Source organism: Vigna angularis, chromosome 11 (genome assembly GCF_016808095.1).
Source record: "Vigna angularis cultivar LongXiaoDou No.4 chromosome 11, ASM1680809v1, whole genome shotgun sequence".
NCBI lineage: Eukaryota > Viridiplantae > Streptophyta > Magnoliopsida > Fabales > Fabaceae > Vigna > Vigna angularis.
Genome location: NC_068980.1, coordinates 3,302,456 through 3,430,704, shown reverse-complemented (window position 1 = coordinate 3,430,704; position 128,249 = coordinate 3,302,456). Strand labels below are relative to the sequence as shown.

General features: G+C 32.0%; 19 protein-coding genes and 1 non-coding gene across 26 annotated transcripts; 8 read left to right on the top strand and 12 right to left on the bottom strand.

The window, feature by feature from the left end:
* Positions 1-3,289: 3,289 nt before the first annotated feature.
* On the bottom strand, positions 3,290-4,409 carry LOC108333808 (zinc transporter 1). Its single transcript, XM_017569267.1, has 2 exons — positions 3,818-4,409; positions 3,290-3,681 (listed from the first exon to the last, which is right to left on the bottom strand). Exons 1-2 carry the CDS (start codon positions 4,407-4,409, stop codon positions 3,290-3,292), a joined length of 984 nt encoding a protein of 327 aa, XP_017424756.1.
* A 6,165-nt stretch (positions 4,410-10,574) lies between these two features.
* Positions 10,575-12,048, bottom strand: LOC108333663 (zinc transporter 1). Its single transcript, XM_017569139.2, has 2 exons — positions 11,377-12,048; positions 10,575-11,123 (listed from the first exon to the last, which is right to left on the bottom strand). The coding sequence occupies exons 1-2, from the start codon at positions 11,990-11,992 to the stop codon at positions 10,732-10,734; spliced, it is 1,008 nt and encodes a 335-aa protein (XP_017424628.1). The 5' UTR covers positions 11,993-12,048; the 3' UTR covers positions 10,575-10,731.
* A 4,018-nt stretch (positions 12,049-16,066) lies between these two features.
* LOC108333055 (E3 ubiquitin-protein ligase RDUF1) lies at positions 16,067-17,570 on the bottom strand. Its single transcript, XM_017568382.2, has one exon. It carries the CDS (start codon positions 17,399-17,401, stop codon positions 16,421-16,423), a length of 981 nt encoding a protein of 326 aa, XP_017423871.1. The 5' UTR covers positions 17,402-17,570; the 3' UTR covers positions 16,067-16,420.
* Positions 17,571-22,339: 4,769 nt separating this feature from the next.
* On the bottom strand, positions 22,340-23,315 carry LOC108333543 (uncharacterized). The gene is made up of 2 exons (XM_017569008.2): positions 22,865-23,315; positions 22,340-22,765 (listed from the first exon to the last, which is right to left on the bottom strand). Exons 1-2 carry the CDS (start codon positions 23,222-23,224, stop codon positions 22,589-22,591), a joined length of 537 nt encoding a protein of 178 aa, XP_017424497.1. The 5' UTR covers positions 23,225-23,315; the 3' UTR covers positions 22,340-22,588.
* Positions 23,316-24,338: 1,023 nt separating this feature from the next.
* LOC108333125 (uncharacterized) lies at positions 24,339-27,449 on the top strand. 2 transcript variants are annotated; one of them, XM_017568467.2, is made up of 5 exons: positions 24,339-24,779; positions 25,765-25,924; positions 26,405-26,437; positions 26,644-26,738; positions 26,856-27,449. In XM_017568467.2, exons 1-5 carry the CDS (start codon positions 24,432-24,434, stop codon positions 27,078-27,080), a joined length of 861 nt encoding a protein of 286 aa, XP_017423956.1. In that variant the 5' UTR covers positions 24,339-24,431; the 3' UTR covers positions 27,081-27,449. The 2 variants fall into 2 exon arrangements, with proteins under 2 accessions (XP_017423956.1, XP_017423957.1); XM_017568468.2 differs by lacking the exon at positions 26,405-26,437 and having other exon boundaries at positions 24,341-24,779.
* Positions 27,450-28,040: 591 nt separating this feature from the next.
* On the bottom strand, positions 28,041-33,038 carry LOC108334159 (protein TOC75-3, chloroplastic). The gene is made up of 7 exons (XM_017569842.2): positions 31,811-33,038; positions 31,038-31,259; positions 30,835-30,942; positions 30,535-30,726; positions 30,189-30,437; positions 28,672-28,926; positions 28,041-28,551 (listed from the first exon to the last, which is right to left on the bottom strand). The coding sequence occupies exons 1-7, from the start codon at positions 32,927-32,929 to the stop codon at positions 28,312-28,314; spliced, it is 2,385 nt and encodes a 794-aa protein (XP_017425331.1). The 5' UTR covers positions 32,930-33,038; the 3' UTR covers positions 28,041-28,311.
* A 1,422-nt stretch (positions 33,039-34,460) lies between these two features.
* LOC108332937 (uncharacterized) lies at positions 34,461-36,553 on the top strand. The gene is made up of 4 exons (XM_017568238.2): positions 34,461-34,612; positions 35,004-35,285; positions 35,514-36,359; positions 36,510-36,553. Exons 1-4 carry the CDS (start codon positions 34,534-34,536, stop codon positions 36,551-36,553), a joined length of 1,251 nt encoding a protein of 416 aa, XP_017423727.1. The 5' UTR covers positions 34,461-34,533.
* An 846-nt stretch (positions 36,554-37,399) lies between these two features.
* LOC108333653 (uncharacterized) lies at positions 37,400-37,978 on the bottom strand. Its single transcript, XM_017569127.2, has 2 exons — positions 37,766-37,978; positions 37,400-37,658 (listed from the first exon to the last, which is right to left on the bottom strand). Exons 1-2 carry the CDS (start codon positions 37,961-37,963, stop codon positions 37,590-37,592), a joined length of 267 nt encoding a protein of 88 aa, XP_017424616.1. The 5' UTR covers positions 37,964-37,978; the 3' UTR covers positions 37,400-37,589.
* A 3,860-nt stretch (positions 37,979-41,838) lies between these two features.
* LOC108332382 (transcription initiation factor IIA large subunit) lies at positions 41,839-47,881 on the bottom strand. Its single transcript, XM_052871039.1, has 11 exons — positions 47,598-47,881; positions 47,126-47,314; positions 46,866-47,015; positions 45,460-45,511; positions 45,328-45,386; positions 44,996-45,121; positions 43,519-43,662; positions 42,746-42,809; positions 42,470-42,639; positions 42,267-42,350; positions 41,839-42,180 (listed from the first exon to the last, which is right to left on the bottom strand). The coding sequence occupies exons 1-11, from the start codon at positions 47,715-47,717 to the stop codon at positions 42,157-42,159; spliced, it is 1,182 nt and encodes a 393-aa protein (XP_052726999.1). The 5' UTR covers positions 47,718-47,881; the 3' UTR covers positions 41,839-42,156.
* Positions 47,882-49,788: 1,907 nt separating this feature from the next.
* LOC108333054 (uncharacterized) lies at positions 49,789-54,968 on the bottom strand. Its single transcript, XM_017568380.2, has 15 exons — positions 54,836-54,968; positions 54,619-54,706; positions 54,457-54,497; positions 54,218-54,307; positions 54,058-54,111; positions 53,765-53,842; positions 53,601-53,669; positions 53,354-53,515; positions 53,142-53,268; positions 52,701-52,738; positions 52,154-52,243; positions 51,937-52,041; positions 50,581-50,730; positions 50,233-50,342; positions 49,789-50,120 (listed from the first exon to the last, which is right to left on the bottom strand). The coding sequence occupies exons 1-15, from the start codon at positions 54,869-54,871 to the stop codon at positions 50,045-50,047; spliced, it is 1,314 nt and encodes a 437-aa protein (XP_017423869.1). The 5' UTR covers positions 54,872-54,968; the 3' UTR covers positions 49,789-50,044.
* Positions 54,969-54,989: 21 nt separating this feature from the next.
* TRNAV-CAC (transfer RNA valine (anticodon CAC)) lies at positions 54,990-55,063 on the top strand. Its single transcript has one exon. It is a non-coding gene; the product is annotated as a tRNA-Val (tRNA).
* A 530-nt stretch (positions 55,064-55,593) lies between these two features.
* LOC108333302 (uncharacterized) lies at positions 55,594-57,682 on the top strand. 2 transcript variants are annotated; one of them, XM_017568707.2, is made up of 4 exons: positions 55,594-55,784; positions 55,875-55,980; positions 57,313-57,409; positions 57,517-57,682. In XM_017568707.2, exons 1-3 carry the CDS (start codon positions 55,673-55,675, stop codon positions 57,389-57,391), a joined length of 297 nt encoding a protein of 98 aa, XP_017424196.1. In that variant the 5' UTR covers positions 55,594-55,672; the 3' UTR covers positions 57,392-57,409; positions 57,517-57,682. The 2 variants fall into 2 exon arrangements, with proteins under 2 accessions (XP_017424196.1, XP_017424198.1); XM_017568709.2 differs by having other exon boundaries at positions 57,313-57,431.
* An 872-nt stretch (positions 57,683-58,554) lies between these two features.
* LOC108333435 (uncharacterized) lies at positions 58,555-60,377 on the bottom strand. The gene has a single exon (XM_017568874.2). The coding sequence runs from the start codon at positions 60,375-60,377 to the stop codon at positions 58,926-58,928; it is 1,452 nt and encodes a 483-aa protein (XP_017424363.2). The 3' UTR covers positions 58,555-58,925.
* A 1,748-nt stretch (positions 60,378-62,125) lies between these two features.
* Positions 62,126-64,946, top strand: LOC108333343 (uncharacterized). The gene is made up of 5 exons (XM_017568758.2): positions 62,126-62,518; positions 62,608-62,784; positions 62,880-63,132; positions 63,975-64,091; positions 64,420-64,946. Exons 1-5 carry the CDS (start codon positions 62,414-62,416, stop codon positions 64,530-64,532), a joined length of 765 nt encoding a protein of 254 aa, XP_017424247.1. The 5' UTR covers positions 62,126-62,413; the 3' UTR covers positions 64,533-64,946.
* A 4,906-nt stretch (positions 64,947-69,852) lies between these two features.
* Positions 69,853-75,977, bottom strand: LOC108333364 (uncharacterized). Of its 3 annotated transcripts, none has more exons than XM_017568783.2 (3): positions 75,821-75,977; positions 75,584-75,737; positions 69,853-69,919 (listed from the first exon to the last, which is right to left on the bottom strand). In XM_017568783.2, the coding sequence occupies exons 1-3, from the start codon at positions 75,912-75,914 to the stop codon at positions 69,868-69,870; spliced, it is 300 nt and encodes a 99-aa protein (XP_017424272.1). In that variant the 5' UTR covers positions 75,915-75,977; the 3' UTR covers positions 69,853-69,867. The 3 variants fall into 3 exon arrangements, with proteins under 3 accessions (XP_017424272.1, XP_017424273.1, XP_017424276.1); XM_017568784.2 differs by lacking the exon at positions 69,853-69,919 and adding an exon at positions 74,696-74,958; XM_017568787.2 differs by lacking the exon at positions 69,853-69,919 and adding an exon at positions 74,697-74,963.
* Positions 75,978-80,138: 4,161 nt separating this feature from the next.
* Positions 80,139-84,742, top strand: LOC108334487 (uncharacterized). Its single transcript, XM_017570358.2, has 3 exons — positions 80,139-80,467; positions 81,565-84,029; positions 84,158-84,742. The coding sequence occupies exons 2-3, from the start codon at positions 81,714-81,716 to the stop codon at positions 84,455-84,457; spliced, it is 2,616 nt and encodes an 871-aa protein (XP_017425847.1). The 5' UTR covers positions 80,139-80,467; positions 81,565-81,713; the 3' UTR covers positions 84,458-84,742.
* A 1,413-nt stretch (positions 84,743-86,155) lies between these two features.
* On the top strand, positions 86,156-90,241 carry LOC108333072 (mitochondrial import inner membrane translocase subunit TIM10). The gene is made up of 6 exons (XM_017568401.2): positions 86,156-86,296; positions 86,673-86,720; positions 86,888-86,940; positions 87,085-87,123; positions 87,279-87,348; positions 89,994-90,241. The coding sequence occupies exons 2-6, from the start codon at positions 86,679-86,681 to the stop codon at positions 90,042-90,044; spliced, it is 255 nt and encodes an 84-aa protein (XP_017423890.1). The 5' UTR covers positions 86,156-86,296; positions 86,673-86,678; the 3' UTR covers positions 90,045-90,241.
* Positions 90,242-90,904: 663 nt separating this feature from the next.
* On the bottom strand, positions 90,905-95,612 carry LOC108334345 (protein DETOXIFICATION 42). The gene is made up of 13 exons (XM_017570131.2): positions 94,667-95,612; positions 94,315-94,436; positions 93,699-93,908; positions 93,356-93,546; positions 93,086-93,221; positions 92,890-92,986; positions 92,623-92,723; positions 92,106-92,269; positions 91,742-91,813; positions 91,544-91,660; positions 91,359-91,454; positions 91,155-91,276; positions 90,905-91,077 (listed from the first exon to the last, which is right to left on the bottom strand). The coding sequence occupies exons 1-13, from the start codon at positions 94,741-94,743 to the stop codon at positions 91,032-91,034; spliced, it is 1,551 nt and encodes a 516-aa protein (XP_017425620.1). The 5' UTR covers positions 94,744-95,612; the 3' UTR covers positions 90,905-91,031.
* A 5,522-nt stretch (positions 95,613-101,134) lies between these two features.
* Positions 101,135-103,774, bottom strand: LOC108333671 (transcription factor MYB46). Its single transcript, XM_017569147.2, has 2 exons — positions 103,480-103,774; positions 101,135-102,120 (listed from the first exon to the last, which is right to left on the bottom strand). Exons 1-2 carry the CDS (start codon positions 103,746-103,748, stop codon positions 101,466-101,468), a joined length of 924 nt encoding a protein of 307 aa, XP_017424636.2. The 5' UTR covers positions 103,749-103,774; the 3' UTR covers positions 101,135-101,465.
* An 8,125-nt stretch (positions 103,775-111,899) lies between these two features.
* LOC108323694 (aldehyde dehydrogenase family 3 member F1-like) lies at positions 111,900-120,685 on the top strand. Of its 3 annotated transcripts, none has more exons than XM_052870768.1 (10): positions 111,900-112,248; positions 112,381-112,449; positions 112,519-112,615; positions 112,701-112,907; positions 113,016-113,140; positions 113,229-113,333; positions 113,408-113,580; positions 113,730-113,820; positions 113,913-114,062; positions 116,776-117,368. In XM_052870768.1, exons 1-10 carry the CDS (start codon positions 112,048-112,050, stop codon positions 117,310-117,312), a joined length of 1,755 nt encoding a protein of 584 aa, XP_052726728.1. In that variant the 5' UTR covers positions 111,900-112,047; the 3' UTR covers positions 117,313-117,368. The 3 variants fall into 3 exon arrangements, with proteins under 3 accessions (XP_052726728.1, XP_052726730.1, XP_052726729.1); XM_052870770.1 differs by lacking the exon at positions 116,776-117,368 and adding an exon at positions 120,147-120,685 and having other exon boundaries at positions 111,919-112,248; XM_052870769.1 differs by lacking the exon at positions 116,776-117,368 and adding an exon at positions 120,140-120,685 and having other exon boundaries at positions 111,927-112,248.
* The last annotated feature ends 7,564 nt before the right edge of the window (positions 120,686-128,249 follow it).

The window sequence follows — 128,249 nt, the reverse complement described above, 5'->3', positions numbered from 1 at the left end:
TTACTGGTTTAAAACAAACAGAATATCATGCTTTAACTTCCTCAAGACTAATTCTACAACTTAGCATTCCACTTTGAAGCCAAACAGTACTTTATTGAATGAGAAGGACATTTTGACCAAATCTTTATTTTTATTATAGGCCAAGAAAGCACAAGAAATTCGACCTAGCAATAGATATATACTAGGCTGGTTATCTCTATTAATAACACCTTTTCTATGATTGGATTTGAAGTTCTCTCAATTTACCATTCATCAAATGTTATTTCTGTTCGCAATAATAATTTTTTAAATGTGATTCATTATTATAAAAACATGCAAAAAATTGTTGTACCATATGGTTGTCAATTAATTTGTAGGTTACTTTGTAGGTAATGCCTTCAGAAAAGTTGTAGCATGATATGAAAAGTGTCTCTTGATTGGGACGAGTCAACAAAATTAATGCCTGCATTTATACTGTCTTTCAAACCAAATATGGAAATTTTCATATCATTTTTTAGTTTTAATTTCAAATGATGGTTTAACTCATCGTATTGTTCTGCATACATGAGATTAAAAAATGGTATATTTTTTATTATTTTTGTTAAATAACATTTCTTACAAAAAAATTGAAATTAAGAATAATCCGTGTTCAGAGATGATTTTATAGATTATCTTTCATATTCTCATTTTAATAAGATTGCCTCGATAAGAATATTTGTCTGACTAAATATAAATAAATAAACTGTAGATACAGAAGAATACATTTGCACTTATTATCTTTTATTTGTCACATTATTAGATTTTTTTTTATATAGTCATTCCTTATACAGTAAGTAATTGCAAGGATGCAACAAATGAGTTTTGACCTAGTTTTTTCAACCAATTAATCTTGTATTGTGATTTCAATGAAACATTTGTTAAAAGAATTTCATAATTTTTAAAAAGTTCAAATTCATTTTATTTTAAATTATTTTCATAATTTTTAGAAATTTTGTTTCATTTTAAATTATTTATTTAGATAAGAAATTCAAATTTATTGAATTTTAGTTTATATATATTAACTTTACAATCGAAGTCAACTAAATAAGTTTACACTTACTAATACTATATTAATAAGTTAATTTTAAATCTAATTTAATTTTATAAAATAATATTTGCATTCATTTATATATTATAAATTTGTCTAATATAAAATTTATGTATTAAGCTAATCAATAATATTAGTTGAAAAATAACCCAATTAATAATATTTATGTTTGACATAAGTCGAAAAGCAAATTTGATATTAACAAGAAAAAACTTGTACTAATTATTAATTGAGAAATAATATAAACCTGTGTTGACAAAAGAATAATCATATTGTGTTTACTTAATTTTCTATTTAGTTTTTATAATTATAAGAAAATATAATTTTATTATATTTTGTATTGATACATCTACAATTTTAAATCTATTTCGATAGAATTTGGTGAAGAAGAAAAGTTAGGAAAAAAAGAAAACATGAAATAAGTAAAACTAACCTAACCAATATGATTCTTTGCTTAAACAGAATGACTTTGTGCTTAACTAACATATTTCCCAGGAAAATATGGTTAAAGAGTAACATATTTTAACAAAAAAGATATTTTTTAACAATTTTTTTTAATAATTTTTTTACAACAGTGTATACGATAGTTTGTAATTGGTTGATTTCAAATATATACCAATAAAATAGTGATAATTTATTGTCAAAAATTATTAAAAAAAATTGTTAAAAAAATGGTTAACATAGTCTTTTTAAAAATCAGATCTTATAGTGGACGAGCTTTATAGGTAGACAACATAAAACAATTGTTTATAGGTTTTGTCCCATTAACGAACCACTTATGCAATATTGTCCCGTGACTTATATATGGAAGGACTTTTTGGGAGTTAGAAATGAAATAATGTAGTAGTACAGGAAGGATAAACAATTATTATGTTCAACATTGAATTTCAGTTTTACAAACTAAAATATATTAAGACTAGATAAAAAAAATAGATTTTATTATTTTAATTATAAATCGAAGTAAAAATATCGGTGTTTTATTTTGGTTAAAACAAATCAAAACACTAAACTATAAATAAAAAATAAAAAATATGTTTTAATCATTTACTCAATCTAGATTATATAACTTTTCTAATTTAAAATCATTATTTAATTTGAAGTTCAATGTTCCTTCTTTATTTTTTGTTTAGATTCCATATAGTAAATTTTGATTATATATAAATTTATAGTAAAATGTTCAATCTTTATACTTATTTTTTATTATAACTTGATCAACTATAAGTTAAATTTTAAGGAATGGAAGATTTTAAACATAAGATAAATATTTTGTTTGAAAAAAAATAACGTATTGGTCTTTTTAAATAAGTGAACATATAAGTTTATCTTATTGGTTTAGTTAAAATTTGTTTTAAAGAATTGCCGTATAAATTTTCATGATAAAGATTGATGAAAAGGGAAAATTTAATCAAGAAATGTATTAAAAGAATGAGGTGATGAAACTTAATCCCAAGGTATATTATATATTTCTATATCTGATGTGCTTTCATATTTCAAAAACATAAAAAAATACTATAAAACTTAATTTTAAGTTCTTATTATTTAATTTACTTCATCTTTTACAGTTTATTGAGCTTGACATTCTAAAATTAATGTAATTTTTGGTATTATTCCAAGTCTTACTAAATTCAACATTTTTATTTCTTTTTAAAACTACTAAGAATAATGATTTATTTATGAAAAAATAGTACGATATTAGATGAAAAAGAATAATGATTAATTTTAGCTTAAAATAAATTTCCACAAAATATTAATACAAAAGTAATATGAAAAACCAAGTTGTTATCGAAACTTAAATACTGAAATTGAAGAGACTATATGGAAAAGAAACACATACAAAAGAAAAAAGCAATACAAACTTTCAAATTATTCATTAAAAGAAAAATGTAAAGTTCTCTAATCTTAATAGATTACTTACAAATTTAAAATTTTTGATTTATTTTAAAGTATTTTACGAACAATTAAATTCTGAACGAAGGCAAAGGCTAAAATTGTATACCAGGAAAAGAAACTAAGGATGTATATATAAAGTAGGGCTATATCATTTCAAGAATATCATCATAACACAATTTCTTAGAGAAAAATAATACTGACCAAAGAAAAACATGAAAGATGAGGATAATAAGATATGATACATACATATACATACTTATATATATATATATATATATATATATATATATATATATATATATATATATATATATATATATACATACATGTATATCAGTCCCAGATCATGACAACTGCAATAACAGCTACACCGGAAAGCACTGCGAGAAACCTAAACCAGGGGGCGTCGAAACGGCTTGTCCCCTTCTGTTTGAAGCCTTTGGCTATTAAATGATTGATGGCAACATAGATGAACACTCCACAAGCAATTCCCATGGTTATGGCAAACATCCAATCTGCGGTGCTTCCTTGAGTTGTCGCGTCTATGGCAATTCCAATCACCACACCAGCGGGGCTTGATACTGCAAAGGCCAAAGAATATACTGCACTTGTTAATAAGGGTCTCTTAGGTAACATCCTTAACAAAGCAATTCCCATTGCGATCGCAGCAAATATCTTGTGTAAAGATATTGTCCACAGGTTCTTCCATGCTTCTCTCTTCGTACCTGAATTAATATCATCTACTTAGTTATAATTGATGTCAAAACATTATTTTAAGATGATTAATTAAGCTAGATGAATATATAATATGTTCTGAATAAGATAAATCTTGGTGGGTGAAGTGAAGGTGAGAAAAATGACCTGCAACCCCAACGGCAATGCCCTCAAAAACTGAATGGAAGCAAAGTGCAAGGATGAGTAGAATGGTGTCTCCCGTGGAGGAAGTTTTCAACAGTATAGGGTTCGTTGCCTCCACTGCGCAGTGATCTGTGGTTTGGTCATGCTGTTGGGATGGTGTCCCTCCTTCCAGTTCCACCACTTTGGGTTTCGTCTGGGTATTGCTGCTGACAAAGCCCACTACGCAGTCACCAAGCATGGTGAGAAGGTACCCAGATGAAGCCAGCATAAAGGCAAAAGGGTAAGTTTTTGTGGTGAGCTCTCGAAAAGTCTCATTAGAATCGCCCAAGAAATGCATCAAAGAAGTTCCCAAGAAAACCCCACCAGCGAACTGAGTCCCCAACACAAGAAAAGTCTCATTCCAGCGGAAGAAGTAGGGAGACACCCCTCCAGCGAAAGTGCTCACAAGCATGATGATCAAACACCATAGTTTCACCAATATCAGACCCTTGGAATGCAAGCTTTCTGTGTCAGATTCCCCTCGGAGAGCCTTGATTGGATAGAGAAGCGAGGCTAAGAGACACACAACGAGGAACGTCGAGCTGGATGAAGCCATGTATGTATGTTCTGTTCTTTTCTTCTCTGCTATATCAAAATCTGAACTTCTTGCTCTAACGGAGTCAACTACTCGTTCGCATTGTGTTCATGTGTGCATATAGATATACATATATTAGTGTGTTTGCGTGATTTGCTACAATAAATTAATTACATTAATCATGGAGATTGTATTACGTTTACTTGCATTGCGTTTGGAGGGATGCGTACGCTGTATTGTAGCATTTGTTCTACACACAGGGATTGGTGTCATGATGTATTCACCCAAAATATAATTAGTGAAACTATTTTAATGTAAGCATATTCTTACAAGTGTACAAAATTTGAATATGTTTGTCTTTATACTAAGTTTTCAAACATGCTCCGTCATCAATTGTATGTTCCCATGAATCGCATCGTATCTATCCCTTTCATTGTCATATTTTACTTAGTGGAATACACTAGATAACAAAGACACGAGGACAATCCAGAAGCTTTACTCCACCAAATTTTGGGAGAACACATTTGGAAGAGGTTTCAAGGACGTTGGTATCTGCAATTTCATCACTTCAAGTGCTTGGAGGATTCCAGAGTCAATGACGCTAATGTTAAGTATTTTTCAAACCAAAACTGATACGAATTAACTGTAAGATATATATACTTGTAGATGAAAAGTTATTATTGAATTTTCATTAGAGTAAAGATTATTTGATACACTTAAATATTTTACATTTAATATTATTTTTAGTTACTTTTTATTCTTTTCTTTCTTGAAACAGTTCAAAAGTTTATATTTTTTTTACCATTTTATTCTTGTCAAATGAATGTAAAAATGTGTTATAGTATCATTTTTCTAATAATAATCAACATGTGTTGTTTTCCATGGAGAATGGTTGATCTGTTTGAAAAATCAACATGTGTTATTTTCCATAGAGAATGGTTGATCTGTTTGTGACTTTCTGGGTTTTGTATATTCGGATGGTTCTAAAATAAATGCAATTATAATTGTTTAAGAAAAAAAATCAATATTAGTTTAACTTCTGTATTGATTTTAGTTACAATTTTCAAACTTTTTACGAGTAAACTTTTGGTTTCTTTCAAAATAATTCTCTCATTTTCTGAATTTATGTAATGAATACATTTTTTCTTTTATATATAGAAGGAAGAAAATTTGGAAGAGAACTACACCCACATTTAAATATATTATGATTTGAATGTTTGGAATCAATTGAGAGCAATATTGGACAACAATCAAATAGATCACAATTTGCAAAAATAATTATGGAATAGAAAGAACGTTGGTGGCACGTTTATTGCAAAATGTCTTTGCTAAAAGTAATTTGACTTTTTGAGGATCCAATAACGTATTATATCATAACACTGATGGAAAATTTTTGGAATTAACTAAAAGATTGCGGAATTTGATTTCATAATGTAATATAATATTATACATATTCAAAATCTTGAAATTCATTATCATTATTGGACGTAAAAATTATAAAAGAATTCGTTTCACTTTTAGTCATAAAGATCATTAAAGAAACGAAATGTTTTTTTTTTGTAATTATTGATTGTACTTTTTATATAAGTCATCAACAACTCTAATAATATAATGTTAAGTAATAATGCAGAATGCTCTAAACTCTCTCATGTAGTAATAGATTTCTGATGATATTATTCTTATTATAATTATTTGTTCACTTCCTGCTCATCAACACCAAAAGTTGATTAGGTTCACTCATATATTCTATACTATATATTCTATTATATTTGAATAAGAAATTAATTCATTGCATAAAAATACTAAATTATATATTATTGACGCTTTATAAGTTATCTATTTATCATTATTTTAATTGTTGTTTGTTTTTCATTATTATTTACAGCTTGAGGAATTTATAGATTTTTTAAAAACACATTAATTAAATACAAGATGGGTTAAAGATGTGTTAAATTCTCTTAATCTTGATATTAATAATGCCTGGATCAAGATTATGATAATATAAATTGGTTTCTAATAGTGACCAATTTAAAGACTAATTTGTTTGATATCTAAAATATTAGTAGCTAATGTGAGTTTTAGAGATCCACTCACTATAGTGACAAATTTAATAACTATCAATTTAAAATTTATTTTAGTTACTAATAATTTTTAGTTTATAAATAGTACATAACTTAGTTATTATAGTATTAATTATTTTTTTATCATTACTTAAGGATTTTTTTGTAATGCAAACAATAAAGAAAAAATACATTATATATAAAGGTTAACTTTTAAGGCAAATATTTGTTGTTGATATGCAAGTTCCATCCAATGTAATAACATAAATTATAATTTAATGATTGAATTGATAACATCTTTTTTTATAAAATTAATTACAATGTGACATTTGATAACATTTACAATTATATAAACTTTTAATGATTTGTCATCTCCTTGTTAGTTCTATATCCTTTAAAGGTGTACATTGGTGATTATCAAGTTTTATATCTAAATTTCATGCAAATCAGAATTAAATATAACTATTATATTTTAATGACTTATTTACTCAGTATGGTCAACACTTTATAAGCATTTTCTTATCTTTGTATTATAATGTACTTTTACAATAAAATATATAAGTTCAACGAATCCATAAATTTGTTTTCTTTTCTTAACAAAATTAATGTTAATCATTTCATTCCTTTGTGGTTAAAATTTTAATACAAAATATTTTTGATTTATTGAAATTATGTATATACTTAAATTACATATAAAAATGTGAATATATTTAGTGAATGTACTATATAAAATATACCGATCGAAGTTAATGGTCATTCATGGGCAATTATCAGGTATTAATAGGTCAGATTGTCTTACGCTTTGCAAATATACGATATTAATAATTGATTATTGAGTTTGATTGTCTAAAAATATATTTCACTAATGGTTAATCAATGGACTTAGGTGTCACAAGTCCTGTAAATATACAATTAATCTTCAGGTACAATCATCCTTTTCTGTCTTAATAAAATATAGACCTCTTTGTGAAACATAGACTTGAGCGTCGGAGTTTCTTCTGCAGGATAAAAAAAGAGCAGAGCAAGGAGGGACGACCGACCCGAAGAACCAGACGCGTGCTCGGTCTCGACATCGCTGCTACTTCGAATCAACACCAGGTTTTGCAACAAGAGTAAAAAATTCCGTAATAATTCCTAAAGACATGTCTTTCGTTTTGAGAACTTTCAGTAAAGTTCGGTCCTAGGTTCATCCTTGGCAGGTTCCACTTTTTCCTTATAATTTATAAATTATAATATATTTGTTTAACTCATATTTTTGTGAGTAAAAATATCCTACAGTGCGTTCAACCTTGTCAGGTTCTACCGACTCTTAGTTTTAAATTATAAATTATAAAATATTATGTGCAAGAAGGTTCATACATCCACTAGGTCAGGTTCTTGGTTCAGAAATGCAATCAACCTTCCACTTTTAATTTTAAATTATAAAATATTATGCACAGGATGGTTCAGAGCTGCGTTCAACCTTGTCAGGTTCTACCGACTCTTAATTCTAAATTATAAATTATAAAATAATATGCACAGAATGGTTCAGAAATGCGTTCAGGTTCTACAGACTCTTAATTTTAAATTATAAATTATAAAATATTATGTGCAAGAAGGTTCAGACCTCCAATGCGTCAGGTTCTACCAACTCTTAATTTTAAATTATAAATTATAAATTATAAAATATTATACACATGATGGTTTAGAAATGCATTCAACCTTGTCAGGTTCTACGGACTCTTAATTTAAAATTATAAAATTACATGCACAGGATGGTTCAGAATTGCATTCAACCTTGTCAGGTTCTACCGACTCTTAATTCTAAATTCTAAATTATAAAATAATATGCACATGATGGTTCAGAAATGCGTTCAACGTTGTCAGGTTCTACCGACTCTTAATTTTAAATTATAAATTATAAAATATTATGCACAGGATGGTTCAGAAATGCGTTCAACCTTGTCAGGTTCTACCGACTCTTAATTTTAAATTATAAAATATTATGCACACGATGGTTCAGAGCTGCGTTCAACCTTGTCAGGTTCTACCAACTCTTTGTTTTAAATTATAAATTAAAATATTATGTGCAGGTCAGAACTCCACTGGGTCAAGTTCTACCAACTCTTAATTTTAAATTATAAATTATAAAATATCATATGCAGTTCAGACCTACCTTCAACTGTGTCAGGTTATAATGGCCGCTCGGGGGAAGTTAGAAAAATGACTTCAGAAATCTCCGCTCAACGCAGGAAGTCAAAAAAATGACTCTTGCCTCAAGACCGCTCAGGGAAGTCAGAAAAATGACTTCAGAAATCCCCGCTCAACGTAGGAAGTCAGAAAAATGACTTCTGCCTCAAGCCGCTCGGGAGGAAGTCATAAAAATGACTTCAAAAATCTCCGCTCAACGCAGGAAGTGAGAAAAATGACTCCTCCCTCAAGACCGCTCGGGGGATGTCAGAAAAATGACTTCAGAAATCCCCGCTCAACGCAAGAAGTTAGAAAAATAGCTTCTGCCTCTAGCCGCTAGGGGAAAGTCTGAAAAAAGGGCTTCAGAAATCTCCGCTCAACGCAGGAAGTTAGAAAAATAACTCCTGCCTCAAGACCGCTCAGGGGGATGTCAGAAAAATGACTTCAGAAATCCCCGCTCAACGCAGGAAGTTAGAAAAATAACTCATGCCTCAAGCCGCTAGGGGTAAGTCCGAAAAAGAGCTTCAGAAATCCTCGCTCAACGCAGGAAGTTCGGAAAAGAACTCTTATCAGTCATCTACTCAAAAGGTTCAGCTTTATCAGGTTCCAATGTCTTTTCATTATAAAAATAAATTATAAAATATTGAAGCGATTACTTTATTTTATTTAAAAGCATATTTTTTGGAGTGAAAATCTCTTGCCAGGAAACTCTTAGCATTTTCTGTTCAGTCTAGGGAACATATCCAAAGAGAACTCCTAGAGTTCGCCACTCGGTACAGAGAGCAATGAAGACTTAAAGCATCGAAGATAGACTCCCTAAATACAACGTGAGCGACCTCTTTTAAAGCTCATAGTAATCCCTACGCACCTCTTTCAACAAAGAGCTTGCTCCGGCTTGGGCGCTTATGTACTATATAAAATATACTGATCGGAGTTAATGGTCATTCATGGGCAATTATCAGGTATTAATAGGTCAGATTGCCTTACGTTTTGCAAATATACGATATTAATAATTGATTATTGGATTTAATTGCCTAAAAATATATTCCACTAATGGTTAATCAATGGACTTAGCTGTCACAAGTCCTATAAATATACAATTGATGTTCAGGTACAATCATCCTTTTCTATCCTAATAAAATATAGACCTCTTTATGAAACATATCTGACTTCAGCGTCGGAGTATCTTTTGCATGTCAACAACCCATTGGAGTGGATCACGTTCTTAGAGAGGATTAAGGATCAAAAAAGAGCAGAGAAAAGAGGGACGATCGATCCTTGGACCAATTCAACCGAAAACAGTGAAGATAATCTGTTTTTAAGACAATACTTTTATAAATTAAAATAATACACAACATGTGTAAATATAAAAAATTTAATACAATATTTAAACATTCTTAGCAAACCATACTTATGTTATGCAAACTCATAATAATTCATTTTGAATATTTTAAAATATCTATCTATCTATATACGTGTATACATAGAAAATTCAAAACTAGCTAGTTAAAACATACATTAAAGTTTATAATAATATAAACTTGTAGATTTTTAATTCAACATGCTTAGATTGCATTATTATAAAGTGAAGGAAATTTGTTGACATTTATTTGTATTTATATTTTCTTTTTAACACATTAATTACTTCATTGAAGTAAGTAATTGTATAAGGATGTACATAATTTATTTTCACCTGGTTTTTTGAACCATTTTAATTTTATCTAGTTAACTGATATCGACAAGAAAAAATAAGGTCATGAAATTTGAACAAAAAGAAACGAAAATAAGGACATAGAGTTTGCGTTATATACCTTCTTCATATATAAATAAATACAGAGACAGACACACATAAGCTAACTAATACAAAGCATTAAAATCAGATCAAAAGCACATTATTTGATAATTGAACATGGAAATTACTTTCACATAATAATATATAATACAAAGGAACAAGATATTATATATAAGTTGAGAGTGAAAATAGTATAAATCAACATTAAATATTGCGAACATACATGTATATAATGGTAAACATTCACCTTGTTGTCACACTCACATTTTCGTAGAACAACGTTAGCGGACAAAGAAAAACAGGAATTGAAAGAAGATGACGATCAGTCCCAGATCATGACAACTGCCATAACAGCTACACCAGAAAGCACAGCGAGAAACCTAAACCAGGGAGTGTCGAAACGCGTTGGTTTCTGCGGTTTGAAGCCTTTGGATATTAAATGATTGATGGCAACATAGATAAACACCCCACAAGCAATACCCATTGTTATAGCAAACATCCAATCTGCTGTGCGTCCTTGTGTTGTAGCGTTTATGGCAATGCCAATCCCCACACCGATGGGGCTTGAGATAGCAAAGGCGAAAGAATATGCTGCAGTTGTTACTAAGGGTCTCTTAGGTAACATCCTCAGCAAAGCAATTCCCATTGCAATGGCAGCAAATATCTTGTGTAAGGATATTGTCCATAAGTTCCTCCATGCATCCGCTTTAGTACCTTGATTAGGTAAACAACTTCAATTAGAATCACACCATAACAGATAATCATCAAACTTTTATGTATGTGTGCCAGGAAATGAACAACATGAAAATATTAGATTTGAGAAAATTAATGTTTCTTGTTTTTGTCGCCTGTTTATGATGACTACTTTTAAAGATCTGTAATCTCAGTTAACATGATCTGAGATGATAAATAATCTTCACCAAAACACAATCAAAGTTTATTTATTACTTGGTGAGGGAGGGAATACCTGCAACTCCAACTGCAATGCCCTCAAAAATCGAATGGAAGCACAGTGCAAGGATGAGAAGAATGGTGTCTCCCACAGAAGAAGTCTTCAATAACATAGGGTTTGTGGTGTCCACTGCACAGTGATTTCCAGCTAGGTCATGATCCTGTGGTGTTGTCCCACCTTCCAGTTCCAACACTTTGGCTTCCCTCTTGCTATTGCTGGTGACAAAAACGACAACGCAGTCACCAAGCATGGTGAGAAGGTAGCCAGATGAGGCGAGCATGAAGGCAAAAGGGTAAGATTTTGTGGTCAGGTCTCGGAAGGTGTCGTTAGAATCGCTCAAGAAATGCATCAAAGAGGTTCCCAAGAAAACCCCAGCAGCGAACTGAGTCCCCAAAAGAAGAAAAGTCTCGTTCCATCGGTAGAAATACGGAGAGACCCCACCAGCGAAAGTGCTCACAAAGAAGATGATCAAACACCATATTTTGACAAGGATCAGACTCTTGGCATGTAAATCTTCGCTGTGGGAATCATCATCGTGAGAATCATCACCACCTCCTCCGTGAGCCTTGGTTGGACAGACGAGAGCGGCCAAGAGACACACAACGAGGAACGTTGACTTTATGGTCTTCATTTGTTAATTATGTTCCTTAATTGTGTCGATTATCCTTTGTATGGTGTTCGTAAATGTATGGTCTAATTAACTAAATTAAGTAGTAGCTCATGATTTGGTACTGCCTTAATTGTATTGCACTTGTACTGCATCTTTGAGGGATGTGAATGTTGCACTTGTACTACACACCCATATGGCGTCAGCATGCATGCAAATGATTTAGTTACCAAGATAAGATTAAGAAACTTCAAACTCTAATTATAAAATTAGCAAAGTTGAATATATTTTTGTTTGAGATAAGTTTGGAGGACTGGAACCTAAATTTTTTTATTACTTAGAAAGAAAAGAGAGAAGATTTCGTTTATATATAATAACCCTTTTTTTCCATTATTTTAGATGCTCAGATATAATCGGAATTCATGGATTAGTTTGGGATAAGATTTACTCAGCTTAATCAAATGTCTAGAGGTCTATTAAAAGAAATTAATGATAACATAAATTAAACAATATATATTTAATTGATACAAATTTGAAGTAAAAAAATCATATTTAGTAATAAATTTTTAGTTATCTCAGTTGTACTGACTATTAAATAGGATTATAATTAAGAAAAGTATACTATGTTTTGAGATAATTGAAATATGTGAAAATAAGTAATAAGCCTGGTATGATAAGAAAAATGAATGAGAGGGGGACATCTAAAGATGTTGAAAATAATTGGTAATCTAATATATAAAATGGTTCCAATGTCCCGAATCGTTTTTTAATAAGCCCTAATTTCTGAAATCTGCCACCACCCTCTAAGCATAATTATCCCTTTCAGCGTCATTTTTTAAATGGGATATGAAACAAGAAAGAGAAAATGAAATTTGAGAAGATTAATTCCAACCAAGGCCAATACCTGAAATTTCACGGTTTCAAAGCACGGCTGCGATTAATTAAGATTAAGTGCTTCTCAAATTAATTAATTAAGATATGATTACACATACAAAAGTCTTTTATTATTTTTACTCATTTTCAATACTTTTATTTATTTATTTTATTTAAAAATATCTCAATTTCAAGTTTAAATAACACAAACCTTTACAACATGCACTCTTGATATGATATCACAAATAATGTCATTTTTCTTTATTTTAATATTCATATTTTTTTAGAAAAAAAAATTGTAATTAATATTTGAAACATAAAAGGATTGGGTAAAGGCATGATACGGTATATATACTACCCGATGAAGTTAAGAATAAATATATATATATATATATATATATATATATATATATATATATATATATATATATATATATATATATATATATATATATATATATATATATATATATATATAATTATTTGAATGTAAGTTCAAGATTCCAATGTTAGTAACTGGGATATAAACGCTTATATGCAACCAAAAACTCCTTTAATCTAATTATATTTATTTATTTTTTAGTTTGGATTGAGTCATTAGATTGAATTGAGTTTTATTATAACTTTCACTAAGAATTAGAGTAAGTAAGAAAGAAATTTCAAATATGAACAATAAAACTTAATAAATTACAATAAAAATATTATGACTTATAGGTTAGTAAAATTATAAATTTCTTTTTGCGTTGAAAATAGAATATGCAACTTCCGAAAAATTTATCTTTCATTTAAATAATTTCCTTTTCTTTCACTTCTTCGTCTCTTCTCTCCTCAATATCTCATCTAAATCTCATTTTCTCTTCAAACAAAGGTTATCATTAGAGTTACCATAGAAAGCTCTACAAGATCCACAGTTTAAAATCTTAAATAAAGTAAGTTTATTTTTTCTTAATGTGTTTTTATTAATGTGTATTTTAAGAATGATAGGTGTGTATCAATGTATTAAGTTGATAAAGGAGTTAGATGCTTGTAACAAAACTATATGAGTTTCATTTAAGAAAGAACAAGTACAATATTTCCATTGAATATTATCACCAAACCGAATATAAATATTATTTAGCTAAGTTCACTTAAAACAAATTCAATAAACCTAATCAAGTTACATATGAAATTACATTAAACTCCACTCAAATCAAAGTTACACTCCTAATAAAAAACAAAAAGGCGATATAGTGCCGTTATACAATAGAAACACAAAAATAAAACTAACGAACCCTAAAGAAATAACAATGGATCTTACTATGTGATTTATTTATTTTTTTGTCATTTTCTTTCATAATATTACATTATAATACTAGTTACTAATGTGGACATCCAAACATCTAATGGTGTTTAGGAATAATCATATTGAATTATTGTAAGAAATACAATGATTTACTGAAATTATTTGTATGTATAGTTGATTGAACTATAACAACTATTTCAAATCATTGTAAAATAAATTATGATGATATAAAACACCAAATTATCATTATTGAAGATGAGTCAATTTGTTGGAAGTTTCATATTGAATAGAGATAACATCAATTTACAGTATATAAGTGGATGCAAACATCACTTTACAAAGTCGATTTTATGGGATTGAGTTAAGTTTAAATTCCACTTCTTTTCATGGTATGAAAGCTATAGATAAAGTCTATTTTAACAATATTTTTGTTTGTTGCACGTATTATTTCATCCGTTATCGAACTTTCCATTAATGTCTAGTTTCACGTTCAAGATGTATATATCTTAACATATTGTTAGGCTCACCTATAATATTTCAACTAAACATAATTAGATAAACAAACAACTTATTTTAAGAAACACCCCTTCATAAGAAATATAACTAACAAGAAAATCTTTCCACAGGTGAATAATAGTAATGTTGGCTGAACCTTTGGTACATGTATCTCTTTCTTCATGTAGTAGATTCGAGTCTTATCTCAGAAGTTTGATCCTTCGCACCTTTAAGGATACTAGAAGTTACAACCACTTTCTCCTAATCAAGCTAAAAGCATCTTTAAAACAAAAGTATTAGAAAACCTTTTATGAAATTTAATTTTAAATTCAGACTTTAGAAAAGAAATTCTGAAATAACAATCCTTCTGCGTTATTTCTTTGAAGAAAAAAACATTTGAAAGATGAATTCCCTTTGCCCTTCCTTAGCCGCCTGCCTAAGTCCACGTTGACTTAGTCCCACGTGGCACCCAACAACCAATATTTTTCCTACATGTTCATGTTCATTTTTTAACATTCATAAAATATCATGGCTTAAAAATAAATAAAAATAAATAAAATAAACCATTCTATTACATATTATAAACGTCTTTAAGAAGTCAACTAGTTTATGGATTACGGCCCTTTCTCCTACAAAAAGCGCAACTACAGTCCTCAAAAGACTTGCAAGTTTTGAAGTAGTCTTCCTTCATCTAATAACTTGGTAATATTCCCATCATAACTTAAGTTATGCAAGTTGTATGATCAGGTCAAGCTTTTTTTTTTTTGAAAAAACTATTTTGCTTTGTCGGTCAAATGTGGGAAAATACTGTTTGCCAAAAACAAGGGCAAAGTGTGGTGATAGAGAAAGCTTCAACTTTAGTTGGCCGAAGCCTGAACAAGGCGTGCCACAATTTAGAATTGACTACTCAGAGTTGAAGTGCGAGACAGTTGTCAGATTCAATCCCTCGGTACAATTTCTCAAAAATGTTTAACCCCATCCCTTCTTTAAATTTAATGTATAAAATTAAATTATATATTGAAAGGTATAGAATAAATAGTAAATATTTTACTTATAATGAAATAAATCAATCATTCAAACACAGAATTGAACAAAAATGAATAGCCAGCACTGCCAAGTTGGAAGGAGTGAACCAGTAACCCCACTGGTAGCGGATACAGCAAATCCATACCCACATCATCATAGCCTAAAGACTAAGTAAAGAAAAGGGAAAAATAAGCTTTATCTTTTGACAACTAGGTCCATGATTAAGGAGTGAACAAAAAAACAAAAGTGGAAAGGAAAAAGGACTTGGATCATCAATGTCGTGGGTATACAAGGTGTCATCATCATCACCGTCCATAACTTCAATAATCATCTCCAACCACTGAATCATGCTGCCCATATGCACACACATTTGTTTGTTCCGTTGAATTTGGAATAACTCAGACCACTAAGGCTAATATTAATTAATAATAATCATTCTGCTGTATTCCACACTTCAGATTGGGAAAACATACCAAATTTAACTAAAAACAATGCTTACAAAGAATATGCGACGAATACATATCAACATTAAACAAATCAAGTAATTTAGCATGGCTTCTTCCCCTTCCCCAATGGTGTGGTATGCAGCAAGAGCAATCTTTCTCTGGAGTCCCCTTCGGTGATGAATTCTGGAGAAAGAAAAAAACCCGGCACGGCATCTATTGCAAAGAGACTTCTAACTACATAGTACCCACTTCTATGCCTATTTACAGTAAGAATCTCAATTCGAAAACTGAAATTTGAAAACTTGCTTTCAAAATACAACTCCATCCGAATCAATCTTCCAAAACCCAGGTTCTCGTGGAACTTCTTCTTCTACTGAAGAGCGAAGTTGAAAGGCTACGGCTTCTAGTCAAAGCCCCAATTCTCCCAAACCAATTCCGGAACATTCTGCCAATTCCACCTCGACTTTCCCTCACTCTCCCGCTTCCAACTGACAGAGAGATTCTCCTAGAACCTTCGCTCGAATTCCCACCATTCTCCATCTCCGTGTACACCACCGGCAAGTGGCTCTCACCGGCGAACCTACCCACGGCGAATCCGCCGCCAGGCAGCCTCCATATGGTCAACCCTACCGCTTCCTCTTCGATCTGGCCAGCAACTCTGCTCTCCGATGACGCTTGCTCCGACGGCAGCTCGTGGCGGCACACCGGGCACGAGTTTCGCATCGACAGCCACGGGAGAATGCAATCGGAGTGGTAAAGGTGCTTGCACGGCATCTCACGCGCCAACGCGCCTAGCTCGAAGGCCTCTTTGCAAACGGCGCAGTGCGTCTCTGTCACGACCTGATGCTCGGCGATTTGCACAGTCGGCATTGACTCTATCGCCGCCTTGGATGCTGGCGGATTCTCCGCCCTCCCGAATCCGTTGATCTCGATCTGCGAAACCTGCTCCAGCAACCGATCGAATCCCGATCCAAGCAAAAACTCCGACATCGTCGACGGCAGCGGTCGGAGACCCGCGCCGTCGTCGCCGTCGTAATACAACTCAAAACTGCTCTCCTCGTCCTCCCCCGGTCCCCGGAGCACGATCACCGGGTTGAACGGAGAGTGAGTCCCGGCGTTACGGCGTCGGCGGCGAAACCCCTGCCTTCTGGAGGCGCCATCAGCGATGAGGGAGACTGCCGGCGAGTGGCCGGCCTGAACCTTCTCGACGAAACCGCCCTGGCAGCGAGGGCAAAGGACGTCGTGGTGCTCCTGGATGTGAACGAAGCGGGTGCAGCTGTAGCACCAATACGACGTCGTGTCGGAGCTCATGTTTTTGTTCTGTCGAGAAGAAAAAGTCGAGAGAGGAAATGAAGTTATAATTCCAAATTCCAAATGGGAGCGGAATAGATAAGACCCTTTTAAAGAGTCAGAGCAACGCGTCTCTTCTGGTGGCTACAGACCATGCCCAACACTACCTCTGCTGGAAAATCCCTTCTAATTTTTAATTTCTCTTTATTTTATTCTATTTATTACTTCAATTTAATCTCAATTACCTAAAACCAAATCAATAAATCTTACTCCTCACAACTCAACTTGGAAAAGGATTAATTAAAAATAATTGAAATATATTAATTGATTATTGAAGTAGGCGTCAGAGCTGACAAGACCCCGAGGCACCAACCTAAGCCACTCACTCACGGCAAAATAATTCTCAATCCTTTTATTTCACATGCTAAATATTATATTATATGGTTCTTATTTAATATTTTATACAAGATTTTAAGAAACATTTGTGCTTAATTAGAAGTAATTGATTTTTGATTTTGGAAAAGTGGAATGATTAATTAGTTCATTACTTTACACGAGACGAACACACTCCGCTCGATCATGAACTTGGTAACAACAATAAAATCATTTTTCTAACCACTACACTCATCGATCATCATTTCTACCTTTTTCACAATAATAATATATACTAATACCCAATTACTTACTTTAGATGCATATCCATATTACATTAATTGCATTATCAATCAGTTTTTTATTTTCCGGATCATCAACGTTTTCAAATAAATACTAGTAAATTAATGTTTTCATTCTTGTTTATGTTTTACAAATTCAATAGTCCTTCTAAAATATAAGTGATTATTCGATCAAAAATCTATTAAGTGTCTATATTACAAATTAAACACATTTATGAATAAAATATATTTATAAGCTTTTAGATCTGATTAGATTAGTCCTGATTAAAAGTGATTTTAAAATTTATTATGACAATAGATCGGTGATATAATAACTTGAACGTTACGTGATTTTCGATTCCACACCCAAAACAATTAAAATGTTATCAGACTCAGATTTATAAATAATATTTTACTTTTTATGATTTTTTTTTTACGAAATAGAGAAAAAACATAAGTAAACCAGCGGAGATTGTTTCAGTTTAAATAAAAATTCAGATTTGAATTTGTAAGTAGTTCAAAATTTAGAACAAAAGAATATGAATAGAATTAATTTTGAGAATGATTGACCACTTCAAGATAGGGTTTTATTCTAGATGATTGTCTACTAGATCGAATACAATACAATAATGCATTTTCTTAAACACAATACAATAAGAGTTAACGTATAAAGGTTATTTATTATATTCACATGTAAATTTGTCATCCTCCTTTAATCAGCGGACTAAACCTGTGGACTGGAGTATTAAATAGCCACTTTCTTAGATTCTCAATTCACTATTTTAAATAATCTTATGGTTTTTCTGGTCTTCTATATATTTTTTAAAAGGGACTAATTCACCCCATAACATTTTCAAAATCATACACATTCATTATCATGGATTTTAGTAAAAAAATAAATTATCATTTATTTATGCTTTTAATTTAGTCGATTTCATTGTTACGTATGAACATATTTTAAATAAAAAAAGTAGTAGGTTTTTGGCACTTTCTAAGTTTTCCATACCTTTATTAAATGTTAGTTAATCTGCATGTATTAACCTAACTTTACATATCCATAGAATGCGTAAAACCATTCATAGTTTAGCCTCGTATCCATCCACACCAACTAATCTCACCAAACATGATAAAACAAAAAAATAATTAAACCTAATATTTTTCTTAACATCAGATGAAATATCCCATTGGTCTATTCTACGCCTTACCAATTTAAATATCATAATATATAATAATATATTTCAATTTAAACTTTATAATTTATTATAATCTTTTAATGTGTTACATAATATTTTATTTTTTATTTTTGTGTATTTAAACTTAAATTTTTGTAGGTTAGTATTACATTTTGTTAAGTTGTTTCTTCTTCAATTTATTAATCTACTACAATAATTACTCTTTGAGGAAGTGTTGGATATCACAAACATTAAAAGCTTCACTACAACATAACATAAAGTGTCTTATTATTACATTAATTAATTGTGTAAAGTTATCTAAAAGTTTTAAACAATTATTATATATTATAGATTATGTGACTGTTAATTACATTATGAGATTCTTATCTTATCTATATTTTTTTCTATAAATGTAATCTTATACTTTTATAATTCTATAATTTTATAAATGCATGTTAAAAAATTATAAAAAATATATGGTGAAAGCTAGATCAGATAACGAGTAAGATATCAGTTAAATCATCATATAATAGTCACTGATTAATAAAAATCTAACGATAAATATTTAATTAAAGAGTTTTAAACTTTTAACAGGTCAATAAAGAAAAAAATTAAACTTAAAACTTAATTAAGCTTATATAATATATGTTTCTATAATTTTCTTCATATTATTTTAACTTGATTTTTTATTATTGTATTTTTTAAAATATTTGCTATAACTTAAAATTAGTAACCTAAACATTTTTTTTCACTTGCTTTTATTTTCATTTGAAAATTTTCAATATTTTTTTTACTGACAATATATTGTAGCCTCGTATATGTTGTAATGTCAATTTATTCGTTCCATTTATTGTGCGCTAATTGTTAATAATATGATATTAGTTATAATATAATATTCTCGTTCGTATGTTTCTTACTTGGTAACATATCACGTTTCTTTTTTCTATTAAATTAATTTTTTAACTTTTAACACATAAAATTCAGTACAAAGTCTTTTTCAGTAAATGTCAATAGTTTGGATCGTGTTAGTCCAAAATTTAAATATTGTCCGTAGTACATTATAACGAGATTATAACGAGATAGAACATCATACTAAAGTTAGTTTAACATTTGATAAATTGATAAATAACAACTAATGTAACAATTAATATAGAATACTTTTTTATTTTAAATTTTTATTTATAAATTTCATAATCGACTTTTGATTTTAAGAATGACCTAATTATAATATAATTACAAGCACTTATACTTTATTCTTAAACTGATTAATTTTTGAGTTAATTTATTTTGTTAAGGTCCATCTCAGTTCAATTTAAGGCCTAATTAACGACTTGTTTAGTAATCGTTTAGGCTCGATGACTAATTATTTGAGTTGATATATGATCAGATCAACCTATTTGATAATTGACGTGTGTCTTGCTCGTTGAGCTTGTGCTTGTCTATCTATGCTGGTTTTTGGAAGATGCCTAGGTTGGAGATTGTCGGATAGGCAACTTGTGCTTCAGGCTGTGGGATATTCACCCAGGTTGATATATGTGGTTGGGTGTTCGACTAAACTCACTTATTTACCCTTTCAAACTACGAGTTAATTTATTCGGGTTGGTTCGTGTCTAGTAGCTAGTTAAACTTGTTGGTTGACCATCTAAATTGTAGTTAATCATTTGAGTTATATAGCTGGTCGAACAGATATACAAAGTAATTAAGATGATTATAATAAATATATATATATATATATATATATATATATATATATATATAATTAATTAAATGGTCGTAAATTAACTTTTATGTAATACGGTAATCGATTAATCGTTTCTTTTATAGTTACACCAGTTGCAGTAACTATTTTTTTTGGTTGAACTTGAAATAGTATATTTTATACTTGTCTTTATAAATACAGTAATTTAATTCAGGCATCATCTACTCCTAGCCGGAACTTTCATATTGATTAAATATAAGTTTATATAAGTTTTGGTGTACCTTCAAATTTGAGTTTATTAAAATTACTATCTCATTTATTTTTCTGTGTTTTAGATACCAACATTTAATAAATATATTGTTTTGGTCTTGACAAAAAAAATATATATTACTTTTAGATAGGCTATGTTAAAATGCAATCGTCACCTTATACATTTGCTTGCGTCTCAGCATTTGATACCTTCAAAATTAATATGTCAACATAGTTAATATATGATCATATTTAGTAAATTTTAAATACCAAAAATAATAATTTTCTTTTGGAGATAATAAGTTCAATAAAGGTTGATTTTGAAGTCGCCAAAAATATTTATTTATCCCTTAAAAGTACTAATAAATATATATGTGATTCAAATTTATAACAAATGAAATGAAGAAATGGCTTATGTCTTTTCACAATTTTATAATACATACATTTAATTGATAATTTAAAAATCTCCCCCTCTCCCTTTTTGTGTCATACGTGTGAGATAATTTATTTTTAACTCACTAATCAGCCACATTTTTTTAATTTATAATTTGTGGGTGTTTTCGTTAGCTGTAAGTTCTAAAATATGTATGAGTAAGCATTTTGCATGTTTCAAAACAAAGTTTGTCAAACATACAGGAAAAATGTTACATTTGAATGCATTGAGTTACATAAATTTTAATGGCTTTCAAAACATGTGAACATTTGTTAACTAAAATTAGCAGTTAACCTTAAGAGCTACAAACAATACAGTAAAAATAAAAAGTTATAAAACAATTTTCGGTAACAATAATAATAAACACATAATTTGTAAAACAACGTTACAATAAGTCGTAACAAAGGAATTTGCTGATCCCTATCTGCCAATTTCTTTTACAAAGTCCTTTATCATATACATTTTGAGTGTTTTAAAACAATTATACCAATAGTTTTATTACCAAAAAAATAATTGAATGTGTTAAAAAATTTATAAATGCATGCTCACATACACATGTTCTGTTTTTATAATGAATCTATGGTGACAAACCACACCTTATCCAAAAGTTTTATATTTCTACCCAAACCTTTTTTTTAGTCCATTATTTGTTCTGTAATAGTATGATTAGGATATGACATCGCTTGCTTTCAAAATTTTGATGATTTCTAGCTATAAAAACATGATAAACAAGAAAATATTTTGCTCTGTATCTTCATGAAATTAAATTCAAATAAAAACAATAAGGACAAATGAAAGGGCAATCCAATCTAACTTCCTCAAAAGATATGTTGCAATGAATTTCTTTAACTAATGGAACAACAACCTAAATTACTGTCAAAACATGTCTGTTTTGAAAGATGAAAATCGCTCTGTGAAAACTTAAAAAGGTGACAGTAAAATTGGATTTGAATGCAAGGAAAGATGACCTGAAATGATTTTTATTGCGTGGTGTTTGTTATCTTAATCATCCTTCTCCTCCTCCTCTTCGACAAGCTTCTGTCCAAATCCTCTGGGTCCAGCTCTGGCTCTTCCCACAACCTTCTTTTTCTTCTTCTTCCCCTTTTTACCTGCTTCTTCCTTCTCAAACTTCTCTTTCTCTCTCTTCTGCAGGAAATCCACTACTGCTAAATAAATCACCTACAATGCAACACAAACCAAATACAAGCTTTCAGAACATAACTACCTCATTTCAAACAAATTAAGATCTTTTTTTTTTCTTTACGGAATTTTACTTACCCCAATAGTGATAGCGGATAAGCCAACGAAAGCCAGAAAGAAAAGGGCTGAGACGACTGTGGCCACCCCTTTATCGGTGGTTGGGTACAACTGCTCCACAACATCCGCCGCTGTTTCCGCCGTAGAGATAACATCTTCGGCGGCGGCAGGAGGAGGAAGAAGAATAATGGGTCGGAGTGGGTTGTGAAAAAGGATGGATTTTTTGAATGGGGTTGTGATGGGGGAGTTAGATGAGAGAGTTGGAAGAGTGGTTGTTCTGAGAGAGTGGTATGAGTGCAGAGAAGAAGAAGAAGAAGAAGAAAGGAAGGTTGCAATGTGTGGGGAAGATGAGATTAAGGAAGATGCAAATCCTGTGGCCATTGCTGCAATCCTCACCACAGTCTCAGCCAATCACTTTTCTTTATCATACGTGGCACCACTTTCTGATTATTGGTGGAAGCACTTCTCCGACGGGATTTTGATGTTCTAATACCAATATGTTTTCTGTGAGAGAACATTTGTTTGATAGGGCCCATTAACTGATGGTTTAATTTTTTGTTGTTATTTTTATTTCTAGGCTTTTAATTCCTGCACCTCCAAAATTTCTTCGCACACCCCTTCAAGTTGTTAAAATATTATTTTGTACTTTAAAAAAGTGACTCTTTGATTATATTTTTTAGAAAGCTTCAGAAACAAGTTTTCTGGATTAAAATTTTCAAAATATAATTTCTAAAATATTTTTTTTGGAATGTGATTTTTGAAAAAAAACTTTTCAGAACTCACATAATACCTTTAATTTTTTGAAATATCCCTACATGAAAAAAAGATCTAAAAAAATTTATGTTCAAGAAATAACTTTTAGAAATAATTTTTTTTTTTGCATTATTTTCTTCTTGTGCAGCATTCTTCCATTCTTTTTCTTTTTCTTTTTCTACAGCAGCGGTAATGATGGTAGTGGCAAATGAAGTATGTTTGAGTCATTTTCTCTTATTGCTGGGGTGCAGTTAGTAATTTTGGGATTGCAAGAAGCAATAGCCTTATATCTATAGCATGTTATACTTCAAAGCTTGAAAGCCCATTTGCAAATACAACAGACGTGCAAAACTTTTGTATATTATTCACATAATAAAATATATTATAATTTTGTTTAGTAAGTTTGATATCTATTCAAGAATCAACCTTTGTGTATAATGTAAGAAATAACATTCCCTAGAATATTAAATGCCAGGGTAAAGTTACCAGGAAATATTTCAAATTGCAATTTATACGGGGTGATAATATACTCTTACTTTTTTTTCACGTTGAGTTTTTTTATATTTTTTCCAATATAATTATGTATTTTATTCATTATATGACATGGCTTGTATATTTTTTTTATTTCAAATTAATATAATCTTTGATTATTTGTCCACTTTGATATATTTAATTATTTTTATTAGCCCTTACATTTCTTCAATCAATTTTAAATAGAATGTGATATTTTTGTTGTCGGGTGTTAAAGGAGTTAAAAGAAGTTTGGGACATTGAGTGATAAGAGAGTGATGTTGGTGTTCGAGAAGGTTGATGGAGAATCCTATGAATCGAAGAGATGAGAGAACAAAGCTTTGGAGATAAGATGCATGGAATTACAACAACTCTCCCTCTCGCTGCAAACACCTTCCTTTATTGTGCCAGCAGCACTCGCTTTTCTCTCAGATCTTTTCAACCAAATTGTTGCATAACCACTTCTAAAATCAACTATGCAAGTCCTTTTCACCGTTCACAGTGGAAGCAACAGAGAAAAGAAAGATGGGGCAATAGAACGATGGTGGTGAGAGCAAGGCGTGGCGAGTCGCCGTACGAAGTTTTGGGTGTGTCTCCATCCGCAACCGTCGACGAAATCAAAAGGGCGTATCGGAAACTTGCTCTTAAGTATCATCCTGATGTCAATAAAGAGGTGATTACTTTGTTTGACGCTAATCAGATTTGAAAATATCAAGGAGATTTGACAATTGTTGGTTTGTTATTCTGTTTGAGTTAAGTTATCGAAAGTTAAGTGGAAAAGTAAATATTTTCTCCATATTGTCTGTGATAAAGAAACATACATATTGCTTATAATTTGGGGAAACTTTTGACAATTAGGGGTTTTTACGTTCATCAGCTGTTAATCGATTTGAATTTTCTCTAATGTTTAGTTTCCGGGGTGGGGGATACTCTTTCGTAGCTGAATACTTCATTTCGGAACTCGCTTTTGTTTGGCAATCTCAATTTTATAAACATGGCTACTGTGTTGATTATATATGGCTTATTGTTCTTCTGTGAAGAGAAGATTCACATAATCCGTTTGGCTGTTATCTGGTTTAAGTAATTTGTGTCCATGGCACTATTGCCATCAGAAATTGCATGTTTTCTCAGAATTTTTGTAAACGGACATTTAGTGGTCTAATACCTGATTGTTGACTATCCTTCTCAGGAAAGAACATTGATCCCCTTTACATATATATTAGTTATCAAAAGCTGAAAAATACGTTGATCTATGATGATTAATGAACGAAATGTCACATACCAGATAGTGACAAAACAATTTTTGATCCTCATTTATTGCAATTGTAATTGGTTCACTGCCTTCCAGTCTTGAATTTTTTTCGTGTTCTTTTAGTTGTTTTACTTTAAGATCCGGGCAAAAGTTATGATAGTGGCGATGTCCCTGCTTTCAAAAGGAAAAATATAACTAGAAAAGAAAATGTAACCATGATCAGAAGGACTAAGTCATGGTAAAAGTTATTTGAATGCACTGTGCTGAAAGCCCTTCAATGATGCAACTGTTCTATTTTGGATTGTATGTTAGTAACCACTCGCATTGATTTGTGTATTAGTAATTAGTCCCCGGAAGATTGGAGTCTTTGGTGCTTACTTATGTATGTTAAAGTTTCCTTTTACAGGAAAAGGCACAGGAGAAATTCATGAGGATAAAACATGCATACAATACATTGCTAAATTCCAGTTCCCGCAAAAGATATGATTCTGGAAGTCAAGGTTACGATTTTTCTCAAGGAAGCCGAAGTAGAAATGCACAACCTGAAGAAGAATTTTATGGACTAGGTAAAGATTGATAATCACATGAATCTTGTTTGAATATCTCTATACGAGACTTTACTTTTGAATACATTCTTCATGTTTATTATTGCTGTTGCACATATGCAATCTTTCTCCTTTTTATTGAAATAGCAGAAAGGAGACAATCTCAAGTTGAATGATACGGCTTTGACAGCTCGAAGTTCCAAACTGAAATATATTACTGATAGAATGATACATTAGTTTAAAATCCTATTTATATTATTAATTAGATTGATTAGTGATCACTAGCACCACCTGAGCAAGACCTAACCATAGGACTAAGTGCCTAAACAAATCCAAAAAGAAGTTGTAAGATAATCCAGAAATTCTTAGGTATTAAATCGAATATTAAGACTTTTAAACATATGTAGTACTTATATTTTTTCATGTGCTTCTTGTCCTATCCTTTTATCAAGCTAGTTACTTTTTGGTTTAATCTTATAGTCGTACATATTAATGATGCAGGTAATTTATTGAGGGATGTTCAAATAACAATAGGTAGATATATACTCTCTGGTAGACATCATGGATCATGTTGGCCCTAAGTTTAGCCTGTATTCATTAAAAATTCTCCTGGGCATTGGTTGCCCCATAGAAATCTACCAACAAGGGTAAAGGGATGTGTGTCTCTAGTATATTGCAACATAATTTTGTAATTCCCTTCTCTTTAGTGTTTGAGACCTGTCTGATTTTGTTTTTTGCAGAGGAATTCTTTAAGGATCTTCAAGAAGAATTCAGGAACTGGGAAGCAAACGCTGCTTCAGAAGGAAAGCCAAAGAGCCTATGGGAGGAATTGGCGGTGAGACTTCCTGTTTAAATCTTCATCTGTTTATTTTTTTAAATTATAATGTACGTACATGAGCCTTGGGAACAGGGTCTTAATGGGGGTCATAGTATTTTAAATTTTTCCTTTCAGGAAATAGGAGAAGAATTTGTGGAGTTCCTTGAGAAAGAACTCAATATTACAGATCAGAATGGTGATTACGAGACACCTCAAGGAGAAAATGCATCCAACTTTTCTGGGAGAGAGACACCAAACAGTAGCAGTAATCCCGGTGAAGCTAGCAAGGGAAGCGTTGAGGATAACCTTGAGGAAATAGAAGCCACTCTGGCTCAGCTGAAAAAGGAATTAGGCTTATAGCATAGAAGGATTTGGTTGAAGAAGAAAAGCCAAAAATTCATTTTTTCTCATTCTTGGCACAAGACCAACACCAGATTAACACCAGGGCTTCCACTGTTTTAATGTTTTTCTTGCTGAGCATTTGGTTGTCCAGCAGTGTTTATTTATCTCTCTCTGTAGTTTCATTTAGTTGGGTGGGTAGAGGAATAACACTAAAAGCTCAATCATGATGATTTGGGTTTGTAAAGGGAGTATTCAATTCATTTGGTTTGTAAACTAAAATATTTATACGGACCTTGAACATGCAACATTGACAACCTATTTGAATTTTTAAAAACAGAAACATTTACAAAAGGAGAGAAAAATGAAGACTTGGATAATTCTGGATTTTCACAAGCTCCAATTCTTTTTCTACATATATAGCAAGTAGTGTGATACTAATGATTTGTATATAATTATAAACCGTGATCTTACAGGTTTCAACTTAATAAACAACCGATTTATCCTACTGATATATTTTCATGTTGATGTGAAAAAAACAGCACATTAGAATCTTGGGTTGAATGTACAGACATTTCAGATAAGACGATAGTTAAAATTTCATCTTAAGTAGTTCAGGCATTTGTGGGAAAGATCTGTGAACAGCCCAATAAAGAAGATTGGTAATTACCACTAAAAATAGAGAAAAAATAATATATAAAGAAAATTATCAAGAATGGTTTTTAGCATAAGGTTTTTATATCAAATCAATGACTCCATCGAGAGAATGGACTCGACTTGTTCATGTACAGAACATAATTATAAAATAATGAAACTACTTCTAGATCTATCCTGCTTCAACTACAATTTAAATATAATACCATAAAGAAGATCATCATTTTTTTAATAAACTGGGAGTACAAGTTAAACCACAAGAAAAATCCTCCAAGAACTAAATTAAAAAAAAAACAACCTTTTAACCTCAAATAACTGACAATCATATTTAACAGAGAAAAAATTTATTTAAGAGAATATTAGGATCCATTTTTTTCTCACGGACTGTGCATTGATGACTAGCCGCAAAAAGAAAATCCAATTCATGACCATGGTAATAATTACGCAGAACCCTCTACCAATTTTATGAGAAACAAACAAAAACAGCGAGTCTACTGGTCTGGTACACGTAACTTCTGAGTATTCTATAACCTCCAAACCCCACTAACCAAAAGAAGAAAGCCGACTGTGCAATATACTAATGTCACTAATTTGCACCTCAGAACCTCTCTCCGAAACGGAAAAATAATGCACCAGTTCCTGAGTTGTGATCAACGGCATATTCTGCTCTGACTAGACCAAGTTTGACACCAAGACCATAAGACGACCCATGACCAAGTCGCCTGTAAACTTCTGTAGGATTCCCTTTCACACTCTTTGAACTCCCTAGGTCGTTGCCGTGTTCTGCAAATGCATACACGTGCGTACTTTTAACAGGTATCCGTAACTCAGCTGCAAGCTGCAGAAAAAAAAAGTCAGATGGTTAAACATAATCTCTAAGTACTGGATAGCATAAAAAGTAACAAAACTAAAATCAACATTGAGAATCATAAAATGCATCCAGTCTTCTCGTTCCTACCTCGAGGATGTTTCTAGCCGCTCCAATCTCACCCATGTTGTATCCCCTCACAGAATAGGGACCCCCGAGAGTAAAGGCATCATAGCTGGGGAGATCACCTACACAACCACCATAGTGGCCATGGAGGACAAGAACTGGTGGTGGTGGTTTACCAGCGCCTTCTTCCACGGACATCAACTGGACGAATCGTGTCACAGTTAGCTGGTGACGATTAAAGAACGGGAATTGACTGCCAATGCCAAGGCCTTGATCCACCTGTAGTTTGCATATGTTTAAGAATGCATGATCAGAAAACATAGCCATAACATATTCAAGAATTCAGAAAACACCAATATATTGTGCTCAAAGGTACAGCAAGTTTCCCTGGTTTGCACTAGAAGGTTTGGCTGAAAATGTGTTATGGATGGAACTCTACGGCATTGATTTATCCACATATCCAACAACAAATTATGGGGATAAGGCTTAATTGTTGGTTAAAACAACTGCTTTAAGGGAAGAAAAAGACAGCTCCCTAATAACTCTAGCCTCCGTATCACCTTATAACATAGATTGCACTAATTAGCCTAGATTAGCTAAACATAAAAAAAGAAGCTTGGAACATCTTCAACCCATCTGTGCTTTCACTTATTCCTAGTAAGACAAGTTTACTTAACGGTCAATGAAAAATAGCACTACCAGACAAATAATAAATTATGTCAAAAAGTGGTAAAAGTAATTTCATTTGCACCCATATAAATTACCAGACAAATATAAAATAATTACATAAAAACAAAAAGTGGTAAAGAGAAGAGAAACTAAAAAAAGTCATTTAATTTGCACCCATGTTACATCTACGAGGATGTTACTCCGGCAGATTCCGTTTCCATGAAAACGTGCCAGTGTGGAGTTCCCAAGCCCAAAGGGAATAAATGATAGAGGCCAAATCATACTTATAGAATATAAAATGTATAAGCTAAAAAATTGTGAAATACATTTACACACACTATGGCACCTGCATAGAAATTATAGGCTCTGCACCCCTGCTCGATGCACATTGCATCCTTTTGTCTTCAAACTTTTAGGATATTCTTTCCCCACCAAAGTCAAGCTCAGTATTGGCAAAACAAAATGCCAAGAGCATCTTCACACATACATATATAAATGGGAAGGGATCTACTATTTTAATAACTTTTTATTGGATAATTAAATCATATATTATATTAAGATTATTAAGAAAAATATAAATCATACAACAAAATCTTATATTAATCTAAAATTATTTAATACTCCATTGATATACCTCAATTTGACACTATATACTTTAAAAGAAAAAAAAAAGATTCACCTGATTACTTAAATTGTCTAATTTTGACAAACACCCAAGGTAATATAGAGTTATAACTTAATGGTTGGATCAATATAAATCATGGTTTATATAAAGAAATATAATTTTTTTGAAAGTTTCTGAATATCACAAAATTGATAGGAACGTGTAATTTATCCATGTATATAATTACAAAGGCAGAGTGTAGAGTCACCTGGAACATATTTCTGTCTCCAACAACAGTTCCATTCACAAAACGTGTGTTATCCCGTGTGATATTTGCCTGTAAAAATGCCATGCGATCAATGCCAGTACCACTGAGAGTGGTTGGAGGTCCATCAGCACTAATTCCTCCACTCGGTAATACTCTTTGACCATTTGAACATATATGACTGCTTTCATCACGTGTTGTTATCTCTTCCATTACAAGTCCATAGGTGAATTTACTCTGACGTGTGAAATTCTGCATGGCGCACAAGACAAAATAATTAGTGAAAATTACCAATGACCCAAATGGCCAACCCAAAGTTCATATAGTTGAAAAGAACCAATGAAGTTACCTCTGTGATATTAGCTTTAACACCAGTACGATCAACCCAAATTGGGGGCACTTCATCCACACCTGGTCCCCCAGTGAACACAGGACTCAGCTTTCGGCTATTGAAGCAGCTTACACGGAGAGTACGGTTACGTGGATAGTACACACCATCCAAATATGGATGCACATACTCTAGCTTAAATGCAAGATCATCCTGAAGCAGAATAAATAGGGCATATTGTGATACCGATGCCAATATCACTAAGCACCTATTGGCAGGACCAAATTAAGGAACTCATAGGACAAGCTAAAGGATACCTACCTGGGGATTCAAGAAGTTGCTGGTTGTTATAGTACCGTTAACAGATCTATTCAGCCCTTGCAGATTCCTATGTTCAAAACTAACAGTACCACCTGGCTGAAGTGAAGCCTACACAAATTTGAATAGAAAGTAAACAAATTAATTGGACACAAATAATTCATCACTTGTTAAAGAGAATTGATATTTGTTTGACAAATAAATACCAGGGTGGGATGCCCTCCTCGTCCTGGGACAATACTCCACTCGGTACTGACTTCAGCCGACTTCTGTTCTAACTCCTTTAACTTAATTTCCACGATTATACCTCCTTCGTTTTTCTCATCAGGCCTTGGATTCACCTCAATATTTGAAAACAAAGCAAGGGAGTTCACATTTCTTAAAGCTTGCTTCCCGGCTTCAATGTTGAAAGTGAAACCTGGTCGTAGCTGTGAATCCAACACAAACATCCATGAAGTTAGTAACAAATCAATGAAAAGATAAAACAACACAAAAACCAAACAGAAGGAATAATATCGGAACAAACTAGTAAACACATAATACGCTAATTATTAGAACTTGGGCTTAAAACTAGACCTCTCAAAACCAACTTCTAATGTAAGGGTCATGTAATGGCTAGTCAATGTGAAATTTCCAACACCCATTTCCAAGTTGAGGATTAACAGCTCGATAGGCACACCAACAATAGCGAGGATAGACTTTATATTCCACATTAGAATTTGGGTTTAGGTCTATCTCGACCTTATGAAACTGGTTTTTAAAAGTGAAGATTATTCCCTAAGCACACACTTTGATTAGTATATAACTAGTTGAAGTGAAATCTCCAACACTATATCCTGTACAGGAAGATAATCGTGTAAAGTAGCTGTCGATCACACTAAACACATCAATCGCACAGATAACAAACGTTCATAACCTACCCCAATTAACCAGAAAACTCCAATACAACACAAGCATACATATCTCCTACAATATATACCTGCCGAGGAAGCTCTCTTTGTATCACTGGCACTTGAGTGTTCCCCTCAACAACATTGCCAAGCTTATCCTGGAACTGAATATCCAATTTGGTGATATCCCCTTCAACAACCTCACAAACAACTTCCTTGGTGTTAAGATTCCCAAAATTAACCACCTGAGCACACGCATAGCCTTCATCGTGGTACCATTTTTGCACTCGGTCCCTGATCCTCTGCAGCAACCTAGCACTGACCATGCCTTGTCTTTTGAGCATTTCAAGAATCTCATCGTGCACAAACCTCGGCAAGAGACACGGCCTCGCCCTGTCGATTCTCCTCTTGTATTCCCTCTCCTGACTCAAATAGTACTCCAACCTCTCCTTATCAGTCATATCCGAATCCATCTCAACAGGCTTTGTCTGCTGCATCAGCCCTACATTGATGCAGCGAAACCCATCCGCAGACTGCCACGTACTCTCGCTGAACGAAATGGTAACCCCAATTGTCCCATCAGGGTTGGTTTTCCCCTCCAAATCAACCTTCTCAAACATGCCAGAAGTTGCGAGAGTCTCCAACTCCTTCTGAAGCTGCGCCTTCGTGTAAACCCCACCAGGCCTCAGCGAAACCATCTCGAAGAACGAATCCTCAGACCCCACTTTCACTCTCCTGTTCCGATCGAAGAACATGATCTCGGAAACCTTGTACTTCTTGAACCCACTCATTTTGTTCAACTGGACAACGATGTTCGCGGGCAAACCATGAGAATCCCACTCCTGAGACTGAGATTCGTCGGCAATAGCAGCGAACATTCTAGACAAGAACCCTCCGTTTTCTCCGCCGCCGCCTCCATTTCCGCCGAACCATCCTCCATCTCCACCGGCTCCGCAGCCTCCGCTGTTCCCTCCGCCTGCGAGGGGGTTGGAGAGGAAGGGGGTGAGAGGTGTGCAGTGGAGGAGAATGGAGGCTGCGGAAGAGATGGCGATGGCTTTGAAGAGCGGCGGAGCAGGCGCAGAGGGATTTGAATCGTTAGGTTTGGAAGGTGAAAGGTTGCATTTGATGGAAGAAGATGGAGATAGTTTTCTCCGGCGAGAGGGTAGAATGGCGGTGCTGAGGTTGTTAGAGGCAGTGAAGGACGACATTGTTGAGTTTAAGGTGACAGATTGGATAAGAGAGAGAAATGGAGTGAGGAAGAAGGGTTTTTGATGGGTTTGGTTTTTTATGTTTTCTTTTCTCTTCCTTCCCCTGTGTTCTTATATATCTCTTCATCCATCGGCTACATGTCTCACTACCATTTTACAATTTAGTGATACAAAAATATAAAACCTGTATTATATAATACTGTAGGCGGAATTACTTTATCATATTTATTAATGAAATTATATAATTTATAAAATAATAGTAATAATTTAAATTTTTTTATATTAATAACTTTAATATATATCATTTTAATTTAAAATTTACATAATAATAATTATATATTTATCATTGTGTGTCATATACACATAGTATTAATGCATTGTTAAGTAAATACATCTATAAATATGAAACAAATGTAAATGAAAAATATAAGGACTAAAATCAACAATTTCTCTTAATAAAAATTGTATATCTTCTACTACAAATTCTATAAATATAAAATAAATATAAGTGAAAAAAATAAGGAATAAAATCAATAATTTCATTTAATAAAAATTGTATATCTTCTAATGTAATGTGTGTAATTATAACTACGAAATTATACTATTTGAAATAATCAATTATAATAAAATACTAATAATTATAAATTAATTTTTCTAATTTTTTAATTATATAATAATCAATTTTTTATAAATACATAACACTTGATTACATTTTAACAACAATATAAAAAAAAACTATTAATAGATTTTGTATTATATAACTGTTTAATCACCTATTGAGAGAATGATTTATGATAAAAGCACATCAGAGTTTGAATTAGTCAATCATTCAGTTAAATTAAATTCTATTCATTTCAAAACCAAAACCTATAAAATAAAGAGATAAAGAGATAATTAATTATATTTACTGAGAATTTAATATTTTACTGTTACTTGCTCCAAATTAGAAAATGAGTATTAACAACTTAAGAGAACTTTAAAATTAAAACTAAAACTGAAAACTACTTTGAGAGGTTTGGAGAAAAGTATAACCTGGATTATTTTTTACTGAAAACCCATACCTACACCTAAAATAGATTTAAATAAAATTGTTACTTAGCAAATCTATTAACTAATATATTCTTATATATTTAAATTATTATCATATTATAGATAATCTCCATGCAACCAATTATAGTTATTTTGTCACAACAGCACTATATATCAATATTTAGTTTACATAACGACTTGGAGAGTAGAAGGAAGGTATACTAAAATAAGGCTAGACTAAAGGAAAAAGTTTTGATGACTGAGATAGGGTTGATCTTGAGGCACCAACAATTTTTCTTATCCTGGTCTGGTCAACTTTCTATATCAAGAACGTGATAATTTGAGAGGTTTAGCAGTAAGAAAAATGGCTAGTAGTCTCCACGTGTAGAAAATAAGCCCTCAAATATATGTCCATGGTGTGCTAGAACTGCGGAACCAATTGATTTACCACTCTTCATTCTGTGTTAAATTTCTGCCTATTATTTATTAACCATAGAAGAACAAATATAAAAGCAGAGTTATTAAAAAATCTGAGGCAAATTGGAATACAGGGAAGAAGAAAAAAGTCAGAGAAAATGCCTGACCGTACTTACAAACATATTGATACTGCAAGGAGTCCTACCAGCATCGCTAGTGTGGAACATTTCCTCCGAAGTAATCTTTAATTTCTCAACATTCAAGAATATATCATAGCTTTAGACACAGCTTAATTATGTTACATAAGCTAGTTACAAACAAAAGGGCATGTCACAGCCATGAAACAATTGAATTTCAAACCATGCATTTGTAAACGCTGGTAATTAAGGAAAGATTATATATCAAAGAAAATGATATGGATGTGAAGGGTAGGCCAGAGAAAATTTATTGAGTGTTGATTATGGATTCTTTCACATATCATAAACTCTATCAAATTATTGTTATTTTTCTCCTCTTGACACAAGCAAATGTACATTTTTTTCTTTCTTTCTTTCTCTCTTCTTTCTTTCTTTCAATGGTGTGGAAGGATTTGTTTCCAAAATCATATTCTAAGTTCCCGTGATTACAGGTGCAGCCGGGGATTCTTCTAGGATGTCACCAACTAGCTCTTCCCCTTCCTCTCCTATGAAACAACAGGACCTGGAAGAAGACCAAGGCCTCTATCAGAAGAAATCAGTCCTCACCAAAGTGAAGCAAAAGGCCAGGAAATTTTGCAACAGCCTCAGCAAGAAAAGAATAGAGGACGACAATGTCACACCCTCTAGTAGAGCTAGGTTTGCGGATGAAGAGGAGGAGGAAGAAATTGAAGAAGAAGAAGAAGAAGACGACGCTGAATACCTTGGAGCTCCTAGTAATTAATACACATCATTCAACAATTTTTTATATTGTCTCAGAATGAATGATCCTCGCTAATATTTATATGATATGAAATCGTAAATTCGCTGAAAAGTGTTAAAAAGGGACCATATGATCGTTCATAAGATAATTTCTCCTTGCCCCTTTGTTTATTATTCATTTTCACAAGGACTTGTTCTTTCTTCTTTACAAATCCTTACTGGGAATAAATTTTACATTTCAGTGTATGAATCGGAGCAGGCACCTGAGACATACAAAGAAAATGCAAGGCAACATCCAAGAGCAAATCCAGTAATATCTGAGAAGCACGTTTTGCACAACGCTGTCAAACTAGGAATGCAGGAAGATCAAGAAAAGCCAAGTGCTGCTGTCAATCCCAAACTCACTTCAACAACTCAACCTAATACTGCAACAACAGTGGCAGCATCTTCATCCAACGACTCTGAAACCTTAGCTCAGAAAATGATACCTGCCTATGCTGCAGGGTCGCTTTCAGCCAACAGCATCCCGTCCCAAAATTCATCTGTTTCATCATCTCGGCTGCAACATTCATTTTCCTCACCTTCACAGAGTAGGAAGAATACAAGCCAAAACGTTGCTTCAGTCAATGATTATTTGAAGAACAAGTCTGAAAAAGAGGATGATGCCAAAATTGAGTCTCCAAAGCAAGATTTGTCATCTTCATCTGCTTCAAAGAGTGGGAAGATTACTCAAAAGACTTTTTCATTCAAAGATTATTCAACGAACAGGTCTGAACAAGGGAATGATGCCACAAATATGATTCCATTGCAAAAATCATCATCCTTCTCAGTTGCTTCATTGAGAGGGAAAAACACAGGCCAAAAGAGTGCTTTGGCCAAAGATTATTCAATGAGCAAGTCAGAGCCAAGGGATGATGAAAAAACTGAATCTCAGCCTCAGGTGACATATGGAGAAAATGGTCCAAGTAATTCAGGCATGATGGACAAGGTGAGAGGAGCTGTAAATTCATTACTCGGGAATGAGGAGCCATCAGAAGAATATGGAGTCAAAATTCCTACTACACGCACTTCATCACAAACTCAACAAGGTAAAACACTATCATTACAAATGCACCGTTCTGCCATATATCCTATATATCATATCTGTTTGATACTATCATCTTTTTTTTTCATGCAAAGCTCTTTTGTCACTACATAAAATCCACAATACTCATGTGATATCACAGTATATTTTGCAGTTGGTGAGGATGAGAACCGTGGGAGAATTCTACAGGCAAATTAAGTTCTCCAAGCATCGCCTTCATGCAACTTTGTATATGACTACATGCTTTCTTTTTTTCCATTTTGTGTATGTATATAATAATAACTAGACCCGAAAAGTCATTTCCAATGTTTTGTAAAATTCAATATATGGAATAAACTGTGTACCATTTATCCACAGAAATGAGTGCAGTGTGCACCGTGAACTTTTACTAATTTATAGAAGGATTCATCAGAAAAACAGTGTGCTGTCATTGCTACTTTGGCTGATTTTATGGCTTAGTGTTTGGTGGTATATGATATCTGACGAATAGAATTTTCTTTTATCGGTAATGTATTTGTTTTTTGGTCAGTGCTTCTGAAGAATAGAATAAAAGGGAAGGAAAACACTGCACAAATTTATTATACTGAAGTCCTTTTACTGTCGATTTTGCTAAGTTAAGATAACAATGTGCTGCCTATATATGATGTGTTGTTTGATCTTTTATGCATTCAAAGAAAAAGAAAATGAACTCGCAGGTATTTTTAGAACTTATAAGTCTCGTATTTGAGTTTTTGAGTTTGTATGGAATATTATAATCATTGGAATATCTTGATCGGAATAAAACAAAATAAATATATTATTTCATATGTGAATATTTTTATTAGCTATGCATAAATCAAATAAACGGCCGCTCTATGTTTCTGAAAACATCTCACACTTAAGTGTTGGTGTATGCATAAATTAATTGGTTAAATGAACTATAATTTTTGTTTTTTTTTTCCAGCAATACTATTTCTAATGATTCATCGTTAGTCAATTGAAACCTCAGAGCAGATTATAAAATCAAAGAAAGTTACTCAATTGAAAATAATAAAATTTCGAGGCTGGAAGAAAAGACGGTAATAATACCATTAGAATCTAAATCAGTAAGAATAACTACCAAGATATGTCAGCAATATATTAAAACCACATATTACAAAACAGTCTATAAAGGCAGAAATGGAGTAGGATGTTTGGGGGTTACAAATTGGTTTTGAAGCGAAAAATGGATTGAATGACGAGAAACAAGCGTCCTTCAGGAGTTGTTGGCAGTGGCAGGAGCGGGAGCAGATGATTGAGAACATGCTTTCAAGACAGCTTCATTCTTCAAAACGAATTCAGAAGAAAAAAGAGAGATGTGATTATCGAGAAAGAAGAAGAAGAAAAGAAACCCTAAAAAGGAAGAACAGAGAGATATAGAGAGATGGAAACCTGCCAAACGCGGAGGAGGCGCTTCTTAGCGTTGGCCTTTCTGGTGGTGGTGAGTTTAATTCGCTTCCAAAGGAGTCCTCCAGAGTCATGCTTCTTCACGATCTCCATCACGCGCGTTCCCCACAATGCACCGCCCATAGCTGACTCTGTTCTTTCGCTTCCAAATCGTTCTTTCTGCTGCGCAACCACCACCGCCATCTCCACCCCTTTTCTGATCTTCACTTTGGGCCCAATCTTCTTTGGGCTTTCTTTCTCTCTAATCCATTTTCTGTTGGACTTTCAATTTCCATTCCCACATTTTACTGTTTCCACTCCTCTGTGTTTCTTTTTCTTCTTATTATTCTAATAATCTAATATTAGCTAATTATAAAAAACATATTTTAAACATGTTTGAATTTTCTTTTCATAAGTATTTATAGTGAAAAAGATAAGAAAACTAAATTAAATAACTTTTTTTAATGTTAAAACTAAATAATGTCCAATACATTAATATATAAAGTTTTCTCTGTTATCTAACTTTTTTAACTTATTTGTAGGGAAGTTTGTTTATTTACTTTTGTCTACTAAAATAGTGTAGAGAGAAATTCCCCATAACATATTCTCATTTATAAAATAAAAAAAAAACATTTTCGTCTAAATATTTTAATTAATTTATGTTAAAGATTTATATTAATATTAGATTACTACTATACATTAAAATATAAAATAAAATATGTTAATTTTCACTGAAATTTTATGTTTTAAAGTAAACAATAATATAAAATTATTTATATTTTTTTTAAAGCCGACTAATATTATTTTAAATTCAAGTATCATTCCATGATTGTAGTATGCGAAATAAGAGTTAATGAGGAAGGGAGTGAAAATTATAGTTAAGTGAGAATAAGTTATGATTTTTTTTAGGACACGTCATAATATTATACTTTTTAACAATAGTATGATATTTAATAAATTATCAATTATGAACAACATTCTTTATATAAAAAAATATGACAATTCTACAAGTGTGATTGTAAAAACGACAATTTAAAAAAAAGTATTTAAAATTTCCACATTTAACATAATTTTTATATATATAGCATTTCTTAACTCTTGCAATACGTTATAGATTTCATTTTTATAGAGTTTTCTTTGTACCCTGAAATATCTATAATAATTTGCAGTATGTCAACATATAACTTTTTTCTTTCTTAAAGTAAGTATATATACGTGCAAGGAATAAAATGAATACTACATAAAGAAGGAACACTTAAACGTTAGGGTGAAGAGATTAATAATAGGATGAAAGATATTTACATTAATTTGATACACATAATAAGATAAAATGATTGTAAAAAAATGAATTTATGTAAAAAAAATAAAAAGTAATGTCAAATAAATATAAAAAAATTATGTGTGTTAAAATATCAATTTTCTATCTAATATTTCATTTATAAGCATTGTTAATCACAATTTAAATCCAAATGAAATAAATTTAATCTCTTGACAACATCGGATCAGAAATGCATGCAAATTGGTAGAAGAAAATGTGTTGATATATTTAGCTCATGAAGAAAATTAGTTACATGCATATATATATATATATATATTGTTGAAAATGTTAAGATACATATATGAACAATGGCTGTAATGTTTCTATAAAGGGATATTGTTTGGCAATGTTGTTCTGGTCCTTACCTTGCGGAGGAAAACATTGAACAATAAACTAAAAAACAAAAAAACGAACGAAGGAATAAAGGGACATATGCTCCTACAAAAGCTACAAACCACCCAAAAGTAGTATCGTTTTGTTACTGAGTTGTTTCTGAGGCTAAGCTCTATCTTCTTCTCCTACATTCCTTTTAAATCTCTACAAGTGCACCAGTAAAAACTTGCATGACACTAATTCGTACACGTTGTTGATATCATTATTGTCTCGAGCAAAGAGGAATCAACTTATAGAGCTTATTATAATCGTTCCTGGTTGCAAACCGAGACAAATCAGAAAGCTTATATTGATGGAAATGGAATGCAAAGGTAGGTTGATGAGAAGAAGAGGAGAAGGGTGCAGTACGAGGCTACAGAAGCAGGCACCTGCATCTCTTGACATTGATAAGGTTCATTGTGATCGACCCTCTAACCCTTTTGGGGAGGTTTCAAAGGCTATACCATTGTTGTCTCCACTTATGTTTTCCCGTCAGCCAATATATGACGACATCACTGTTCATGTTGGAACATCAGAGAATACTGAGAAAAACAATGGCATGATGAATCAGGATAGGACTACTGGTTGGGAGCATCCAGCTATGGCTTCGTTTCCCCATGCTTCATCATCATCTTTCTGTAGCTTCTTCCAAAAGCAATGTGTCTTCGTGAATCATGCCTAGTGAATTATATATTATTCACCACTGTGTTAAGGGTTGCTTTATGTTATTTCTTGTTTAAAAATAGCTGAGGCTGCACTTCACTGCTTTTAGGATAGTAATAATGATCTTACTTAGCATCATCTTGGGGTTCGATTAGAGATTATGCATTATTTGTATTCAGATGTATTCCATTTAACTGCAAATGCATGCAGTTAGTGTTAAAGTTTCTTATGCTGTAGTCTTTACTATTGTTCTTCTTCTGTAATCTGTTGGGGTGAAGAAAAAAACAAAACTATCAAGATATATTTACTCAATAATTTTTCGTCAGGCCTTTTCCATATCTTCGTCTATCGGATTACTAGTTTTTATTCTACAATATTTTTTTGTCCTTACTTTCTTTTTGTTATTGTTGCAGAGAGACATAATACTTTTGAGATACATAAATTTTTTTACATACTATCCATTTTTTACTTTTCTTTTCAAAAAATATAAAAGTTTACTTTTTTTTATAACTATTTTATTCTTATAACATATGTCAATGAATATAAATGTGTTATTTTATTATTATTCTTTTAAATAGACATAAATAAGCTGCTTGTGTGGTCTGATAAACAGCCTTGCCATGTCTCAATGGCCGATAAAATCTTTAAAGGCAAAATACAGAAGGTTTAGAGATTACAAACTTTTGTGTTGGGATGAAGAGCGGAAACAAGAAAGTCAAAAAGAAAAAAAAAATTATAAAATAACTAAACTGTTTTTATTGTCATAAATTTATTTTAATTAAATATTACGTTATAATAATAATATTATTATTTTAATATTTTTATCTTTATTATTTTGTTATATATAATTATATTACTCTATTATTATTGTATATGTTTTGTTTTTTCAGAGACAGAGAGAGCACTTTATATGGTATTTTTATTATTCTAAAAAGGGTTCTTGTTGGTACCATTTTAATTCACTACACAATAAGATTATCTCCATTTCTATGATAACATACGGACTCACTTAAACAAGAAGAATTTTGCAAATGTTTTTTCTTATCAAATGACTGTAGAACTAAAATGGTTGGCATATTGCATTTTCTAGGATTACTTTTAATTTTCTTACGAGAAAAATGACGGTACAATCATATACATTTATAGATATCATTTATTATTGCTTGTGTTTGTTTGAAAGTGTAGTGAAATAAATAAAGAAATGAAATAGATTAGTAGAAATCGAAAAACTTTTATATACTTATTTCGATGAATAAAAAAATAAACAAAATAACTTCTATAAAAAATATACGTTATTATTTTTTTACTAGAATAGTTGTACTTCAATTAGGATTAAGACATTCTTCTGATGTGCATAACAAATTCGAGGAAAAAAGCTAGTAAGGCATTGTGTAACATTCTTATTGGAAAATGAATAAAAATTATTGCAGTTCTTAATAAGAAATAGATCTGTGAATCAACCAATAAAGAAATATAGTTTCAGAAGGTATCACAAGCACACAACATCCTTATACCAAGAAAACCACTTACACACTAAAGTCGGTCTTTGATCTAGAAGAGCATATACATGACAACGTTGTAGAAAACAATATTGTAAACCTTAATATACCAATGTTAGATTTTCCTTTATTCTACCGTCTAAAGTTTCATGTCAATATCCCGAACTTGAGTCCTGCGACCTAAACATTAACGCCCCGATTTTAGTGTTCAAAAGCTAAGCCTGAGAGAACCACAATCCAAAATTAACTATCATTATCAGACAAAGGATTCTTAAATTAACCAAAGCGCCCAAGTGTACAGAACTAGAGGAACCACATACTACAAATGGGGGGCTCAAGGAAATGCCCGAGTCTCTAATATCAGGTAAAGGCCAAAAATTGCTCATTCTCTATGTACAGGAGGCCAACATGAAAACAACAGTCTCGAAAGGGTGAAAGGATTTTTCTCTTCCTGAATGTTTCACTTAATTATAATCAAAGAAAGATCATGAAACACTCTTGACATTTCCGAATCATGGTTCAAGAAAGCACCATCTCCAACAAAATCAGAAGTCAAACTCTCCTGTCGCCTGCAGAGATATATGACAGTTTGATGATAAATTAAATTGGAAAAGTAGAAAATAGCATTACTTGTTCTCCTTTAACAGTGACAAACCTTGTTGAAGAGAATGTCCTTATTATTTATGTGCATGATACCATCTTTTAATGTGCATTTCCACCTGCTCTTGGTACGAGTCACCTAAATGTTTGGCAAGATAGACCATATTAGAAAGAATAATCATCCAACCCTGAACCACACTAGCTGCATCATATAAAAAATCCCTTGATTTCTAGTTCAGAGTGTAGGGAAGTTGTTACCTTATCAAACTGTGCCAAAACAAGATGATGTGTATTTTGATCATCTACTTGTTCTATGTCATCCAAATCATCATCATCTTCTTCATTTAATGGAGGTTCATCATCGTCGTCATCATAATCATTTCCCGCTTCATTCTGAGCCACAAGAGCAGGGGTGCTAGCTGGCACTTCTAATAATTAATAAAGGAAAAATAATCAGCTACAGTAACAGATAAAGAATATATAAGCAGTAAAAATCTTCAAAATATAATTAATACATTCACATTATGGAATTACCAGGAGGAGCTGGCGTATTAGAAATGTTGTAGTCTTCACTGAACACTTCTCCATAGTTGTATACCTGCCACAGGATGAAACAAACCAAGATGATAAAACACAAGACATGGTGGAGGAAGTGCCAAATGAAGCATAATGGAATTTAAAAGACTAAAAAATTAGTAACTTAAAAGTGGTATTTTACAGTCCATCCAATCAATTAGAGTTTTTAAGAACCAAACGTATCATTAAGCTTGGGTATGGCAGCTAGGCAAATCAAATCAATCCCCATTATTAAATAAGCAAATAATTCATGTTCCGAATTATACACATGTTGGTATATTACACTATCCATCTTGTTCAAATTGCAACCACTTTAAGAATTAAAAAAATAATAATCCCTTAAATCCCTTCTAAAGTAATACGGGATTACAACTTCACTCATTCTGCTTTATCAATGTTAAATAAGGAAAGAAGTAGCTCATAAACAGACAACCGTATAAATGGGAGTACTCAAAACTCTGATTTTTCTCACTACACATAACTTACTGAAATCATCTCCAAGGTTCCCTTTCTTTCATAGTTTTGCAACAAAAGAATAACTCAAATTATGAATAAGAACTCATTGAGTATAAATAAAGTGGCTATTGAAACACTGACCTTGAACGTGGTTATTAATTGCAAAATTAGAAAGCTCGAGTGTCTATCTACCAAGAACTAAAAGCGGGTGGTCGAATGTGTTTTTCCCAAAAATATAAGGGACAGAAGGAGACAGGACAAATAACACTACTCACATTTGGAGGAGAAAGCACATCCTCATCATATGGAATTGGTCCATCAAGTTGAGGAATTGTAGAAGTCAACCTCTCCAAATCTGCTGGCATTTTCCCTTTCGAAATAGTGTGATGTGCATTAATGGAGATGTGCCCCCCATTTACCTGGAAGATTGATCTCTAAGGATTTAGTAACTGAATATCCTTTTTCCATCAACCAAGCAAGTCAATGAATTAATTAACACAAATAACATGCACGCTCGTACACTGTAAAAAGCAACAAAAAAATGTATATTCAGAAGAGTGGAATTGGCAAGAAGCTGGCAATTTAAAATTCTCAGTTATGCTATATGAGGGAAATGTCAAAACTGCAGATCATTGCGACAGCAAACCATTATTACTTTCATCCTGAAAGTTGAGATGACAGTAAAACAATTGTGAAAAATAAAAATTTGAGACAAATTTTTATCAGATTTCTGAAGTTAGTAAACACTAGAACATTGTCAAGCAGCTCCCGAGTGAATTGGTGGTAACTAAATTCACTCAACCTAGAATATGTACATCTACACGGAAATCAGAGTCTATGTTCTTGAAGAGCTGAATAATCGACCTCACAATAAAGTGCCACAAAAAGCTGTAAAAACTACAGCAGAAGACTGAAAATAAGATATAAAATTTCAAAGATAAACACTATCTCATGAATAGGTTTACAGCAAGAAAGAGAGACAAAATCAACTATAAATTATAACTACAATTGAAGACCCTAGCAAACAAAATTAATTTAGCCTGATCTTACCTACTTGTACAATAGTCCAATGCACAAAAAAAGGGATTCAAGCAGGAAATTGACAAAAAGAAGACACAAATAACAAGAGTTCCCAAAATAAATAGCAAGCAGAAAAATATGGAAAATCAATCCTAAGGTAGAAATTTACAGAACAAAAAAAGAACGCTATTCTTAAGCCTTGGCCCTGTATTAAACCATTCATACAGCTGACCAACAAAAAATGAGTGTTACTAAGTTCTGGGATGTGGGCCTTCATAGTTTTGATGCAGTTGAATGATTATTCATTTGTATTCATGCTAAACTGTCACAATACTCAAATGTGTATGAAAAAATATCTCTGCATAATCTACATTTTTTCAAAATTGACAGATGCAATGTAGGTAGCTACACTGCAAGGGTTCCCCCTCCTTCCTTAATCCCTCATTGTTGTCCCGACCAATTGGTAACCCACTTTTGAGAAAGAGCATTATTTACTACCAAACAGAACAATACACTTTCAAGGGATTGGAATGACATGTGCCAAAAATAACAAAAGAATTACAAAACTAGAATATCCTTGCTCCAATTCAGTAAAATATCAGGGTCATTTACAACTGAAACAAAAATGATACACATAAGAAATTAAACTAGTAACATCATTACAGTACCACTTACAAACAATAAACAAACATCTGATATATATGATGCTGACCAATACAAAAACAAGAATACCTCAATTTCAAAATCTCCAAGAGTCGCATCCCCAGCTCCATCTTGTTGAGGTATATATCCACCAGCATTATATTGAGAAGTCAAATCATTGCGTTTTCTCTTTCCTGATGACATAGTGAAGAAGTCCTGGATTTTTTTTAAAGCATCAGCAACATCTAAACGTGAAGGAAGTAAGTTCAGGCTTGACATTCTAAACAAATACCTATAATGTGTTTTGCAACAACAGTAACGCAATGTGCAGACTTTACAAAGTAAGTCGACCATGATGAGGTCTCTTCAAATTTTGACAACAGAGAAAACATTATTCTATCAGACCAAACTGGCTCACTTACCTGTGTCAGAGGTTGATTAGAAGTTCCTCTGTCTGCCTCATCCCGCCCTTCCACATAAGCTACAGTAATACACACCATTAATTGCAAAGCTTTTTGACTAAACACTTTAACCTGAATTTAATTGACACTCACCAACATTGACATCAAGTGAGGGCCTCGGGTTCATCCAAGGAGAAGTAGGTTGCTGTAGAAATTAATAAAGACAACATTAATGTACATCTTAAAAAAGCTCATGAAAATTATTTAAACAGAATAGTTTAGTCACTTAAGAAATTTAAACAAGGTTATAAGTAGCACGTTATAGCAGTGAAGAGCAACTACTAAGTTTGATTAGTACTGCATTTTAAATAATGCCCACAATTGTGTCCAAAAGAGGCGGGCATCATTTTGAATACCTTTTTTTTCCCCAAAACAGCATCATTTTCAGTGTTTCTAAAGGGGAAAGTTTGCACGCCTTCTTTAAGAATTTAAAAAATTCCTATTTTGATGTTGGTTCCCACATAGTAGTCAATTGTGAGCTATAGCACCACAATAGTAGTGCTACACTGCATCACAGCCACCAGCTACTTCTGTGTAACCTGTTGCAGATTAGTCTTTTTGCAGTGGTTGTAGCAATGCAGATTATGGCTACTTTGGGATGAAATCGCAACCATCTATGCCAGTATTCCCCTGGTGACAGAATGGTGCCATTTGAAGCTATATTGCTGGGATAATATTAGATTTCCACCCCATTTTTATTTAAGCGGAACAGAACCCTATTCCCACCTATAGCTAATGAAGTCCTTATTAAACTTGGGTAGTCTTCACCTTGCAAGTCATTTTTATTGGGTTGAGTTAAACTCTAAAGCCAAAATTTTAAGATTGTATCTATACATTATTAGGATACTCATATTTGTTTTTATTTTAAATGTATTTATTGGAAGGACACTGATGTTCCAGCCAACCCTTGTATCATAAAATTGTGGATCCTTTATTTATTTTTTGTCGGAAAGTTTGTAATGATAGGTCTTTCATTCAATTTTCCATGCTCCCAGTCTATAGTTTTCTAAGATCCACTGTTTAATTTTTAATCTAACTCGACATTGTTTTCTGATTACCAATCACTTTTGTTTTTTAGGATGACTTGTATTTGAAATTTGAAGTCTTTTAAACCTTTTTGTTTCCGTGCCTTCAATTGTTGCTTACTTGCATATTGCTAAAACATGTGACCTTTTATTTAATTATGAATATGCCATAAATTCTGATTAATTTTATAAATACGTTAGCATTAATGTGTATGTTATGAATAAATTATTCAATTTGCATCTTAGAATAGTGGAAATTCTTATCACTTGTTTGAGATTGATAACAATGAAAGAAATGAAAATATGTAATTTGACATGATAACTTGAAGTATTTATATGATATAGCACGGTCTTAGAATAGTGGAAATGCTTATCACTGTTTGAGATTGATAACAATGAAAGAAATGAAAATAGGTAATTTGACATGATAAATTGAAGTATTTATATGATATAGCACGGGGCCACGAGCTTTACCATGTATGGAGCAGGTCTTCCTCCTTTCCCATCAGCATTTCCATTATCATTTCCAGAGGAGGGATAGTCACTTGGTCCAGTAGGAATGTTATAAGTTGAGTTATCCCCAGTCACAGGTAAAGGGGTCTGAATTGGCGTTTGCAATGGCGTCTGCACATTCAAAGGTGCATAGAGACAACCCAATAATTTTAACTCATTCAAGAACATTGAAAAGAGACATCACTAATTGAACTTATAACTACTATGTGGATCAAACTCACAGGGGGAAAAAGCATTTCAGCAGTAGGAGTCTCAGTCTCATACTCCTCGGTCCCCTCGTACGGTCCCTCATACGGCATATTAAGATCATGAACAGGAGTAATAGGACCACCGGGAGTTGGCTTAGCCGCAGTAGACCTTTCTATGGGACCCAGCACAGCGCCAGCTTGCATCATCTTTGATTCCCACATCTAAACAAGTTACAAACAAAAGAATAAAATGACAAACATATTTAACACTTTAATAATAATAATAAAATACTTAAATAAATAACATCAAGAAAGCAATCGATCCAATTCAAACCCTAAATCCACGAACCAGCCGAGACAGAACAATTTTTTTCCAAGCTACATCAATAGGCCTTTATAATAGATGTATAAACATCACTAATCCAATTTATTTACTGAATATAGGAATTAAAAAGAAAATCCTGAAAGTATGAAAACAGAAGAGGTGGAAATGATATTTAATTACAGCTTGAAGTTCCCTGAGAACTTCCTCGCCGGGACCTCCGTTATTGACGAACTCGTCTCGGACTTTGACCATGACATCCTCGATTACATCGATGTAGACCTGGCTGGTGGAAGCCGCCATCACCAACGCTTTAGTACAGCCCCTGAGTTAATTCGATAATTGTCTTTCTACGAGAGATTTGAGAAAAGTTCAGTGGAAGAGACGGAGAGGAATCATGGGAAATTACAGGCTAGGGTTTGTGGTGAGATGAGAGTGAAGAGTGAGAAGTGACGGACCAGAAAGAATAAAGAGAGGAATATAAATAGGTTTGCATCCGATTTAAAACACAGCCCACACGTGTCAATATCTGCTTCTTCTTTATCTTTCAGTTGCTCCAACACTGGGTCCCATCCGCTGTTTTTTTAAGACAAACTGCACATAGTCAAGTTGTAAATCTCACCGTTAATATTAAAAATTAAATTTAATTATTAATTTATTATGAAAAAAAATTCAATTGTATGGATGAGATTTACGCGGTTCACCATAACAAACTTTTCCTATCATCAAATTTCTAATTTGTTGATACATAGTTTTTTATTCTTAAAATTCAAACCTTCTTTCGCTGTAATTTCGTAAATTCAAATATGATTGAAGGTTGGACCTCTATTCATAAATTAGTTTTATGATTTTTTGAGTTGGGAGGCGGACGAGAGTAACGTGACTCTTGATAGAAAATCATGATTTCCAGCAATTGCGTCCACAACATGAATTTCTAATATTTGTGTTTTTTTTTCAACTGTCTAAATATCTGAACTTCAAAATAAAATTAAAGAACATTCAGACTATCAACATGAAGAGAGAACAACCTTATCCTTGCAGGAAGAGTGTATCAATTTACCAAAATTCCCAATTCATTACATATTATCTCTTGTATGCTTATCTCTCATCTTTACCAGTAATGCTTACCTCTTTAATATGGACAATTTTGGTTTGAAAATTTTTGTATAGTCTTTTTATATAGTATGGATAAATTGTGCATAAATCTTAACATTTAGTATGGGTGAATTGTGCATAAATGTGCAGGGATATTAACATTTGTATGCAGGTTGAGTTAGATATATACAGATGTATGAAGGAAAATGCAATAGTGATATGTAAATGAGGAAAGAGTTACTATTAGAAAGATCCACAGAAACATGTAAAGTCTAATATAGATAAATGGAATAACTCAAAATCTGAATTGCACTGCAACATAAAATATGATATATAATATTTTGAGTAGTGTTTTGTTGGATAATAATGAAGCTTTAGCATGCTTAAAAGGAATGAGATATCTTAGTATCTCGTGTCCATATAAATATTTATTAATAAAAAAATATTGAGATAGAACTTGATGGTGTTTTGACTTCTTGGAAAAAATATATGAGAAAAGAAAAAAAGAAATATTTTTTCATTCTTGCTTTATGCATGGTCTTAGAAATCATTTTAAATACTTCAATACAAATTTTCATGATTTAACAGGTAATCCACTTAAAAAAGTAATTGTTTTCAAAAGAAAATTCAGACATTTTATTAAAGATTTAAAACTTATTCATCACTAGATTAAGGAGGGTATGTTATTATCCTCTATCAAATAATATCTTTATCACCAGACACGTTTTCTCTTCCTTTCTTCCCTAAACTTTCTACCTTATTTTTCTTCAAAGTGAACTTTACACTCGTGTCAAATATCACTACAATCTACCAGAAATAAATTATTATAAGTTAGTGTTTGGATTATTTAGGGAACAAAGAGAGAATAGTAATGTTGTTTGAATTAATAGAAAATAGTGTGATTTGAATGAATTTGGGATGAAGATTTATATATAATATAATAGATACGATAGATTAAAAATATGATTTAATGAATAAAATTTAATAATTATTATTTTACTTTTAAAAATAAATGTTATATAAATATTATTATTATTATTATTATTATTATTATTATTATCATTAAGGTTATTATTATTATTATTTATTCATAATGTTACAAGACATTTATAGAAATATTTTAAGAAAAGTAATCCATTAAAAATATAAAAATGTCCAGAATTTTAAATATGAAAAATAGTTAAACTTTGTGTGTATCCTAGTTTAATTTATAAATTGAAGTGTTTAATATATTTTTCAATTCAAATATGTAAATGAGATTATAATGGCAAACACATCATTAATTAAAAGTCAGGGATAAATTGGTAAAATATAATATAAGGATGTGGCTTTCTCTATAAATCTTCTCTATTACAAGGAGATGGGTTTGATCCCCTCTATCCCACACCCATCCTCATAAATTCATAATGCCTTGAAACAAATGGTAAAAAATATCAAATGGTAAAAAATAATTCTGTGGACATTGCAAAATCATGTCTTCCAACAAGGGCTTTACATTCACAACCGAAATATCATCATGCAACTGCTCATAGCCATCATTGTACAGCCAAAGAGGTGTCTTGCTTCATTTTTATGAGATTGCTTTCAATGTTGCGCAGCACTGGCCTATAGCTGCAGTGTAGTTTTTCATATAAATGGACAATGTTAGAAATCAAAGGCTAGAATGAATGAATGTGTGGCTTTCGATATCACCAGAAAAATACAGAAAGAGAGAGAATCTTACAATCGTGTAAGACCGTCATATGCTTGCTTGAATTGTTCGAGTTGAGCAGAAAGCTGCATGACTTCTGCCGAGAGTGCCTCTGCTCTCCTCTGTTCCTTCACAAGTTGGCCCTGCCAAGCAAACAAAAAAATGCAAATTTTTGAAGGCATGAACACCAATTTTAAAAAGTGTAGAGAACATACAGACCTCAATCAAATCCCCTGGAAAGTTCTCAAGAAAAATCAGAAAAATTGGATGCATCTTATTTTACAAGCGAACATTTGACCAATAAGATTTGATCCAACAAGTCAATGACATGAATTGACAACAAAGAGGGACAAAATATGTAATGCGCACAGTGTAACTAACCTTCATAGATGTCATCTCTTCTGTTGATCCCAAGGAAGGAATCTCATGTGCTCCGTTTTTAGAAGAGTCTGGCAAGCCCCTAGCCTGTTCGTTTCTCAAATTATCTAGAATCCCACGAAGCTCTTCATTTTGCTTAAGACACTCCATCACCTGAAGAATCATCATAGGTCAATACAGGTGATGATAACACTTTCTTGGTCTGGAACACTATCATGTTTGTTCATAAGATTATAATGAAAACTTCTAAATAAAAAACAAAAGTCAACTCAGATATAACAATAGATGAATGTAATCTCAATGTTCATTTAAGCATTTTTTAATCTCTCTAAATATGACTAATTGATAATAGTCCTCCAATTCTTTTACTGATTTTCATCCTATTAAAATTTACAAGTGATGTATCATACATCTAGTCATGTCAGACTTGCAAACATTCTAATGTCATGACAGCAATAAATAGTGATGGGAACCATTTTAAAATAAATAGTTTTGTAAAGATTAATTGTTGGCATTTATTAGGATTAAAACCAAGTCAAGTCACATTTATAGGGAATTAAAACAAAGATTCAATCCTATAAAAATGAAATTACTTTCCCATAGATAACAATTATATATATATATATATATATATATATATATATATATATATATATATAATAGATTTTAAGTCTATATCAACCCACAAACCGACTTGTAAGGTAAAGTTTGCACCCTATATTAGTGGATTGACCTTATCACTAGTTCATGTGGAACTTCCAATGCGTCCTCTCATGTTGAGGTATATACATTTCATCCGTGGAACTGAATATTAATGGATACTCCGATAACAACTCGATAACAAGTGGAACAATAGACTTGATGACTTTGATATCATGTTAAGAAATGGACTTTAAGCCTAATTCAACCTACAAAATCCGTCTTGTAAGGTGAGGTTTGCACTCACTTATATATTGTGAATTGATCTTATTATTAGTCAATATCAGATTTCTAACATATATATATATATATATAAAAGCAAAAGGAGGTTTTGTATATATTGTCAAGTAAACCAAGATTTTGCACAACAAATAAAATTATTCAGCCCTAGCATATCAATAACTAGCAAAACATTTAACACAGATTTCAGTAATACAGAACCTTTGTACCAAATTTCTCCACCAGAGCACAAATTCGTCATCAAAATTTATTAACCGAATTTCATTAGTCAAAACTCTAAAGATCTACAGATTCCTGATTTTGAAAATTTTAGAAAAAAAAATCCTGTAAATAATGGTCGTACACCCAAGACCTTACATGATCAAACTAGATTAGCAAACATAAATTATATTTGCTCAAACCCCTGATGCTGATTGTTACCTGGTTTTCCCATCTCATAGATGCTTGAATTGCCTCTTGGTATGAATTTGAAAGGTTGGAATTTTCCTCAAAAAGCCTCTCAATTTCTGTAGATTGTGAGTCAATCTGCCGTCAAGATGATAAATCAATCACTCCATGAGATGCCATTTACAAAGCAATGGTGATTTTCTTTTAGTAAGAGAACGTATACATCAAAATTTAGATAAAGAGACTTCACCTCCATTAGAAGTTTCTGCCTACTACTTTCCAGTCTTTCAATAGCTAAAGCCATATCATGCAACCGGATATCAAGTTTCTGCTTGTCTTCCTGAGATTTATTAAATTCAGACAAAATTAAACCAAAGCAAATTAGACATCAGTAAAAAGGCTGGATGATTATCAGACAACAAATACATTGGTTTGCAAAATGGGGTTGGGGTTAACAGTTTAGGTCATTCATCATCAACTGCCAAAACAGCCATGTCAAGCATATTTTGGCCATTACTTTTATACTTAGAAGAAATGGAACTGATTTCTGCTCTCCCCACGAAGATACAAGTAAAAGTCCAAAGCTCCCTATTCATCACTCACCTCCTATTTTCCATATTATAAATCATGCATAACTTTAACTAGACAACAGTCAACACAGATACTAGTAATTTTGCTAATAACTGGTCAATGGTTTGAATGAAATAGTAACTTAAATTTATTGCCAATAATTTGATAAGCTAACAGATAGAAAAATTGAAAATTCACTGAATAAATAATAAAGAAGTTTTTCTCACCAAAGAAAATGCTTTGGGAGCAGCTGGATCTGAGACTTCTGCAAAATATACATATCAAGGTCAATGCCATGTTAAAGTACACCAATTCAACAAGATGACGTATCAGGTTAAATGTATGTGAACTGGTATTGAAGTTGAACAGAGTCCATAAACATCATTGCTACAAAAATAGCCACTCAAAAGTACGATGAAGAGTTTGTGGCATAAATAGATGGGCAGATGCTAGTAATAATCAACAAATAGTTAAAAGAAAAATGCTTCCACCATCTGCAATTTTGAAGAGCTTGAATTCATGCATACGCCATTAAGAATTAGGATACTAGGAAGCCATAAAACATCAAAGAAGTGAAACTGATTATATAATGGATTGTTGGCATGCTAAGTTTCATTCAGCCAATACAAAGTTAATATAAATTATGCAAAAGTTTTCATTGGCAGAACCTGGAGCCACTATAGGTATTGACTTAAGTTTCTCTTCCAACTCCTCATTTTGAGACATCAATGAGGCACTGCGGGCCTGCTCTTTTGCTAATTGTTCCTGCTCCTGGTGCCTCAACAGTGATTCTCGCTATAAATTTTAATCACCATCAGACTAAAGGAAAAGAAATTAAAGAAAACATTCGAAAATGCCAATGACATAATCATAACACCACCTGCAGTTCCAGTTTTAAATCATCTAGCTCCTTTTGTAATCTTTGAATTTGAAAATGATCTGGTGGATTACCAAATGATGGAATTGTGCTAACTGTATTAGTCATTGATTGCTGCTGAATTAAGTTCAATTCTGCTCTTAATGCTGCTGCATCTTCCTCAGCCTAGACCAATATAGTCAATAACATTCTAAGTAAGAAAAAAAACGGTTCTTCATCAAAATGTTTTTTGTAAAATCAAGTCGCATACACGATATTGCTCATCTTCAGCTTCCTTAAGACGTTTTTTCAGGGTACGAAGCTGTGCTGAAAGGTCCTCCTGCACTAATATGTAAAGTTTAATCGGAATTGTGGAAGATTAAAAACAAGGTGAAGCAGTCCAGAAGGAATGAATAAAGGTTTGAATATAGTTACCCGTGCAACAACTGCGGCATCTTTTTCCATTGCAACATCTTTCAGAGCCTTACGTAGAGATGGCACTGTGTTTTGCTCCTGCATGAATCCGAGTGAGATTTAAAACTAGGGTACATAAATTTTAAAACTATTCCAATACCAATCCTCATCCATGAAGTTCTGTAGTAATTAGCTCTAAACTATGTTCTTGCTAACTCGGGGTTCATGCGTTCGAGAGGCAATATATTCTTCTTCATTAACAAAATTGTAACTCAAACTAAAAAAGAATTCATCATCACGTCCTTTTAGATTACCAGATCATTCAACTGCTTGCGCATTGCACCATTATCAGTTTCCATCGTCTGAAGCTGCGATAATAGACAAAAATACAATCAGCCTATGCTGTTCTTTTTCTTGAATAGACTTACAAATAAAGAAATAAACAGCACGTGTGCATTCAGATTGAATCTTCACCTTCAAAGTTATTTTCCTGTTTTCTTCCTCCAACTCGGTGTTCTTGTTTTGCAGACCTTTCAGTTGAGACAATAAAGCACTAAAATCTGTCTGTGAAAAGAGAATACGCGCAAAATCAATGCAGTTGAAATTCAGAAAACTTGCGTCCCTAAAAAATTAATTCGTATAGATGGAGATTAATCGTTGATCCATAGACAATATAATGAACGACATGATTAATAATGCAACAAAGATTTTACCTCAGAGAGCCTATTACCGCTCTCGGCCTTGTTCGCAAGCTCTGAAGGAAAGTAAAATTAGATTCGAATTGCAAAAAAGAAAAACGCACATAGAAATGGAGTAATAATAGAACAAAAATATATATGTACAAGAGATTCATAATATTGGAGGAAAATTCTGACCGGAGGTGCTGGGAACCTTGGTTAGATCTGCTCCCGAAGAGGTTTTGCTCAATCTCTCTGCCGCTCTCTTTTGGCGAATTTCCTCCAACTGTGGATGCGATTAATTATCCGATTCAACAACAACAATAACCACGATGATAAATGAACAACGATCGAATATAGAAAAAAAAAACGAAAAGAGAAGTGGAGAAATGGAGATAGGTTGCTAGGAATGTACCGTTCGTCGACCAAGAGATGCATGACGCGCCTCCATTGTTACCGATGGAATGGGGACGGAATGTTCGTCTGCCTCTTCGCCGAGACGCGAGTAGTTTTATAATTTTACTTTTTTCTGTTACAATTAAAGTTTATGTTATTTAATCATCAATTGTGTCTGGGTGGTGTAGTTGGTTATCACGCTAGTCTCACACACTAGAGGTCCCCGGTTCGAACCCGGGCTCAGACAGAATGAAAGTTTTATTTTTCAATTGTATTTTATTCATGTCAAAATTAAGAAATTTGTTTTAATAAATTAATATCATTCAACTAATTCAAACATAAAATATATTTAGACTATTATTATTATATTATACAATTAGCAATTAGTTATTTTTTTAATTCGTTTATTTTAAAAAATTCAGATTTACTCTTTTTTTTTCGTTTCTTGTTATAGAAAATACTTCTTAGAAAGTAAAAAAGTACGACGTGTTTAAAAAATACTTTTGGAACCTAAAAAAACAGTATTTTATAAAAAATAAAATACATTCTAACATGTTAAAAACTAGAAAAATGTTTAACTGAGTACTTTTTGAAACCCCATCTTTACATTTCATAATATTATTTTGTTTTCAAAAGTTATTTTCAAGGACAAAAATATTTTCAGATTTTTGTATTTGAAGTAAACTACATAGTTGGGCTTTAGTCAGTAATTAAAGTCCAAAAATCAGGCCCGTCCAAAAAGGCCGGGATCAAAGCCCTTCCTCCCATAAAACTTGAGTTTGAAAATGCGAACTCTGACGTTCCGGCCATAATCGATTGTGGTTAAACGCAAGGTGAAGGAGGCGAGAATCAGAAGATGAAGAAGGAAGACACAGTAAAACTGATCAGCGCGGAGGGTTTTGAATTTGTGGTCGACAAAGAAGCTGCAATGGTTTCACAGACCATACATAACATGCTTACTTCTCCAGGTTTGATATTATGTTTTATTAAATTGCCCCTTTTCACCGCAATTAGGGTTCCAAATTTCATTATACACATAATGATCGTTTCTTTCACAGGGAGTTTCTCTGAGAGGCAGCACGGCGAAGTTACCTTTCCCGAGATTAGTACCACCATTCTGGAGAAGATTTGCCAGTACTTTTATTGGCATCTACAATTTGCCAGGTTTTCCTTTTTCTCTCTTCGCTGTTGCAACATTGCCGAATACGATGTTTCTTTCGTTTTTTACTAGTCATTTAATATGATTTTTCTTTCGTTTTTTACTAGTCATTTAATATGATGTTTCTTTCGTTTTTTACCAGTCATTTAAGTGTGTAATGAATATGAATTTTGGTGTATCAAAGCCTTAAGTGTATTTTCAGTTATTCACAATTCATGGTAGGTTGTATTGGGAGCAACCTATTACCTTGACATGCAATAGTGATGTTATTGAATTTCCTCCCAACAACGGAGTGGGTAATGGGTCTGCCGAGTTCTACTTACTGCCAATTAGCTACAAAATAGATCCATAGTGTTTGACTTTGCGGATCATTTTTTTTAGTTTTTGGTTCTCAGAGAAAAAGAATTTTCCTGAGTACTGAAGTGCAGCGTAATGACAGCGCCTTGATGAAATCGTGTAAATTGTGACATAAAGATCTAGTATTTAGCATGTTTAATAACCATTTTGCTAGTTAGTCTGTGCATAAACAATACACATTCCGTTCAATTTTGATTTGTGCATATCATTATGAGGTAGTTTTGTGTCAGCACAAAAGTTTGGATCATTCAGAACTGTGAGGAAGGTGACTATAGTTAGTTGAATTATTTGATTCTATGAAGTAATCCTGGATTATAAGCTTTACAGTGTACAAAATTCTTTTATTATGTTACCTTCTTCCATCATGCATATCAATCTTTGCTCAATTCTGAGTTCCCATTTTGTGTGTAGTATAGCTGCATATTCACTCACATCCAATTTTTTTATAAATGGTTTAAATATTTACTTCAAAGAAGGCTCCGGGGGAGGATGACCTCCGTATTGTGTACCTTTTTTGAGTGTTTTATGAAAAGAAGAAATAGTGGAACGAATTGATTATAACAACTACAAGTTGGACTACACTTGAGTGAAAAATAATTGAAGAACCAAAATTCACACTTTGTGGGAGACTAAAGATGCAAATTAATTATAGTTTATCCAAGGGTGAAACAATGTCATTGATCGTTGAACTAGTATATTGTCGCTTTTCTATATTTTAAAATAGTCATGCATTATTTATAATTTTGAAATTACTGTGCAATTTTAAAATATTATTACATAGTTTTACCAATTTAAGTGGTTGTCCACTCATTTAGTAAAATATCAGTAGATTGCTGTGATCGGATGAGTATGATTGATAGTTTTTGTTTTGCAAGTATTATATTACTTTGGGAAACTTTGATCCGAAATCTCTCATTTTATCTCGTGCTAATGTCTATGAAAATAGCTGTATTATTGACTTGAGATGTTGCTCTTTCTAGTGGGAAGGAAACGGAATTTCCCATTGAACCTGAGTTAACTCTAGAGCTAATGATGGCTGCCAATTACCTCCATACATAAGCATTTTACTTCCCCAAGGTGATAGTTCTTCGTCCTCATCGTAAGCCTATATTATTCTCCTGGAGTCTAACAAATAATAGTAGTATTTTTTGTCATGTTGATTTTTGCTGTTTTTGTTCATGCAGATGGAATTATTACTTGGTTAGGATTTCAAAGAACGTATTATAATTGCCATTTGGAACTGTCTTTTATGGAACTAAGTACATATGTAATTTCATCACTCTGATGTACGAGTGGCTCTAAGATGCCGTCTGTTGATGTTGCTGTATAAATGAACTTGTTAAAAATTTACTAACATCAAAATGCTGTTTTAAAGTCCATTACAATTACAACAGTGTAGACATTGTTTGTAGACATTGTTGAACGTGAAATGGATATGAGAGAGTTGAAAAAACAGAGTTTAACGGGACTGTGGGTAGAAAATAAAAATTCTATTTCCTTTATTTAGAACTATAAAATGTTGTCTTATTTTTAATTTTTTTCCTTAAGTTTTAAATGGTAAAATTAAAAACAATTTCACTATTTTCTAATTTCCTTTTTTCCTGTACCAATTTCAAGTAAAAAAAAATGACATTTTCCTTCATTCCATGTTTTTATTTCCCTCTACTTTGCTCTGTTAGCTAATATTTATCCAATGCCTCCTGCTGACACCCATAAGTTAAGCGTCATTCACCAGCCACTTGGATTTCTTTAGTACGACAGAAAGAAGGTCAGCTTTATATGATAGCGACAGTCTCTTTGACTGAAAACAAAACCTCAATTGCAATGGACATTTCTTTTTCAAGCAGTAACTTGGTTCTTTTATCGTAAAAAAATCAAAATTGCATCGATGAGAATTAATTTTGAAATAAATGAGATTTTATTACTGATATTTTGTAATCAGTTAATCACTTACTAAAATTACCAGGAAATATATTTATTACTTTTTAAAACATTATTCTCAAAGACTCATTTTTTTACGATCTGCTAAAATCATTTAATCAAAATCTAAACAAATGAACCAGGAACCCGGTCAATTCTCTGAGCGTCTTGGGTTGGGACCTAGAATAAATTGTCGATTTTTCAGAACTTAAAAAATACATATTAATAAGTACTAATAGTATAAAGTACATTCCGATCACACTCATCAATCAGAATTTATAAAAAATTTAATTTTTGCACGGCTCATATAATTTGAAGTTCTTAAAACAGAAATGAGGGTGAATAGATTGCATAAGATTTTCGATGCATGATAGCGTGGTGTTTCAAAAGCTGTGGTAATGTGCTTAGATAGGGTACCGTGCAAGGATCAGCATTACGAAAGGTAGTAGACTTTCGTTGTTGTAGTTGCTTGTGACCTAAGGAAAAGCTTGTCGCCTAGGCTTAACTATGAAACTGCCTTAAGAATTAAGATATCATGTAAGCATGTGCGAGGACGGTGGTAGCTTAGTAGTTAATGATTAATATGTTTGACTTCACAAAAACACTCGTCAGTAGCAACAAGCTTCTCCTTTTGTTTTTTTCTCTCCAATATTCTGATACTAATTTACTAACCTCATGGTTGGTATTCACAGAAATGGTTCTCATGCATTGAACCTGATATGCAAAGAAAGAGTCTCTCATAAGCGGCCACCATCTTTGTTGCAGTGAACAGTTGCAAACCTCTTTGCATCGCAACCTGACCTTTCTTGTTCAGAACATCTCTTCCACTAATCCATAACTCATATATAGCCCTCTTCAGATCACTCACCGTTGGTGAAAATGTGTAACCCATTTCATTGCCTACAACTACAGACCCTGCAATGCTTGCAAGCCTAGTAGCCATCACTGGCTTCCCACTTAGCATGGCTTCTAGCAAAGTGTGATCCAAACCTTGTGCTCTTAAAGTGGGGTTTACAAAAATGTCAATAGCATTATAGAAACATGCCAATTCAGCTTGTTCCAAGGGTCCCAGAACCAACATATTTGCCCCAAGATCTCCGTATCTTGCACCCCAAGGACCATCTCCTGCAACCACAACCATGCTACTCTCTTGGAAACTGCTGTTTTCTGCAATTATCTGCTTCAAAGCTTCAAACATCAAAGGGTGCCCCTTGTCCTTGACTAACCTCCCAGCCAGTCCTATCACTAATGACTTTGTACCCGGAATTCCGTACCTCTTCTTGAATTCATTTCCCTTTGAAACATCTGATCTGAAAACCTGTTCGTCCACGCCATTTAGAATAATATGGACCCTTTCTTCCGGAATCATATAGACCCTCTTTAGGATATCACCTGCATGATCACTGGTGGCAACGTGATGAGCATAATTTGGGAAGAACTTGACCTCTTCAACGACCTTTACAGGTCTTTCAGTCAAAGCCTTTGTCTGAGGTTCCTGGGGTGTTCTAAGGAGTTCTTGAATGATATCAGAATGAAATGTCTCGTATGCAATCCCATGCCAAGTGACGGCCAAATTACTAACATATCGAGATCTTGTGTGCCTAAGTCCAACACTCTCCGTGTGAACAACGTCAAATGGTTTACCAGATGAGTTTTCTGCTTGAAACTGCTTCCAAACCGAAGCTTGGTCGAGGTAACCAGCAGGTGATGGTTTGGAGAAGTGAAAGTGTAAGTTGTTGAAGGAATAGTTGGTCGAAGAAGAGTCTGTGTAAGTGGTGAATACGTGAAGATCATGGCCTCTTTTAGCAAGACCAAGATGGAGTGTGAGGGCGTGGCGTTCAAGCCCACCTGCACGAGACTTGTGTGGCCATTTCCTGACAAAAAGTGCAATCTTAAGAAGCTTTGAAGGTGGCTCTGAGGAGAACACAAGATGGTTCCATGCAAAGGGATATGAAAGGAGGTTGATTGGTAGGTTTTGCTTTTGTACAAGTGCTTGGTATGGTGAATGACACTGGCTGCAACAGTGGCTCCAAGACAGAGATAAGATTATAGAGCATATGGAAAGGATTACCACAACGTAACAGAAATATTGAAAACTGAATATAGAACTTCGATCCTTTGCCATGGACATTTGATTTCAGGAAAGGAACGTTTAGTATTAGATGAGAAAGAGACAAGATTAGCATGATTACTTTAAAGCACGAGCATAGGGGACAAGAAAGTAGAAACCAAGAAACCTATCACATGCTGCCTAGGCCTCAGCACAATGAGGTTATGGACTTCTAATACTTTAGCAAGTCATGAATATCATTAAGCTTGCTTCAACAGCACTGTTGCTTTATGAAAAAGTAGCTCCAACAAACCAGTTTTAATTTTTATTTTTATACCAAAATAATAATAATAATAGCTTAATTATATATTATAAACACTTATTAATGTGTGACGTTATCAATGGCTTTGACACATTTTTTTTATCTTAGCGCAATTCATGTATATGCCATGAGAAATGGAACATGGGAAGATACAATACAAGGTGATGAAATTTTATTCATATCTCAAATAAATTAAGGTTCCATGTGTCAATCTCAAGTTACACAACTTTCTTTCATATATTCATATGCATACACGTGAAACTTTAAAATTTTTCTTTCTCTTATTTTTATTCAAATTCTTATTTAGATTCGTAAGATAATATTAGTTAAGAAAGGTGGAACATTCTATTTATTTATTTATTTTGCATCAAAGTGTTTACTATTGAACACACTCGACCATTCTTTGTACTAACTTAAACGTCATTCTTACTAACTCTTGAATTACCTAAAATTAGAGAGTAGCTACTTTTTTTTTATCATTTTTTTGACTTAATAAACTTTTTTAATTGGCTTTATTTAAAATAATCTTTTATTTATGATATATTTGTGGTCTGCGTATGTTATATGATCACATCAGTATGTGATTCATGAGTAGAGTGTATAATTGGACTAATGAAAAAGCGTGAGGAACATTTCCAAGTGCATAAATAGACCTGAGTCTGGTCAGCTCAACTTATCAATAACTGGAGTAGTAGGTGTGACTCATGCTCTCTGCCCTATTCTAATGTTATCATCCTCCAAACTAACCCATTTTACACTCTATATTTACCTACTCTGATCATACCATTTCTGCTACCCTCCCATATATTAATTCTTACATCATCTGTTATTTTCCACACCAGAAAGTATGCAACTGTGCCACGATGATGTCAATCTCATATGTAATCTTAAGATTTTCATCGTTAGCTGTTCAGACTGTGACAGGAACAAATATCACTAAATAACTTCAAAACAAAGTTTTTCTTCTTCTTTTTGTTTAACAACATTCAATACAACCAGTCTCAGCAGGAAATTTTCTGTATGGAATTGTTTTTGCAAAATACCCTTTATCCCTCCCTCATCATTGATTCAAAGTCTGTTCTTAATTCGGTCAACATCAATCATTGATTGGCTTTTTGACTTTCGCAGGGAACACCAAATTTAGTAGCTAACTAATAGAAATACACAGACATTATTTGAGCTCATTAATAGCTTGCATGTGTGATTTGATCAGTACAGAATAGTAACAGAAGGAACACACAGTAGTTTAGCTTCCACATCAATTAGCACACAAAACAAAACAAAACCAAACTTGTTAGCTGATAATGAAGCACCAGAATCACGTTTTGGATATTCACAACTGCTAGGAAAATTCGTCTGCAGCCATTAATGTTAAGATTTTAATGTATAAATTAAGTGTAGTAATCACTTTATTAATTTTATTGTTAAGATTAGTAATATTATTTAAACATTATGTAATGAAACCAGACATATGAAGAAATTGATGGTTTTGATGAGAGAGATTGAAGAGTGTTAGAGCAGTTAGAATGTTTTGGGAGGAACTTATACTGAGTCCAACAAATGGCAGTTGAGTTGTAGAAATAGGTAAATGACAGTGTATGGTCCAACTACTTAACCGAACTCTGCGCATAAAAACCCTCCCATCGCAAGCACTGGGCCCACCCTCTCTTCTTCTCCCATTCATCATCAACTTTTTTTCTTTTCTTCTGCTTTCATTTAAATCCCTTTCTCTTCTTCTCTATCTCTCATTCTTCTTCGTCTTCTTCTTCTTCATCTTCCAAACCCCACCATGCCTCTTCACTCTCTCCCCGACGACAACCACCACGATTTCGTCGCCGAGTTAACTCACCGCATGGCTTGCTTCTTGCTTTCCGACGACGACACTCTCCATTCGGTACTATTCTATTTAACCACACTTCCGTTTGATTGATACCAACAACAACAATAATAACAGTAACTTTTTCTTTTTCTTCTTGGGTCAAGTCACGAGACTCCATACATGAAAGTGCAGAAGGTTGCTCTCAGGAACCATCACCCTCTGCCGCCCCTGAAGAGCGTTCATGGAAGAGCGGCTACGACATGTTTGGGAAGCTTCAAAGCTTCAATATTGGACTCTATTCTCATCAATCTCTCGTTCAGGAACAGATTCGAGCCATTGAAGTAAGTAAGACCAGACTAATGAATACTATTAGCTTTAATTCAAACTGTTTAAGTAATTAATTGAGTTTTTTGTTGTGTTTTTTTTGTGTTAACAGCTGTCAGGGGTGAAGCAAGACCAGGTGGCCGTGTCCCCCAAACAGACACCCGCTCCGCATCGGAAAAACCTAGGACAGACATACGAGCCCAAGAAAGGAAACGTACGGAGGGCCCGCCCGCCGCGGCCCGGCCCACAACACGGTGCTGGCATGCGGGCCTTGTTTCTTGACGGGCCCGGTTCTAGGGGTGGGACCGGCGTTTTCTTGCCGCGTGCAGGAGCCCCTACCCCGTCCGAATCTACTAACAAGCAAGGTAAAAACTTGCATAGTTTTCGTCCTGTCGACTTAATAATTTTTCGCACTGCTTTTCTTGCTGTCATGTTTGTTTCCTTGCTGTTTAAGCTGTTGGTCAGTGAAATTCTGAAATCGAAAGAACCATGCCACTTGTTGTAAGTTGCTTTAGTACTGTTTTTTTTTTTTGTATGTCACGTCTTGCCTTGTATCATTTCGCTGCTACAATATGTTTTTTTTTTTCCTTTTCCTCTTCCTCTGTTCCAAAGTTCTATGAATCCGCTGTCTGGTCTCGTCCCCCACCAATAATATTGAATAAAAAAAGTACCTTTAGTTTAGTCTCCAACCTCCCACTTTGCTTGTGAACCTTAGCTGATGTTGACCATTATTCTTTTTTATGGTGTTTGAATTTTAATACGAATCTTCTGTGATCATCCATCATCACATGCTGCACCTGCTCCATCCTTCTGGATCCGTGATTTTTTCCTCTTGTCAAAACCATGAAAATATAACACACCCTTTTCAAATGCCCTCACATTTCTTTCCAGTGATTTGATGGCACTAGTGGTTAGGAATGTGAAAAAGAGACAACAAACACACATAATAATTATCTTTGTTAAAAGCTAACAGTGTTTTAAATTTTATTATTTTAAGACACTATCTTGGGCTTTCACTAAATTTATGTTGAGTTTTTCAATTTTATTTTTACTTAAAAAGAAACAGTTAAGAGAGTTGGTGACCGAATTCAGGGATTCTGATTTCTTAACGTTGACAAATGCGTGATAAACTTTAATGTGATGAAGCAAGATGAATTGGTTGCACGTCGTACGTTGAAAATGATTTATATTATGTGCAATGTGTCAGGCAAAGGTTGTTCCACAGTTCTTATACCTGCCAGAGTTGTCCAGGCTCTGCAACTCCACTTCGACCAAATGGCTGCCACGTCTGGGCCCAAAGCTGGTGCCTTTCATCCTCTTCATGGTACTCAACTTTCAACAACCTTCTATTTGTATCTTACATTATTTTATTTTATGGAGTGAAATAAAGTATATACAAAATGTTATCCAACACGAAATAATAATGGTGGCGAACTGATTAATAAATTCCCATTCATGGGAAGGGACAGAATGAGTGGTATAATTTTGAATTTTGAAGCAAGAGCAGTCTCCAAAAGTACATTCTCACAGCCAGCAAGTTGCACTCTGTCCCAGTTATTGATTTTCTTTTGTTATAAACTATGAATATAATACTTATATTTGTGATTTGTTTGGGTGAATCTTATTTTGTATTGTTTTATTAAAATTTGCAGATGTTGTAGTGAGTGACAGGGATGGCATGTATTCACTTCAGAATCATCAGTCACAGAAAGCAGCAACAAGTATCCAGAATGAAACGATTCTGCCACAAGAGTGGGCATATTGAGGATTGCAGAAGCGCGTGGAATTAATTTCCTACTACTCCTCTTTCTACACATACATATAGAATAATATTAACAATAATAAATAAAAATAATGTTTTGGCAGTTTTGGTGAAACTGAAACAAACAAAGATAGGTATGAAGAAGAATAAAGCAGAAAAAGAATTCCCAAACAACAGATCTGATCTGATGAATATGCAGAGAGGGAAGAATCTTGCACCCAGCAGAGTACGAGGAACAGGGATGAATATACTGATTTAATAATGTCTTGTTTTGTATTTTGCTTGTCCAGGGTATAAATAAATATGTAAAAGTATAAATAAAATCTAGCTCAGTCTCTTTGTATGCATAGGAAGCTAGACTCTGGAATATTAAATCTATATCAGAACAGAGGATGTCTTTTAAAATCCTTTGTAACAGTTCATTTTGCTTCTCCCTTCTTTCTTTCTCCTTATGCGTAATCTAGATTCTCTAAACTGAGTTAAATAAACCTGAAACAGAAAATTTAATTTTTTCAACCATACCCAGTTAAGAAAACAATCAGGTTTGTTTGCTGTTTAAAAATATAAGAAAATAGATTTCTATTTTAATGATTTTTAAATAAAAGTGATGATGATACATGCTCATAGCTCCAGTCAGCACCCACTTTCTTAGTCAGGAACCAATCTGAATTCTAGATTCCAGAATTTGCAAAACACGTCAACCCAAAACGACAAAACTTCTTTTCACTTCCTTCTTTGTTTATCTTTTTGACTGATCAACGCGGGAAGAGGATAACGACGAAAACAAATATTCCGGTTAAAGGGTTAATCCATAAAATATCTTATGGTTAAAAAATCAAAGCTTTTACAGTTTAATAATGAACAAAGTTAAGTTACCCTGAGTTTTTATTATCTTCCTGGAACACCCAAAGGTCAAATCTTTCTAATAAATGGTAATAGAATGCATAATGCAGTGTGGTGGGTCTGCATAATGGAAACTGAAACAGTTACCGTTGGATGCGCAAATGGGTTTGTGAGGTGTGTGATTCCTTATCATTCATTTTGTCAAACATCTTCTATGCATCAATGCCTCAAATATTTGTAATACTCAGAATCTATTTGCAATGTCACTGTTACCCTCTCTTTTCAATCAACTGTTTTCATGTCATTTTATATTATCACACCTATTTTTTATTTGTTTATAAAATAGTCATCAAATTTTAATCCACATAATAAGACTCAGATTTATATTTCATAAAAATATGAGTTTCATGTTCTCTATTCATGTTAGGACTTTTTTATGAACTGTCCGCAATTTTCTTTTGGTTTAATTGCTTGCATTGTCCCTAGTTTGGCTGCAACGTATCAAAGTAGTCCATCTTTTTAAAAAAATTTCAATTACGTACAAACTTGGTTTAAAAGTGTCAATTTCGTCCAAACGTATGTAAAATTTGCTTCAATCAAGTCCCTTCCGTTAAATTCACCAAAACTTACGTTAATTTTTTAGTTCTCTCCTCTGCTCTGCTCCTCTGAACATTATAAAATAATATAAGCAATTATTAGAACTTCTGCACAGAGTAATGATTGTGGATGAAACTCTCATTTCTCATATATTTATACTTGGTTTTAGTTTATCTTACAAAAACATGAAAACTAAATCTAAACAAAAAGTATTCTTTTCACACCCATTTTCTGCTTCATTCGATAATTGCTTTTCGTAGTAAAATATTATATTAAAATAATAACAATAAATATAATTAAAATATTATAATTCGTAGTAAAATATTATCTAAAAATCAAATAATTCATTTTTCTGTTCTTTAACTAAAAAGGTATTTATAAAATTATTTATTTTGGTATAATATTGGTTGAACTGTTTCTACATATTTTCATTTTCTTTAAAAAAGAATTATATGTTTTGTGTTAATTATATATATATAATTTATCGTCATTAAAAGTATATTAAAAATATATATAAGATAATAGGATAAATCATATATATTTAAAATAATTTATTAATTAATTTATTTACTAAAATAGTTTTAAGATAATAAAATATAAGATAGATATTTATATTTGAGATTAATAAAATTATTTTACTTTAAAATACACACATATTTTAATTAATAGATACTGTATAACTTTAATTTTTTCTTTCAATTAACAGGCACAATTCTCTATTAATAAATCATATGTAGCATATTGGTAAAAAAAAAGTGGAATAATAATTTAGATAAAATCATTTAGTTACATCATGGTCATGATTTAATTTATGTAAATATTAAATATAAGTGAAAAACATTTTACTAAAGGAGCAGCAGAGCATAGCAGCAGAGCAGAGAAGCAGAGGAGAGAGAAAAAAAAATTAACGTCCGTTTATGTGGATTTAACGGAAGGGATTTGATTGAAGCAAATTTTACATACGTTTGGACAAAATTGACACTTTTAAACCAAGTTTGGACGTAATTGAAACTTTTTTAGAAAGATGGACTAACTTGACACGTTGCAGCCAAACTGTGGACAATGCAAGCAATTAAACCTTTTCTTTTTAGTTTCACGGTATTTTCTAATTCCAATCAATTTTCCGAATTCAATTTATTCAAAATGAAATTTTATATATATATATATATATATATATATATATATATATATATATATATATATATATATATATAGTGTGTGTTTTGGACAAAGGTTTACATATTTTGAATAAATCAAGTCGTGTCTAATCGCTTTATAATACGTATAACTTTTTGTTTGTTAGTTTCAATAATTATTTGTTACATTTCTTTATTATGTGACAATATTCTAAAGAAAAAGAATTCAAGGCTTGAAATCCTTATCCATAGAAATACAGATTACAGAGAAAATAAAATATTAAGAAAATTTATAAAATATTAAAACTTTGTTCATATTTTAAAAAAAAATAATGACATCATAACAAGAATAACTTGTTCAAACAATAATGACAATTAGTGAAATATTGTCTTAAATTGAAATAAATTAAAGAAGGTTAATGACAAAGAAGCGAGAAAATAATAGTAAAATTGTGGATTTTTAAACCTATTATTGGATGTTAAAATTTTATTTATAAATACATACAAAATTTAGAAAATAAATATATTATAATTAAATGTAATAACAATGACAGAATTATAAATAAGATAATATTTTCTATACTAGATTTAGTTATAATCGATACAGTAACTAAGAATAGCAATGCAAAACAACTTGACTCGTTTATGTCTGCAGTTAGCAAAAAGTGGACGGGTGTTGCTCCCTCCACCACCACACGTTTCTCCCTCCACCTTCCCAATTTTTTTTAATTCCAATTATATCCTCAGATTAATTTTTTTTACTTTTACTATTTTAATTTATTTCAAACCTAGTTCTCCTACTTTACTTCCTGCACCCAATCTTTCTATCTCTAATTTCCGTTTAACAATTTATCTTCCGTTTTACTCTGCAACCCCATTTGTCTTCTCCGTTTCACTTCTCCTCCTCCGTTTCTTTCTTCTTCATTTTCCTTACAATATTAAAATACATTAAAAATATATTCAAAAATAATAAATCAAAACATTTAAATTAAATTTTATTAAAATATTTCCAAAATAAAGAATAAACTAATAAAACAAATCCTAAAATAAAAAACATAACCTTTAAACGGAGGTGACATCCTTCGACGGATGTCAACATCCGTTTAAGGAAAAGCGGATGTCGACATCCGTTTTACCTTAAACGGATGTTAACATCTGTTGAAGGATGTCACCTCCGTTTACGTTTTTTATTTTAGGGTTTTATTTGAAGGTTTATTCGAATACGCACATGGAGGAAGCAACACACGCACTGCACCACTCCACACACTGCACCACGAGAGCGACATTGCACCACGAAAGGGAGATTGCTTGATAATTCTTTCCACCACCACCAAGCTTTGCAACTTGTAATATCTCACAGCGACGAAAGAAAGAGAAGAAGAACTATAATGTTAAAATGAAAGAAAAGTATTTTACTCCTAAAAATAGGTTATTAGTGGAATAGGTTGTGAATGAGTAAAATTAAAAAATAATAATCCTAAAAATAAAATTTTACTTAGGTGCAAAATAGTAAATGGGAAGTGGAGGGAGAAAGGTGTGGTGATGGAGGGAGCAACACCCAAAGTGGACTACGTTGGCCTACTTTTTCAATTTTTTGGAAGAACGAAAATTTATTTTTGAAACTTTTTTTTTTCATCCTCCACAAACATCATCAAAACTATCATTTTCTTATTTTAAAAAAAATAATTTTAAACAAACTAGTCATACACAATTATGTTTAAATGGCTTTATAGTACTTTTTCTTTGTTAACTTAAATAATTGATTCCCATACAAGAGAATTCTCAAGAAAAATTAAAATTTACCACGTTAAACCCTTTGTTAGATTATTTACCCTATATATCATGATTATATTGTGTCTAGGGTTACTCTATTTATCATGATTATATTGTGTCTAGGTTATCCTATTTATCATGATTATACGGTGTCTAGGTTATCCTATTTATCATGATTATATCGTGTCTATGTTACCATATTTATCATTCATGATTATATTGTATCAATTTATTTTTATAAATAGAAGATTATGAGAATGATCAATTAAGCCCTCTAGAATTATTTTACACAAGTTCTAATATACATTTACGCAAAAAAATATATTCATATGGTATATAGCAAATGTAGGAATTTACTAAAAAAGAGATTTAAGACTTTAAACACTTCTCCACGTTTAAAAAACAATTTTTGTAGTATGAGAAATAGAAAAGTAATGTTTTTTTGTTTGAATGTGAAAAAACATATCATAGTGGTTAAACAATTATAATTTACTAAAATTATTACCAAATAGTGAGAGAACAAAAAGAAAAAAGACAATTATTTATCTTTTTTAATAAATAATTCTAAAATTAAAAACATTAGAATAATGTCTCGAATAATATTATTAAAAGAGTAAGGAAGAAGTTGAATTAATGTAAATTATAATTTGAAATCTTAAGTTTTAATTCTATCTTTCTTTCCGTTTAATTTTGGAAAGTGTTTTCTTTGGATGCACGTTTTATTGTTTTAAAAGTGATTATGAAATTGCATATGTGAAATCTGGTGATCTTTCTACTACCTCACCCATTGCAAAAAATGAAGAGAAGGAAGATGAACGTGGAAATTTATTGTTAACCTTTCTAGTGGTGGAACTGGCTTGCATGGGATAAATATTAATGGTGAGGGAGCTAGTGGTGTGAATTATGCCCACAATGACACTGATGTTGAGATTGATGTGGTTGGTGATGGCGACGAGAAGAAGAAGAATGAATCTTCTGCTGCAAATCAGCTAAGGATTGATCAAGCATCTTCGACTTCGTCTAACAGTAGCGCTGACGAACCTAAGGATGGACAAGTAGTTAACTCACCAACAAAACGACAAAAACTGAGTAAGAAGTAAATAGTTTCACTTTCTCATTGTTTTAGAAAAAATTGTACTTAGTTCAAAGTGTGAAGTGTGATTTGTAATCTTGTTTTGAAAGAATGTTCTGACTCATCTGTTGTTCGAGTTTTGTAAACATTGCTACTACACGAACTAAATAAGCAAATGCGATGCAAGTATATATCTTTCGTTTTTTACCTTTAGCCTGTGTTCCTTTGCACTGATTTCACTGTTCAAGTGAATTAGCGAGGACTGATTTATAAAGTGATGGTTGTTCTTTTGGATGGATTTGCGTGGATTTGCTCGAACGTAAAAGCGGGGATTTGCGAGATTGCACTGTTCAACCCATCTCGCCTTAGATGCGCGTATTTGCCATGAAATGCGTTCAAAATACTGATATGCCCTTACGGAATTTCAAAATACCTGTTATAAACCATATTCGGTTATCATTTTGAATAACCGATTACAGAGATATGAAATCGTAATAAAAATAAATCCATGCAGTGTGCTTTCACGTGAAAAGAAGAAGCCATTTACTTTGGTTTGAATAGTAAAGTGCACTGTGTACATGTGAAGGCCAGTTTACAGTGTCCTGGGAAAGCATATTTTCAATTCAAAAATTTCTTTTTGCAGTAGAGATTCCCTGTTTGATTCCATGGTGGACACTATCATTCACTGCCTTTGACTGCAAAGGAGAGAATCGAGGGAAAGTTGTTTGAATTTGAACACATTAACCATGCACGCCATCGCCATTAATAAGTTGGTTGTTGGTAGATAAACAACCAAGTTTGAAGAGTTCTGCAGATTTCCAGCTTTGGCCGAGTGTGTGTGGTGAAGTATTGAAGTCAAAGCAGCTGTGTGGAGGAGAGGTAATGTTTGTTTCCGTTTTCATGTGGTTGTTGCAGGTAGAAGCATTGTGGTCTACTTCAAGAGAGAGACAGTGTTGAACGGAAGAGTTTGAATGTTGTTGACGAGGATGAGGAAGATGGTTGTTGATGATGATGAGTGAGGGATGCAGGTCGCAAAGGTGGAAGCAGTGGTTGAAGAGCTGTGGTTGTTCACGGCAGTGTATTGGGAAAGAAGACCAAGCATGCACACCAATGGTTCGTTGTTTGGGCAGGAGAAGCAGACGCAGATTACAGAGTTGGAGGTTGTGCGTATTCGGTTACAGCGTGCGTAACCGGTTACATTTTGATGCAGAAGTTGGCGTTGAGCGTATTCGGTTACAGGGTCTATAACCGGTTACAACTTCTTTGAAAACGTGAGCTAGGTTGCACAGTCTTCTCCGGTTGCATGGACGGTGTGCGCGTGTACGTTGATTTGGGAGTATCGTGGTTTGAGGTTGATGAAGTTGCGGTATGTGACCTATTTGAGCTTCCGTTCCGGTTGATGAGGTTGCGGTATCGTGGTTGAGGTTGATGGCACCATTCCGATTACAAAAAAAAGACATGAACAATGTGAGGAACATGAAGAATGGGAGGAGGGAGAGCAAGGAGATGTGTTACATGGAGAAGAAGATCAAAGTTGGTCCGGTCGAAGACAGGTTGATGGGGATGGAAGTCGACAGAGGACATGGACGTTGGTGTTACAGTTATTTGGCAAAATTTTGAACGTGTACATGCAAAGTTTTGAACGTCTACATGCAGGATAAGCCCGAGAATGAATTTGTTTTTCTTAAGCAACAGCCTAACCATTTAACCATTTGTATGTGTTGCAGGTGTATGTAATTATAAGGTGAAATTGGTCAGCCATACGGAGGTGCATAGGATTGGTAAGTTACGGAGAAGTTTACAGATTGTGTCCACTTTCATGATATTATATCACAGAACGTTGTTTGATTTATATTGTTGTTGTTAGACACTTTCTCTGGCCACAAGAACACCATTTTTCACATCTGGAGAAGTATCAGAGAACGTTTGTTTTGTGGATTGTGTAGCTGTTGATTTTTGAAGGAGCTAGACACGTATTGGTATAAAGAAATAGTTTGGTTATCTTAATTTCTTTTTCGTTGATGAGGACTACTGTGTCAATGTTTCAAAGTTTTTTTTGTAATTAATTGCAGGTGTAATCCGAAAAATCACATATGTACCAGAGAGGCTCACCATCTATGACACCTTGAAGGAAAAGAGGTGAGCCATAAGAACCTGTTTGTTGTGTCCATTTGGTATATAGTTGTAGTGTTAAAGACAACTATTAGCTTCTCATAACATGTGTAGGTTATTCAGACAGTGCTTCGACTTTTTATCTTCACATCCATCCCATACAAGACATCTAATAGGGATGCCAATACAATATCGTTTCAATGCATTGCAACGATACCTTGCTGAATCAACGTGATGATGAACTATTAAAAGAATATTTGTATGTTCAATTGTTGCCACTTTTTTTTTAGCTCATGTAATATTATAACTTCATACTTAATTATTTCTTTGTTTAATGTTAATCATTCTCATTTCCGTAACAAATAAATTGAAATCACTTCGTAGTAAATTATATTACAAGCAAATACTACATTTTAAAAATAAATTCATTTTAATACTTTATAAATTTTATAATTTATAAACATTAATTTTATAAATTATTCATAATTTTTTTCTCTTTATAAACATTTTTACAATTAAATATAACATTAAAAAATTACATTTTATATTACTTTTATAACTAGGGGCATTTTGGTAATCTTCAATTTCTACCAATTAAACTAATTTTTAAAATCTATCACATCAATCAAATCTTACACTAATTCTCACAAACTTTACCTCCAAATCCACTCTCAATTACCCACAAATCCACTCAAAAAAACAATAAAAAAATTACCCTCAAATCCATTCAAATCATCTCCCCCAAATCATCTCCCCCAAATCATCTCCCCCAAATACACTCAAAAGAACACACCCTTAGTGAATCTTCATTCCAAAATATGTTGTATAAGTTTGTTTGTATATGACATGCTTATAGTTTTTAGGTTCAATACATCATTTGGTCCCTACTTTTAGGGGTTTGGTTCAAAGTAATCCTACCTTTTAAAAAAGTTCAGACCCCTAAAAAATGTTAAATGCAGTCCTTTCCGCTCACGCTGTTAAAAACATAACGGTGCAAATGCCACATCATCATCACCATCTCCAGACAAATCCTAATTTTTCTCCAAGAAACCCTAGCCGCCGCACCATCCAGCGCCGTCACTGCCATCCTCGCCGGCAGTCGTCCTCTCCAACACATCACGTGCCACCACCAAAGTGTCTTCTCCCTTCTGTTGCACCTCCACCACCTTCGCATCTCACCTTCGTTCTTGCACCACCACCCAACACGATCCCTTGCTATGCCGCGACCACCAATCTTCACCATTTTCACCCCGCATCAGCCAAATCGTCGTCGCGCCAGCAACACTGTCGTCCAATCTCCACCACAGAATCGTGAACCACTAACCACCAGCCAAATCGCCAGCTGCTGTAGATCGCGAATCGCCACTCTTCTCCACCACTAATTGTGCCGCTGCTTGCCTCCACCTACAACCATAATCAGACCTGCAAGCAAACCGTGGAGACCTAGGGTTTCTCGCGTTCTCGTCACATAGCTTTGGTGGTGGCGTGTGATACGTTGGAGAGGACGATTGTCAGCGACGATGGCGGTGACGACGCTGGATGGTGCGGCAACTAGGGTTTCTTGGAGAGAAATTAGGGTTTGTCTGGAGATGGTGATGATGACGTGGCAAAGATGTTTTTTAAATTAAAAAATCATTTAAATCTACCTATTAACGTGTGCCACGTGCTTATGAGATGACACAGTGACATTTGCACCGTTATGTTTTTAATGACGTGAGCGAAATGGACCGGGTTGGACATTTTTTAACGAAATATGGAGTCTTAGTGAATTTTTTTAAAAGGTACGATTACTTTGAATCAAACCCCTAAAAGTAAGGATCAAATGATGTATTAAACCTAATTTTTAACATCAACGTTTAACATGAAAAAGAAATACAGCAATTCACTAAACATATTGAAATAACTGAAAAAAAAATTATTGTGATTTTGTTTAGTTCAGTTTTCTGCTAAACTGAAATATGATTTGCTTCAATGAATGTACAATGGACTTCCAGCCCATTAATGGTCAAGTTTAATTGGGTCTTGTTAAGGAATAAGCTGCCCAAAGTTAAAGAGTCTCGGTTATTTTTGGCCCAACTTATTGTAAGACCATTCCGAGCCGAAAAAAGATCAATATTACATAATACCTTTTTAATAAATAATTTTATTAAATTACATAGTTAATTTTTATGATGTCACTTAGCTATCAATACTAAGAATATGTGAAAAAGAATCCACTGATAGATGCTGCATAATAATTATGCGCTATGTTTTCAATAGAAATTTCACCATTAATCATTTCCACAATGCGCTGCTAATAATTGAAATCGATACATTAATAATTGAAATCGATACATTGTAATTACAATTTCATTGTGTTCGTGTCTGTTGATTTTTTTTTTCTTTTCAATACAATGCACATGCCTCAATGATGCTTCCCTTCTGTTTTTTCTGAACCATGTTTAGTGTTTTGCTTTAAGAATAGTTGGTTCATATTTTCACAGAGTATTTGGAATTTTGGAGATTTAAAGTAGTGAATCAATATTATTAGATTTGTATGATTATATCGTTATGAACTATCATGAACATATAGACTCACATATAATAAGGACAACTCCCATTTTATATTAATAGATTACATTTAAATTTCCTACCTGATAATTACATTCATATTTATATAAAAAATAAATTAAAATAAAACATGGTATGTCTCTTCTTTTGTTCTAATATTATGACTTATCATGTGTCCTGGGCTAACAACTAGGTACCCTGTTTTTTTTGTTTCGAATTTGACCAGAGTTAAGAATGAGAATAGGATCAGAAAGTTATGATCTGATTCCTGACCCTAGGAATAGTTTTATCTTTCGCTCCTTTCTATTTCAATCCATCTACAATAACCTTCAACTTTCCTCGTCCTCTATCCTATGCAAATACAAACCAGTCTTTTAGAAAATAAGATCGCAAGACAAATAACTCATATCATACCTAAAACCTGAACAGAAACTTTTGAACAGCCATTGAAATTTAATAGAAAGCAAGGTGAATCAGCGTGACATTCTCCTCCTTTCCCACGAAGGAAACAAAAGGATACAAATGAATAAACAACTAAGCTAATACAATTGAGCTATGTTTGGATATACAATGATGATTTGAATAGAACAGAATGAGAAGGATTGAATTGCACCTCATTGCATCCATTTCGTTCTATTTCAAACAGAGTAATCTACAATCTAATATCCACTCAATTCCACCCTTTTGTGATTCTTTCTAATGAACAGATAAATAGACAAGTCAGCACAATTACAAACTTGCTCTGTCCTAAGAAAACACAAGTCCATATCCAATATTGATATCACAACTAAGCACGAGGGAGCATTCAACAATTTTTCCAAATTTACCGAACAAAATCTTATTGTAGATTCCTTTTCACAACACAAGAAAAAAGCATCCCCTAACATATAATTGCCAAAGGGATGAAAATAAAAATAAAAAAATAAAAATCTTTTAGGAAAACAAAAAGATTTCTTTTTTTGAGAAATTACCTCGTGGGAGGTGAGTTTTGGGCATGAAGTGTGCTGTAAATTTTGGAGAAGCGACCAATTTGGGGCTTCACTCGGACAGGTTTCTTTTTGAGGCCGAAAACCTCTTGCACCAAAGGAACGTGAACCAGCACCAGTTTCCACGCCACAAACCAACCTACACCACCTCACACACGTGTTCCCTTTTCAACTCAAAAAATCAAGGCGATGAAGCGAGAATCAAGAGAATGAAAGAATTACCAGAAGATATTAAGAAGAGAACGAAGACAATGGCGAAAAGGGGCCGCAGAAAGAAGATCACCGTGTATTCCCAAAATGACAACGAAGGAGCCATTTACAAGCAACAACCTGAACTTCACCTCGGACTTCGTCTTTTCTAGGCTGCGTTTGGGCCTTTAACACTTCTGGCCCAGGGCCTTTAACACTTCTGGCCCAGGGCCTTTAATACTTCTGGCCCAGACTTGAAAATATAAAACTGTTTAATTAAAACTTTAAGTACATATTAAATTGCATAATTCACCGATTTTTAACTCTACCAAACGCATTCTCCCAAAGTATTTTAACCAAAAACAAAAAACAAAATTCAGCAAGCATCGATTCCATTGGAACCCACTTTTCTCTCCTTATTCATTCATCCCCTTCTCTTTTTCTTCACCACCATCACAATTCTCTTTTCTTCCTTGCTCAACCTTGCTTCGTTTTGCTTCATCTCAATGGAGCCAACTACTTCCGCAACTAACCGTCCACACCGCTCGTTCCGCTGCTCCTTCGTCACGCGCTGTTGTCGCTGCTTCTGCTGTTTCTACTCCTTCCCTTAGCCATACGCATCTTCTTCTTGGGGTGCCACATCTATAAATCCACCTCATCATCTTGGAGAGGGAAGAGCTGCGACAGTTCAAGGTTCGCAGTTGTTGAACTTTTTATTTTATTTTTTAAATTAAGGTTTTTAATTTGGGATTTTTTTTCCAGTGGCTTAGATTAAGATTATCTTGTTAAAGTGTTTAATCAGCTTAGATACTGGTCAGTTGGATTGCTGATTGAATAAATCACATGTCCTTATCCTGTAATATCATTGTTTTGATTTAATTGTGGTGTTTTGATTTAAGGTGACTAATAATGAAGTCTTTATTATCTTTCTTGCCACTTCACAACTGGAATTGGTCAAACTTTTGTTTTTAATCACAAAATTAAAGATAAGGTTTAATTTTAATACACGTTTATAAAATTAACACACTAAGCACTTATGATGAAGCTTGTCAAAGGAAATTTAACTTAGGATTAGATGACAAAAAGGACAACTTCAATGGATTAGTCTATCAGTCCAGCCAAAAAAACTAATAGAGACAACATTTTCAATTCAGAAATTTGAATTAATTCGATCCTTTAAATCTGACAGTCTTACAGGGCAATCCTGTAGACTAATTGGACTAGCCTACCAATTTGGTTTCGTTAAAAAAATTAGAACCTGCGCTACAAAATTTAAAATTAATATTAATCAAATAATATGAAATATGATATAACTTAGTGAGATCTAAAACAAGTCGACAATAATCATTTCAGCTTGGAATCAACTCGCAACCCGTCATTAACTCATTTTCATAATAAAAAATTCTAATTCATTTCCATGTAACACTAAACTTTTGATGACAAAAAAAGAAAAAAAAAACAGACTATACTAGATTGTAAAGTTTAATCTGTTTTTAATTATCAAACTAGCTTAATCTGACCTTTTTTAAAAGATTAATGTTGGATTAAAAAATCAAGTTGACCTGTTTCTGCCCCCCTTTACTTATGACTGTATATTTGTAGTGTGAATGACCCTGTCTTAAAATTATGACACTATATATAGATAATTTTTTTAGAAAGTTTTTATGTTCTTAACTATCCATTTTATTCCATACAGTAAAAAGAATAATTTTATTATTTGATAAAAATATAAATTAATAACTACAAAAACCTCTCGACTTAAAAGTATGGGCATTCAATAATAAGTAAACAAAAAAAAAATTTAGCAACATTCGTATAAATAATTCAATTATGTAATTTAATAAACATATGTATATATTAGATATTATGGATGATAAATTGAGTTTTGGCATGCGAGTCAGCAAATCAAGTTTTTTCAAAATTTGGTAGATAGGATTAGTTATTTTAATCTGTTAATGTGTTTTAGTTTGTTATCACGTAACCAACCATAGCTGAACAGGAAAAAAAAATTTAAAATTTGACTATCCGTTTTATCATCTAATAAATATTTTAGTTACACGCAATTGTCTATTGTTTATTATTTTTATTTTGATACATTTTTATCAAACTGGAAAAAGAAATATTATTAAAGAGAAGACCAGAATCAAGATTATGTTTAAATTAATTTTATTTAAATTTATATTTTTTTTATTTAAAAAATATATATTTCATTTTTAATAATATTAATTTTATTTTAATTAAAATTTAAAATCTTTTTAAATTTATATTTTTAAATACATTTTATTATATTATTAATTAAAACTAAAAATAAAAATGTATTCATGATTATTTATAGACAACGACATGAAAGTTATTTTGCAGTGAGCATTGGGTACTTTTTTTTAGGAAAGAATAATAACTAATGAATATGATTTGAAATTTAGATTTAAACACCTATTTTCATTCCTACTTAAAGTCCAAAAATACTTAATTATAATCAGAAATGAATATTTTTATTTCTCCAAAACAATTATTTCAAAACTTTTTCTTACAAAACTAACACTTTTAAAAGTTTGCTTAAGATCATATTATTTTACTATAATATTTCAAATAATCATCGTGCTGCCTTTTCATTTTATTCCTTTTTTTTCAAAAGTTTATTTGGTGAAAAGTTACTATTAATAACCTTTTACCAATTCAAAGAGGTTACTTTGTAGCGGTTGGTTTAATGTGCACATGTATTTAAATATAATAATTAATAATAATAGATGCAATAAGTATCATACAATTCAATAAAAGAAAATAGCTTAAAAGAAATGAAATATCATTCTATATTTATATGCTTCTTTTATAAAACCACTGTATTTATTTAATGATTTAAATATTTGTTATTAAATCCTTAGTTTTAGAGAACTTCAACCAAAATGCTTAACATAGCGTGAGTGTTTATATATATATATATATATATATATATATATATATATATATATATATATATATATATATATATATATATATATATATATATATATAATTACTCCACAAACGACAATTATTATATAATGTAAAGTGATATATCAATTTTTGTTTCTAGAAAATCTGTTAAGTTTAACATTAAGTTTATATAATAAAACATAAAACTAGGAGTGTTTTTTTTATAATATATGAACTGATTTTGTTATTAAACTAAAAATAATGATCGTCAAATTTTGAAATTTAAATTTTCTCACCGAGTATAAAATCATTTTATTTGATTATAATAAAAGATTTAATGATTGAATTATGTATTAACAATTTATTTATTTTATTTTCATAGTAATATTAAATTTTAAACTACTCAAAATATAATAAAATGTCTGTTTAGTATTGTCATTAGTCTTAAATTTTAATATTTGTTTGAACTAATATCCCTCGTTGTATCAGGAGTTTTCTTAATTAAATGTTATTAGGGACAATGTTACACAAAAATACAATACATCGTCACATCATATTTAACCTAAATATCCTAGGATATATATATATATATATATATATATATATATATATATATATATATATATATATATATATATATATATATATATATATATATATATATAATAATAATAATAATAATAATAATAATAAAAATAAATTAAAGGTTTTTTATTTATAATAGTAATTTTGTTTATAACATGAATTAAATGCAGTAAGTAAATTTCTTATCAATATTAAATTTCAGTAATTTACACTTCCAACTCTAACAACTTTAAAAATTGTACCAAATAAATCTCATAGTAAATAATCCAGATCAGTGCATACCCACCTCCTGCCAAGAGTGCTTAAAACGTACCTACAATAGCAGTCGATGAATGAATACAAACAAAAGAAAAAAATATAAATATATATAATTATGAAAACAAGAGTGTAGAAAAAATATAAAAATATTAGTCATATTTAAAAAAAAGAGGCTATTTTAAATTCTTTGACTTAAAAGGGACCGAAAAGAAAAAGTGAATACGGAAAGATTAAAATCCTTTAAGAACGGTGTTGAAGTGGCTTACCGCAGAAAGTGGAATCCACCTTTGGCAATGAAGCCAAAACGACAAAGAAAAGGATAAAAGCGACTCCAATAACCATTGTTTCGGCTCCTGCAACATGATTGATTGATCTTACCAAACACGGCACAACACGACAATCCCTAATTTCGGTTCATTTGCATTCTCCATAAAGCCCAGTCTGAGCCCAATTCAAAGTGGGCCCCTCTAAGCCCACCAACTCATACTTCACTCTCCATATGAATCACCTGGGACCCAGAATATGCCCTGCATCTATTGTATGTACCCACTATCACCGTCTGATCACTCATTTTTTTTTCGGCCGTCTGATGAAAAATCAAGTGGCCCCCACTCTGCTTCACTATCTACTCATTCACCCCTCTTTGACTATTATCCCTGGGCACGAAGATACATACAAGCCAGAAAGTGAGAACCCAACCAAAGGCTCCCTCTCTCCTCCTCTTTTCTTCCCCGCATTGGAGTTTGCAATCGCGTTTTTCGAGGACGACGTGTTTCTCTAGCGTTTTGGGTCACTCGTCTTGTGTTTCCGCTCACAACTGTGACGTAGTTTCGACAGCACCGACAGTCCTTGCTTCTTCTCCAAGCTATACGATCCTCCGCTTCTCTGCATTTTCTGATTCTTCTTCGCCCTCCGCTTCTCCGGGTATGCTTCCAATTAGAGTTTTGCTATTATTATTTTTTGTTTAATTATTAACTGTTGTTTATTCTAAACTCGTGAATGCACGTGCGTAACAAGGGTTTTGAGTTTGACACTTAGTATTTTTCAGCAATCGTGCTATCCTGACGATAATGCTGAAAGAAAAGTGGAAAGTGTTTTATTCAAATAATGTTGTTGTCTTAGCTCCTTTATGTTTTTGTTTCGTTTTTTTGGTGGTGACCGATTTACCAAATTCCAAAAGAGACCTTAGTGTTTGAAATTCAAACGAAAATGCCGTTTACTAACCTATAGCAATAATGAAATGTTGGACAGTATCTTTTAATTTGGGGTAGAGATTGTGATACTGGTCGTCGTTTGTTACATGATGCCTTATCTTTTGGATTTTGAAGATGGGTTTGCATGGACCACTTAATCTTGTTTTTTAGCTTCAGCTATTTTTGATTTCGGTTTTGCCCCTCTTATTTGATTTTATATCTGACTTTTTAAGTGTTGCATTAACTCTTATTGTTTTCTTTAGTTTTCATATATTATTCAACCTGTGGTAGTACAACTTCCCTGATTTTTCTATCTTGGGCAGTTGGACTGTGTGGACTTTAATCATCACATTCAATTATATTGCTATCAAATTGATTAATAAGAGGTGTAAGTTTGAATTCTCCCTTACAGCTTTTTACCCTTACTTTCAAGCTGAACTAACAGGGTGATCTGTAAAAGGAGGGGGAAATTGTAGGAGACCTTTTTTTAGAGGCTAATCATGCCTTTTTCGATTATTTACAATTCTACTGACTCTTCCATGAGTTAACATGATTGGGTTTTCTTTGGTGCTGCTGTGAATCAAATTATAATTGACAGGTTTAGTTTTTGGTCGCTTTGTCTTCAATGTAGTTGGATAGTTGGTACTTTATATAAGACAACTCATGCTATTTTGCTTTTGGTTGTCATGGTTATTCAAAGGAGGAAATAAAAATAATGTGGAGTAAAAGCCACCCTTGTTTATTATATATTAGTTTGTTCTCGATAGTGATTTTTCATTTATCATGAAATTTCTGTTTCTGTAAGTTTGATTTGTGATTGTAATTCAGGTGTGCAGCTATAAAAGAAAAACATTAGTATTTTCCCAACTGCACTCTGTGGACAACAAGAAGTTGGTACGTAGTTTTCAAGCCGCAGCCCAGACAGTTTATTCATCTGATGCTAGGTCAGAGTGAAATTGTGGAAACCATCCATCAGCATGAATAGAAAAACTAATGACAGGTTGAAACAAGAGAAAACATTGTCATATGCTGATTTTCATCATGAAATTACCAAAACTGAGGAAGACGCCCACTCTTTAAAACCATACAGGAATCAGCAAAAACAATCAGCTTACAAAATGGGAAGTGAGGAAGACGAGCTGGTTAGGTACATGTCAAATTTACCAGGTTATCTTGAGAAGGGAGAAAAAATTCCTGAAAAAGTTTTGAATGTTGGGGTGCTTGATTGGGCTAGTCTAAAACAATGGCAGTACAGCCATAAACAGGTTCCCTTAAGTAGCCGGAGTTCGACATCTACAAGTAATAGACCATCTTCTGTTTCAATAGAGGGATTATCTGGTAATTCTAGCAAAGGTCTTAGTTGTTCTCCTTCTCATCAAAGACTATCTCGTCCGTCACTGCAATCTCACTTCATGACAACTCCGATGAAAGGGTACCCTGTATCTGTCAAAAGTTCTCAAGGAAGTTTTGGAAATTGTCAGAATCTTAAAGGTGGCAGCATTAATGTTGATACACACAGTGAGTATGCTGGAGTTGGCGGCCATCTTTCCCAAAACCATACTGCTAATATTCCCAAAGGATGTGAAAGGAGACAACGAAATCCACTCATTATTAAGGAAAGTGATATCTTTCCAAATGGTGGAACGTATGAGGCAGCATCACGTACTAAGCTTGAAATGAGCGCTCAAGATGATGGTCCAGAGAAGAAAGTGGAGAATTTCAGACAACCAAATACTAATGCTGCTGAACACGATATGCATGGGAAAAGCAAATCGATTGTTCTCATTTTACCTAGAGACACCCCCCAGAATAAGCATCGGAAAGTTCCTGATATTCAAAGCTCCTTGTGTAAAAAACTAGCGAGTTCTGCTCAAACAAGACTTTCAGAAATACCTAAGGAACTTCCTTGTAGATATCCAAATTCCAATATTTCTTACACGTGTTCTCAGCCAGACAAAATCAGTGGAGGGCATTCTCAGCCGAAGCGGTCAGTATCCAGTTCCACAGAACCAGAAGATATTAAAATTCCTGCTTCTACTTTATCAGCACCCGAACTGTTCAGAGCAGGAATAAGTCCTTCCAGATCTAGAAAGGCCGAGGAAAAGAAACACAACACTGGTGCATCTTCATCTTCAAATGGGCCTCTCAAGGGAATAGATCAGAAAGGAACTGCAGAGAAATCAAGAAGTTCTTCACCTTTTCGGCGATTTAGCTTCAGCATTGGCTTTACTGGTAAAGGTCCTGGCTGTAAAGAGGTTGCCCATGTGCCACATCAGGGTTCTGTAGCAGCACTTAAATCTAGTTCGGAAAATGCGAGAGGTTATGCCAGCTCAAAAAATTCAGGCAATGATAAACCTGGTGATGCTTCCAAAAGCAGGTCTAGTAGCCCTTTAAGGCGATTACTGGATCCACTGCTAAAACCAAAGACAGGTCATCGCTCAATGGAGTTGACTGATAAAGATTCGGTGTTAACGAAAAAGAATTGTAGGCCAGGTGATGGGGAAATTTCTATGGAGAAAAAAGATGTGGTCAGGGGCCAGAGGGTTGGGTGTACCAATATTAGTGCAGTTGATTTATCAAAGAACAAAAAGAATAGGCCATCAACATTTCAAGCTCTTCTAAGAATTGCCGTGAAGAATGGTCAGCCCCTTTTCACATTTGCTGTTGACAATAATAGCAACATCATTGCTGCCACTGTGAAGAACTTGGCTGTCTCAGAGGAAGACGAATGTGACCGTATCTATACCTTTTTTACCTTCAGAGAGGGTAAAAAGAAGAGCGGAAGTTGGATGAATCAAGCTAGCAAAACTAAAGGTCCTGATTATATTCACCATGCTGTTGCCCAGATGAAGGTTTCTGGTTCACAGCATTACGCTTCACCAAGACAGAATTGCGTGGACTCCAATTCCAATAAGGAGTTTGTTTTGTTTTCTGTAAAGCTAAAGCAGGGAGATGCTCAGGTCACTGACTATGAACCAAAGGACGAGCTTGCTGCCATTGTTGTCAAATCACCCAAGGCTATCGACTTTATCAATTATGCACATCAGAGTAGTCGCCAGAATGACACTCAAGATCTACATGTTACAGTTGTGCTCCCAACTGGGGTTCATAGTCTTCCAAGTAATGGTGGACCTTCATCACTGATTGAGCGCTGGAGAACAGGTGGATCATGTGACTGTGGTGGTTGGGATATGGCTTGTAAACTTAAGATTCTGGCAAATGAAAGTGATACGTATAGAGAATCAAGAATTTCGAAAGCTTGTTTCCCACATCCCTTTGAGCTTTTCCTCCAGGTATTGTGTTGATTAATTTAAGTTTGCTATTTTTCTAATCTTTTTGTTATTAATCTTGTTAGTTATAACCGCCTTTAGATAATTGATCAGAAATGAATTTTTGTAATAATCATCTATGTTTACTACAGGGTAATGACCAGGACCAAGAAAACCAGCCTGCTTTCAGTTTTTCTCCCTTTAAGCCTGGGGTATATTCGGTAGCTTTTGATTCTTCATTCTCACTTCTGCAAGCATTCTCCATCTGCATAGCATTAGTGGATGGCTTGATCTCATATGAACTTTCTGGATCAAGAAACTACATCGAAGGAAAAAATTCGAGGGAAACTGGGTTGGTGGAAACAGATGAACTAAAGGCTTTTGGCAAATTGGAGGACGTTCCTGCGACTTACGTTGCTTATCCTCCCCACTCTCCAGTTGGTAGAGTCTAAAATTAAATTAACACGGAGTCTTATCTGATTTCTTCACGTACAATGTGGGTAACCAGCGAAGATATTAGTGTGTTACTCATATCTGCTACATATTGGTAGAAAGTCAAGTTCATGACAAGATCATAAATCTTCCTTTTGAAACATGAATCAATTGAAGTGTGAATAGTAGAGTAAATTGTATTTTAGATTCGGGTAATTTATGCATATTCATTATCTCTATTACTTGGCCCACCGTCAAATAAATTTTGTATCCGGAAGCGTATCAAAACCGGATTTCCGGAGTGACTCAAGTAGTAAAAGATCCTATGCATCTTTTCATTTCATCTCAGCTCATAGTTAATTTTAAAATCTAGTGAGTTGTATAAATATATAAAAGAACGATGGGATTTGAAAACTGGACACCCAAATTGTTTTGAATAGGGGGATTTGTGTGCACAAAGAAAAATATCGGGTGGGATTGTTCTTCGTGTTACTCAATCTCACTTTGAATATTGCTTGGTCATTATCTGAATGGTTAGCTTTGTCGTTGCAACTTTTCAATGGTGCAGTAATTGTTCATAGTGAACAAAAAGTGGACCTGTTTTAATTGTAGGACACTTTATCTAGAAAGTTGTTTTTTTTTTCTTTGGAGTTACTATCTATTTATAGATTTCAAAATCTGTTGTCACATGGGGTCCTTCTTTATAAGTGGGAACTTCATATGTTGTTGTTTATTGTCTCTACTAAGATATCACTATCTACGTTATATACGGTTTTTAAAGGACTCATGCTTAATTACCACGTGTATACGAAAAAGTTTAATTAATGGTCTCACGAATCCAGCACAAAACATTTACTGACTAATACTTTTATATGCCACATCATTTATATCATCTTTACTTATATGTACTGATCGGGATAAATCAATTAAATCACACTAAATTAATTAGATTTGGTTAATTATTAATCAATTTATAGTTAATGGAAGTTCAATCATAACATTAATTAGTAATAATATTGAACTCAAATACTTATTAATAGTGAGTAATATTTTTCAAATAAAGACGATGAGTTAATGTAATAGGATTGTAACTATAGAGTTTATGTAATTGTATTATAACTGGTTATTTTTATACATTTCTTTATTAGAAATCATTTTATTAATTTACTCCTTAAAAGTTTCATAATAAAATTATAAAAAATATTTATTTTATATCTATTTTTTAATAATTATGATAATTTTTTATTATCATAATTAAAAAGTGATACGTGGACGCGTGTGTTTCCATCTATTATTTATGAATTCGTTTAATCCCAATTTGGTATATCAGTCTTGAATAAAAGATATCCTATCTTTTATAAGGGTATCTTATACGTTTAATCTGTGGTTTTCTAAGGATACAAGGGGTAAGTCTTACATTTTTTACGTGATTTTAATGTTAAGGATTCTTATTAACGTGGAATGTTCCTGTGTTCAAACACGCTGATTTATTATTATGTTCAGTAGTTTTTGGGAATTTCAATTTACCAGCTCAGTAGTTTTTATTATTTTTCATTAAATGTTTATTTTTTACATTGTTAATACTTCCCATATTTTTAATAAATATAGTCATTTATTCAATTTTATTTAAAAAATATGAATTACTTAAAATTAAATAAAAGATTATGAAAATTAAAATATAAAGTTTCAAAATATAAAAATTAAAGTGTGTAGTTTAAACTTTTGCCTCCTTTAGGAATTTTCTATCCTGAAACCTAGTTCCTTCAATCGCTAGTGCCGCCGTTTGAGTCTTTGTGTAGCTTCGAAATTTCTCTCAACGATCCAACAATTCAACTGCACTGCATTTGTGAATTCATATCGTACGTTTCTCTTTGCATTCTTTTATTTTGCTTTAAAAACTAAACTAGGAATGTCGATTTGGTACTTCTCAGTTGTATGATAGGTAAAGGAGACAAAGGATTTGGATGGTCCGATAGCGACGATTTTGTTCATTACAGGAATGAAAAAAATTGTTATATATAATATAGTTATTCCCGGTGAAGTTGATTGACATTTTTTTTGTAAATTATTGTTGCAAGCTTGCAAATACAAATATTGAAAATCTATACGGTGATGTCTTTCATCTTATGTAATAGTAGAGCTTGTGAGTTAGATAGTTCATCCCTTTTAGTTCAAAATACGTTTTCTTGTACTCCTTGATTTTCATTATCTGAATTTTTCATCTAATATTTTTAGGCTAAAATGGCTGCCAACATGTCACCGGCTGGTCTAGATAAAGAGCAGGTAGGTGTTCTTTTCTCTTCCTTGTATTTTACGAAAACTGATCTTTATGTTGTTAATTTAAAACACAAATATGATTTCATGTTTAAATTTTATCCTTTTGCTGTTCTTTTATCATTTAGTTTCATGTGTTTGTATGTGTTTCAATAATTCATGTGGTAATGGAGCAGATATTTGGAATAGCTGAAAAGGAGATGGAATATAGGGTCGAACTATTCAACAAGTAGGTTCATTCTCTTGCTTGCCTTGATAGTGTTTGCCTTTGTTCGCAAGTATACAGTAGAATCGGACTGCATTTTTTTAAGAGAAGTTTTGTTGGTTGCATAATATCTCATTTTCCTAACCTTTTGTTGTTTTTAATCTTCAGTATCACCCACACCTGTTTCAATAAATGCGTTGACAATAGGTAGGAAAACTATTTCTGATTGTGTGAACTGCTTGGGCATGCTTGATGAGTTTCAAATGTCATCCAGTCAATTTGGAGATTAGTTTCTTATTTCTCATAGAGAGTTGTCTGCTGTTGCATTATTACGATAATATGTTTGTCACATTATTTTTCAGGTACAAGGAATCTGAGCTAAATATGGGTGAAAATGGTTGCATTGACCGCTGCGTTTCAAAATACTGGCAGGTAAGATTTGTTGCATAAAAGCTGACAAAATTACGAATAAATTTAAGGACTTATCCGCAGTGTGTTGCGCAAGTCCCCCAGGATACAACAGAAACTTTCCAGAATATTTTTGAAGATCTCAGAACTAGCAAGGATCTCTCAAAAGAGTATAAAAATAACCCAGAATAATTTTTGGAGGAGGAAAAGAAGATAAGAAAAGGAGAGAAGACTGACTTGGGATGTTTTTTGGAATGGGGAAAAACTCTCTATTTATAGAGTTAGGAAAAAATAAAATCAATAACAGACAATAAAAGCCATTAAATATTTTACCGTTGGGACACTTAATAAAATGAATTTAAACGTTATTGACAATTAAAGTTTTGACCGTTGCAATCCAACGTTTTTCTTTTGCAATAATCCCCCACTTATTGCAAAAGAAAAAGATAAAAAACTTTTATTCTGGGTCTCATAGGATGTAATGCATCAGACCTAGTATAGCAAACTATATGAACCAGTCTTAGATTGAAATACTTAACACACAGTATAGTTGGTATAGAAAACTATATGAACCAAAGACACTTGATGTGTGTTAGAGGTTTATCAATCACAATACACTCCCACAATCCTTGCTGTTATCGCTGTGTTGTGCTTAAAAGGCCATGCGCGTGCCCGGTATTCATGAGTGCTCTAGAGATCATGCCAAGATCTCAGGCAAGCGGCCACACTCGACACTTATAGGTGATTTCATCAAGTGTATACTGCAAATCATACACCACCCGTAAGGGATATGAAAAATCATTAAAAACTTTGTTTAAGCTAAAATTCTTTCACCACATAGAATTTAACGACAAAGTTTAACCTCTCAATATTGCAGTCTCTAGCACTTTCACACACACCAAAGGAAGGGACATAATTGATTAAAATCAATTTAGTGCTATCAGAACTAACAAGTGACTTGTTTTTACCCATATGAACCTTATTCATGGGATCTCTAATCACAAAGGTTGGGTTACCATCACTTGTTTGTTTGCAAGTGGCTTAAGTCTCATTCCCCTCGATGTTTCTAATATTATTTGTCTTCCTAGGGTTTTGTCAGAGGATCTGTTAGATTCCGTTCTGACTTCACATAGTCAATGGAAATATTAAGATTGTTCCACTCTTTAGCAACTGCTTCACCAAATTGTGTCTCTATTCTTTCCATTGTAATTCTTGTTTTTAGCTATAGCTATTGTCGATTGACAATCACAATGTATTGATACCGATGGGGTTGGTTTCATTTCTAGTGGAATGTTCGCTAAGAAGTTTTTCAACCACTCAGTCTCATTACCAGCCATCTCGAGAGCAACAAACTCATATTTCATTGTTGATCTTGCAATAATTGTTTGTCTGGCTGATCTCCATGTAATCGCACCACCCCAAGTGTGAATACATAACCACTAGTGGATTTTGTCTCATCTGAATCAGATATCCAGTTAGCATCATTGTACCCTTCTAGTACAGTGGGAAATCCACTATATTCAATGGCATAATCCATTAAACCTCTTAAGTATCTCATAAGCCTGGAAAGTGCATCCCAATGTTCTTGATTTGGACATAAAGTGTACCTACTCAGTCTACCTACTGCATAAGCAATATCAGGTTTAGAAAAGCTCATCAAGTGCAGTAAGCTCCCAATTATCTGGGCATATTGAGGCTGAGATAATGATTCTCCACTATTTTTCATTAATTTAGAATTAGCATCATAAGGGGTACTCACTAGTGAGGTCATAAAACCTAAACTTCTTAAGAAGTTAAGAAGTTTATCAATATATTGTTCTTGGGATAGTAATATACTATCTCCCTTCCTTATGATTTTAATACCTAAAATTGCATTGGCTTCATTGAGTTGTTGATGTGCCATAAGTCCTTAAGATTGTTGCATAAAAGCTGACAAAATCACGAACAAAATTTCCTGAGGCGTGTAGAGTCACTGTCCTTAAGGACTTATCCGCAGTGTATTGCGCAAGTCCCCCAAGATACAACAGGAACTTTCCAGAATATTTCTGAGGATCTCAGAACTAGCAAGGATCTCTCAAAAGAGTATTTGGAAGAGGAAAAGAAGATAAGAAAAGGAGAGAAGACTGACTTGGGATGTTTTTTGGAATGGGGGTAAAGCTCTCTATTTATAGAGTTAGGAAAGAATAAAATCAATAACAGACAATAAAAGCCATTAAATATTTTACTGTTGGAACACTTAATAAAATGAATTTAAACGTTATTGGCAATTAAAGTTTTGACCGTTGCAATTCAACGTTTTTCTTTTGCAATAATCTAACATTATTACAACAAGATTTTTACGAATTTTACTTATTTATGCATCACTGCCACATTTTGACTTGTCTATTATTGGCTTTCCTTTCTCATCAAATTCAATATTATGCTTTAGTTTCTCAGAAATCTTAATGAGGTTTTAGTACCTGGTTAAATGTGTGCTCCTCGTTTAAAATTCCTGTTTGGACTTTAATGATAGTCTTGATAATTTTGCACAAGGCAAGGCAAATTAAGTATATATTGATCATGGAAGCTCTGATTTCAATATGGCATTTTGCTTTTGAAATCATGGAGACTGCAAATGTTGAGTATAGTGAATTGTCTTATTATCTTAGTTGTTTTCTTGTGTTTGTTAGGTGACTAATCTAATTGGTCAGCTGCTTGGTTCTGGTAAGCCTCCGATGTAATGCAAAAGTACGGTTATCTTTCCAGTTAGCTACATCTACCATAGTAATAGTTGCTTCCAAGGAAGCGTTAATTTAATACCTTGTAAGATCTTTATTTTTGTTCATGACTATTCTGAGGTCAATTTTGTCAAGAGATGAATTGATGATTAGAGCTTTTGAGGTTGTTAATGGTGAACAATAAAAGTAATTTTAGTCAATTAAGATCATTGTTCGTTTCTAATTTGACTTGTATCCAATCGTATCGAGGCATTATATGCAGCTCGAAACATGGAATGTTTCCTATCTGATTTCAAACAATATAACTTTCTTTTTCTCCATTTACTTCAATATGATCAAATATCTGATAAATTCAAATCGATATAGTAAGTAAAACGTGATAAAAAATTATTAATTTTAATTTTATGTATTTAAATATTTTCCTTAGACATCACTTTGAGTGCAAACAAAAAGGATATTACGCGGATTAATGAAAATAAACAAGGGCATTACAAGTTGTTACATAACTTTCAGAAAAGTAAAGTTCATCTCAATTTTTAGTCAATTTTTAGAATTAAAACAGATGGTCATTGATAGCTTGTTCAATAACACAATCATTCTCATTTTAAGATGGGATTGAACTTCTCTACATTATCACATCAGCAGAAAGTATGCATTGATTACCATTTTGTAAAATTTGATTTTCGACAAACTACAGTAGGGATCACCATATACAAACATAAAAAGAAACCAGTGATTGTTCCCTGCAATCTTTACATTTTTACGTTGTATTTGTTGCAAACAAAAGCTTGATTCTATATTTCATTTCATATATATACGAGACTGAGTACAGAGACTTTCTATGTACATATTATGAAGTAGAGTTAGATTTTTCAACGAGTGCCTATTCTTTCAGAAGAATTTGCAAGCTACTAAAAAAACCCAGGGAAAGCTTCTCACTTAAATGTAATTAGTAACTACCACTGCAACCTATAGGCTTATGTGCAGTTATTATGAGCTCCTTAGGAACTCCCACGGTCCTGATCCTGTTCCAATCCTGCATCAACATATTTAATTGATTAGTCAATTAGGAAGAAAACATTAGGAATAATAACTCTTGAAATTCATTATTACCTCAAGAAGCCAGCAAATGCCCTAAGACCCATATAGATGGTCAAAGCAACCCAAATACCAATGAAACCACCCGCGGATGACAAAATAAGCAGACAAATAATGCTTAGAATTGCCACCACAACCTGAGAGTTACCACAATTAAATAAAGCCCTTGAATGTTATTTATCATAATATCAAACATTAAAACATGGAAGAGAAACCCACCATGGAGAAGGCTGAATATGCAAAATCAGAAGCTCCAAAGTTGACACCATCAAATACAAATGCTAAAGAATTCAAAGGTTGAGTGACTGCCACAAACTGGTAAAAGAATGAACATGAAAGTGAGTCTCCTGGGGTTGGAAAGATAGATTAACAATATTCTTTCTAATTTGAAAACCAATAATTACCGGGATTCCAATTTGAATGAGGTGGAGAACATCAGCATCTTTTGTAAATATTTTAGCTCCAAAGTGCAATCCTGTTCCAAGAATGAATGCAAGTGCCAATCCTAGAACTAAACCCATCTGCAGTATAATAGTGTGTCACATTACAAAATATATGTCTTGTGAAAGATGAGCATTTCATTTATCATTATTCTAAAGCACCTGCACAACTCGGGATGCAGTTGCCGATGCCCTGTTGAAGTCCTTATTAGCAAATGCACCAGCAAGAATAGCCTGAAACCAACATGATGGTAAATGGCATTTTACCAAGAACTTGGAGTACTATAAGCATGTAATAAGATTCAGTTAGCAGAAAACATGTGATAATATAGTTTCTATAGTTCATTTCATACCAAAACAATCTCTTTCAAATTTAATCACTTTTCTGTTCACATTTAACCGTTTTTCTCATACAATAAAGTATTATTAAAGTTGAGGTCATTGATATTTTTTAGACAATGTTTTGGTATGAAACCATCATGAAGCAACATAGCAAGGCATTTATTGGACAGTAGTTATATCTAACCTGCCCTGCAACTGCCAGACCATCAGCAAGAAGAGACACTGCCAACCAAACCTGCAGACAGACTTGAAATGCAGCCATGGACGTTGATCCTTGCCGTGCAGCTAATGATGCAGCCAATGTCACACAAAATGTTACAGCGACTACTCTCATTAGTAATAGAAAACCTGGTTGACAACAATACAATACGAAAGACAAACAAAGGTGTAAGTCTCAATCCTGAAGTGTTAGTTGTTAATCTATTAGAAAACCATTAGTAGAAGTATCAATTTGAATGAAAAAGATAAAATAAAGCACCACAGAAATTTCTATAAGAAAATTCTGACTCCGCGAAATTTAGGATTCAATAAAATGAAATAAGGTACTGTTTATTTAATATTGCTAGGAAATAGATACTGCATCTTTAGTAAATAATTTTCATTATGGTTTAAACATAACACAAGAAACTAGCATGGCTTCTTCCTCCTTCCTCAGTTCTTATTTTTTGTACATAATTTGGTCAGGCACAATAAACTCTTACCATTTTTAAGAAAACGGTCTAATTGCAGATGTTTTATGCTCGGAGGTATAAGGTCAACTTGTTGCACCAACCTCCATAGGAGTATAGCTGAAATTAGGTACCTACACAGTTAATTTGAAAATAAAGGATGATTAGTATTAAAAGATGCAAACGGAAAGCACAATGCAACTTATAAGATAGGTCTGCATAAAGGTACTTTGCAGAGTCTTCCATACTTGTAACAACGGTATAATCAAAGCATTTGAATTACAGTTAAATAAAACATACTGAGATATAACGTGGGCAATGGCTGCACCACTGACACCCAAGCGGAATACAAACATGAATAAAGGATCCAATGCTATGTTAGTTGCATCTCCTGCAACTGCATACATCAAGGAAAGGGTAATTAGAATCAGATAATAGCAGGAAATTGTGATTGGTGACACTTAATCAATGATAATTTTAGTTTGTCAAGGTATACCAGTGGCATATAAAGGTGTTTTCGTGTCTTTAAATCCTCGGAACACTCCTTGCATTGCCAAGGAGAGAAGAACGGCAGGAGCACCGAGGGACCTCAATCTCAGATACTGTTGTGCAGGGTGTAGCATAGGAGAGTCCTGCATAAATAATATATATTACTTGGCACTCATCCTATGCTCAAATAAGATCAAACCACTAAAGGAACAAGTTAAAATAAACACCAAAGTGCTATAATCCAAAAAGTAACATTCCTTAAAACTATGGTACTTACAGAAGTTACTCCCATGAAGTTCAATAAAGGTTTTGCGGCAGATATAAGAAATATTGCTTGGATGAGGCCAAGGACACCACCAATAAATAATGCCGATGAAGCTGAAGGGATATGCCTTCTCTTGTGATCCTCCTTAACTATATTCAAAGATTCACCAACAGAATCTGAATTGCGAACATTTCTACCTGTAACTGACCAAGAAAGTGAAAGGGTCTTGTTGGAAATGCACAAAACCATTTATTGGTTTTCCTACAGAGCAATAGCTCATTGCTCTTGAGCAGAAGCCAAGAAAACTTGCCAGAAACCAAACCTATTACAAAAGAATGGTAGAATGGTATGATACCTCTCTGTGGTAATAACTCTTTGGTTTCAGTATCCACAGGTCCACCAGCTTCCAAGCATTTACCCTCCTCTATCTGAGGACTTGCTCCACTAAGGGTATCTTCCTCAGCCACAAAAGAAGTGGTGACACTGACAAGTGGGAATATTGCAATCCTTGATACTTGATTGAAGAGAGCTATTGAAACTCCTACAGCAGCAAGCTCTACTGGCCCTGCATGGACCAATAGTTGCAGAAGGCATTCAAATACATGTAAGTATAGTACTTCTGATCATTGGAGTTTTTTCCTCTCATTTCCAAGTAGGATCAATATATCATTTTCCTATAGATAATATACCACCCCTATTTTCTTGTTAACTATCTTTTTAATTCAATCATCCCTCATGAGTCAACCCTCGGTCAGTTACCTCGTCACTAACATGTTTCTTGTTCTGTTCTGTTATAAAATAAACACAGCTCATTTATATAACGAGGTTGATAAGCAAGTCAGTTGAAGCATCGTGGCCCATAGATAAAGAAAAATTCTAGTGTTGCTGCTTTAAACTGTCATGCACAGCTATTGTTTGAAACAAGAGATGTGTATAATGGGCTCAAATAATAAACCAATAACAGAACATACCTATTTGGCCAATAAATGCTGTGTCAACCAATGAAGCAATAGGATCAGCTGTCAAAGCCATTGCTGCAGGCAATGCAATTGACAAAATTTCCCGACCAAGACTGTCTGCTTTGAAAACCAGTCTGCAAATAGAAGAAAACCTAGCGTTCATCGTAACAGCCGTGAAACTAACATCATTAAAATACGTACAACAGATGGAACGTTTCAGAAAAAAAGAAGAAGCATGTGAACTTTGCAGTTTCTGTTCAATGAACAACACTATCCGTTTGGCCTTTGAAGTTAAAACTTAAGATCTTCAGACAGATGTGTTCTAGCAGTACAGAAATGCTACAAGAACATAAACATATCATACCTTGCATCCTTAAAGAAAGTGCAAATTGGTATTCTCCTCCAATCACCTAATGAATACATAGTCTCTTTCTCAGCCATCTTCGGGAATCCGAATTGACTATGTTGTTTAAGAGCACTTATTGAGGTTGCTGATACATAACAGAAGGGATACTGAAGGAGCTTCGATATCAAACATGCAATAACGTTTTCGCTTGAACGTTAACGCTTAGAAGCTGCGTAAGAACTTGGTATATATGTGGTTAAATACACACCAGCCAATCAAGTCAAATCATAATGGAATAGGGATAGACTCCACAGTGATAAAAAGTTGGCAAAGGAGATGCCCTTTTATATTCTTCCCCTATTGCATAGAATAGTCCTTCTCACTAACTATGAGAAAAGCCACTAACTATAATAAAGAATGAAAGTAGCACTAAAACGCTAAAAAAAGTTCACAGAAAAGACTGACCCACATGAGACTTCCGGTCAAGTGAGTTTCCCTCAAGAACAGGAGACATTTACCACCTAAACTCACTTACTTAAGCTTAAAAATTCAAACTTTGGAATTTGGGTTTGAAAGAAAGCCAAACCAACCAATTATAAGAAATGCAGGGAAACAAAAACTCTTATTTGTCGCACCCGAAAACGTGATTCGCCTCACAGTTACACGAAATTAAAGGGTTGAAACTCCGCATTAAGGCGTTTAATTCTAGCTTTGAAAAAAAGCAGCGGTAAGTTGAAGCGAACAACGACAGAAGTAGCACATCAGTGCATGATGCGTGTCACAGAATATGCATGCGAGAATGATAATGGAAGAGCGAGAAGAGAAGAGAAAACGTTGGAAGTAGAAAGACTGTGGTGGTGGAGAAAAAGTGGAACAGAGACATAATGTGGGCCCAATTAGGTTGATCTGTGAGTTTGTCGGGGCACCTCAGAGAAGAAGAGAAGGTGAGAAAGTGAGAGAGTGCTAGGTTCAATTAGCACCTCTTATGTACCATGAATTGTTACAACATGTGGCACTTCTATATTCCAGAGAAAACGGTTCATTCATGTCAAAAGTCTCGAAGTGGCACGTCATGCTTGCCAACATTGCCACGTGTCCTAAATTATTATTATTATTATGGAAAAATAAATTATATTATTATCATTTTTACCTTTTATATTTTTTCTTAAAAAGATATAAAAATAAATAAAAAATAAATATAAGAGTGTATCACCCTATTATTATTGAAATCCATTCAATCTGATTCTAATAAACTTTAATTAGTAAAATTACCTTCTTGTTTTGGAAAAAACGTGTTCAAGATGTATTCTTCAATGTATATATTTAACTTAATTATTTAATATAATAGCATCTTTAATTTAGAGATAGATCTCATTGAAAATAGTGAGTCAGTTTATTAAAAAATTAATTATATCATTTTGTTCTTTAAATATAATTATATATATTAGTGTAATAAAAAATAGGAATCTGTTAATATAAAATTAATAGATATTAAGATGGCGTGAACAAATGTATAAAGCAAAAAAGATTGAGTTTTCGCTTTCCATGTAAAGTTAGGTAATACGATAACGAGAATCAGAATTTATAACCACAAAGCTTAGGCCATTATTACGATTTATGAAGCATCAGTAACAGTGACACATAAACACGATATAAACCCTAAATTAAGACTTTTCAGGTCAATACTGCAGTTTTTGTCCATGAAGAAAATATGTGGTGAAGAAGACAAGAATTGAACCACCCAAAAAGTTATATTATTATATAATTTTTTTATAATTTTAATAGTTTTTTTCTTTTCTTTTCTCCGTCACCTTTTGTAACGTATATTATAATTTCTGTTATGAATAAAGCGTAATTGACAAGGGAAGAATCCGCAGCCAAAATAATAGCGTGTGGTCCATCCAATTTCTTTGCACTTTCCTTTCATTTTGGAATAATGTAGAAGAGAATAAGATTGTTTTGTAACTTTTTAAATTATTTATAAATTCACTGTGTTTTTCTTTGTAGGGTTGGGAATCACTTTTCTTCTTAACATAAATAGCTTAAAACTTATATTTACATTTAAGAAAAAGTTAAGTATGTTTGTGAAAATTGATTTTTTTTTTTGAAATAATTTAGTTTCTTATTTTTAAAACGGTATAAATTTAGTTTTTTAAGCAAATTTATATAAAATTTTAATTATATTAAATACTATAAACAATTCAAATATTATTATGAAATATATTTAAAATATTAAATAAATTTAATAAAATTTAGTTAAAATAATTAAATATACATGTTAAGAAACTAAATTAAACTAAAATTTAAAAAAAAAAAATTCCAGTTTTCATTTAAAGATACATATTTAATCCTTTAAAAAATATTACTTATTTTTTAAACTTGATTTTTTTATTTCTCCTTCCTATGTATGTATGATCTCTTTGAGCTTATTTATTTCTTTATTTTTACTATTACAGTATCATATTAATTCAAGTTTTATTGAAAAAAGTAATTATAATAAACTAAATCATCTAAAATGAGAAGTATCAGCCGTTTTAATCTTAGAAATGTGGTCTGACAAATTTTAGTAATAAATGATTAACAATCAATTGTCATTTCATTCTTTAATATTACAGATGTGTCAGCTTCTTAATTTCCATACACATTAGTTAAGTTATTTTTAGATTTTATTCTGTATTAGTTATTTTAGCAAATTGAAGTTATTTGTAACTATCAAGTTATATATAGACAAAATTGATGACGATTACTTTCTATCACGCTTTTTGATAAAAAATAATAGTACTTTTTGTTTGTTATTTTTAAATTTTAGTAGAATACTTTTTTAAATAAAAGAATATCTTAAACATTTATTATAACTGATAGAGAGAATAATAAAACTTTAATAACAAAATTAAAAATTTATTCTGTTGACTAATTTTGTAGAATACAAATTTAATAAATCCATTTCTTGAGTTGAGATATTATTTCGATAATTATGCACGCACGTCAAATTATATTAACTTAATAAAATAAAAACAATATGATCGTTTATATGTTTGATTTATTATGTAAACGTAGTATTAAATTATGGTGTTTTTAAAAAGGAAATTAATTTTATTTTTGTGAAATATAAATAAAAGTAAATTAAATGTAAAATTCATATATTTAACAACAAATACTTTTTTTTTTTAACATACAACAAAATCTATTTCCAAATAAGTTGATATTAGATTTTAATGTATTACATAAAAAATTTATTAAAAGAATGAAAATATTTATGATAAAATTACATCATATTTATAGGAAAAGAAACCTATTATGAAAATCATATTATAAGAAATGAAACTTATCATGAAAAAAAGAAAAGTCCATTAACTAAATATTTTGTTTCCTACTTTGTTATTTTGTTTCGTCTAAATTTAAAAATATTTTTTATTTCTTTCCTAAATTTGATGAAATAAATTAATTAGTAAGATATTCCTGTTATATTTAAAAGCAGAATAATAAAATTTAATGTTTTAGTATATAAAACTTTAAATAATATTCAAATGTCCTTTCAAAAGTAAAAGAAGAAATTAATATTCAAGTTAGTCCAGGAAAAATAAGTACAGTGATTAATATGTACTTATTAAATTTGAATATCCGTAAACAAATTTTGTTTACATATACAAGTTCTTTTATATTAAGTATAAAACTAAATTTATCATTACGTTTCACATATTATACTACCATAAATAATTATAACGGTAGAAAAAACAATTTGAAAATAAAAAACTTCTCTATATTTTTATAACTATTTTTTTCCAATATTTTTATCCTTTTTTTACAATGACTACAACAATGTTTGGATTTAGTGCAAAGTATTAAAATTCTCTGTTATTTAGGGTTTTCTATATTATTTTTATTGTACTTAAAAAGATATTAAATATTAATATTATATATTTTATGGACAGAATAATTATTGTAATTTTGGCACGGTAATTTGATAAAGTGAATATTTTGCCAAAACTTTTGCAACTGGTTTATTTTTAATCAGCACTGTTAAAATGTGCAGTGGAAAATAAAGTGAGCAAGTGTCGCAAAAAGTGTTCATAATCAGCATCACTGCATAATGCTTTAGTGAGTAATACTCCACCAAAGACCAAACCATTGTCACCTTCAATCTTTATATAGTCATACTTAGAATTAGTGACGGATTCAAAACCTTAAGTTAATTCAGATAATTTATTTTTAAATAATATAGATTAATAATAGAACGCTTAATAAACTTGAATAAAATTAAATATACTTTTGTCCTTTAATTTTTAATATATATATATATATTTTAATTTTGAACTAATTTAATTCTTTATTTTTAAAATATGTAAAATTAGGAGCATAAATTTTTTTTTTTCCAGATATTTAGTAGTAATATAAATTAGTTTTCTGTTTAGAATAATCATAAAAATACATTGTATTTAATTAAATATTTTATAATTTTAAGTTTTTTAATTAATATTATTACTTTTTGTAAAAAGAATTCAATTTATTGGTAACTTACCTTTTTATTTTTACAAAATTAAATTGACTAACCAATTGAAGATAAATAATTGATGGAAAATAAAATTCATACGAAACAAGTGAAATTAAAAATTGTTTTAAACAATTTTTAATAAAAATTTAAAATAAAATAAAAACATTTAAGTTAACTTAATTTTTAATAAATATAAAAAAATAATATATTTGAATATATGTTTCAAAAATTTATTATCTGGTATAGGTTGACAGCATAATATTCTGAATTTACTGAATTATTGAGGAGAAATAAGAATATCCATAGTACCATTTCTATTATTACAAATGGGCTGGGCTTATTACTCTAACCAACCCAATAAGCATGGCCCACATCCACAAAAATTCTTGATTGGACAACTTCTTCCTCACTTTCATAATTTCACACTGCATCTTATATATAATTTTTTTATTTTGGACTGTATAATTTAAATTGTATTTTTTATTTTTCATTCCAAAATATAAAAATTTATAAAAGTGCAATTTGAAAGTATAGAGTTACGGGAAGAAGCTTCCCATCAATTGTTTCATTGGATGACTTCAATTTTTTTTTACGAATGGCAGGCAAATAGTGTATCAGAATGTGTGTTATTTTATTTTTAATATAAAAAATTAAAATATTTAAAACAATTTAGTGTATAAATTGTTATAGAATAGCCATAGCTTAAGACTAAAACGAAACATTCGAGCAAACAATATTTTATCAGATTAACAAAAAATATAATATACAAATATATAAATTATCTGTGGTTGACCATTACTATGTACTCTATACACCAAGAATTCATCACTTATTATAAATAACTATAAAATGTTATATAGTTTTTTAATTTTTTTTTATTTAAAATTTTGTCATAACAAATGGTGGAAATAACCTTTTTCATCATTTCTTATACTAAAGTGTAAAAACATAAACAACTAATGTGGTATTTTATCATTTTCTTTTTGTGAAAAAAAAACATAGATGAAATAATTTTCTCAAATCAAATCAAGTAGTAAAGTATTTAGTTTCCTTCTCTTTTTTACCAGTTAGAAATTAGGTTAGACCTAGGGAGTGAAAGTAGGCTTAGGTTATAGAACTTTGGAGGTCTTAATCTAACTTGTTACCTTATAAAGATTTAATATAGATTGTTTAAAAGTGTTAGAAATGTGTAAATTAATGTGTTACAACTTACAAATATATTACTGTGTATAAACTAGACAAACTTCAATCTGTGTTCATCCTTAAAAAGATTATGCTGGCCATGCTGCTGTTTGTTAACATTCCAAAGTCAAAACAACATTATTATGGGAAAATATTATAACGTTAAAGAAGAGAGAATTGAACTGATATACCTACTTTCTGTCGAAATTATTAACTGAAACAATTAGTTATGGCATGGTGGAAAATGGTATAAAAAGCACTAGGGCACTACCCTTTTTCTTATCTCTATTGGTCAGCCATTTCAAAGTTAAAAGTTGCTTTACATTCACTTCTTGATTATATTCTATGGCATGTTTTTGGTTCGTCAATATAATAATTATATTCAGTCCTATTGAAATCAAAGCTGAGGTTATAATTACTCTTAGAATTAAACCATTTAGCTTAACTAACTTCCACATAGTATGATGACATTAACTGCGATTTTCTACCAAGTGGAGCTTTTTTATGATTAATTAAGCTTTCTAAAGTATACATGTAAACAATCATGAAAGCATGTATCTCATTGCTTCAAAGATTTTAAGGGAATCAATTATTACTACATCAACTTACTGACATATCCAATTTGAAAAGTGTGGAATGAACAAAGCAACAGATCTTTCATCTGCATAAATATCTGTATACACAAACTCTCTCCAGCATGCTCATCTCAGGATTCAGATTACATAAAACAAAATCAATACACACACACACACATATATAACAATGAGTAGTATGTGTGTATATCTGCAAAATGCTTAGATAAGAAAAGAAAGTAATGTATAACAATCTATTCACATCCTTTTTTTTACAAGTATGGCAGATTTACACAGGTTTCCAGCAAAGGAGTGATGATCTTAAAAACTGTCAGTGCAGAAGTTAATTAACCTGAAAGACTAATAACACGATCAGCAATTGATACCAAGAAATACTTATACGTTGGACTTTTATTTGAGACCTATATCTGTCTGTTTGCTAACTTATGAATTCGGTACAAGGGCAAAAAATAGCAGTGTATAATACAAGATTGAGTGTGCAAAATAAGGATGATATATAGAGTTCTGGAGGCTTGGATTTGGAAATATGGAATCCCCAGAAAGTTCATAATCAGAATGAAAAATCAACAAACGGAAAGGAGGAAACATCTTTCATCAACTCCTCAAAGTCCCATTCTGCATCTTGCTGAAACAAATTCTCCACTCCTTCCTTATTTTCACTAGATATGCCAATGTTGCAGTTGTTAAGGATACTATTTATGTCATCAAAGTAACTCTTGCAGGTGCTACTCAGGTTATGATTGTTGCTGGTGTTTAGATTCTCAAGGGGAGGAACAAACATATCCCCTTCAATCCCAATATTTACACTCCCAAAGACTCCGTTTTCTAAATAAGAACTTTTGTTGTGAGCTTCATTTTGAGAAAAGCATGGCCCTGTGCCTTCCAAGTATTCACCAACGTGTGGCATGTTTAGTTCATGATCCAACCTTTCGATCATTGTGTTGAAAACTGTTGTTTGCATTGATTGTGTTGGAGATGAACCAAACACAGGCACAAAGGTTGCATGCTGATGATGTTGTGTAGGCATAAACCCTCCCATGTTGAGGTCTTTATTACTTGGTTCAGACGAGGTCTCACTTGAATTTGGTGAGGTTGAAGCTGTGGTCGTAGACATGTTCTTGAGTCTTTTCTTTATGGTTGAATTCCAAAAGTTTTTTATCTCATTGTCGGTTCTCCCAGGCAAACGCGCCGCTATTTGAGACCATCTTCAACAGTGAAACATGCTACAATATGTCAGGTCAATGAATTCACGTATGTAGACAAAAGTAACCACAAATTGATGTCTGCGTGTTTTTCTTTTTCTCAGATAAACCAAAAAGAAACTATAAAAAAAAAACAGATATGAAGTGCCTTCAAATCGAAGTTCTTGCTTTGGGCGTGTTTGTTTGTATATTTATGCTGTTGTTATTTGAACTTCAAAATATGTGTGGTCCTTCCTAAATTTTCTTCATCTTTTGCAAACCAGGGTTTGCTAATTAAACAATATTACTCAAAAATGGAGAAGCGAACCTCATAAACCTACAATGCACTTTGCATGTAGGGTTTGCAAATAATGGGAGAAAAAAAAAACAAGAAATGAAGAAAAAAGAAAGTAATGAGTGATCTGTGACCAGCAAAACAAAGAGAGAGAGATATGTAAAGTAAATGGAATGAAAAAAATAAATACAAGGAAAATGGATATATCTTAACATTTTTTTCTACGGAATAATGATTCGTAAGTAAGCTCCTTTTAAATTATGGAAAATTGGTAGACATTAATAAATAGGGAAAAAAAGAAGAATAAAATGTGAGTATGTATACCATAATAAGAATAATAATACATGAAAACATATTATTTACTCTTCTTTTTGTCTTTTGTTAAAGAACAATGATAAAAAATAAAGCACCCACTACCACTTAATTATATATATATATATATATATATATATATATATATATATATATATATATATATATATATATATATTAATTGTTATATGCGTGCTTTTTTAGTTGTTTCTGAGAGAAAAAAAGTATTAAAAACATTAATTTAATTAAATGTATATAATCTGAATGCTCAAGAATTGGGTTTGCAAATTTATTAAAAAAGTAGAAAAAAGAAAACATTAATTTAAATGTTAATATCCGAATGCTCAAGAATTTGGTATGTCAAATTTTTGGAGGTGGTATTTATTAACTCTTTCTATCTGAAATCTTCAAGCAACTTCTTGAATTGTTTTGAATTCATGTAAATTCGTACAAGTAATTTCACTACTATACTAATTAACATTGCTGTAGGACTATGGCTAGGTTTTCGCAATTAAAAAAATGAAGATATCTTAGAAAAGCTTTATTGTCTGGTATGCTAACTTACAAACACAAACCTCATAAAATAGTGTTATTTTAGAATTATTGTTCAAGTTAGAATGAATGGCTTAGCTTTAAAGACATGATGGATCTTTGTAGTGTGAGTACTTAAAAGAAAGAAAACCTTAAAAAACATTACTTGGTATAAAGCAGCAGTGTCGTCTAATTAGCAGTTGTTAATGATGCATGGATCTGAAAGTAGGTGAAGATAGACGAACCTGTTTCCAAGAAAGGAATGGAAGTGGATGATGAGTTCCTCTTCTTGGGGTGAGAATGCACCTCTCTTAAGATCAGGCCTCAGGTAATTGATCCATCGTAGCCGACAACTTTTGCCACATCTTTGGAGGCCAGCATTTCTTGCCACGTCGCTCCAACAACCTTGTCCATTGTTCAGCATGTAGTTCATCAGTTTCTCATCTTCTTCTGGCGACCACAATCCCTTTCTAAACTTGCTGTCTTTACCACTACACAGTTCCGGCTTCCTCATTCTTCTGCTGCTCTGATATCTACACAAGGGAAAGGCTATATAAAGCAGGAAAGATTAGAAAGAAGCTTCATGGGGAGGCAATCAATGATGACCATGATGATGATGGTGATGGTTACAGGGTTTGCTTACAAAATAGGGAAGAGTGAGAGAAAGAGAGAGAGAGAGAGAGAGATGTTGGTTGACGAGTCTAGTAGAAAACGGTTTGGAGAGGGACCTGCATTGAGAAAGATGGTGGTCGTCTTGTCTTTGACTCCATGGCTTTGTCTTTTTCTTTTCTAATTTTTCTTCACTCACAAGGTTATCATCACACACACACACATCAAGCATAAGGGGCCAGACAAAATATATGTTAAACGTATATACCAGTTTGTTTTATCACCAAGCCAACTTATTTGCTTCCACTTCACATAATCTCCTTACACGTGTAGTTCAAGATATATATGTATATGAATGAAAGCCAGAACACCATACAATAATGCATCCATTGCATATTTATGTATTATGTTCATTTCATTTCTAGCATAATATCCACATGCTTGTGTTGCAACCATATAAAAAGAAAAGGTAAAACAGACTCAAATCTGTGAAATCGATGTATTATCGATATACAGCCATTCTTTTCCCTGAAAACTATGTGAGAACTTTGGAGCTTTATTATAAACTGTATAGAATCCCACTTTCACTAACCAAAAAATAAGGTTACTCGTTCATTTACATAATTGATTTTGTAGTTATTTGATCTAGTTTAGTATGAATAGTTAAAAATTAAACGTAACTATAAGTTTTACATTGGGTTGAATTGAGAAATTCAAACATTAAGTAAGTAATAAAATTTATAGATTCATTGTTATGACATTTTAAATTAAAGGTCAGGTTTTATTAATGTTGTATTTCTCTAATAAAATTTTCTTGAAAGACTCATCAATAATACTATATTTGATAGTTTGTTTTGATAATCGGTTCAGATAAATAAGAATGAAAAAAATTCTAAAATTGAAGATACCTTGTCAAACGACAATATAAGGAATTCACTATTTATATGTTTATAATTGACATACTTTTCTTCCAAGGAAATGTATCAATGTTGAAAAAACTTATCCTTAAAAAAACTGGTTAAAAGTTTAAGTGTGAATCTTAATTTAACATTGAATAAAAATTAAAAATTATAAAAAGAATCACAAATTTATTTTCTTAAAATTTTAGATTAAATTTAGTGAATTAACATTTCTGCATATTACATACATGTACATGGATATCAAGCACATGTAAGAGACTAATCACTTTCTTAAATAGTAATCAAAAGGTGGTTATATTATTAAATTGTGATTGAAGGAAGTGGGACACTTTAAGCCTTCTCTGTTTTTGTCACGCACATTCTTTACAAACAAAGATGAATCATGTGAGAAAAAGGAAGAAAGAAATGGTGCAACAGAATATTGACTTCGCAAACCATCTTTTTAATTCAAGGACAACAAAATCTATTGCCAATTTGTGCAGAATTAAAAGGTGCAAAACCAAACTTCAATTGGGAAGACCAAAATCTACTTTGTTTATGCTTTTATTACATTATGGATATACCAAATAGACTCATTCCTTCAACAGTAAAAGGAAATTAAATTTGAAAAAAAGCAAAAATGGATGACATTTACATATTCATTCTGGAGAAATTTATTATGATTGTTCTTTTTATTCTCAAAAAGTCCGAAGATCGTACAGAAAAAAGATAAAAATTGCTTGAATTTAATAAAGTGGCACCCCTTTAGAGGGGCCAACTGGGTAAGCATGAATAGTATATTTGTCATCGAATCATGTACTTGTAGAAATGTGCATTAGATTTCATTGGTTGTAGGTACAATAAATAAATTATTATTTTTTCCATAAAGTTACATAATAAAGGAAGTGGTAAATATTACAATTGGTATATCGTTACCAAAGCATAATTTTACTTTGACTTCAAATAATATAATGATTAATCACAGTTATGGTGATACTGTAGACTCTAGAAGGTAGGTTAAAGCCCCCAAAATTAACCACTAGTTATATACAAATAATTAGGCGAAATTATTTTTTATTTGTATTCATTAAAAAATAATACATTTTTATTTTATTTTATATCTCTTTTGTCTCTATCCTTCTTTTCTGTCTATAATTTCACTTCTAATAATAATAAAAAAAGATAAAGTTGAAAAAAGGCTTGGGCTTTTTTTTTTTCTTTCTATGCTTTATTTGTACTGTTCTGTGTCCAAAGCTTAGCCTTGTATGTGTTGATTACCTAAGACCTAAGCAAACATGAGTTTATAGTTACCAACCTACCTTTCCTTTCCAAACCTAGCTACTAAGAAAATGCAACCACCAATGCTTAAAGACCACGTGGCATATGAAGAACTTCTTCTGTACGAAATAAAATAGTTAGACAAATTTTAATAACAAATTAATATAGTAATACTATTAAAAGAATCAAGCTAATTAAATGGTATAAAAAATATGATGGATTTTCATCTAGAACGAGGTCACAAAAGTCTTTAAACATTTAATTGATATTTATTATATTTATAATTATGTCATAATCGGTCACCAGCTTAATTTATTAAGAGTTGATTATTTAGAGATTTAATCTAATTTGATTCGTTTATTAATGAGTTTAAAAAATTTAAATTTGACTTTATCTTTTACAGATTAGTAAGTTAAACGGGTTGATTAAGTGACTTAGTTACAATTTTTTTCTTCAATTTCATAATAAATAATATTTTTTAATTGAAATTCAAATAAAGTTCAATTAAAATACAATCCAAAAACACTAAAGATACAAAATAAATTATTATTTAACATCAAATAATTATTATCACTTATCCATCTATAATATTAGAGTCTTGAATAGATAAATTCATAACAAAGAAAGATTTAGGTTTAGAATTTTCATTTTTTTCATATAATTTAAAATTTATTGGTGAGTTTGTGAGTTAATCCGACTCACCACAAATTCAATTTGAATGAACTGAATTCTTATTGAACCAAGTTGAATTTTAATCCGTGTCAAAATTTGTAATTTTTTAAATCCAATCCTACTCGAATTTCTGGTGAATTAAATTGACTCACAAATTTTAACTTATTTTGACAACACTAATATTTATGATTTCTATCTAATTTTCTTTCCATCATAGTAATAATAAAAATCTATATTTTATGTTATGTATATTTTTTTATGTTTTTAAACAAAAATAATAATCATATGTGATTTGAAATGTCATTCCTAAATTGCAAGGTACACAATAATGAACTTTAGTTACAAATTATAAACATAGAAACAGGAAATTTCTATTTTTTAACGAATAATACCGTGACAACAAGAATCAGATAAGTATATATATGCCTTGAAAAGGACCAGAAATAAAACCAACGGTCTATTTGTCTAACATGATAAAGCTTTGAAAGTATTTAAATTATTTTGTGGCGTTGGGAGAAATTTGTAAGGAAAAAATATTAATTACAATTGTCATCATAGAAAAAAAATGGATATCAATCAAGCTCAGGGTGTTCTTCTTTAAATGAAGGGTAGTCCCATCATTTATTATTATTATTATTATTATTATTATTATTATTATTATTATTATTATTATTATTATTATTATTATTATTATTATTATTATTATTATTATTATTATTATTATTATTATTCATGTGAGAGATTAAGGTTACACGAAGGGTTGTCCCTTACAAAATATTTGTATTTTTTTAATCTTATTTTCATAAGTTTTAATTTAATTCTTTGTTTTAAAAAAATTTACTCTTTCATTTTTTTTATTTAGGTCAAAATTATATTTTTCTTTCACTTTTGCTTAATTTTGGTTTTCTTCATTCAGTAGGGGAGAAGGCCATATCCCAGCCTGGGAATATAGTTATTTTTTATTTAAAGGAAAAAGGTGATGTTATCAATTTGTCAAAATATATTTCATTTAATATTTTACAAAGTTCTGATGGTAACGTTCCTTATATTTTATAATCGTGCATTATGATGACAATGATAGGTTTATTTCTTATATTTGATATAAGTTACCCTTGATATAACTAATAAAAATAATTAATTTTATCTTTATGAAATTAGTTTTTATTATTTAAATGTTTTTAGTTAGATTATTTGTATGTAAATTAGGATAGTAAAATTGATCAGTTTAACCTGTTTCGTTCCTGTTTTATAGGTCGATTAATTTTTTAATTATTTTTATTTTCAAAATTTTCTTATTTATATAAACATAAATATTACAAAAATATTTAATATATATATATATATATATATATATATATATATATATATATTATAAACATATTTAATCATATAAATATTTTTTAAATTTTTAATTATTAATTATGATAGAATTATATATATTTCTATTATAATTAATAATTGAAATTTAATTTAAATTTATAATATTTAAAATTTAAATTATAATAATATTTATATCGTGTGTCCTCTTATCAGTTTAAGACCGGACGATTCACACAGTCAAGAACATTCACTAAATCATTATAAGAGACCGACCAGTGGATCGAACAATCATTCTTAAACAATAATTAAGCTTGATAGCGATTAGTTTATACGAAAATATGATCATTACCAATTGAGTTGTGATTATGTTAATGGTAATCCAAAGTCTATTCCCAAATCTAAAAATACATATTTGAGGTAACAAGATATGTGATGAAATTTATTACGTATTTGTTATTGAACTTATTGAATCTTTCATGACTTTGACATCAGAATATTTTTTGCGTACCAGTTTGTTTTTGCAGATAACCTTCAGTTTCACCAAACAGAGTGAAAGAGGAACAATGGTGGGACAAATATTCAAATACTTAAAAGTGAGTGAATTTATAATATCGATCCATAACCAGAAATAATATTAAATAATGTAATACAAAAATATAAATATTTAAAATTATTTTTTATTTGAATTTTTAATTTTAAAATGATAGTGAGTTGGTAAGCTTAGTTTGTGACATGTGAGTTGGACAAACTAATAGAAAGAGTAAAAGTAAAATAGGAATCAAAATTTGTTATCTGATCCATGAAATTTTAACATACTAAAGAAACAACTCAGAAAAGTGTGACCCACTTTACCATAGGACAATGCAAATTTGTTGTTAATAAAAGTCTTTACAAAGTGAGTGTAGGAATAGATGCATATAAAGATAGTGTTTGAACATTTATAGTGAGTTTTTTGTGTTGCAGACAGAGTGAGTGTGTTCTCTCCCTCATTTTCAAAATTGACCATTAACCATTCATTTAATTTGGTTAGGTCTACAATATAATTCATATAAATGTCTATTTAAGTTAGATCAAATGTTTGGTGAATATACAACATTATAATAAATGCAATAAGAATGCCACTTCTGGTAGTAACCTAAGCTTTTTCTAACTCTCCAAATATTTAACCTAAACTTTTCACCATGATCAATTTTTTATTTTTTCTGTAAAAAAAATCTGATACTTTTATTACAATATTAACCTTTTTATAAGAGTTACTCTAATTTAGTTTTTGTTTGTATAATTTTATTTAACATTCATTGCTATTTTTCATCAAAGTGAATGAATTTATTTTAAGTAATCTATTGTTGCATTATACGGTTTGTAGAACAAAAGAATATGAAAAAAAGTTATTTATGATTGAACCAAGCTAATGAATGAAAAGTACAAAAATAATGAAAAGAGAATTAGAAATAAATGTGCAATGAAAATAAAAGAAGTACAAATTATATATCTGGTGGAAATTTAAGGACTGGTCGACCGATATATAAAGATTAAACCCATAGCCTAAATTTTCACATCTTAAATTATTATTATTTAAAAAAAACAGTGACTTTGGTCCTATTGTGATTTTTTTTAATTATTTTATTTTATAAATTTTATAAGGAATATAATCTTTTTTTCTTTAGACAAATATGTTATTTTTCATGTTGTTTTACCTTTCCATAAAAGATGTAAACATGTCCTAAAAGTTTATCATTCCTATACATTTCTCACTGTTACAAACACATTGTTAATACAAGTACAAAATAAATAATTTTCTTTGACACTTTTTTATTATTTTATTAAAAGGTTTCTGTATAAAGAAAATTACTGTTAATTTCTATTTTCACAAAAATTCCATAAAAAAATAAAAATAAAAGCAAGATGTTATTTTCAAATATCAAATATTCTTTATCTATCTATTCCGTATATAAATAAAATTTCTCTTTTTGATATCTATACTTGTTTTCTAATTTTATTTTTTGAATAATTTTTTAAAAATTAAAATAATTATTTTATCAATTTTATTTTCAAGTGACATTTCTGTAAATTTGATAATTTTTTTAATTTAAAGTTTTGTAAATTTAACAATATTTTTAATTACAAAACTGTCTACAAAATAAATAATTTTTTTTATAATAAAGTTATAAAAATTATTTAATTTAATTTTATGATATAATAATAATAATAACTTTATTATTTTTTATTATGTATTTTTACTAGTTTATATTAGTGAAAATATAAATGCCATTATGTTTTGACCCTATTTTTATTAAGTTATAATTGTTTAAACTATTAAACTTGATTTGATATATGATAATATTGGTTATTATATATTATATATTTATTTTTATTAATAAATATTATAAAGAAAAAATAAGTTAATTCATTAAACTAAAGAGTTGAGTGGTTGTGGTTACGACTGACTAGTCAAACACTATATGAACGTTAAAGTGAGATAAACTAGTTTCTAAGTAGACTAATGGATAAAAAAATGAAAAAAAAACTTATATTATAGTTATGATAGTTAATAAAAACTGTTAAAATTATTAAAGTAAATTCATATACCAATTTTAATTTAATTTGTCTTTTTATTTTTTTTTCTACTAAATATATTGTGATAAAGTGGATTATGATTTGTCGGTAAGATTAAAATTTTCAATGTATTAGTTTGTTTTAAATTTTCTTGTCTAGTCCACCAAACTGATGAACCAAAGATAAATAGATACTGTTTCGGTTTAATTGGGGTCCGAGATTGTCCGTCTTAAATCCTGGCCTCTTCTGCCTGCACATATGACCTCCACTATGTCAATTCGTTCGTCCAGTGTTTAAGTTGTCCTCCCGGTCAGGAGTGGTCCTGCAGAAAATACTCTGACGCTCAAGTCAGGAAAGACTGCCCGTTGTGTATTCTGATAGTGGTCCTGCAGAAAATACTCTGACGCTCAAGTCAGGAAAGACTGCCCGTTGTGTATTCTGATAGTAATTTGGAATCAGATCATTTTACCTGAATATTAATATTGTATTTATTGGCCTCATAATTGTCCAGCATTAATTATATTAATTATTCATTAATACAATATATTTGTGCAATACAATATGTCAATCACCCATAAATACCATATATTTGCCTTTGATATGGTCATTAAATATATTAACTGGCCATTAATGACATCTATCTTACTTGGCTCGCAATCACTGAATTTTCGGTTGGTGCGGATGACACTCTCCTCGAACGGTCTGCTACCCGGGTATAGTACAAATACAAATTGATTTGTTTTCTTATATCATATCAATTTAAAGATTTAAATATTAAATAATATTATAATTTAAATTATTAATACTTATAAATTAAATTTCAATTATTAATTCTAATAGATCAATTTAATATATAAATATAATAATTAAATAATTTATTCAATTAAAAACATTAATTAATCAATTAAAAATTTATAATATAATTAAATATGTTTTGAATATTCAACCTAGACAAACTAGTCCCATTTTTGGCAAGTACGGACAGATCAAAAGAAGACAAAAAGACAGTTTTACTACTAACCACGCACACATTAAAATAATTTATTTATTGACTTCAAAATAACTTCCCATTTTTAATGTCATTAATCTTACTTCTCAACATGCCAACATTGTTAAACAAAGTTGATTCTCCATTAAAGAGTTTATTGTTCTCTTGTTTAGTAACAATTAACATTTCCTAATAAAAATATGTATTATTAATTATTAGTTGAAATTTCAATTAGATTTGAAGTTGTGGTAGAAATAATAGTAGAGTGATTTTAGTATCTCATATCTTAATATTGTAATTACAAATCCACGAAACTTGGAGACAACTGCAAACAAAATTACAAAAAAGAAAACTCTTAACTTTGTCGTTTTTTCCAATCTTGTATTTCAATCACTCTGGAAAAGGTGATAATTGTACTAAGGAAAAAGACAGTAGGTGGTGGAGATTATATATACAAGTTGCAGAAGAAGTAAGGATACATCAAATTCTTTATGGAGTACTCTGTGGAATCTTTGGGAAGAGATCTTAAGAACGTGAGGAAGTACTTCGGGAGTGGAAAAACAAAGGAAGCATCATGGAGAGAATCACAGCTTAAACGGTTGCACAGTTTTCTAGTTGAAAGAGAGCAAGAAATTTTGAATGCCCTCAAGCAAGATTTGGGGAAGCATTGCGTTGAGGCCTTCAGAGATGAGGTTGTGTTTCATGTGAATCAGAATCAGAATCATGAATCATGAATCATGAATCTTCCTTGTTCTGTTACTAAGTTCTACGTCGGACTTTTGCTACTTTTAATTTCGTTTCTTGGTTATTCCATTTAATCGCAGGTAGGAACGTTGGTGAAGACCTTAAACTACGCCATAAAGCATTTGAAAAAATGGATGGCGGGGGAAGAGGTGAGATTCCCAGAGCTTATGCGTTAGAACTTTCATTGGATTACTAAATTTTGATGTTTGTCAAAACAGGCTAAATTGCCAAAAATAGCACTGCTTTCCAGTGCTGAGATAGTTCCTGAGCCACTCGGTCTTGTTCTCATAATCTCATCATGGAACTTCCCTTTTGGTGAGTTGATTCAGAATGAAAGTTGAAGTTCATAAGGTTGGTTTCGTGATGAACTAGGTTATGTATGTTTGGTTTTATAAAACAGGACTGTCCTTGGAGCCACTGATAGGAGCAGTAGCTGCTGGAAACACTGCAGTTCTGAAGCCTTCCGAGATGTCCCCTACTTGCTCTTCTCTTTTAGCCACCGTCCTTCCAACTTACTTGGACAACAATGCCATTAAAGTCATCCAAGGTGGACCAGAAGTGGGAGAGCTACTCTTACAGAAAAGATGGGATAAGATTTTCTTCACAGGTTAATTAACGTTCCTTAATCACCATCTTTCTGTTTTTAACTCTTGGTAATACCATAACTCAACCTTTTATGAGAATTTGTTTGACTTATGATTTGATCCAATACTAGGAAGTGAAAGGGTGGGAAGAATTGTTATGTCTGCTGCAGCTGTGCATCTTACTCCAGTGACTTTGGAGTTGGGTGGAAAATGTCCGGCACTGGTTGATTCTCTTACTTCTTCTTGGGACAGAAAGGTGAATACTCATTCGATTATGTCGAATCATATGACAGACAAAAGACAAAGAAGTTTCTAACTATATTAGTTTTTTGTTGAAACACAAGGTGGCTGTGAAACGAGTTTTGGTGGCAAAATTCGGGGCTTGTGGAGGACAAGCGTGCATAGCAATCGATTATGTTCTTGTAGAGAAGAGTTTCAGTTCTACATTGGTAAGAAACTTGGAAGAATTTTTTACCTTTGTTGTTCTGATTTTGAAGCATGTCTGCTTTCTCTATTTCTTTAGGTGACATTGATGAAGGATTGTATTAAGAAAATGTTTGGAGAAAATCCTAAAGAGTCGAACACTGTTGCAAGGATAGTTAATGAGAAACATTTCATGAGACTGAAGAACCTTCTCACTGATCCAAGGGTGAAAGAGTCGGTGGTTTTTGGAGGTTCAATGAACGAAAATGACTTGTAAGTAGTACTATCCTCTCTCAGTTGTTTGCTGCTTCTAAGTTTATGTATATGTAGCATGTGATACTGTGAACTTCCACTTCCCATTTCCGACAATGAAACAGACCACCTTTCTTTCACATCGTTTTCACCTAACTAATCTTGTGCAGATTTATTGAACCGACAATATTGTTGGATCCTCCACTTGATTCAGCAATCATGGCTGGGGAAATCTTTGGTCCGGTGCTTCCAATTATCACTGTATGATTGCATACTTTTTTACTGTTCCTTTTAGATTAGTGGTCGTGGAATTTGGCATGTAAATTTCGGTTGTATTTTCTGGATTTTTGCAGCTGGAGAAGATTGAAGACAGTGTCGAGTTCATAAGCTCAAGGCCTAAACCATTAGCAATCTATGCCTTCACGAAAAACCAAACTCTGCAGAGAAGAATGGTATCTGAAACATCATCCGGAAGTCTTGTTTTCAACGATGCAATTCTACAGGTATTAATCTGTTTGTCTCTTTCTTTATCTTTGACAAAACTGAGCATTTTTAAAAAACATCTAAATCAACCATGATAGATGCAAGGGTGTCAAACATCTACTTACACGCGTGCTCAAGGCCCTCGATGGTCCTACATACTGTTTTCAGCAATAAATAATACCTACCAATATTATGGCTAAAAGATATAACAAGTTCAAATAGAATGTATCAGCAAAGTTCAGTTAGATTATGGTTAGGCCAAATTATTTTACGATATGAAAGCTTATTATAGAAATTGTTGTTGTATTTAGTGATGGAAATCTAGTCTAGATCAATCATAATCATAGATAAGACGAATTTTTGATACAAAACTCATCTTACAACATTTAAGTTATATTTAAAGTTCATAATATTAGAGTTATTAATGACACCTACAATCACAACACTATTAGACCATGTATATACATCAACATTAGATATAAAATCTACTTTTAATATGACAATAGAGCTATCCAAAGTTTATTCTACCAAAATGTATTATTAGAAAGTGGTATTTAAGTCTAATTCAACCTTACAAAACTAGTTTATAAGGTGAAGTTTGCATTCTACTTATATATTATAATTTGATTTTATATCTAGTCGACGTGTACTTCCAATATTTATCATGTGTGTGACAATAAAATGATATTAGGTTAAAGTTTACTTCTTAATGCATAAACATGTTTGTGAGGAACTAGAATGAATGAAGCTTGTCTTTTTCTATAAGATAAATCATGTGAGGTTGAATTATTGTACATTGATAGAGTTATTATGGTCGTTCGTCATCATCTGATTGTTGCCGCTTGCCGTTCGTCTTCATCTGGTTATTGTCGCTCGTCTTATCGCTCGACAGGTACGATCGTCATCGTGCCTGTCGTTCGTTCCGTTCGACAGGGTCGCTCGACATCATGACTGTCGCTCTCATTGGTCGACAGGAACGCTCGTCCGAGTGCCTGTCGATCACACTGCTCGACAGGAACGCTCGTCCTTTGACGCTCGTCCTTTACCCTATCGTTCGTTCCTTTTCCTTTATTGTTTCCATTTGTCTTCTTTGTATCGATCGTTCCCTTTTAGGACGTTCGGTCTAGGAAGCCTTTTTACTTGCTGTATATATACCTTTACCTCATTGTTTTTTTTTTTTTTTAATTCGATTCATTTTTTCTTCAATTCTATTCTTTTCTTCTTGGTTCTCTGGTTCTCTTTCTCCCTTTTCTCTGTTTTCTTACATGGTATCAGTAGACAAATACTTTTCTCATGGCTTTCTCCAATTCTACCACTGATTATCTTTCCAACCCTGCCAACCCTCTGTTTCTGCATCCCGGTGAGAATCCCGCTCTTATTCTTGTTACTCCTCTTCTTTCTGACAACAACTATCAACAATGGCGCCATGATATGCTCGTTGCTCTGGAAACCAAGAATAAAGAAAAATTCGTTCTTGGCACTATTCCTTGCCCTGCTGCTGATGATATTCTTCACGAAGCCTGGAAACGTTGTAACAAGATGGTGATTTCATGGCTGACACGATCCATGACACTCCCTATTAAACAATCTGTTATGTGGATGGAGTCTGCCTATGAAATCTGGATTGATCTTCTTCAACGTTTTTCTCATGGTGACAAGTTTCGTATTGCTGATCTTCAAGAAGCCATTCATTCTTGCAAACAAGGTGATTCCACTGTATCTCAATATTATACTCGTCTTCAAATAATTTGGAAAGAGCTTTCTCTATATCAAACCATTCTTGTATGTACCTGCCATTCTCCTTGCAATTGTGGATTGTTAATCAAGATTCAACAAGATCGTAATGATGATTCTGTAATCAAGTTTCTCCGTGGGTTAAATGATGAATTCTCTTCTGTACGTTCTCAAATCATGCTAATGGAACCCATGCCAACTCTTACCAAAACCTTTTCTTTGATTCTTCAACAAGAACGTGAATTTCATAATTCGTCCTCACAAACCCCACAAGATTCTATGGCCAATTTCAATTCTTACGATCCTCAACACAAACCTTATAAAACTGATCGTTCTGGTACTTTTTCTGGTCGTGGACGAGGACGTAATATTAAATTTGGTGGTCGTTCTAAGTACTGTGATCATTGCAAAAGAACTAATCATACTTCTGATAATTGCTGGTTCAAATATGGTCTTCCTCAAGGTTATAAACCCGTCATCAAACCTCATTTAGCTATCTCCAATTCATCTGCCAACATGACTAATGGTGATTCACACACCTCTACTGATAATTCTAATGATGATTCTTCTGCTGATAAAACTCAACCTCCATACACTTTTTCTCAAGATCAGTATAACGCCATTCTTAGTTTATTGAAACAATCTCAATCTCCTACTACTAAGGAGGCCAGTGTTAATCAATGCACTCCACAGTCATCAGGTTCTTTTTCTTCATTTAATTTTTCTTCTTGGATTATAGATAGTGGCGCTACTGATCATATATGTTCTTCTAAATTTCTTTTTCATTCCTTGCATCCCATTACTCCTATTTCTATACGTTTACCAAATCATAGTTTTGTTACTGCTGAATTTTCTGGCACTGTAAATTTAGGCAATTTGATTTTACATAACACTCTTTTTGTTCCTAACTTCTCTGTTCATCTTATTTCTATTTCAAAATTATTACTTTCAAATAATTTCTTCATTGTTTTTCATCAAGATAGCTGTCTCATTGTGCAGATGGATACTTACCAGACGATTGGAGTAGCTAAGAAATACAAGGGCCTTTTTTATCTTCTTAGTAATAATGTCACAACTACTTCTGAATTGAATATTTCTCATTCTGCCTTTCATAACAGTTCTAATGATTCCTGTAATCTGTGGCATATGAAACTTGGACATCCTTCAAATAAAGTTCTTCAAATTTTAGCCTCTCAATATACTGATATTTCCTTTCAATCTTTTGATGCTTGTGACGCCTGTGCTTTTGCTAAACAAAAACGTCTTCATTTTTCTGTTAGCAAAACTAAATCTCCTTGTTTCTTTCACCTAATTCATGTTGATATTTGGGGTCCCCTCTCTATTTCTTCTATTGATGGATACAAATATTTTTTAACTATAGTTGATGACTATAGCCGTTTTACATGGATCCTTCTTTTAAAACAAAAATCTGATGTTAAAAACTTACTTCCAAACTTTATTCTCTTAACTGAAAATCAGTTTTCATGTAAACTTAAAATTCTAAGGTCTGACAATGGCAAAGACTTTTTTTCTTAATGACTTTTACTCTACTAAAGGTATTTTTCATGAAACCTCTTGTGTTGCTACTCCTCAACAAAATGGCATTGTTGAAAGGAAGCATCAACATATTCTTAATGTTTGTCGTTCTTTACTTTTTCAATCTAAAGTTCCTAATATCTTCTGGTCCTATGCTGTCAAACTTGCCATTCACATCATTAATAGACTTCCAACACCTTTTCTTCATAATCAATCTCCTTATGAATTAGTTTATTCCATCAAACCTGATTTTTCAAATCTAAAAGTTTTTGGCTGTTTATCTTACTCCAGCTCTGCCACTGCCGGACGTACAAAACTTGATTCCAGAAGCAATAAATGTATTTTTCTTGGATATAAATCTGGAACCAAAGGGTTTGTACTGTATGATCTGTATTCACACTCAATTATCGTTTCTCGAAATGTGATTTTTCATGAACATATTTTTCCCTATAAAAATTGTTATACTTCCCCTTCTTCTCCTACAAATGATGATAATTCTGATGTTATTCTCTTTGATTTTCCTACTGTTCTACCTTTTTCCACTGCTCCAAATCATTCTCCTTGTAACATTCCTCACCCCACTGATAATATCATTACTCCTACTGTTGAACAACGCATCTCTCTTAGAAATAAAACTCGACCTACATATCTAAATGACTATTACTGTGGTATCACTTCTGCTATTCAACCAATTCATACTACCCCATATCCCATGCATTTGTTTCTTTCTTATAATAATTGTTCCTCTAACCACACTTCTTTTTGTCATAATATTTCTGCTCAAGTTGAACCTTCTTCTTTTAAAGAAGCTAGCAAGTTTGAATGTTGGCAACAGGCTATGAATTCTGAACTTGCTGCCCTTGAAAGAAATCAGACATGGACTTTGGTTAATCTTCCTATTGGAAAGAAACCTATCAGTTGTCGTTGGGTATATCGTATTAAACACAAACCGGATGGCTCTATTGATAGATATAAAGCTCGTTTAGTGGCAAGAGGCTTCACTCAAACTGAAGGATTGGATTACTTTGAAACCTTTTCCCCTGTTGTTAAAATCACTACTGTTCGGCTCGTTCTTACTCTTGCTGCCATCAATAAATGGTTTCTCCATCAATTGGATGTCGACAACGCTTTTCTTCATGGTGATTTATCTGAAGAGATATACATGAGGCCTCCTCCTGGTCTTCGTTCTTCTGCTCCCAATCTTGTCTGCAAACTTAACAAGTCTCTTTATGGTTTAAAACAAGCAAGCAGGAACTGGAATCATAAACTCACATATGAGTTGGTTTCTCTTGGTTTTAAACAAAGCACTGCTGACCACTCTCTTTTTATCAAACATTCTCCTACTGCTATCACTGTTCTTCTGGTATACATTGATGATATACTTCTTTCTGGAAATAACCTATTTGAAATCACCAAAGTCAAAGATCATCTAAACAACAAGTTTCACATCAAAAATCTTGGAGATCTCAAATTTTTTCTGGGTTTTGAAATTGCTAGATCTCAAGCTGGGATATGTATTAATCAAAGAAAATATTGTCTTGAATTAATCTCTGAAGCTGGTATGTTAGGTTGTAAACCTGCTTCTACTCCTGCTGATCCTTCCATCAAACTTCATGCTGATGAAGGCACTCTTCTTACTGATCCTTTTTCTTATCGCCGTCTCATTGGTCGTCTTTTTTATCTCACTCATACACGGCCCGACATTTCCTTTGCTGTTCAACAACTCAGTCAGTTTATCTCCACTCCTCGCCAACCTCACATGCAACAAGCCATGAGAATTATTAGATATTTAAAGAATGCTCCCGGTTCTGGTCTTTTATATGCTGCTAATAATTCCTTCCGCATTCACGCATATTCTGACTCTGATTGGGCTACCTGTGCTACCACTAGAAGATCTATCTCTGGTTTTTGCGTTTTTCTTGGCACTGCTCTTATCTCCTGGAAATCAAAGAAACAAACAACCGTCTCCAAATCTTCTTCTGAAGCTGAATACAGGTCTTTGGCTTCATTAACCTGTGAATTACAATGGCTGCAATATCTTTTACAAGATTTACATATATCGTGCCCGACACCTTATTCTGTTTACTGTGACAACAACTCTGCCATTCACATTGCCAAGAATCCCACCTTTCATGAACGAACAAAGCATATTGATATAGACTGTCATGTCACTCGACAAAAGCTTCAAGATGGTCTCATCAAACTTCTGCATGTTTCCTCTACCAGTCAAGTTGCAGATGTTTTCACTAAATCTCTTTATCCTTCTCCTTTCAATATGGTTACTTCCAAGCTAAACATGCATAACATTCATGTTCATCTTGAGGGGGGATGATAGAGTTATTATGGTCGTTCGTCATCATCTGATTGTTGCCGCTTGCCGTTCGTCTTCATCTGGTTATTGTCGCTCGTCTTATCGCTCGACAGGTACGATCGTCATCGTGCCTGTCGTTCGTTCCGTTCGATAGGGTCGCTCGACATCATGACTGTCGCTCTCACTGGTCGACAGGAACGCTCGTCCGAGTGCCTGTCGATCACACTGCTCGACAGGAACGCTCGTCCTTTGACGCTCGTCCTTTACCCTGTCGTTCGTTCCTTTTCCTTTATTGTTTCCATTTGTCTTCTTTGTATCGATCTTTTAGGACGTTCGGTCTAGGAAGCCTTTTTACTTGCTGTATATATACCTTTACCTCGTTGTTTTTTTTTTTTTTTAATTCGATTCATTTTTTCTTCAATTCTATTCTTTTCTTCTTGGTTCTCTGGTTCTCTTTCTCCCTTTTCTCTGTTTTCTTACATACATATGATGATTGCAAAATGTATTTTTGTGAAGTACGTAGCGGATACCCTACCATTTGGAGGAATTGGGGAAAGTGGGTTTGGCAAGTACCATGGGAAGTTTTCCTTTGACGCGTTCAGTCACCCTAAGGTCGTGGCCAGAAGAAGTTACTTCACTGATTTTTGGTACAGATTTCCTCCATGGACTCTTAACAAGCTCCAACTACTTGAGGTGTCTTACAATTTGGATTATCTTGGAATACTTCTAGTTCTGCTTGGCTTAAAGAAGTCAAAACGGTCCTTATTTTATGCTTGTAATTGATCTGCTATTTCCAGTGAAACCCTAATAAGGATGATCATTCCTACCCAGTGTGATTTCTAAGTTTGTTATGCTTGAATAAGTGTATTCTGTTTGGTTCCATTTAAGGTTCTTTCTTCTACTTTTTGTTGTTTTGTACTGAAAAACAATAAAACAAGAAGTAAAAAAAAAATGATTGGTAGAAATCATTAAATTCAGAATGAAATGAGGCAGAAGATCTTGAACACCAGAAAGGGACATGACAGAAAGCAAACTGCAATAAAAAATTATTTATTTTTGAAATTTTGATGGAACAGTGCAATTATGTCAATGTCTACTTGCTACAGCAATATAGTTAAAATTCAATACAACAGTACATCGTATTAACTGTGAGGAAGTGCAGAGAACATGCATTAGGTCCACCATGTTTATTATTTCAGTTGTCTATATTTAGATCACAAACAAATAACTTGTAATGAAGTAAATTTCAATAAAAGGAATTAGGTAGCGCCACTGTTCTGAAGCTCCTCAAATCATGAGTAACTACAATAGTTAATTGTTCGTTGGCTCCACTCTGACAAGAGGAGTTTAATTACTTATTTTTTCTATTAAAATTGTTGTATTTCAAAATTATATGAAACCTATGTACATATTAATTATCCATCAAAATCATTTCATAATAATAACAATTTGACTCTTATGATATATCAATATCTACATTATTTTCTAATCTATATAAAATAAAAGATATATTTTCTAATATATATATATATATATATATATATATATATATATATATATATATATATATATATATATATATATATATATATATATAGATAAAAGGATCATATACTATTAAGAGTGATATTACACTGAAATTAAAAGTAAAATTCTTCAAAACAGACCAAAAATTAAAGAATAAACATCTTACTCTACGTCTTAGCACCATCAACGTCATATACTTAATAAACGGAGACATCATCGTCTTCTCATACCATTAAGATGATTATTGCAAACAAAAAAACAGAAACACAAACAAACAGATAAAAGAGTAAGCTAATTTACCAAAACAATATTATACAACATAAAATATAGATGTTAACTCATATACAAAGTTATATCAACAAATCCTACAACATACAATCATACATTCTATACTTGATCATCCAGATACAAGTATTGATGTTAAAATCGAACAGGTTATGCACTTATGGTGACATCTACTACTCTGTAGAGTTATTGCCAATGAGTTTCATCCTACCATGTACAAAGTTAGTCCGTTAACACCTTCGGCCAAGGTAAAACCCTTAGATTAGGACTTCTTGCTCCTCTCACCATATACCACATCCTTAGAGCGTCAAGATAACCCCTAATACAAAATTCATACAATAATACATACACTATTGAAAATCATTACAAGAAACTTCTCCTTGAAATTCCTTTCTCAACATACATCATTCATCCTCACAACCATGTTACATGAGGCATCACAAATCCACAATAAACATTCATAGATTCCATAATAAATCACTTCAAACAACAAAGGATCAAAAAATCACATAACATCACATTGGTGCTTAGACTAACACTCAATGTAAAACCCCTCGCAAAAGGGATTGTTGAACACTAGTTATGGCGCTGAGCGCTAAAGCTCTCCCAAATTGTCTTACTCAATGACACCAACCTGTTGCTCATCGAAATATGATGAAAAAGGTTCAAGACTTGAGTGGAAAGTGACGCTTAATGGTACCCTATCATCGCTTAACACTATATCATTTGCGGAAATGGTCACTCAACGATGAAAGTTAACGCTCAACTGTCTGGAGCACAACTGCTTTCAGACTTGGTTGACCACTCAATGTTATATTAAATATTTGCACATTCAAATTTGTGATTTGGGGAACTAAGAATTTATTTAGATGACCAAATTGGTATTCCTAACTCGATGTTTAGTTCAGAAACAGATTTCAGTGTAAAGTGAATGTCAATTTGCTCAAATGACCAGATCCTCAATCCCTTAACTCAATATCAATTCCAACAAAATCAAGTATCACATAACCATACTACACAAACAAGTTTCAGCGAGTTTTAGAGAAATAATTTATCTTTACATAATAAATTTTGTTAATAGAAATTTTATTTGTACATTTAACTTTTAATATTACATTTTTATTATTAAAATAATGAAATCTAATTATTTAAAATATGTTATCTAAGACACTATTTTCTATACTATTAAAAAATTATTATAAATTTCGAAACTTATTATTACTATTGTCATATATCTTTTATCATAGTGGTTATAATAAAACATATTTAATAACATATTTATAAAAGGGAAGAATTATAAAAAATTTAAATTCGATCTATATAACATTTTTGTTTAATGTAATTCTCTTATTAATTCAATTATAAGAAAATCTTCAATTATGTTATTTCGTATCGTTTTGACTCGGTTCATTATTAATCCTTTACAAGTGAGATGGGGAGGATACAGTTATTACAATTACGTGAACTTAAGTTTTGATTCGCAACCAAATTTAAAATGAAAATTGTTATTTTTTATTTAATATATATTAAAAATATATATAAATATTTTATAAGTCTCAATTTATAACTAATATTTTTAATTAGCTCAATTAAAAAGATTATCGTCTTTACATATTAACTTAATTTAATAATAAAAAATTAAATTACAGGTGTTGATTAATGCAAAAATTTATTTTTTAACTACTTTTTTTTTTATTGTATAGTTAACATCCAACTTTGTCAAGTTGGAAGTTATTGTTAGGTGGGTTTGCTTTGACACTTCTATATTTAATGTGTGGACCTTCATTCAATACTCAAATATCATATTTCATTTTCATCTCTTTGGATTCCATGACGTAGCACACAAATATGAAATATGCTTAGTTTGTTTGTTTGATTTTTTTAATTTTTTTTTTAGTTTTTTTCTTTTTTACGATTTAACGATCTTTATTTAGCTTAAACTTTTTATTTGAAAATTATTTTATTCAACTCGGTTTTTTAAGCAATTTTTAATATTTTCATTAAAAAATTTTGTTTATCAAAATAAATGATTTTTTGTTTGTTTGTACATAGTTTAATTGATATGGCAATAAAGAACTTTGAACTCAATATGTGCATAAGGATAATGAGATGTAACGAAATGAGTTTTACCATACATATCTTCGTCGAATATGAAATTTGTTTTCTTTCTCATTTTTATCCTTATGAGAGTTTATGTACTTACTCCAATATTATCCTAAATATTAATTAAATAATTTTCTTAATATATATATATATATATATATATATATATATATATATTTCGATACAAAACCAAATGTTCAAAGTCAAAAGGGTACACTTCTTTTAGTCAATGTCAAATTTTAAACAAGAAAATATCAGTTAATAAATCCTACGATAGAGCATCATATAAAAATGGAATAATTGTCAGATAATTAAAAATTCATGGCAATTACAACCGTTATTATTTTCACAAATGTTGAAAGTGAACATGTTTAAAAGATTTGATTAAACTATGTAAATATTAAATGAATTAAACTAAGAGAGAGAGAGAGAGAAGAAATATTCAAATGAAATTAAACTAATAATCAAAGAAAAATCATAAAATTAATTTTCTAAATTACTTAATAAATCAAGGATTTTGAATTATCAAACACTCAAAATAAACATTAACTCTAATTTAGTATTAAGTCATTTTTAAGTGACAACATAAAATATTGAAAATAAGTACAAATAATCAAAGTGTCTTAAAAAAATAATTAAAATACAACAAATAGAAATATTGAAAAACCATAAATGATCAAACGTGTATGAATGATTTTATTTAATAAAGTTGAGGCTTACACAGCCTGAAATGCCATACATTCTATGAATGAAACCATTAAAAGAAAAAAAAAATGTCTAATTGAGATCGTGATGGAAGAAAAAATACGTTGAAAATTTAAATAAACTTTTTTGAAATGTGGAAAGAGTCGAACAAATAAAAATAAATAAAGAAATTTAGTAAAAAAAGATTAGTTTTTTAAATGAAACGGAACAAAAGAGAAAAAAAAAAGGTGAAATATTATGAGTGAGAGGTGGAAGTAATAAAAAATATATACACATTCATTTATATTTCATTCCTTATTTAAATAAATGGATGTTGTTACCTATACTCATAATCATGTATTGTCAATGTGAATATTCCTCATCAATATCAATATGAATTTAGACGATAATCATTTAATCAGTTAAGAAAACAAAACTTAAATCAACCTTTTATTGTTTAATTCAAAAATCATTTTCCTTCATTTTTTATTTAATGAACGTTATGTTTTACCTTCCAAGATGTGAACAATATTATAAATGTTTTAGGGTGTATGAAACACTCTTCAAAGAGTATTTTGTTTTCTGCACTTCATCACATTTCTTTCTGTATTTTTACGTTCAAAAGTATTTTTTTTCAACAAATTTCAAAATCTGATAAAACTTTTGAATTTTTTTTAACAAATTTCAAAATTCTTTAAAAAAAATCTTTCAATAAATTTCAAAATTTGTTAAAGAAAAACTTTTTCAATAAATTTCAAAATCCGTTAAAAGATTTTTATAAAAGTTTCAACAGATTTCGAAATTGGTTGAAGGTTTGAAAAATTATTCAATAGATTTTAAAATTCGTTAAAAAAAATTCTTCAACAGAAAATTCTGCAAGAGATCATTATGAGAAGGTGTAAGAATAATTTCTCTTATATCATTGTTTAGTTTTTGAGAGTAAAAGATTAATTTTAACAGAAAATAATAAATAAACAGCATTTGATTAAGTATAGGAAATTGAAGAATTTTAATAAAAGAATATTTTACCAATCTCGTTATAGTGACACAATCTATTTATGAAAAATAATAAAGATGATAATATAAATAAAAATATAAAAAAATTATCGAGTAATAACTCAAAGTATTAATATATTACATCCAATTGAAATATATTCACTAGTAGCTCATTATTCTTGTTTAAAAACTTGAGCTGCCTACATTGTTCATTAAGAACCAACACAAGTAGCATATTATACTAGAAACGTCCTCGTGTAAATTGTACTAAGTAAATACCACTAATAATTTCATTATACTTTATGTGCGTAAGAAAATTTTAAAATGAACTAATCTTAAAATAAAAAAAATTAAAATATCATAATCATTATATTAAAATAAAAAATAAATAAATGGCATACTTTTATTCACTCTATCTTTTCAATCGCAATTTCGCGTATACTTATACCAACAAGAAAACAAAATCATTTATTTAAGGGTTAAATATGTTTTTCGTCTGATACTGATTTTTGGTTTCAGTCCCTACTCAAAACTTTGATGGCTTTTAGTCCTCATAGTATTGAAACATGTAATATTAGTCCTTAAAAATGGACGGCGTCAACTTTTTGTTGATCTGACAAACGGCGAAGCCACGTCTTGTGCCAGCTTCCGTCTTAAGTATGTGCCACGTTGTTTGTTTAATTTGTGGAATGAGATTAAGTGATTGGCACGTGTGTGGGTGATTGAAATCAAATTACGAAAGTTGGGTTCTTCTTCGTCATCTTAGTTAAAGGTTGGAGTTCGTCTTATTGAGGAGGTAAGATGATATACGTATTATTTTGCTCTTCTGCGTGTGAATATAAGTACTGGGGATTTAGGGTTTGGGTGGGCTCAATCACCCACACACGTGCCGAAAGTTGCCGCACCTCTGTTGCCGGAAGCCTACAATGTAAGATCCATAAATATATATATATATATATATATATATATATATATATATATATATATATATATATATATATATATATATATATATATATATATATATATTTATAATAGTAAATTTTAGCATTTTATTAGTAATAATAATTTTAAAATGTAAATTTTTGGATATAAAATTATAGTAATTCTAGAGGGAGAGCTTCAAATTTTTGATAACTTATTTAGGATTTTTTTAAGAAAAGTGAATAGTGAATAGTGAATAGTAAATAGTAAATAGTGAATAGTGAATAGTGAATAGTGAATGGTTAAAAAAAAATAAATATATATTAAAATAAATTGTGGAAGAGAACACTCCACGTAGAATTAATCATTCAGAGATAAGAATGGTGAATAAAAAATAATTTTTGAATAGTAAAAATGAATAGTAAAAGTGAATAGTACAAATGAATAGTAAAAATGAATAGTAAAATTTTTGGCTATAAATAGCCAAGGGGGGAGGCTGAAGATTTACACCAAAATTCTAGAGAAATTGTGAGAGAAGAGAGTTGGAGGAAATTCTAGTTGAAGAAGGGAAATTCTGGAAGTTTCCGGAGAACGGTTTGAGAAGAGGAAACTAAGTCTGGAATAGAGGTAAGGGGAGCTAACTTTGAGTATTTCCTTTTGTATTATCTTGAGTTTGGAATATGCTATATTCTGCTTTTGTCTAATCTTAAATCTTGAATATGGAGTATTTTATTTCTGTATGATCTTGAAATTTAAATAAGAGTATGCTTCTGTGATGATATCCAAGTGTGATAGTTGTAAAATGTGATATTGATTATGTTATGCCATTTGTATGTTATTAGTTGTTTATTTTTTTATTTTGGAAGGATTAGAAATTGTCTAACCGGCTCTGCCAGATTCAATTTCTTGTTTCCCCAAATATTTTATTGCTTTCCTTATTTATTTTTATTGTATTTTGGAAGGATTAGAAGTTGTCTAACCGGCTCTGCCAGATTCAACTTCTTGTTTCCCCAAACTATTTATTGCTTTACTTATTTATTTTATTGCATTTTTGGAAGGATTAGAAGTTGTCTAACCGGCTCTGCTAGATTCAACTTCTTGTTTCCCCATACATGTTATTGTTCGTGTTATTTAATTATATTGTATTTTTGGATGGATTAGAAGTTGTCTAACCGGCTCTGCCAGATTCAACTTCTTGTTTCCCCAGAAATTTTATTGTTTTATCTATTTTTTTATTTCATCTTTCTGGAAGGATGAGAAGTTGTCTAACCGGCTCTGCCAGATTCAACTTCTTGATTCCCCTAAATTTTTATATTAATATTATTTTGATGGTAATGGGAGCTAATTATTTTTGTATGAATTTATTTTATAAAATATTTGCATATGAATGTTGAACTGGTGTGCTCTTGTGAAACTATTTTATGACTTTTATTATATTGGGTATGATAACTGAAACTGTGAAATTGTACATGTTGTGATGTGATGAATTTAATCTGTTCTGAATGAGTTTGTTGGCTGAAATTGATCTTGTTGGAAGGTCTGAAGTAAGGGTTCTGAAATAGCTTATATATGGGTATTAAATAGATGTACAGATATTGTTTGAGGTTGCTATGAGAGGAAGTGAACACATTAAAATTTGGCATTTCAAATTTAGAGCATAAGAGAACATGGTAGATAATTTAAATAAATCAATTGTTAATTATTGAGGGCCTTTCTTTGTTGGTAGGATAGAGGAACCTTAAAAACCTGAGTTGGCACATCCCTGATCATAGAGCAGCCCTGGCCTGGTCCAGTCAGTTGTGACTAGTCATATGTGCTGGCGTCGAAGGTGAGTTTGATGCGTTCAGACATCTGGGTCCTCTCCGGTGACCAATTGGAGTAAAGAAAAATCTATACTAGGATGAAAATAAAATAAAACAAGTTGATTGTAGATGCATAATATCATGGTAAAAATTTCATATATATTTTATTACATTGAGCCCAGACTTTAATATGTACTTCTTAAGATATGTTGATATATTTTGGTTGATCCATGATCTTTGTTTGGTGAAAATACGTTGAGTTATACTCGTTATGGGCAAAATGAGTTTATAATATGAAGCATGAT

Coding starts and splice junctions, on each gene's coding strand:
- LOC108333808 (XM_017569267.1), bottom strand. CDS start 4,409: ATGGCTTCATCCAGCTCGACGTTCCTCGTTGTGTGTCTCTTAGCCTCG. Junction 3,682..3,817: donor CATTGCCGTTGGGGTTGCAG/GTCATTTTTCTC, acceptor ATATTAATTCAG/GTACGAAGAGAGAAGCATGG.
- LOC108333663 (XM_017569139.2), bottom strand. CDS start 11,992: ATGAAGACCATAAAGTCAACGTTCCTCGTTGTGTGTCTCTTGGCCGCT. Junction 11,124..11,376: donor CATTGCAGTTGGAGTTGCAG/GTATTCCCTCCC, acceptor TACCTAATCAAG/GTACTAAAGCGGATGCATGG.
- LOC108333055 (XM_017568382.2), bottom strand. CDS start 17,401: ATGAGCTCCGACACGACGTCGTATTGGTGCTACAGCTGCACCCGCTTC.
- LOC108333543 (XM_017569008.2), bottom strand. CDS start 23,224: ATGGCCACAGGATTTGCATCTTCCTTAATCTCATCTTCCCCACACATT. Junction 22,766..22,864: donor TATCCGCTATCACTATTGGG/GTAAGTAAAATT, acceptor GTTGCATTGTAG/GTGATTTATTTAGCAGTAGT.
- LOC108333125 (XM_017568467.2), top strand. CDS start 24,432: ATGAGAGAACAAAGCTTTGGAGATAAGATGCATGGAATTACAACAACT. Junction 24,780..25,764: donor ATCCTGATGTCAATAAAGAG/GTGATTACTTTG, acceptor TTCCTTTTACAG/GAAAAGGCACAGGAGAAATT. Junction 25,925..26,404: donor AGAAGAATTTTATGGACTAG/GTAAAGATTGAT, acceptor TTAATGATGCAG/GTAATTTATTGAGGGATGTT.
- LOC108334159 (XM_017569842.2), bottom strand. CDS start 32,929: ATGTCGTCCTTCACTGCCTCTAACAACCTCAGCACCGCCATTCTACCC. Junction 31,260..31,810: donor AAAGAGAGCTTCCTCGGCAG/GTATATATTGTA, acceptor TTGGATTCACAG/CTACGACCAGGTTTCACTTT. Junction 28,927..30,188: donor GAGACAGAAATATGTTCCAG/GTGACTCTACAC, acceptor TGCAAACTACAG/GTGGATCAAGGCCTTGGCAT.
- LOC108332937 (XM_017568238.2), top strand. CDS start 34,534: ATGCCTGACCGTACTTACAAACATATTGATACTGCAAGGAGTCCTACC. Junction 34,613..35,003: donor TGTGGAACATTTCCTCCGAA/GTAATCTTTAAT, acceptor CCGTGATTACAG/GTGCAGCCGGGGATTCTTCT. Junction 35,286..35,513: donor TGAATACCTTGGAGCTCCTA/GTAATTAATACA, acceptor TTTACATTTCAG/TGTATGAATCGGAGCAGGCA.
- LOC108333653 (XM_017569127.2), bottom strand. CDS start 37,963: ATGGCGGTGGTGGTTGCGCAGCAGAAAGAACGATTTGGAAGCGAAAGA. Junction 37,659..37,765: donor GCCTCCTCCGCGTTTGGCAG/GTTTCCATCTCT, acceptor TTCGTTTTGAAG/AATGAAGCTGTCTTGAAAGC.
- LOC108332382 (XM_052871039.1), bottom strand. CDS start 47,717: ATGGCGGCTTCCACCAGCCAGGTCTACATCGATGTAATCGAGGATGTC. Junction 45,387..45,459: donor CTCACTTGATGTCAATGTTG/GTGAGTGTCAAT, acceptor GTATTACTGTAG/CTTATGTGGAAGGGCGGGAT. Junction 42,810..43,518: donor ATGTGCTTTCTCCTCCAAAT/GTGAGTAGTGTT, acceptor ATCCTGTGGCAG/GTATACAACTATGGAGAAGT.
- LOC108333054 (XM_017568380.2), bottom strand. CDS start 54,871: ATGGAGGCGCGTCATGCATCTCTTGGTCGACGAACG. Junction 54,308..54,456: donor GCGGTAATAGGCTCTCTGAG/GTAAAATCTTTG, acceptor CTCTTTTCACAG/ACAGATTTTAGTGCTTTATT. Junction 52,739..53,141: donor AATACCTATAGTGGCTCCAG/GTTCTGCCAATG, acceptor TATATTTTGCAG/AAGTCTCAGATCCAGCTGCT.
- LOC108333302 (XM_017568707.2), top strand. CDS start 55,673: ATGAAGAAGGAAGACACAGTAAAACTGATCAGCGCGGAGGGTTTTGAA. Junction 55,785..55,874: donor TAACATGCTTACTTCTCCAG/GTTTGATATTAT, acceptor TTTCTTTCACAG/GGAGTTTCTCTGAGAGGCAG. Junction 55,981..57,312: donor TGGCATCTACAATTTGCCAG/GTTTTCCTTTTT, acceptor TGCTCTTTCTAG/TGGGAAGGAAACGGAATTTC.
- LOC108333435 (XM_017568874.2), bottom strand. CDS start 60,377: ATGGCAAAGGATCGAAGTTCTATATTCAGTTTTCAATATTTCTGTTAC.
- LOC108333343 (XM_017568758.2), top strand. CDS start 62,414: ATGCCTCTTCACTCTCTCCCCGACGACAACCACCACGATTTCGTCGCC. Junction 62,785..62,879: donor AACAGATTCGAGCCATTGAA/GTAAGTAAGACC, acceptor TTGTGTTAACAG/CTGTCAGGGGTGAAGCAAGA. Junction 63,133..63,974: donor CGAATCTACTAACAAGCAAG/GTAAAAACTTGC, acceptor GCAATGTGTCAG/GCAAAGGTTGTTCCACAGTT.
- LOC108333364 (XM_017568783.2), bottom strand. CDS start 75,914: ATGGCTCCTTCGTTGTCATTTTGGGAATACACGGTGATCTTCTTTCTG. Junction 75,738..75,820: donor TCTCTTCTTAATATCTTCTG/GTAATTCTTTCA, acceptor GAGGTGGTGTAG/GTTGGTTTGTGGCGTGGAAA. Junction 69,920..75,583: donor CAAAACTCACCTCCCACGAG/GTAATTTCTCAA, acceptor GTCCATCCTTAG/GTTCGTCAGCGCTACTGTTA.
- LOC108334487 (XM_017570358.2), top strand. CDS start 81,714: ATGAATAGAAAAACTAATGACAGGTTGAAACAAGAGAAAACATTGTCA. Junction 84,030..84,157: donor CCTTTGAGCTTTTCCTCCAG/GTATTGTGTTGA, acceptor TGTTTACTACAG/GGTAATGACCAGGACCAAGA.
- LOC108333072 (XM_017568401.2), top strand. CDS start 86,679: ATGGCTGCCAACATGTCACCGGCTGGTCTAGATAAAGAGCAG. Junction 86,941..87,084: donor AGGGTCGAACTATTCAACAA/GTAGGTTCATTC, acceptor TTTAATCTTCAG/TATCACCCACACCTGTTTCA. Junction 87,124..87,278: donor AATAAATGCGTTGACAATAG/GTAGGAAAACTA, acceptor ATTATTTTTCAG/GTACAAGGAATCTGAGCTAA.
- LOC108334345 (XM_017570131.2), bottom strand. CDS start 94,743: ATGGCTGAGAAAGAGACTATGTATTCATTAGGTGATTGGAGGAGAATA. Junction 91,661..91,741: donor CTGCATCCCGAGTTGTGCAG/GTGCTTTAGAAT, acceptor ATTATACTGCAG/ATGGGTTTAGTTCTAGGATT. Junction 91,078..91,154: donor GCATTTGCTGGCTTCTTGAG/GTAATAATGAAT, acceptor ATGTTGATGCAG/GATTGGAACAGGATCAGGAC.
- LOC108333671 (XM_017569147.2), bottom strand. CDS start 103,748: ATGAGGAAGCCGGAACTGTGTAGTGGTAAAGACAGCAAGTTTAGAAAG. Junction 102,121..103,479: donor CATTCCTTTCTTGGAAACAG/GTTCGTCTATCT, acceptor TCACTGTTGAAG/ATGGTCTCAAATAGCGGCGC.
- LOC108323694 (XM_052870768.1), top strand. CDS start 112,048: ATGGAGTACTCTGTGGAATCTTTGGGAAGAGATCTTAAGAACGTGAGG. Junction 112,249..112,380: donor TTGAGGCCTTCAGAGATGAG/GTTGTGTTTCAT, acceptor ATTTAATCGCAG/GTAGGAACGTTGGTGAAGAC. Junction 113,821..113,912: donor CGGTGCTTCCAATTATCACT/GTATGATTGCAT, acceptor GGATTTTTGCAG/CTGGAGAAGATTGAAGACAG.